This window comes from Drosophila gunungcola, unplaced genomic scaffold, assembly GCF_025200985.1.
Source record: "Drosophila gunungcola strain Sukarami unplaced genomic scaffold, Dgunungcola_SK_2 000103F, whole genome shotgun sequence".
Taxonomy (NCBI): Eukaryota; Metazoa; Arthropoda; class Insecta; order Diptera; family Drosophilidae; genus Drosophila; species Drosophila gunungcola.
The window spans coordinates 71,840-183,130 of NW_026453265.1; the positions used below are offsets into that span (position 1 = coordinate 71,840).

Sequence of the window (111,291 nt, forward strand, 5' to 3'; positions counted from 1 at the left end):
AAATGTCTGGGAACGTCATCATCAAGCGGAGCTTCTTTTTTCACCGATTTTTGTTTTTTGAATTTTTTTTTGATTTTTTTAGATTTTTATTTGAATTTTTTGTTGGATTTTTGTTTTTTGTTTCTTTTTGGCTTTTATGTTTGCCCGTGAAATTGAAAACGGCAGCCGCAAATTAGAGGGTGAATTCGAGGCGGGGTGAGGGTGGGAAATAATCGATAGGCGGACAAAGAATGGCCATTGAACCCAGCCGGAAAAAATCCGGCAAATCTATTAAAGCCAAGACTTGGGACCTCAAGGACTTAGTAGGCATCGGAAGCGAAAGCTCCCCGTTTGTTTAACAAATTTGCCGCTCTCCATTAACACGCCTGTTTTCGCTGTCGCATTCTGGGGGCTAAAAAAACAACAAAAAAAAACAAAAATAACGGAGGAGGAAGTTGCGCACCAGAGCCAGGATATCCGGCATTTATTTCGCTACTCCCTGTCGCTTTTCCTCACCGTTTTTATGCCTTGATAAGACGGCCAAACACACAGCCTCCCCACAGACAAAAAAAAAACATATGCCAGCAAATTCAAATGGGAAATGAAAGAGATTTTTATCGTCTCGCAGGCACTCGGCAGCATAACGCATAAAGTCGGCCAACACGAAAATCCATTTTATCATCTTATTATTATATTTATTTATTTTCCTGTCGGCCCGCCCGCCTTTTGTGCAAAGCAAACTATTAAATAAAATGTTGTTTGTTGTTTGCTGTTTGGCCTGTGCTCATCGTTTTTGATTACACAACGGAGTCCAGGGATTTCCTTAGCCCAGTTGGATCATTTTCGAGATCATTCAGGGTTATGAATTATGCTATACGATTCTGCAATTTTTGTAATCTAATCTATAATAATCTATTCTATAATAAATAAATATTTGCGCTTTTTTATATAATCTAAAAAATCAATAAATAAATATTTCCTTAAAGTTTAAGGACAATTGGGATTTTCGGATTTTTGAACTCAAAAATAAATAAATACATATATACACTCCAAAATATATATTATAACATTTTAAGAAGAAATGGAATTATTAGATTTTGTGATCTTAATAATTAATAAATATATGCTCTTAAATATATGTTCTGAAAATTAGAAGACATATGGGATTATTTGATTGGTGACCTCAAAAAAAAAAAAATAAATAGTTACGCTTATAAATATATTTTGAAAGCTTAAAGACAAATTGTATTTTTCAAATTCTGACCTCAAAAATATAAGTCTCAGTTGTGATTCCATATCTCCACGAAGTAAACACTTACTTACCTTTTTCCTCTTTCTTGACAGCAACTTTCCAGGGCATTTAAACGTGTCCTTTCTTTTTGCCAATATCATTTTTAATTTGAGCCTCTTATGAGAAGGACAAAAGCGTAGCATTATTGTTGTTTGGTGGGCGTGGCGGAAATTATTATTTTTTTTTGCACGGGACATCGTGTGCCACGCCCCCGCATCGCCATTATCCTGCGCCCCTTGGTCCTTTTGTCGTTAAAGGTGAAGGCTTTCGGAAATAAGTAATTGTTGTGCTGTTACAGGTAATTTCCTCCCGTGCCAAAGATTAGCCCCCGAGCAGAGAGAAAATAGAAGGAAACGTTTCTATATATACTCGTATATTTGTTGTCCTCATATACACAGATATATATAATATATATATATAGTTTTACTGACGTATGTATATAATAATTATGTATATAATTTGTGGCCTGCATTCTTTTTACACATGTCGGTATGGTATGTAGCACTATATTCGAGGGATTTCAACACACAACAATGGGGCAAGCTGATTTTAGCTATATAGTAATATTTTGCTTTCCTTTTTTTTTACACTCTATAGTACACACTTGGTGTTCGCCTTGGTTTTGCTACTTAATTCGTTAAACATACAAAGCAGTTAGTTGGTTTCACTATGTGATGAATATATGCTATATTCGTATATGTTTAATTACGCTATATGCACTATATATAGGATTATTCGGTGGAGTTGCTGTTGCTCCAAAAAAATGTACATGTCTACGCCGCTAAGTGAACTCTTAATTCATTATTTATTTATTCATTATTGTTTGTGTATAAACCTTACAGAGAGTGTGTGCTTTTCTGCCTAGTTACATTGGGATATCGGCAAGTTCGATAGGTTATCATTGGTAATTGGGTGCTTGACCCAAATTTATCATTTTCCGGCTCGTTTGTGTGTGCGTGTGTGTGTATTTGGTTTATTTCGAGGTTTACTATATAGGCAAACAAGAAATCAACTGAATTTGGCCAACAATCAGCGAATTGTGAGCACAGTTCGGGTCAAATTTGTTTGTGCGAATTAAACAATTTTTGCCAAATTGAAATCCAAAATTGTGCTCCCCTCTTCGCACTTCACTTTCGGAAGTCTATTATTTATTTACGTGTGAAATGGAAGCCAAACTCTTCACTTCGCACACTTTTCGGTTGGCCCCCCTTTTTGCTGATCCTTGGCATACAAGGTACACAAAACATAAATGGCTTTGGAAACGAAAAATTACTTATTTATTTGAAAAATATATATAAAAACGATACAATTTATAAAAACGTTTAATTTCATTTTTCCCAAATTATTTAAAATGCGCCATTATTTTAAATATATTTAGTTATCTAAATTAAATAGTTAAGCGGCATGATTAAAAAATTATTAATTTAATTATTGAAAACAAAGCTTTATTTATGTATAAGTTAAGCATTCTTACTATATGAAGTATATTGTTTTAAATGTATTACTTTTACTACTTTATATTTTAAGTGATACGAAAAATTTTAATATAAGTGCTGCTCCATTGATAAACATATGTTTTAATTTGTATTGAAAAGAATAAGAATATTCTTACATTCGTAAGAATACGAATACAAACTAAATGTGAACATAAATACGAATTTAAATATCAATATATAAAACTTAAATCTAAAGTATATTATTTTTAATATATTAATTTTGCAACTTGAGTTTTCAAAAGATACAACATAAAAGCTGCAGGCACTTACATATATTTAAATTGTTTTTTATTTTAATAATTTTGGCAGTCTAGTTCAAAATGGATTAATTATATTATTGAAAACAGCACGTTGAAATTTAAATTAAAAAAAAACGAACTTAAATATAAATTTAAATTTGTTTCAATTATTTGTTATATTTTATATTTATTATATAACTTTTGCAACTTAAATTCTTAGCCAACATTGGTGTTTTATTTTTAGCTGTGTGGGCCAAATATTTGATTTGGCAATCAGGCGCAAATACAACAAATTTGCCACAAGAGTGGGTGTTAGATGATGGGTGGTGTTGCTGAGTGGGTGTGGTTCTTCCTGGTCAATTGCCTTGTCCAGTTCCTGTGTCAAATGCATGTCACACACACACACACACACACACGGGCAAAGTGTGAAATGAAAACACGGCAGCAACCGAAACGCGCTACAAAATGTTAATTTGCAGTGACATTGGCGGGGTGGCGATGCGGTGGGTGGTGGTTGAAATGGGAGGCAAATGGTGATGTTGGGACTGCGGCAGGTGCCTCACTTGACCACAAGGCTGCAGCTTTGTGCACTACAGGCATTAACAAACAACAACATTTGCAATCAGTCGGAGGCAGCAGCAACAACAACGCCGACAACAACAACAACAACAACAGCAACAGCAACAGCAACAACACGACTTGATGATGACGATGACGAGCAACCGCTAACACCAACCGAGCTGCAACCGAATGACCAATGAGCCAACCACTGCCCACACACACCCCCACACACCCTCACACACACATATGTACATGGATAGATGATGAAACAGATAGACAGGCAGACAGAGAGGGAAAGATATGGAGAGTTGGCCATGTATCAGAGCAAGCTTATCGCTCGTTATGCCCTCTAAAAATCACAAAAAAGGAGTATGAACTGGAGAAAGTCACAAATATTTAACAGTTTTAAAACATTTTAAGCTAGTAACAGAGCTTAATATTTTTAAAGGACAGAAGCAAAAAAAAACTAGGCATATCTACAACAAGCCAAAACAACGCATTGAAAAATCGGTTTTTGTATCGATACTCTGGAAGTATTATTCAAAGGATCTTTGAATTCGTGACTATATTTCTAATCAAATTCACAGCTAAAAATGTTTCCATTTTTCAAATTTTTGAAAAAAATGATGATGAACCCCCTAACCGAAAATTGGCCATGAAATTAATTTTTCAAAATATCGATTTTTAAAAATCGATTTTTGCATCAAAACAAAATTGATGTTTCTAAACCGATTGTGGATGGGTAGTATGGGTTGCAAGCTGTACAAAACAATCACTCTTATAGCTATAAGTCTAATGTTGGCCAAGTTACAACAAAAGACTTCTTGAGATTTTTTTTTTGACAATTTCCAAAAACCCAAAAAAACACATTCAAATTCGGTTTTTGTATCAAAACCCTGGGAAGTAATAGTCAAAGGATAGAATGTCATACATTGCTGAATTCGTCACTAAATTGTCAATCAAACGGCATTCACAGTTACAAATTTGTCCGTTTTTTCAAATTTTCGCAAAAAAATTATGATGTACCCCCTTATCAAAAATGCGAAAAATGGCCATAAAATTAAGTTTTCAGAAATTTTCAAAATCGACCACGGATGAATAGAATAGGTCTTCAGCTACAAAAAACGGTAAGTTTTGGCCAAGTTACGATAAAAAGATTCTTGAAAATATCCACTTTTGTTTAAAAACCCTGGGAAGTAATGGTCAAAAGTTGGAATGCCATACAGGGTTGAATTCGTCTTTAAATTTCCAATTGAATGGCATTTACAGCTAAAAATGTTCGTTTTTGGTAATTTTTATAAAAATATTGTGAAGAAATATATTCTTTGACAGCCAACAAGGATTAATAGTTTAGGTGCTGAGGTGAATAAAACATTCTTATTTCGGTGATGTTTCAATAACCAATAAGACTTGCTAATCAAATTCAAAACAATTAATCAGTAAATAATCACTTTAAATAAAATGTTCATATATCACATTTTGAAGCTTTTGGGAAGTACATACTAATGGGGTTGGGTTATAGGGTATCGCATGGTGCCATCACTGTTTGCGGCGAATGCCTCTGGCTGTTGCTGTCGCTGGGTCAATGTTGATGCTGATAAGTAGCAAAACATGAGGTCGCCTGTAATTATGCGAGTGTTGCAAGTTAATTGCAATTGTGTGCAACTGACGGTAGCGAGATTAATTAAATTCATCCCATGCACGGCACGGCACGGCACTCTCCGATTGCAATTGCAGTTGCCAGCAACATGCTCGTGTTGGCTGCCATCAGTCAATGCCAGGACAAGGCAATGGGGACAGTCAATCTGTTTATTTGCTTACCCAGCGATGCCCCTTTTAACCCCCCAATGCCCCAATGCCCCAATGCCCCCCGATGGCCCTTAGCACCCCCTAACACCCCCTCACGCACATGGCATTGTTTAAAGTTTACTAATTTCATGCATATTGCTGGGCGCATTTGTGTTAGTTAAGTGATTTATTGTCGCAAAATTGTCATTATTAAAAATTAATGATGTCATAATTAAGTGTGTTGCTGCCGTGCATGTTGCTGCTGTGCAGTTGCTGTTGCTGCTGTTGCTGTTGCTGCTGTGCTATGCGTTTTATTGTGAAATGATTTACATGCCGTCACGGCCGAAGGGGCGGAACATTAGCTGCTCCGGACATTTTAGCAGCGCAAATTTATGAACTGCAAACAACAAATATGCTCGATTCAATTTAATTTCCATAATTTAATTAGTCTTGTGTGGACAGCGGCGATATACGCATAGGGGGTTATGGCTATGGTTGTGTTATTAAAGGGGGGCCATTTGCATAACCAGTCACCGACCGAGGTAAAGAGGTTTCTTCTTGCTCATCTCCAAGGTTCGGTTCGGGTTTTGAAAACAAGAACGAGAATGAGAACGATGTAAGTCGGAAGCGCTGGGCAACTATGTTTTGTATCTGTGCAATACTTAATTCCCCATGCAGCTTTAATCCGCTGACACTGCAATTTCAAAGCTTTTGATGGCTGCTCATAAAAATATTGCAACATTTTACACATTTTTTGGGCATAGAAAAAAAAAGTCGAATTAGATAATGGGAAAATGGCGAATTCATGAAAATTTCCTTTCACAGACAATGTATGTATTTGAGTAATAGGGAATTCAAAATATTTGTATGATTAAATTAAACACAAAATAAAATATGATAGGGAATTTTCAATATTTTTATGATTACAATTTAAATAAAACTCACAATCAAAAAGCGTAAGGTATTTCAGAAAAATAATAATAATAATAATATGTATCACTTTATACCAGAAATATACATTATTTATAAAATAAAAATATTAAATCATTAAAATTTATATAGAACACAAAATAAATTATTTGTATAATTAATATAAAACAAAAAATATATATAGTAATATTAAGGGGAATTTGAAATATTTTTATTATTAAAATTTAAATCAAAAACACAAAAAGTATTTCAAAATAATATATTGGTTACCCAAATTAAAGCTTTGCTTCAAAAAAATATTACATTATAGATTCAAATTATTGCTTTCATTACATAAATCAATTTAAGTAATTTTTAATCCAAATTAGTTAAATTGTCTTCAATATTTTATAGATAAAAATAAATTACTTTAACTGATTTTGGTTGTTTATTTTTTATATACTTATTAAGCACCTATATTTAATGGACATTGAATGGACATTTTGTTACAGGACAATGCGCAGACGAATTGTCACATATTTTAAAGCTTATTTCCACAGTAAAATAAATGGCAGCGAATTTGTCACTTTTTCAAATTGCAATATTTGCAGGTCTGCTCCGAATGGCTGTCATGATCGATGTTGTCTTTTATCTGGCTCTGGAATAAGCCACCCCCCACCCCCATCCATCAGTCCACAACCCACTACCCACCACCACAACTTCAATGTATTAAAAATAATCACCAAAATGGCCAATAGCCGAAATGGCCAACTGCAATCGCATACAGAATATGCATGTAAATGAAATGATGTAAAAAAATACTCCAGCTTCGTATATATAAATCTTTCCGCCGCAATTTTTATGGCTGCGATAAAATGGAATGAAAAATATGCAACAGCGTGTGGATACCCTTTACAGGGGCATTGAAAATGAATTTATTAAAGAGGCTTAAGCCACTTGTTACCTTAAAAAATGAGTTAATTTTACCTGCATTTTGCAATCACCATACGGAGTCTGCGGCTGTCACTCGCTCACTGACTGCCAATATATATATATGTGTCGGGTTAGCCCCATCTGGCCAGATTCAGTGGTCATGCCACGCCCCCTCTGCCAGCCGCCCCCTTTAGCTGCAACATAACTTCGTGCAGAACTCACCGCAAATCAGTTTGGCCAGAGTTGCACCGCCTCGTCCAAAACCCAAAACCCAAACCCAAACCATTTGATTGATTGAAAGTCAGCCAAAGTTGGAATTGAGTTTGTTGCAAATAAACTGATGGACCGAAGCATGCCCTGGACGGGCTAATTAGGTCACCAGAGTGGATCTTGGGATTGTTACATACCCTGCAAAAAATGTGTCTTAGTAAAAAACCATCATAAAGGTGTGTAAAAGTATTCTAAATGTAGACCAATTTATTAATATTTTAAAATTAAATAGGCCCCCTAAATATATTTTTTAAATTTTGAATTTTTGGTATTTAATGAGAAAGTGTTGAATTGTTTTGTAGATTTTTAAATAAAGCTTTTTCTATAAGCCGGTATCTTAGTCAATAAAAATATACAAATAAATTAGCCTTTTTTAATTTTCTGTATTTTATTAACTTAATTTAAAACCCCTTTTTAAGATTTTAGTTGGTTTTAAATGAGTAAGTTTTGACCTATTTTTTAAGATATTTAAATTAAGCTTATTTCTATATTTAATCAAAAAAAACAATAATAAATTAGCTTTAAAGCCGCATATTCCTCAAGGACCCCCCCCAAAATTGCAGGGTATCAGATGGTGGCAGCAGCTGCCGCTTGATTCGTTCAAATAAATTACACTTGCCATGTATTAATTTAAGTCATAATTTCCCAGTGGCAAATCCCTCGATGCACAAGCCCAAACAAAACAATGAAAAAAACAAAAACAAAAAACAATGCATAAACTGAACAGCAACTAAATGAAACAAAGAGCTTGAAAAGTTTCAGTTGAATGCCGGCTTACACAAAAACAACTGCAAAAATGCCAACTTGTGCAAATAATGCAAATATTTATACAAATTATTATGTGATTTTGCAGGGAGGAAATTTAGAAGGGTCAGATGAAAAAAAAAAAAAAAAAAACTGATATGCCACAGTTCTCAACTATGTGTCCCTGTGCCTCGCGGCGTATACGTAATCATTTTCCTTTCGGCCATTGAAAAGTTGATTTTTATGCTGGCCAAAATTCGCAAACGAAGCGAGAGACAGCCAGCACTTTCGCATTTAAACGTGATTTTAAATAACCGCAACAGATTTTGTGGTTTCATGTTGCATTTGCCGTTCGATAAGCGACAGCCCGACATCCCCCTCCTGAATCAGGGGTGAATGGAGGATGAATGGCGGGTGAACCCTGGTTGAGTTGGTTTCGATAAGGTCCCCGGTTACACAAGCAGTGGATGCTGCGGTCAAGTGCATTTAAAATGCAAAATGCACGCATTTGCGGCAGTGCCTCCACATCGGGATTACCATACGTATTAAAAATGCCCAAATTCATAATTTTAAAATTGCAATTAAATGTGAGAGCATGTTTGTCCCCGGGGAATTTGTTTGACCCAATACAAATTGGTAGTTCATCAAGCTTAAACTGTGAAACAAATATGTATATATACAGCTTGCCTTTTGCTTAATAAAAATTCCATTAAAAATTGTAACCTTGCACTTAACCTTATAGGTTTAAAAATAAAGCCTGATATCATATAATGTTTTTTCAATAGACAACATTAATATAAAAACGTTTAAGTTGGAAGAAATGATATGTTATATGTCAATTTTATTAAAAATTAAGTTATGTATTTAAAAATTAAGTTTAAAAATGTATCTATCCCTTTAACATTATAAGATTAATAATGTTTTTAAATCAACAATGCACATATAAATGTATTTGAGCTGATACAAATTAAATATTTATATTTTTAATTTAAAGCATTTTGCTTTTTTAACCAACAAACTTTTGCTAATTGAAAAATTAGTTTAATAATATACAATTCCGTTAAACATAATAAATATATAAAATAAAGCCTGTTTCTGTAATGTTTTGAATCGACATGATAAATATAATAAACACATTTATGTTTATCTTGTTTTTGGTGAAAAGCAAATATCTATATTTTTAATTTAATGCTAAGAACTAAAAGTGTTAGAATTATACACGCTCATTTAAAGTATTAGACTGAAACTTAAAACCATGAAAAAAAAATGAATCGAATTAACCGGCAATAAATATTTATAGAGTTGTGGTTATTTTTTTCACATCGATGTGCTCATATAGATTAGCACTTGATTATTGTTAATGTTATTAGCTAATTCACACACATACACACAAACTGAGGCCGCTCTATACACATTTTTGGGGGGCATAAACAAACTGTTTTTATATATCCACCGATATGGGCGTGAATTTAAAGTCTGTCCTTTTTTGGGTGGGTTTTTCATAATGCCTCGTATTCTGTATATTATTTTGATATTTTCACCGGCCCAACTTAAATATACAGTATTTTTTTGGTTTTACGAATGGCGTTAATGGTAATGTGGGTAATTATAGTTACTAGTCATCGCTATTGTTATCGTTATTGTACTTACGCTATGCACACACACAAAAAAAAATAACCTCTGATTGATTTTTTTTGGGGGGGAGACAAAAAAATGCACATTTAATGCTAGTTATCGTAATCGTAATCGCTATCCATATTATTTCTTTGTTATTCCTCTGCCTATTTATATGTATATATGTATATGTGTATTTGCGATCGCCAATTTTGGCCACTGCTGCTGCGCTGATTCCAATGAGGTCATGTTCTTTCATGTCCTCCATATTTTCTGCCTTGCAATTTGCTGCATCCTGTCCGTGTCCTTTTCGTGTATATGTATGTTTAGTGGAAGCTCCTGTTGCACGTCGCTCGCTACTTACGTCATACGCTTACGATGCGTTACGCTGCGCCATCACGTCACTGACTTTTAGTTCTGTTTCCAACTGGTCGCTACGAAGGGTCAATAAAAGTAGAAGATTATTGATATAAAAGAATTTAGACAATACTTCAAATTAATGCTCTTAAATATAAGTAAAGGTAAATAAATGAGTTAGATTAAAAGGTAGAATTCATAGCATTCATTCATGATTTGTTGGGTTTATTCCTACAACTTTGTAAAAAACTAGCTAGAAAAAGCTTAACTTTGGAGAAAAACTAGCTACTTTGGCCGGAAACCAGCTAGATATAGCTGAACATTGCACAAAAACTAGCTAGTTTGGCGGAAAATTAGCTAGAAAAAGGATTGATCATTTTTGGTCACATAATTTGATATCAGAAATTTTGTATGTTTGAATGTGCGATGCTTACGACTCTTTTACCTCGCTAGGAGGTGTTTTTGTTTGATTGTACAATGTCTAGATTTTTTTAAATACACCATGTCTCTATTTTTATTTTAAAATGGCTTTGTTTTAGTTTTAGCACATGCTCTGAATTTGTTCTTTAAAATATTACTAGATATATTTAAATGAAGTAGTTCAAATAATGGTATTAAAGTACAAGAAATACAAATTAAACATTATTTAACAATTCCTAATGGTAATAGACGCTGAAAAACAGGTTTATATTTTCATGCTTCCGTTTATATTGTTTATTTTTGTTGCCTTGAAGTTATGTTTTAGGTTCTCAGGATTGATTCTTAAAATATCAAGTCTTGAAATCATTCGCTATACGCACCTTTGTAGTAGACCTCGCGGTACATGGTGGGGCAGGCGGCCTTGCCGTTCGTCTTCGTCGACTTGAAATCAATGTTGGTGCGGATGGGGCGGTGCAGGAGCGGCTGGGGCGGCCGGTAATTGTTGCCCAGGGGCGCCTTCGGGTGGTCGGGACTGCCCTGCATCAAGCGGCGCAGGGCATGCAGCTGCAAACATAAGTCATAAGGTTGTTTACATTAAAATATGTAACCTTATCTAAATTCATTGTTCAGTTGTTTAAATAAAATACATGAAACATGTTTTTAAATCAACTATATTAGGTCCTGCAACATGGCTTTCAAGATTCATCAAATTAATAATTACTCATACGTCACGTGTGCTGCCATGTCAAATAACAAATTGCCTACACTGCGTATGAGTAATATACTTTAAGAGTAGTTTGTGGGCATGCAACTACTTAGTTTTGTTCAGTTTTTCATTAAAACAAAAAAAACAAAGCATTAATATAAATGTTTAACTTAAAATCAAACATAAAAAAATGTATAGACTTAGTTTTCCATTAGTTCTGCTACTTTTCCCTCAAAAAGGTAAGGGACTTTCGGTATTCATTCTTGTTGCATTCCCTTAAGGGTAATTACAAATTGTGTAGTGCCCACCGCCATACTTTGTACATCCTCGAGGCACGGAAGTAGATCAACAATGGCTCGACAATAAGCCAATCCATCGATGTACTATAGATAAGCCGGAGGGCCCATCCATCCATTCATCCATCCATCCATCCATCCGCTTACAGTTAGTCTGTGAAGCCTTTAACGTGCATAATTATAAACTTTTCCGCACACACAACTCTCAACACTCAACACAACACAACATCCATCGATCCGCACTTTGCGAAAAATCAAGCTTGACACAAATTGCAAATCCTAAAAATAAGCACTCGTTGAACAAAAAACAAACTCGAAAATATGAAACCGCAAAGGATACAAACACACACACACACATACACATACAGTAAAAAGTATCGATGAGACGACAGCAATAACAACAACATAAACAACAACAACGAGTCAATAACACTTAATCTACACAATCTGTTTATCAATTGACTTCCGTCAAAATCGCTTTTCACGACAACCATGGCCGTGCTGATGTTGATTGAGGAGAGCGGGGGCTTCAGAGGGTTAAGGATTCAATGGGTGGCAAGTAGGAGTGCCCGTTCAAGTGTGAATTAAGTAGGACATACGTGTGTGTGTGTGTGTGCTTGTCCCAAAAGTATGCAACACTAAATGGCACTCAAGGATTAAAGGCCCCGCTTCCGACTCGATTGTGGTTTTAAAATAAAGATTTTAAGCCAAAAACATATGATGGTCTTAGCCAGAATTTAAAACAAAAATTAAGAGACACTCAACTGGGAATATATGTTGAAAGTGGACTAAAGTGGCCAATAGTCAGCAAATGGAATATTTCACTGATTTTCTTTGCACACTAACTTTAAATTTTATATTTTGGATTGATACAAATCACTAGAGGCTGAAAGTCTCTCGAAAAAGTGTATAGAAGTATTATTTAAATAAATTTAAAGAAATATATTTAACTAAAATAATATATACAACAATTTATATGACTATTAACCTAGGGAATATTTAAGAGTAAAAAGTATTAAAGTGCCTAAATTTAAAAAAGAAATAAGGATATATTGATTAAAAAATACACCAAAAGTTATATGACTATAAAACTATACTCAATTTAGAAATTCTACAATTATATCTAGAGATTTCAAGTGTTTTAAAAAAGTTTATTTAAGTCAAGGTAAAAATAACTGAGTTGTCTTTATTTACTTATATTATTATTATTTATTTTAATTATAGTTTTTAGCTTGCAGCTTTTAGGAGTGATTTTAAACCTCTAGAAATGACAGTGAGTTTAAATCATTTCCTAGAAAAACACATTGTTAAAAGCCATTTGAATGCAGTGACTCAGTTTGAAAACCCTTAACCCTTTGGTCGCCCATCGTCTTCCCTTTTGCCCTTCCGGTCGTGACAGAGCGCACGTTAATGGGTTAATTGCAATTTTTAGCTCATGTCGCGCAGCTTCCTGTGCTTCCAGTCCCCACATTTCACCCCCCCCTTTTTGCTGGTCCGCTGGTGTTACTTAAATTTGGTAAATTATGTTTTGCAAGCAAGGTGCTGTCTGCTGTCTCTCTCTCTCTCTCTCTCTCTCTCTCTCTCTCTCTCTCTCTCTTCCTCTCTCGCCATCTCTTTCTGCCGCTCCTTTGCCGTCTCTTTCCCTCACTGGGTATGCAGTAAATTACGTTGCCGGCAGAATCGTGGACCGGAGTCCTCCACGGCTGCCACAAGTTGTAATCATGTGCCCATGGGTGCCATTGAGCTTGTTGAAGTTTTTATGAGTCTGCCTGCTGCAGTCGCGTATGCATGTGTATGTATGTGTATGTATGTGTATTATGTGTATGTGTCCCCTACATTGTTTACACGTATGCCGCTGGCCACTATTCAACCGCTCCAGAAAAACCAAACCAAGCAACCTATAGGTATGGGTTCAAACCCAACCCCCCACATCGCTGGCGTCTTTATTACAGCGCTGCACTTAATAAACATTTGTGTTAAATTTTTTTCTCCCTCTGTTTCTGCTCCTCGCCTTTTCCTTTGAGTTATGGACACTATCCACTTTGTTGCTCCTCCAGCAGCAACTCAATTTAAAACTTAAATGAAATTAGCTAATAAAACAGAAGGAGCAGCGGACTACGGACTACGAACATCCGAGCACTGTATACTAATTAACAAACATTAAGGTGCTCATCGCTCAAAATGTTTCCTATTTTTCTTTTTTTTTTTTGGGGTCGGTGGGGGGGCCACTTGATGAATTTGGTTGGAAAAAATGAAAATTACTTACTGACTTTAACTTTGTGCTGGGATTAGTCAACGACCAAATTTATTACAAACAAAATAGTTATTTCGGTTAATAAAAATAAATGCTAACGGTTGAACTGAACTCTACACAATCCTAAAAGTAAACCAAAGACTTCATTGCTCAAGCATAAAATTCAGCCAAAAATATAGAAAGTATTGTACTTTTAAAAAGTGTTTAACTAAATAGTGTTAAAGCATTGTTTAAAATTTTTTTGGATTCCTTTGGGAAATTTTTTTTTAAATTTGAAATTTAAAATTTTTTTAGCATACTTTTGGGCTGCAGTTAGTTTTAAATCTAAATAAAAAAACACTAGCAACATTAAATTTAAACCCATATTTCATATTTCTACTTTAATAATAATATCGTTTTTAGCATGGTAGTGAAATGTTTTTTTTTTTAGATTTTCAGATAATGTTTTACGAACCTGTTGCTTTGTAATGTAGATGGGCTTATTGAGCACCACCCAAGTGACTGTTTCGTGGCAGGCCGGCGCCGTTGTCGATCCATCGTAAGTCATGTAGTGATCCGTATCCGGCAGTAGTCCGCGAATGGAGAGTCGCTTCACAAAGGCCTCGTCGCCGCCATAGCGAATGCGCTCCAGCTGATCGGTGAGCATGCGCAGCTCCGGGTTCGAAAGGTCACCAAGCTATAGAAAAACATTCATATTTAGATATCCATTTATTTAGAAAATAATTTAATGAATTTTATTCAAATTAAAAATTCCTAAAATTAAGTTATCTTTTTAAGCAGTCTTTAAAATCTTTAAAAAACTATTTTGTAAGGATAATTATCTATGGTTTGGCTCAAAATAAACAGAAACAATAGTGTTTTTTTTTTAAATTTCATTCAACACGAATTAAAAATCTAAAAAACTATTATTTGAACTCAAATTAAATGGAAACAATTGTAGTTTGAATCAAGAGATGATTTTTTTAATTTCATTTGAAAATTACTAGATTCAAGTTTCCTTTTCAAATAGAAACAAAAAAATACCTAATAGACATTTAGAATTCGTTCCTATAGGTAATAGCACTCATAAGTTCATGATAAAAGTCGTTGAATTATCGTATTTATAATTGCTTTTTGTATGCCGTTGGGGATTACGCACCTGCAGCAGAATGGAGACGCCCACAATGCCTTGGGCGCGATTGAGGGCATCTGAAAAATTTGCATACAGCTGGGAATTGTAGCCGAATATTTGTATCTGCGAAAAGAAAAGGGGAAATTGAGAGATATGGTTAAGGTCTGGAGTATTTCTCTTGTTTTCACTGTCTTTTTTTGGGGCTGCTGCCTTCGTTCTTTATTTCTTGTGTGTGTGTGTGTGCTGTGGCCAAAACTTTATTCTTGCTCAATTTAAGCCCAAATGCATACAGAAGCGGTGACAACCAACAACCAACAAGGGGTCAACGAAAGCTTCCGCCTTGTGTTGCATAAATTGCCCCCAAAATAATCCCAACTATCAACAAAATGCGCACAAATCCAAGCACAAACACTAAAACACGTGGACAAACTAAAACACAAACACACACCTACATTTATATAGAAGATCAGGCAACAAAACTGGCAAATATTTTGCTTTTAGCCAAGACACCAAAAGGGCCAAGAATCTACACTTCCCCCACTTTCTCCTTTCTCCTCACACGAACACAACCACACACATATATGCATTTGCACTTTTGTTTCATGTCGACAACAAAACGCCTACAGTTGAAGAACAGACAAAAGAGTGTGAGAAAGAGAGAGAGAGAGAGAGAGAGAGAGAGAGGGAGAGCGGAGAAAGCAGAATGGGGGAAGAAGGGGTCGACAACACAAAACGAATCCTTAAGCAACTGCTCGAAGCGAGGGTTGCCCAAAGCATTTATCGGTTATCGAGAAAGCTTCTTTATAACAAATGTTATCGATAAAACTTGAAAAATAATCAATAATCAATAATAATGCATTTTATTATATTCATTAGTTTTAATTACAAGTGTTATTGTGAAAACTTTAAAACTGTAAAATTAAGGATGTAAGTTTTGTTATTATTTGTTTCTGAATAAAGAATTATGAATACGTTTAATCATTATGCTTGTTGTTTGTAGCGCTAAAAAGATTTATATATTAAAAAATATATTTAAAAATGTGGTATAAATACCTAGATTTAAACTATTGGGAATAAAACATTTTGTAAATAAAAATGAGTAACAAATTAATACTACGCAAGTAACAAAATAAACTTATGTGGTTTAAAAATAAGGCCAAAGACTAATGATTCTTAAAAGTACAAGGGTTATATTATTTAGTATTGAATTAAAACGTATACTATTAAACTGTCTGTAGTTTATTTTCTAGACACTAACTAAACTTTCAGTTTTATTTTTTGGTGTACTTACTTTGGTGAGTATAATTTATTAAAATTATATTACTTTTAAATTTTGGCAATCTCTTGGAATATTTTGTACTTAAAATTTCTTTGAGTTTACTTTTTAAGCATCTCCTGCCATTGTTTGAGTGCTTGTGTTCCATGTGTACATGGATTTTCGGTGGGATTTGGGTCTGGGATATGTTTGTTTCTCCGCCTCTGTGTGTGATTCTCAGTGTGTGTGAGTGTGTGTGTGTGTTTGAGTGTTAGTGTGTGTGTGAGGGAGGACCTGTAGGTGTGAGTGCATTCGCTGGTTGACCAGACCAAACCAGACGCACCGAACGGAAGGAAATGCTGCAGACAATAGTGAAAATAATAATAATAATAATAATAATAATTGCAGAGAGAGCATACTGATGGGCAGTGTGGGCGTGGTCGTAGGCGCTGGCCAGTTAATAGTAGTGTAGGCCCCGCCCCCCTTCTGCCCTCTTCTGCCCTTCTCCGCCAGGACTTGCCACATGTCCTGTGCCGACTTTTAACTCTTATTTTTGCCCTGGGAATTGCACGGTCCAAAGGAGAATGGCTGGTGAAATGAGCAAGGAGCCGGGCTGAAATGATGGGCGGTGGGGCGTGCATTTAAATATTAAAAAACTACATGCTGCAATTTTAATGTGTGCCCAGCAAGGCAAATAAAAATTAAATTAAATTAAAATTTCCCAAAGTTCCTTTTCCCCGAGTGTTTGGTGAAGTTGCAATTGCCAGAGCAGCGCAAAGTGGGCGGCAAAGTGGGAGGGGCAAAATGGCAACGCAACTAATGCAAATACAGCAGAAGTTTCTATCATAAATGAAGAACTCGGCGAGTAACGTGCGTTTCGAAACTTAACATACAGCAAGCTAACTAACTAGACAAAAAGCTTAAATATATCAAACTGGTATATCATTCATTGTTCTTTTTATGACATTGAAATCTTCACTTAAGTTCTTCATTTATTTATTTTTTAATTTTAAATGAATGCATTAAAAATTCCACACAAGGTTACAATATTTATGCAGATTATTTAAGAGATAAAACTATTTGGAATCCGATTGTATCAAACTTAAAATGAACAAAAAGTAATACAAATAAAAATAACAAAAAAATTGTAGTTCAGATTTAATGACAATCAAATTTTTTGAAATGAATGCACTTGGAAAACAATATATAAAAACATATTCAAACTGGAATATCATTAGCTATTCTTTTTATGACATTGAAAAATGCCCTTAAGTTCTTTAATTATTTTTTTAGTATTAAATAAATGTATTAAATTTATAACAAAATCGCAATTATTTAGCAGTTGCGAAACGCACTGTCCCTGCATATATGTACATATACTTAAGTATATTTTTAGGAATGCAGATGCAGATGATATTTCGACGAGACCATGGTAAACTAAAGATGGGGAAGTCCTTATCTTTTTTCCCCTTCTTTTTTCCTTCAGAAGGACTGGCCACAGTCCGAGTATAAACTGTGATCGTTCACACAAAAAAGTTTATTTTTCCTTAAAAACCCAAAAATGGGAGTAAATTCTAGGCGTTAACTGCATGAGCAAACTGAACAACTAAATTAGCATATGGCGCACTTGTGTATGTGATTTAAAATGTAAACACAAAAAATAATTTTTAAATTTAATTTGTGTTGTAATTCTTTTCTCACAATATAGTTATTTATTGTTAACTTAAAGAAGAAATTAGGGGATTAGTTGGCCAATAAATTCTGCTCAACTGGACTTTAAAATGAGATTATTAAATAAATCAATTGAAAGGCCTCCCCCTGCCACAAAGTATAAATTAAATTAACCACTAGCCTGCTCACTTTCTTATGCCTTCACACCTTCGGCCTAATAACTATGAAATTGAATCATAAAGGCAATAAACATCGCCCTCTTTTTATTATTGTTGTTGTGTGCTTAGTGGCAAATGCGAAACAACAAGAAGAGGAGGAGGTGGAATATATTATACAATATTTGACCGCAAACTAAAATGTTATATTTCCGTTTCATTAAACAGCCAAAGCCTGTGGCAGAGCAAATAAATGCAAGTTCAGGCACAACAAATACGATACAGGGATAAAGACAACAGAACAACAATAGCAACAACAATAGTAACAACAACAAGGAGAGCAAATAGTGTAAGTACCAGCAAATAGCCGGACAACAAGCTGGCCAAAACGCAAAGAGCCAAAAGCCTAAGCGGTGTTAAGGGGAATCTCCATTCTCCAATCTCCATTTCCCATTCCCTCATTCAAGTGTTTATTTGAACAAAGCCAGAGGAGCTGGCATATTTCTTGGCTCACATACACACACGCACCCACACACACACACACATGTCTAGAACAGAATGGCCAACACACACAAACATACACACACACAGATACAGACAGAGGCACGCAGAGCAAAGGCAACTTAATCAGATCAATTACACATGTTTTCACTGCATGGATTCCACAGACCGGAGAGCCTAGTCTGTATAGTCCTGTCCACAACCCGTGGTCCTTAGTCCTTTACCCCCTCTCTCCCCCCCCCCCCCCCCCCCCCCTCCTTTTCCCCACCCCTCAACCATCCTTTAACCCCACAGCAGGCAACGGAGTCAAAGAGACCGGCGCGACGCCAGCTGGTGAAACTTTGCCCGGCCAGCCAGTACAGTGGGTCCTTCTGCCTCATCAACCCCTCTCCTACTACACAAGCCCAGTCAATAAGCTGCGCTGCACAGTGGGATTAATCGGATCGAAAAGGGATTTATATTTATAAGAATAAATTAAGATATACATTTACATACAAATAAGTAAATAAGCAAATAAAAAAATATTTATAAAGAATAGAACAAATGAAACAGAAACCACAAGGTTTCTGAATTAACTTATAAAAATGTTACTACCCATAATATACAAAATCAAAAGTTTTGAGATTAAAAACAACTTTAAACAGAACTCACTAGCATTTTGTATTATTTTATAAAATGGTTACTTCCCATAATTTGCCTTGGAACCTATCAATCTATTTGATCGAACCAACCCACTGTGCACAAATGTTTTCCGAGGCAGAGGTAACAGTTGGCTTATTGGTTTGGCTGGGGCGATGTTGATGTAGATGGAGGTGGAAGGACCAAGGACCACGGACGAAGGAATTCTTGGTCCTTCAGCCGCTTGACTTGACTTTCGTGCTGCACTGACCGGGCACGATAATATTGGCCCTGGCCAGAGAAGCAGGAGCGATATAGTAGCTGGAGCCTGGTCGTTTAGGCCGAGAACATGGCCTCATGTCAACACTTTGCCGCCCATGTCTAGCCCCCAACTACTGCCCCTCTGTGTCAGTTTTCTAGACAAATGAAGCAAATTAGCTTAACAACGCACTGGGGACATTGTCAAACACGCAACAGCAGCAACAGCAGCAACCAGCAACAGCAGAGCCAAAAACAGAGGCGAAAACACAGAGGATGGAGCCGATTTACCGGACCCAGATCGCTCCATTTCTGGCCGCAGTTTGTTTGTCATGGTCGTCTATACTTTACCGGAGCACTTTGCCGATGCACTTGTAGCACTTTCGGCTAATTTTACCCAGCACCAGCAGCAAGGCACGCAAGATAGAGAAGAGCTGCGGAAAAAAGCTGGGAAATGAGCAGGAATTGCTGGCGCTTTGAAAACGCGACCAAATGGAAACGCTGAGAGTGCAAAGGTAGCCTGGCGGGATAACAAGACTGTTAAGTCAGGGTAAATAGCATTCTTCTGCCATCATATATTTTGATGCGTTGCCAAAGGAACAAAGCCGTTTATATAGAATGTAATTGCATCTGCAAGTACCAAAGTTAAAAAAAAAACGCAATTAAGATGTAAAATTTGGTTAAGGATAAGTTTTTTACAAAATTCAATAATAATGTAAAAAAATAAAAATTGTAAAATTTAAAAAATAAAACATAGGATTTTCTATATTATTTGAACTGCTTTGTTTTGATTTTATCGGGGGTTTCTTCAGAAATCACTCGGTTTTTTAAATCACTTATAAAAGTGTCTAAAAGTATGTATTGTATAAATTATTAGTATTAAATAAAATATAATAATTCAGATAAAAGACTTATAAGGGAAAAAAGTCAATATAAATATTAGCAATATATATAATTATATATTTAGGAATTAACAAACTTTTACTAATCAATTTTAGGCATACTGTTTTGCTACTAAAGCTGTTCAAGTCACAGCCAGTTTAAAACTTCCAATTAGTTAAAAAGCCACAAAATCAGCTCCGTTTGACCAGGCTAGACATAATTTAAGCCACTTTCGAGATTCCCTTAGCCAGCCAGCCAGCCGCCTTTAAATGTCGTCTTGGCGCCGTGGCACCTTGGCACCTGACTTGCCTGACTTGCCTGACTCACCTGGCATCATAATCCAATCAGGAACTTCACCGAACTCATTACCCGCCCGCTGAAAATCCACTCAGGCCCCATTAACGACTTAGTAGCGTTTTAAAAGGTGGAAGCTCCTTTTTTTTGCGCGCTATTTAATCGCAGCTTGCTGCTGCTGGTTATCCTTTAAACGGATTTTCCGAAAGGGGTTACTATACTATACTATACTACGACATTTTCGTAGAGGGTGGGGCTGTGGTCCTGAAATTACAGCACGACCTCATTAGCAGCAAATATTTTGGCGTTCGTTCGTGCCCAGTCACTCAGTCACTCAGGCATTTGTGGGTGTTTGTGGGCGGATGCACACTGTTTCACTGCCACTTCCACTTCCACAGACAGAGATACAGATACAGATACAGATACATTTGTATATTTAAGTACTTCATGGTTAGCGCGTAAATTAATGGTTAAGCCATTGCCGGTTGTTGGTCGTTTGGTTTTGGGTTGTTGCCCCTGGCTGCCAACCGCGATGGGGTTTTGACCATAACGAATGGGGGTTAAGGGGGTTAAGGAGGGGGCGCCCACCGATGAGTGCGGTGAAATTCGCTGGCAAATCACGCCCCAAATCAGCTATAGTTGGCCGCACGCAGGCATCGCTAAATCACAGCAATACCAAAGCAAACACTAATAGAAAAAAGGGGTTAGTAAAAATATATTTGTGATAAAAAAAATGGAATAGTAAAAATAAATAACTAACCATTAAGTTCAAAATTTTATATTAAATAAAACAATTAAATACTTAATAATAATATTTTTGATTGCATGATTAAACATTAAAATATTTTATTTAATATGAAAAAATAGATTTAAAATAGTTCCTATTTGATTTAAATGCATTTTATTGAAGTTAATTATGTTTGAAAATTGTTTAATATATTTATACTTAAAAGAACTAAAAAAAATAGCGCAATGGATGAAAATCAAATTACAAAAATTGAGGAATAAATATATTTGAATTTACCACCAGTGTGTATATTTTAGCCACAAGACAAGTGCTAAATTACCGCGGCCCGAAACAAATCAAAATCAGGCAACTGTGCATTGCAAAAATAAATAATGGTCACACCCTAGGAAAATCGCAAGATCCGTTTTTCCACACCTCTCAGGTGTGTGTGCGTGTGTGTGTGTGTGTGTGTGTGGGGGGGGGGAGTGGCATCCAATGACAACCGGCTAGCGAAATCCAAGACACGGCTGCAATCTTATGCGGATTTCATGGGGATTAATTAAAATTGCCAATTACGAATTCATTAAGGCAGATCAAATTCCCAAATTCCGAAACGGGGCCCATTAAGGCGTCTTTCGTTACGGCCGGAATACGCCTTACATTGGCCGGAGACTGGCAACTTCCGGGGAACAGGATGCGGGATACCCACCTCCCCGTTTCTGCCCACATTTCCACACACTAATTGGGGCTATATCGGAATATTGCTCATAGTTTCGGACAGGATTTTGAAAACAATTAACTACGAACTGGAGAAATTCAGTTGATTCTGGCATGAGTTGCTAAACAATTTTTAAAATAAAATTCTTAATAAAGTAAGGGACTGTATAAAATAATTCAAAATAGTTATTTATTAAAACATTTTATCAAGTGCATTGCATATATTATAAAACTTTGTTTTAAATTTATATGGGAAGTCCCTTAAATTCTAAACTCACTCACACATGTGTGCAATACTAATACTATTTTAAATATGTTGGGCGGTTTTAATAAAGATATTAAAATATATACATTTTTTTCCAGTTACAGCCATTTTAATTTTAATTTGTGACTGCGATCTCTTTATCTAATTTTATATAGCAAGGAATCAGCATTGGTAGCCTATTTTTATATTTTCTTTTCTTCAAATGTCAAGTTAGTCAAAATACATAGCCGTATCAATTTCAATTTGTGACTGCGAAGTATTTATATTATATTCAATTAGCATGAAATTAGCATTGAGGGTTAACTTTTATATTTTATTTATTTCAGATGCGTTTAAAAACAGCGTTCAAGTGGGTGTCTCAGACATTTCTCCCGTTTCGGTTTGGCAATTGTTTGTCACTCTGGTAAAACAGACTGCCAGAATGCGTTTTAATCACCCGATTGTTGGCACAAGCGTACAAATCGGGGCTGAGCAGTGAATTGTCGGGTTCTCAATGGCCCCAAAGGCGGGGAAAATTGGGGGAAACTTGGGGCAAGAAATGCGGCAGTCGAAGTAATTTAACCGAAATACACGGCATACTTTGTCATCGCGAAAGCAGAGCGCGGTGGCTTCACCCCTGGGCGGGTTTCTAATTAATTTGCGTTGACATTGGCAGTCGGTAGTCGGTTGTCGACAGTTGGCAGTCGGCAGCAGGGGGTTAAGGCGGGGGTCAAAGGTTGCCAGCATCCACATCCAAACCAACTGCTGACATGCAACAGATTTATAACGTTATTTGTTTGTCGTCTGCAGTCGGTAGTCTGCAGTTTGTTGTGGCAGCTGCGGCTCACTTTTTGATTGCCTGGCAGCAAAAGAAAAAGGAAAGCAGGAAAATCAGGAAAAGCTGACAAAAGCGCCGCACGACCAAAACGAGAATGGAAATGGAAATGGGACTGAAGCTGCAGCTGAATCTGAAAATGAAAACGAAAACTGTGTCGCACATCACTCAGCCGAAACTCAACTCAACCCGTCTCAACGCAACTCAACTCAACTCGAGTCAACTTGAGTCAAGTCAAGTGGTCCAAGGACCAGACAGACGCACGCCGGGATACGGATTAACCCTCCGCACCGGAGGACTTTTCGCCGGTGAAAGGTTCTTAAAAAAACGCCAAGAAGTGTTCTTGATTTCGGGAATTTGCTTTGTGGCGGCGGGCCACTTAAGCCCGAAGGCAGCCAAGGCAGATGCAAAAATTGCACTTAAAGGGCTCAAAGTCTATCAAATATTATAAATAAGCGGTACGATTTCCCCCCAAACGAGTTACAGTCAAAATAATTGTGCAGCAGACTTATTCTTTTGCAAAAAATTCGACAAACTGAAAAATGTTCATCTGTGAATGCCATTCGATTGGATTTTAAAAAGCGTATTTTCAAAAGTTGATTTTATGGCCGACTTTCGCATTTTTGATAATGGGGTACACCATATTTTTTTTCGAAAATTTGACAAACTGAAAACAGAATTTTTAAAAACCTTTTTTGCAAAAATTTATTTATGTCCAAATTTCTGACTTTTTGGTAAGGGGGTACATCATCATTTTTTGCAGAAATTTGACAATCTGAAAAAATTTTAACTGTGAATGCCATTCGATTGGAAATTTTATTACGAATTTAACGGTGTATGACATTCCAACATTCGACCATTATTTCCCAGGGTTTTGACACAAAAACCAAGTTTTTAATGTGTTTTTTGGGATTTTTGGCGATTTTTCAAACAAAATTATTTCTGAAGAGTCTTTTTTTTGTAACTTTGCCAAAATAAGACCCAAAGTCAAAAGAGTTGCTATTTTGAACAGCTGGCAACCTATGCCATCCATCCCTGATCGATTGAAAACAATTAATTTAGTTTTGACAAAAAACCGAATTTTGAAAAACGTTTTTTGAAAAATTTATTTATGTCCAAATTTCTGACTTTTTTGTAAGGGGGTACATCATCATTTTTTGCAGAAATTTGACAATCTGAAAAAATTTTAACTGTGAATGCCATTCGATTGGAAATTTTATTACGAATTCAACGGTGTATGACATTCCAACATTTGACCATTATTTCCCAGGGTTTTGACACAAAAACCAAGTTTTTAATGTGATTTTTGAGTTTTTGGAGATTTTTCAAACCAAATTGTTTCCGAAGAGTCTTTTTGTTGTAACTTTGCCAAAATAAGACCCAACGTCAAAAGAGGTACAATTTTGAACAGCTGGCAACCTATACCATCCATCTCTGATCGATTGAAAACAATTAATTTAGTTTTGACAAAAAATCCGAATTTTTGAAAAACGTTTATTAAAAATTTATTTATGTCCAAATTTCTGACTTTTTTGTAAGGGGGTACATCATCATTTTTTGCAGAAATTTGACAATCTGAAAAATTTTTAACTGTGAATGCCATTCGATTGGAAATTTTATTACGAATTCAACGGTGTATGACATTCCAACATTTGACCATTATTTCCCAGGGTTTTGACACAAAAACCAAGTTTTTAATGTGAGTTTTGAGTTTTCGGCGATTTTTCAAACAAAATTCTTTCTAAAGAGTCTCTTTGTTGTAACTTTGCCAAAATAAGACCCAAAGTCAAAAGAGTTGCTATTTTGAACAGCTGGCAACCTATACCATCCGTCCCTGATCGATTTAAAACAATTAATTTAGTTTTGACAAAAAAATGGAATTTTGAAAAACGTTTTTTGAAAAATTTATTTATGTCCAAATTTCTGACTTTTTTGTAAGGGGGTACATCATCATTTTTTGCAGAAATTTGACAATCTGAAAAAATTTAAGCTGTGAATGCCATTCGATTGGAAATTTTATTACGAATTCAACGGTGTATGACATTCCAACATTTGACCATTATTTTCCAGGGTTTTGACACAAAAACCAAGTTTTTATTGTGTTTTTTTGGGATTTTTGGCGATTTTTCAAACAAAATTATTTCTGAAGAGTCTTTTTGTTGTAACTTTGCCAAAATAAGACCCAAAGTCAAAAGAGTTGCTATTTTGAACAGCTGGCAACCTATGCCATCCATCCCTGATCAATTGAAAACAATTAATTTAGTTTTGACAAAAAAAATGGAATTTTGAAAAACGTTTTCTGAAAAATTTATTTATGTCCAAATTTCTGACTTTTTTGTAAGGGGGTACATCATAATTTTTTGCAGAAATTTGACAATCTGAAAAAATTTTAACTGTGAATGCCATTCGATTGGAAATTTTATTACGAATTCAACGGTGTATGACATTCCAACATTTGACCATTATTTTCCAGGGTTTTGACACAAAAACCAAGTTTTTATTGTGTTTTTTGGGATTTTTGGCGATTTTTCAAACAAAATTATTTCTGAAGAGTCTTTTTGTTGTAACTTTGCCAAAATAAGACCCAAAGTCAAAAGAGTTGCTATTTTGAACAGCTGGCAACCTATACCATCCGTCCCTGATCGATTTAAAACAATTAATTTAGTTTTGACAAAAAAATGGAATTTTGAAAAACGTTTTTGAAAAATTTATTTATGTCCAAATTTCTGACTTTTTTGTAAGGGGGTACATCATCATTTTTTGCAGAAATTTGACAATCTGAAAAAATTTTAACTGTGAATGCCATTCGATTGGAAATTTTATTACAAATTCAACGGTGTATGACATTCCAACATTTGACCATTATTTTCCAGGGTTTTGACACAAAAACCAAGTTTTTATTGTGTTTTTTGGGATTTTTGGCGATTTTTCAAACAAAATTATTTCTGAAGAGTCTTTTTGTTGTAACTTTGCCAAAATAAGACCCAAAGTCAAAAGAGTTGCTATTTTGAACAGCTGGCAACCTATGCCATCCATCCCTGATCAATTGAAAACAATTAATTTAGTTTTGACAAAAAAACCGAATTTTGAAAAACGTTTTTTGAAAAATTTATTTATGTCAAAATTTCTGACCTTTTTGTAAGGGGGTACATCATCATTTTTTGCAGAAATTTGACAATCTGAAAAAATTTAAGCTGTGAATGCCATTCGATTGGAAATTTTATTACGAATTCAACGGTGTATGACATTCCAACATTTGACCATTATTTTCCAGGGTTTTGACACAAAAACCAAGTTTTTATTGTGTTTTTTGGGATTTTTGGCGATTTTTCAAACAAAATTATTTCTGAAGAGTCTTTTTGTTGTAACTTTGCCAAAATAAGACCCAAAGTCAAAAGAGTTGCTATTTTGAACAGCTGGCAACCTATGCCATCCATCCCTGATCAATTGAAAACAATTAATTTAGTTTTGACAAAAAAATGGAATTTTGAAAAACGTTTTCTGAAAAATTTATTTATGTCCAAATTTCTGACTTTTTTGTAAGGGGGTACATCATAATTTTTTGCAGAAATTTGACAATCTGAAAAAATTTTAACTGTGAATGCCAATCGATTGGAAATTTTATTACGAATTCAACGGTGTATGACATTCCAACATTTGACCATTATTTTCCAGGGTTTTGACACAAAAACCAAGTTTTTATTGTGTTTTTTGGGATTTTTGGCGATTTTTCAAACAAAATTATTTCTGAAGAGTCTTTTTGTTGTAACTTTGCCAAAATAAGACCCAAAGTCAAAAGAGTTGCTATTTTGAACAGCTGGCAACCTATGCCATCCATCCCTGATCAATTGAAAACAATTAATTTAGTTTTGACAAAAAAACCGAATTTTGAAAAACGTTTTTTGAAAAATTTATTTATGTCAAAATTTCTGACCTTTTTGTAAGGGGGTACATCATCATTTTTTGCAGAAATTTGACAATCTGAAAAAATTTAAGCTGTGAATGCCATTCGATTGGAAATTTTATTACGAATTCAACGGTGTATGACATTCCAACATTTGACCATTATTTTCCAGGGTTTTGACACAAAAACCAAGTTTTTATTGTGTTTTTTGGGATTTTTGGCGATTTTTCAAACAAAATTATTTCTGAAGAGTCTTTTTGTTGTAACTTTGCCAAAATAAGACCCAAAGTCAAAAGAGTTGCTATTTTGAACAGCTGGCAACCTATGCCATCCATCCCTGATCAATTGAAAACAATTAATTTAGTTTTGACAAAAAAATGGAATTTTGAAAAACGTTTTCTGAAAAATTTATTTATGTCCAAATTTCTGACTTTTTTGTAAGGGGGTACATCATAATTTTTTGCAGAAATTTGACAATCTGAAAAAATTTTAACTGTGAATGCCATTCGATTGGAAATTTTATTACGAATTCAACGGTGTATGACATTCCAACATTTGACCATTATTTTCCAGGGTTTTGACACAAAAACCAAGTTTTTATTGTGTTTTTTGGGATTTTTGGCGATTTTTCAAACAAAATTATTTCTGAAGAGTCTTTTTGTTGTAACTTTGCCAAAATAAGACCCAAAGTCAAAAGAGTTGCTATTTTGAACAGCTGGCAACCTATGCCATCCATCCCTGATCAATTGAAAACAATTAATTTAGTTTTGACAAAAAAATGGAATTTTGAAAAACGTTTTCTGAAAAATTTATTTATGTCCAAATTTCTGACTTTTTTGTAAGGGGGTACATCATCATTTTTTGCGAAAATTCGACAAATTGAAAAATTGTCAACTGTGAATGCCATTTGATTGGAAATTTAATGACGAATTTACCGATGTATGACATTCCATCCTTTGATCATTACTTCCCTGGGTTTTGATACAAAAACCGATTTAAAACCATTTCCAAATGGTTTTTTTGTTGTTACTTGGCCAAAATGAAAGGCATAGCCATAAATGTTGTTAATGTTTTTGAATGCCATTTGATTGGAAATCTTATAGTACTTCAAATTCCAAGGAATATTTACCAGCATTTTTATACAAAAACCTATTTTTGCTGTGTTTTGTTCGTAAATTTGACCATTCGAAAGAAAAATTTATATTTGCTATTTATAATAGTGACCATTAAGTAGAATACCTTAAAAATTCTGTTCTCAGTTAATTGGCAAAAAGTTAGTTTATTTTGGTATTAATTTCTAGTTTATATCTTTCTAAGTTTCTGAAAGCGTGTAGAAGGATAAATCAAAACTGAATTTATATATCCCAGAATTAATTTACTGATAGCCTTTTTGTTTTAAGATTTTTGTTAAAATTTTGTAAACTGTTGCATGCAGTTGTTGATGGCCAATAAAAGTACTAATTGAGTTATTTGGCTAAGCAACAATATACTAAACTAAAATGCCCATAAATTACCCATGGAATTTCTCAATCTGTTCGCTAGCAAAAGTTATGACTGCATTAACACTAGACATTTATTAATTCGCCTGGGAACAGCTGGGGCCAGAAGAAATGTGTTTTAATTAATGGACATCTGGCCAGTGGAATTTGTCAGGGATTAGGAATGCCGGCCACATCCTACGAAGTCGTAGTCGAAGTCAATGGCGAGGACTAGAGGCAGTTACTTATAAATTTTAGGCCATAAATTACCCACTGAAAAGGAGAACTTCTTCTCTGTTTGATTTAAGAAATCCTTTGTTGAATGTCGCGGCTGTTTACATATTTTTAATAACGTGCTCGCAAATCAACTGAAGCGAGCCTGTGTGTGAACTTGACATCAAAATGAACAAAACAAGGACTCCGAGTGGGAGGTTAAATCATATTTGACAAACGGCAAACAAGGGGGGCGGGAGCACGCATGTGTACGTTCCGTTCCATTTGGAAAATGCAGGAGGAAAACCAAGGGAGGGGGTGGAAAACCAGGGGGGGGGAAACAGACAAGGTGTCTGAGCGAGTCGCAACAACGCCTGCCATCTGACACATAAATATGTCCCTCCTGCTTCCCTAGAAACAATGTACAAATAAAACAATACAAAATCATCAGCCATCAGCAGCAGGCTGCGAAAAGGCGGCTGAAAAAACACTTTTCCATATCATTCACACTCATTTAACGGAAGAATTATTATCTCGAGAAGTATACCAAAGTAACCAAGTAACAAATATTAAAATTATAATCATTTATTTAAGAGAATAAATACCTTTGCACAATAAAGTCTAAAATTAAAATTGTTTCTAAAACTTGACATGAAATCTTTAAAGTTCATAAAATAAATATATTAACAAATAAAATCATTACTGCCTAAGTACCTTTTCTAAACTGAAGCCTTAATTGAAATTGTTTTAAAAATTTGGAATGAATATATTATAATATATGTACAAAACATAACATATACAAAACATAACTAAACTGGGGAAAATGTTTTTTTTTTATTCTGTGAATTTTAAATACAGTTTTTAAATGACACAAATTGGATGGTTTTAAAAGAATATCATTTAAAAAAATAATTAAACAGGGTAAAGTAATAAAATATAATAAAATTATTAAATAAAAAACTATTTTTAAATACAGTTTGTTTTGTTGTTTAATGCCTTTGAATATTTTGTTGCCTCGGAAAAGTGTGAATGATGCGGGAAAGCGGAAAAGTGGAAAAGGGGAGGCTGGCGGCGTCAAATCAAAGCGCCAGACAAGTGGGGGCAAATATCTCCAACATGTTGAACTCAACCTGGCGACGACATCGGCGCGTTGATGATGATAACTCCAGACAAAGACGCCGAGCTCTTGACTTTTTTGACTTCTTTTCATTTATTTTATATTCGCCTCTTCTTATGGTTTTTTTTTGTGTGTGTGTTTGTTTTTTTGCCAGCGACAAATCGACATTTGCTGCATTAAATGCTGATCAAATACACTTCCGCTCGTTTATCTGTGTAAATATTTGAGCGGGCGGGCTAACAAGTTTACAGCCACTGGCGGCAATGGGATGGCAATTGGATGGCACTGGGATGGCAATGAAATGACGCAAGAAAAGTTGCAAAACTCAAAGCCCCCTCTTCAAACAAAAAAAAAAAGGCAGACACAATTGAATTGTTAAAGAGGGAAATCTGGAAATCTTTTGACAGGCAACGAACCGAAATAGCATGGCCCCACAGCAAGTGTCAAAGTGTCCCATGCTAAATTTAGGCCTCACCCAAGGCCGGAAATTGAGAGTGACACCAGAGGGGGGTATATACAATATATCAGTATTCAGTGTTCAGTGTTTAGTTCTGGAGTGTATATATCTCACCTCCGCGGGGAACGTATACCCCTCGACACTGTGCTCCGATCCGAATTGGTCGTTGAGGCCGTAGTGCATGTGGATCTCGTGGAAGCGGTAGCGGTACGACAGCGGCCCACCCGAAATATTCACCGGCGTTTGCATGCCGTCGTAGTTGGCCACCGTGTCATTACCGGCCGTAAAGATGACGCTGTGACCCGTATTAGTGATCAGTCCAGATATCTAGGGGTTATCCGCAATAAAATATTTGTATTTACCACATATTTTTTAGCAGTGACGCGATCTCTTGACTCACCCTGTGCTTGTCTATGTGCATGGGCCTCAGGTTGGGATCGAAGAGCAGGCGCTGTGGCTCCAGATTCACCGGCGACTGGCGACGACCCTTGTTGCAGAGCGACCACTCCGGATTGATGAGGCCCCAGAAGGCAGGACCTTGGATCGAGGACGAGAACGAGAACGAAAAAGAAACTTTATTAGACAGAACTTCGAATCGATCCCTGTCCAGAGTGGTGGCATGGAGATTTATGAACCCACTGCCACCTCAAACTCCGTTCAAAGTTTCCCAGCCGACCACAATTGTGGCTTGTTGGTTGTTCGTTGTTGGTTGTTGGCTGGCAGGCAGGAGGTGTTGCAAAAAGCTGCCACAAATTGCATAATGGCTGAAACAGGGGGCAAAAAGTCAGGGGGGGGGGGGCCATTACAATATTTGTCTGCAGATGCATAGGTGTTGGTCTGCGTTGGTTTAGTTTTTTGGTTTCTGCGTCTGTTTGATTCTGGCCACACAACTAAGCCATCTAATACCTCCTTGCTGCCTGAATTTCCATGCGGTTTGCTTAGTTTTCCCACCAGCCAAACCCCACTTTTACGAAGTCAGTCTCAGTCTCTGTCCTTTTGGCTTTGGCCAAACTTTATCTGGCCCGGCAGCTTAATTTATGGCAATATGAAATCAAGCTGAGCTGCCCCAAAAAAAAAAAAAGAAAAACAATAGGCCAGCTTTTTTATTGCCAGTTCCCAGGGTAAGTCATTGCTTTTGCCAGCTCGTGTTGCTATTGTTGAGTTGATATAATCTATGGCCCTTGTTTTGTCAGCAATTGAAAGTATTTCACTTTGGTTTGGCTTGCATCTAAGTTCTCCAGCTCAATCGACTAAAAAGCTGGCCTAAAAGTTCAGTAGCAGTTCATAAAGCAGATTATAAAATTCCATTTCCTTAAAGTGTTTTCTATTCCATTTTAATTTACTCTGTGACTGTGTTTATGCAATGTAGGTGGCAACGCCGGACGTAAAAATAAACAATTTAAAATTAAATTATTTTCGCTTTTTAAAGGGTGATTTATTGATTTAGCTTCACTCAGTTGTATTGTTAAATAGTTATTCTAATTGTAAAAGTACTAAAATACTAATACAAGCAGAGCTGCCAGACATGTTAATTTTACAAGTCTGGCATCTCTGCTTGTTTCATGCATTCGTCTGTATCGCATAAAAAGGGACTATTTAAATCAGATGACTTAAGTCGTGCAATTCGATTTGGTTAATTTCTAACAGGTGCTTTCCGCATTTTAAATAACCTCGCCTTAATTGAGTTTATGGATTTTATTTATATGCTGCGTTTATCCTTTTATTTGCCATGTTTTTCGCTTACTTGCTCAAGGATCAACCTATTATTAAAACCTCTTCTTGGCGTTTCATTCGAGTCCGTTCCGTTCCAGCCACTTGTAATCCCATTTATGGCACACATTCCCACAGAATTTCGCCCCTCCTCTGTTCTACCATAAAAATGCTTCGCCTGCAGTCGCATTGCGTATACGACACGTAGTCAGCGGAAAAGGAGGGTGGATGAGGCGGAGATGCATGGGAATCAACACGTTCGTTGCGAGGCCGCAATCAGGAGCTTCAATCATAGATATGCCACGTACTCGCGTTTAAGCGATTGTTGACCTCAAACGACGCCATCGCATTAGCCAAAAGAAAAGCCAAAGAAAAGCGGATCAAATAAAAGGGATGAGGAACGCGGAAAATAATCCAAAGACTGGGAAAACTACCCAGTGGAGCTGATGATGAAAAACTGGAGATACCACAGGGGCGTAAATGGGTTAAGCAATTAACTCTCTAGAGCGTGGTGATCTAATCAGAAAAAAAGGGGTATCACAAATATTTCTAAAAAAAACTGTGTCTAGAAGTATGAAAAATTATGTGTTCGCAAGTCCTTAGGATTTATTCCAACAGAGGACTTTAGTTTTATATTGCATACTTTAAGTTAAATTAAGACCGTAGTTAAAATGTGGCAAACTTAATTTTTTATAACACATTTTATTTATTTATATATTTGTATTTAAAATTGTATTTTAAATATTTATGGTATAGAGAAAACTTTCAGGTTTTCAAATAAATAGAAAAGTATGCGCATATTTTATTGTGGCGAATAAAGAGATTTTTTAAGGAGACTTTTTCACCCGTGTCACGTGCTCATCACCAGCGCACTTAGCGGAAGGGGGATAATCGTGGGGCAGAAGGCAGAAGTCTTCAGATAGCGCCGAGTAGGATGTTGCAGTCTCGAGTTCGAGTCTATTAAATTGCGGTCTGGCTTCGGTAGTCGAGTCGAGTCGAGTCAATGAGGCAATGAGGCAATTGCCAAACGATTTTAGCAGCCATTAACAACATTAGTGGCTTGGCTGACTGGATGTGGATGTGCGATGTGGATGTTGATCCACGATGGGTGGTGTAGCGGAGGTGGTGTTTTTTCAGTGAGCTACTGGTGCTGCCAAAGGCGGTGGCATGAAGCACGCTTCGTTTGATTCCGTTGGCCGCTTTTGATTCCGTTTGGCCGCTTTTATTTGGCTCGTTGCGAGTGCAAATCACGTTAAACAAGTGGCACGCTGCAGCTGTAACTGCAGCTGAGGCTTAGTCGTCTTTTTCGGGGCCTCATCGATTTCCAAACCCCCACTTTTAACACACCCATCTGCATCTGCGCCCCTGACAAGCGATTTCGGAGTCCTTCAGCCGACATGCATGCAATGCTTATGTAAATTTATTTATGCCAAAAGAGACACAAAGTTCGCCTCGGATTTCGGTTGCAATTTGTTGTCAACACGTGTTACAAGACACCCCTGTTTCCAGGCTTTTACACGGCGAGAAAAAATGGCTATTGGCATGTAGAAAACAAAAATAAATAAGACTCCCTTGGCAGTTCCTTTTTACAAATTTATATTATCAATTTGAAATTTAATTCTAAGATAATTCTTTGGTATTTCTAATTAATTTGAAATTTAATTCTTAGATTTCTACAAAATATACACAATTCTTTTATATTTTAAGAAAATAAATTTCATTATAAAATATGATAAGCTCTTTTTTATTTTAAGATATGGATTTCATTATGCTTAAACTATATTGCCTAAGTGCAATTTATTTTGGTTTATTTTCTATGATTCTGATTCTGATTTTAGCTATGTAAACCTTTAAAAATCAAAAATGATTTAAAATTTATAGCCTACAAATATTTAAGTTCAAGTTGAAAAAGGTTTTAAAATCTTAAAGAACATTTAGGTATCTAACAAATTTGCAGTTGATATTTGCAATGCACTTAACTAAATCAGTTTGTTGAAATATGTCTTAGTACCCATACAGAAATATGTGTATCTATAAAACCTTCAGAAACATTTATAAATTTGAATCTTAAAGATGAAGATTATTTGAAAATTAAGTTGGGTATCTAAAAAAATATGCAATTGATATTACTAATCAGTTTGTATAAATATATCTTATAGCACATGTAGAAATTGGCAAAATTTGCGTTGGCTTTCTAAGCGCTTTAAAAATTCTCCTAGCAAATCATTTGAAATTCGTGCTGAATTTTGTTTTTGACACTTTAGAGTTGATTTTTTGCCACCTATCTCGCATTTTGCATTTTGCACTTTCTACTTTTCCCTGTTCGCCAAATCCAATTCAAAATTCAAAGCACTTGAACTTATTTATGCATTTGTCTTGTGCAAATGGCGTCGCCGTTGTGTCTCTCTAATAAGATTAAGAAAGATGCTTTTCCACCGAAGTTAGAACTGCAGAGAGAGACGGACAGAGAAAGAGAGAGAGAGGGGGAGAAAGAGAAAGAGAAAGAGAAGGAGAAGGAGCCACGCTTATCGGCTGTCTGCTGTCCTGTCTGGACTTAATCTCCACGGACCTTTGCCCCGATTTCGCCGCTCGTAGTGACACATGGCGAACTGTTCTCCATTTCGGGACTGCCTCTCTCTCTTTCTCCTGCTCCTATACCCCTCTCTTTCTCATGCTACTATACCCCTCTCTCTTTCCACGTCTGGACTGCCTCTGCTTATCACGTTACAACGCCAGACAATGGCGAAAAAAGGAAAGTTCTCTATTTCTCCGCTTGGGTCTTTGAATACTTTGTCTGCCTTTCCATTTGACAGCTGCAAATCGGCTTCGTCTCCCCTTTTCTCCATTCTCCCCCCTCCGCTCTTTTTTACATTTTCCCAGCCCATTTTCCCTTTGGCCTTTTTTCCATGCATTTCACGCGTGCAGCTTCAGTCGCTGAGAAAATCGTTTTACACCGGCAACAACAACAGCAACAACAGCAACAACAACAACAACAACAATCGCCCTGGCTTTTCCCATTTTTCGCGACCCTTTCCTGCTAAGGGAAAGGTGGAAAACCCAGCCCGATTTTCCAGCCAACTTTGTTGCTCTAGCGACGCGTGCTGCTCGTTGGCTGAAAATTTTACTTTCCGCTTCCGTCCGTGGTTATTGTTGAGCTTTGATTAAAATTTACATTGTTGTTGGTATTTATGAAACTTAAACGGTGGCCGTGGAAAAATGAGGATGCAGGGGAGGTGAGGGGGCGGCGCGATTTGACGGAACAGCTTACCTGAGATGCCATCGTATGTCCACCAATCCTCCCAACTGACGGCGAGCAGAACTGCAAAGAGAAAGAGGTGAAAGTGCATCAGATTTCCACATCGATTTCGAGTTGATGAGTATAAGCCGCGAGAACATGTCAAAGATCCTGATTGGGTCAATATATACCCAGCGGTAATACCTTATAATGTTTGGGGAAAAAACGCAATTAAATAAACCGGGAAATTTCTGAAAGATTGCACTTCTATGGTTTAAAAAGTTTAAAAATTGTTTCACTTATTATTTTTTGATTATACTCATTAATCTTAAATTTATTAATACTTATTTCATTTTCATATATTCCAAGTAATGTATTAAAGATTATTTAATATTTATTATCTGTGTACATCGTTTATACAAATTAATGATATAAAATAATAAGGACAAAAGAACTTTTTTCATATTTCATATATTTATTTCTTATAAACAAATTATATGCAGAAGAAGAAGAATCACAAATTGTAGTTCCTATTTTCCAACAAGTGTGTTATTTTATAATCATTTAAAGCTACTTATTAATCAAATTTTATATAATTATTTTTTATTAACAAATTTTATTCTGAAGAACCACAAATTTCAACTCTTATTTCCCACCAAATACATCAAAATGTGTTATTTTATAAACCGTTAAAGGTACTTATTAATTAAGCTAATTTTATATATATACATACATATTTTTTTAACGAATATATTTCATTTCCCAACAAACAAATCAAAATGTGCTATTTTACAATCATCAAAAAGCTACTTATTTATGAAGCTCACGGCTGAAATTTCTTATATTTTATTGATAGAGTATCAACTGTTTTGGCTGGAAACTTTATACGGAGAGTCCTTCGTGTTCTGCACTTTGTAAAAATGATTTTTGCTTACTTGCCTTTTAATTTTTTCGTGTTCGAGTTGGTTTTCTCTTTTTGTTCGCCGTTTCACGTTGGCTCGTTTTTGTTTTGCGGCTGCTTTGCTCTTTTTTTGCTCGCCCTGTAAATTCACTTCCGTCACTTGTTAACTTTAACATTCATCGACACTTTTTGCCTTTTGGCGTTTTTTTTTTTTTTTGTGTTTTCTGTATTTTTTGTTGTACCACCTCAGTTTTTCTGGCTGGGCGGGAATGCAGCTGAAGCACTTTGTTATTTTGACAGCCGACAAAAAACGGGCCAATGCCTTTGGCCAGAAGCACACAACCCCTTCTCGACCAGCAAGCAACCTGCACTCTTTCTTTCCTTCCGCGACTCGAATCAAAGTCAAGAAATGTTGAGTCATTAAAACGCGTTACGAACCCTCTCAAAAAACCTCCTTTTGGTCCTTCGGCTTCCCCACAAAGTGCAGTGCGAAATGCACTGTAGTTTCCGGCGAGGAGTTACTCGTTCTCGGGGAAAAAACCCCAACGAACTCGACTTCCACTCTAGATATTCTTGTGAAACTTTCGGAAGGGTGTTATTAGGTAAAAAGAGGTATATTTGCTAACGAAATTTCGGGGAAAAATAGTTATTGTAGGCACAAATTGGCTAGACAACTATTTAAAAAATAAATAAAAAAAAAGGTCTAAAAGCATATTGCAAAAAAAAAAATAGGAATCATATTTATACATATATATAGATATATATATATTTAAAAAAGCAGTCCAAATAAAATATAAGTAATTTTTTTTTCTTTTTAATTTTGATGTTCTATTTTACCGTATACTCCCGTACATAATATGAAAGAAATAGAGTTTTTTTTCTAATATTATTCTGATTTGTATCGCTAGATCTTTCTTAGCAAATTTCACTATAAAACTATCCCGCCAAGGCAAACGTTTGGTCATAACAAACCCAGAGTTCCCTGCTTTTTTTTACCCCTTTGAAAGTAAAAAGGCAAGGATAAAAAAACCTTGAAAACTTGTGACGAGGGAAGAGCGAAAAGTAAAAGGCAACGACAAGAGCAACTTCAACGAGAGTAATAACAATAATAATAATAATAATGCAAAGTCATGGGCAATGATTGAAATTAATGGATTTCTAAATGCTCAGCGTCATTGCAGTCACCCATTCTCGGTTCTTAACCCTTTGGCAACCGAAGGGGCTGGGCGGGGCGGTTGGTTTAACCCGCTGTCGACAAATTGTGGCCGGAATGTTGCGCACTGCGATTCATGAAACCCCTTTTGTCATTCGTAATTTTTGTGGCGCACTTGAAGATTTATTTCATTTTAATGCAGCAATGGCAAACCAAAATGCAGCAAAACCAAAACCCAAAAACCAAAAACGTTGGTAACCCGAATCCTAATGAACTGTAATTACCATGAAAAACAACAACTTGTTTTAAATAAATAATACTCAAAAAAAAATTAAAAAAGCTAATAAGAGCTTTGAGGTATTCTGTGTTTAAAATTAAACACTTAAAACATTTTAAGATTTTAGGTCTCTGGCGTTTTATGATTTACACCTGTAAAAGCCCATTTAAACAAGAGCTGCGCTTATTTCAACATTCAACATGTCCAAGAATACGAATTTCCCATTAAGCTCTAGGTGTTTTAGTCCCCCAAATTTACACACTTTACCAAAAGTTTTTTTTCACCTTATTTTTTTCTGCTGAAAAACATTTCGAATAATTTCTATTCAAATCGCTGCTTCTTCAACTCTCCTTTGGTTTTGTTTGTTCATTGAATTCTATTTATAAATTTTCACCTGGCTGCACATCCCCTCCGCTGCTCTACCCACCACACCTGATCCTTCTGTTGGCTTCTTCTCCATCTTCTTTTTCTTCTTTTTGGCCCTCTTCTGTTGGCCTTCTTCCATTCCTCCTTGGCATCGCATTCGCAATCATAAAAGGCAACAAAATGTTGAGCAAATTTTTATGGCTGCACAAAGCAACAGAGAGTGACAAGGGCAAAAGTCACCAGTCCAGGATGCACTACAAAAAAATTCCTTTAATTGTAAAAATATTTTTAAACATTTAAAATATTGATATACATGCCAAATTGTATTTAATAAATAATCAAAAAGTATTTCATTTAATGAGTATTTACTAAAATAACTGATGCTTATATTTTTACTTAGCTAAGGAAAATTCTCAACTTTATTTATTTTTTAAAAATAATCACTATGGACGACAGAGCTCCTTTTAAGGTAGTTTCAAGTAGTTAAACGATCCGAATTGCTAAATTGTAAAAGTCAACCTGTCGTCACAAATTTTATATCAGAACTGTTGTTTTTAATCTCGTTAAGAGCTGTTTTTGCTTAATACTATTTAGATGTAAAATATAAAAAGTTTTGAACTTTATGAATATTACTATATCAATGTAAATATAAATATAGAAGTATGGAAAGATAGGTAGATAAATAAATAGTTAGGTATATAGATTTCAATTTTATTTAATAAATATCTATATATCTAATTAGTATTAATAATGGTATAAATATATTAAATATTTATATGTTTTTAAAATAATTAAATTGTTAAAATGTTCAAAGATGGTTCATTAAATCTGATGTAAATATTCAGAAATTACTTGTAAAAGAGGTTTCTTAATTGATTAAGTGTCATGGAATTCCCATGAACTTGGCATGTTATTCTATTTCTCTCAGTGCAGGCAATGCCATGGCAGCAGAGCCGTCTGAACGCCCCCGCCAGCCCCTCACCCCGCATCCTTTATCCTTCGTACTCGGCTTGTGGTTGTCGCTTTTGTGGCTACCTCGTATTTTCCCGTCCCGCCTGATTTTTCCCCCTCTGTTTTCGCAGTCGCGCCTTTTAGTATTAATTACAAATGAAATTTTCTTATCATTTCAGTTGTCGTTGCCGTTGACAACTTTCTGTCTGCTGGCCCGTCTGGGTCCCCTTTCCCCCTTTCCCCCTCTTCACCCCTTGGGAGCACCTCTATGTTAGGGCCAATAAGCAAAAATAGTTTCTGCTAATTGTTGTTTGCCGTTTATGGTTATGGCAAATGCGTGCTAATTGTCGCCAGCCATCTCCTTTGGGCTTCCTTTTTCGGGGGCCTTCAATTTCCATTTCAATTTCAATTTCAGTTTCAGCTTCGATGCTGAGTCTTATTTTGTATTTCGCATTGTGCTTCCTGCAGGAAATTAATGGCGACACTTTAGTTGCGCTCAATATTGTTTGCCTCTCCTGTCAGCCAGTTATTTGCCTTCCTTTCTTTAGATTTTGATTTCTGATACTCTAGTTCAGGTTTTATTAGAAAATATTTCTTGTCAAGTGGCATTCACGAATGAAAATTTTTTGTCAAATTTTTTAAACCATGAACAGATACGCAATCTGTAGAAAAAAAACCTTAGGATCTAAGCTGCACACAACAAACAATTTTAACTTAGTAAATTATAACAATGCTAAAAAACAAATTTATACTCAATTTTAATGTTTATCGCATTGATTTTTATTTATAGCTGTTTTAAGTTAATTTATATATGAAAGTTTAAAGTCTTTTATTGGACCTTTTTTCGGAATGGATTTTAGGAACTGAAAGTCAAATTTAAATTTTAACTAAAAATGAAATCAAAAAGCAACTATTATTTTAATACTATCTTATACTTTCCACATTAAATAAAATATTTTAATATTAAAAGCAATTTAGTATGCATTGTATTAAATATTTCATTTAAATATTAAATATACAATTTGGAAATCAACAGCTAGATCTTTATTATTACTATCCCATTTTTTAGCAGTAAAGGAAAATATTTTAGATACATTTAGTAATATATATATATATATATATAATAAAAAATGGGATATATAATGGGATATATATATATATATATATATATATATATTTATTATCAGAAGTTTTTAAGCACAAATTGTGGGTAAAAGGCTTTAAATTAATATATATAGAATTTCAAAAGTTGATAGACAGGTAACAGAGTATTATACAATTCGATCTATGTAATATATTCTCCTTTCCGGCTTTTTAGTGTCGTATGTTTTCTTTGCTTTGGGTTCGTTTTTCGTTGGGTATTTGTCATTTTTCGTTTTTTTGTTTTGGCTATTTTCTATTTGTTTGCTGTCGTCGTCATTGCTTGTCTATTTAAAAAGCACGTAAACATGGCCGACTTCTGGCGCGCCCAAATCAACAACAACAACAAGAAAAAAACATAAACAATAAACAATAACAAGAGCAAGAACGAAGGGGTGGGTTAATGGTAGAGGGGTGGGTAGTTGAACCAAAAAAAAAAAAAAAAAAATCAAAAAAAGTAAAGGCAAAAAAGGATTGACGTGCGCATTTTAGTCACGCCGTCGCGGGTTTTTTTTTGCCGTTTTAGCTGATTGTTTTTGTTGTTGTTGTTGTGAGGAGGGTGTTGTAGTTTTGTAGTTGTAAGCGAAAGGATACACACGCCATGTGTGAGGGACACGAGAATATCAGGACATCGAGACACGGAGACATGGCGCCATCATCAGGCTCTGCCCGCGGCTAACTTTATATTTTGTTGATGTTTGCCCAACTTGATTATATCTATCACTATCATAATATGTTACAAAGTCTCCCCAAACCAAACCAAGACAAACCAAACCTTGCTGGCACTCCCTTTCCAAGACATATGCAAATTTTTCCCAAGACAACCCAAAAAACAAGTGTCAACACAACAGATTGGACCAAAAGGATATGGCTATGGCGACAAAACTGAATTATATGGCTAGCGATATAATGATTATGTGTGGGCTGAGCAAGGTTATGTAAATGTAATCAATGTGCTTTTGAATTATCTTCATGTTAACAAGGTTTTTAGGCATGTGAACAATTTATTTGGTTTTTTTTGGTAGGAATCAAGGGTTTACTTCTTGAAAACAGAAGGAATACTAGTTTTGAACTTTGTAAGTAAGTTTTAATAATGTTTTAAAGCTCGGTAGTTTAGCTCATTAAAACATAAGGTTACTTATTTACACTAATCTGCCTTGTAGTCTGTGCAATTTCGAATATTAAGTATACGCACTGTTTTTAAACTGAAATAAATGTACAAAATTAAATACAAATTTTGTTAAAATAAACAATTCAAGTAATTGGTATTAAATACAACTTAACACAATTGTTTTCAAATAAAGAGCTATCAAGAATATTGAATTGTTATCACATAAATTCCTTAAGAATTATTAAGTATACGCAACTTATTTTTACAAATTCTAGATAGTAATAAAAATTATTACTATTTAATAATGTTAGTTCAGTTTTAATTCTTTGATATAATTAAGCTTAATTAATAAGACGTTTGTATAAATTCTTTAGGAAAGTATACGCATTGTTTTTTCTTACAAATTCTGGAAATCAATAACAATTTCTTTTAACCCACTCTACACTATTTAATAATGTTAGTTAAAAAATCCTTTGATTTAATTAAGATTAATTAGTAAGATGCATGCATGTTTAATTTGGAGTGAATATTTAAAAGGAATCGTTTTGAAGGTCTTCCTGCTTCGCACACACTTTTCCTTCTCCACCGCATCTAATTCATTTGATTTTAATGAATTATGGTAAGGAGGGGGAGGGGGGCTGAAGTAATATGCAAATAGCCCAAGGCGTGTTCGCTGAAATCAGGAGCAAAAAGTTGAAGGATATGGGGGAATAAAAAAAGGGGAGGAACATGACGGTGGTTCCGTTTTTAAAAGCGCAAGCAAGTGAAAGCTTTCAATCAATGTCGCTCGCTTGTCACCACCCCTCCCTTTCAATAGCCCCCCTCCTTTAGCTGGCTTACACGCCTCTGTTTTTGTGGCCAGCTTTGGCTTTTAATTTCTATCGCTACGATTTCATTTTTTAGTTCCGTTCAGTTTGGTTTGGCTTGGCTTGGTTACTTCGCTCTTCGTTTGGCTTGGCCAAGTAAGCATTTCCATTTGCCACCCACTCACCGACCACCGACCACCGATCACCCACCACCCACTGACCACCCCTTTTGCCACACAATACAGAGCCACACCTCGTTCTTTGATTTTTATTAAGTTTTGTCGACTCTGTTTTTGCTTTCGTGTATTCGCATGTCCGCATCGTCCGTTTGTCCGTATCCTGTCCGCTGCCACGCCTTGCCCCGCCTCCTGACCCCTGAACTCCGCTAGCCACTCCCTTTGCCCTTCGCCTGGCTAATGGTAAATGCCATTTCAATTACGTACACAGTACTAAAATTTTATGCGGCCAGTCAACGTGGCCTCCCCACCACACTTGTTCGTCTGTTTTTGCTTTCTCGATTTCCATTTGCGCTTTAAGTGCATTTGCACAATGCGAGTGGGGGGTTTTTACAAGTTTTTGGGGTTGGGGGAATAGGGCATAGCGTAGTCGGGGTGTGGCCATAATCAAACATCAATCTCATGCTAAGGAGGCCGATTTTCTCAATAAAAACCTATTTTCCCTGGAGCAACTACCAGAAATACTAAGAGAAATGGAAAAAAAGGAGTACAGATATGGGATTAGGAAACATCAGTTTGCAAAATCAAGCCTAAAAACCGATCAACCAATTTTGTCTCCCATTTTTAAACTGACTATTTTCCCGGCTAAATTTGAATCTCTTTTTTTTGGACTTGTTATATTTCTTACAAAATTATTTAACACTTTTAAGTATTAAAAAGAAATCAAAAATATTAAATATATGTAAATTAAAATGCTTAATGTAAAAACTTTTAATATTTGTAACACAGTTATCAAACAATTTTAAGAAGTAAAGAAAAAAAATATATATTAAGAGTTCCAAATAAATTTAATTTGAAACGGATGAATTTAAATGTAAAATTGTATAAAATTTTCTTTGTTTTTATTTTTGAGTGCTTTAATTGATGGCAAATTGTTTTGGAAGAATTTTACTTTAAATATTTGATATACTGCATTTTTTCGCATTATACTTTTCGAAATATGATTTAGTTGTTTAAACAAACATTACAAATTACTGTACATGAAGTAGGCAGATTTTCCAATCAAATCAAGCATAAAAGCCTTGCTGAAAGAAAAAGAAATATCAGTTGCAAAAGAAACATCAACACCAAAAAAAAACATATCAAAAATCATGTCCCTTAAACCTTTTTTTTGTAATTTTTTTTGTAGGCCCCACGAAATCCCTGTTTTGTTTATTCCCATCTGTTTCTTCTTCTCCCAAATGACACCTGCATCTTCGGTGAGTGTGTGTGTATTTGTCGGAAACAAATGGTACGCAAAACACCTGTCAAAAGAAAAAGAAAATAAAACTGAAAACCAAACGAAGAAAATGCCAAAAAAAAAACCGAAAACTTTGTGAGCTCATTTTGGTACACGTTGTTTTGCATTGCTTTTGTTGCTTTTGTCACTACTCTAACTGCCAATAGGCGCGACAGAAAGTCAGAAAGTCACCAGCGACGACAACGGCAATGGTAACAAAACCCGAACACGAAAGAAACTTGAACAAAAAATGAATACATTCATGTGATCTACGGGTTGGACACCCTGTAGAAAACATAACAACAAATATTGGAAAACAATTGGAAAGTTTTTCTACTTTATTTTGACAATAAGTATGTTATAAATCAAATTAAAATTGCCAAAAATCTATTAATTAAATGTGTAATTTAAAATTTACCTAAAATATTATTTAAAACACTTAAAAAAATATAATAATAAATTACAATTAAATTGTTTGGCCTTTAAAATGTGCTTTAAAGTATGCAATGAAAAATGAACATGGTCTTTCGTAAATAAACCTAAGGACTGTCGGTTTCAAAATATCTTGTTGCATAATTTCGGACACCTTTTTAAAATCATTTTAAAACCCTATCTTTCTATAGACTCAGCTTTTATCGAATCTGATCACATTCCTAAATAAGGGTATCAAAAAACGAAACAGACTTAGCACAATCGTGTTGGGCTGAGCTTTTCGTGCACTCAGCTGACACATGCATTTGTAATCCTACCTTCCCCCCCCAATTTTCCAGTCCCATTTTCCACCCGGTTTTCCGGGGAAAGAACCAGAATTGCAGAGAGTAACCGCAGTCACTTTGGCTTTGCATTTTTTGTAAGCTTGGTTTTTCCATGGGTTTGTATAGATATATATATTTATTTATATATATGTGTGTGTGTGCGGTGATGGAAGAATGTTTTAAACCTGGGAAACACAGAGGAGATGGGGGTCTTGCATTTGTCAACAGGTGGGGAGACTTAGTCCTCGGTGATCTGTTCCACATCCAGCTTCTCCGCTGGAGTTTCTCATTCGCTAAGTCCACAAATAAACAAAGCAAATCGCCTGAAAAAAGAAAATAAATAGAAAACAGAACAGCAGCAAACGAAAACTCACTTCAAACGAAGAAAAGCTGCGGAAAAATGGAATGGTAGGTGAAGCAAAAAGGTTGCACTTATATATTAGCAAAAGTTTGGCTGTCGCCACTTCAAGAGAGAGAGGGAAAAACAATGGAGAAAGAGGAGAATATCAGGTTTAAGCGTAAATTTTCTACTGACACTGATTTGTTGCCTTTGGCTACAGAGGAATATTTTCGGTTAAAAAGGCAGGTGAGATGAGATGGCTACACAACTAGAAAATGTATAGATTCATATAAATAACGCTCAAAGATCTAAAACTAAACTATATGTAAGAAATAACTCAGAAATCACTAGAGTTTTGAAATATTTTCGAAAGGGGTCTAAAAGTATGCAATGAAAAAATAAAGAATCACAGCCAAAATTAATGTTTTCGGTAATGCTAGATCCCTAACAATTTCCAAAGAGTTTGTTAGAATTTTAGCTTAACTCTTTTAAGTAAGTTATTCAAACACTTTACTATTGTAATTTACCATTGTAATTTTTTAACAAACTAAATTACCTAATAAGGTGTCTAAAAATATGCAACAATATATTTGGAGTCCGAAAGTCTGTGTGATTCATTCCGAAAGACCGTCTTTTTTTTCATTGCATACTTTTATACACCTTTTTTGGGTAATTTAGTTTGTTAGAAAATTTCCCTACTCTCCTTAGTTAGTTTTCCAAACACTCTAACATTGTTATTATTTTTATATAAGAACATTAACTGTTGGTAAATTTTCGCAGTGCCAAAAAATAGCTGAACAACTGACTGACATTGCTTGTTTGCTTCCGAGAGCAGTAAGTTAGCTTCCCCTCTCGTTCCCCACATTTCTTGGCTGGCTTTGCACTTAAACTTTGGCAGGTTGTTGTTGCTGCTGCTGTTGCTGCACTCATTATTGTCAAGTTGCCTTTTACACATTCTACTCATTTGGGTTACACAAGACACAGGCACACAACCACACGAGGGGAGAAAGCAGAAAAGCAGTGCCACAATGGAAATCCCCGGGAAAACGAAGGTGGTCTCGGTGAAAAAATTAAGCTGCATACTTTGGGGCGTCTGCATCCATAGATGTGTCCCCGAATTTGTGGATATAGCAATAGCAATCCGAGAGCCTGCCAGGTGTCCAAGCATGGAGAATCCAGGGGCGATGGCACTCAAATTGTCACTGCCAAATGGCCAGCAAAAGAGCAAACAGTGAAAAGTTAAGCGAGCCCATTTCTGGTGTCATTTTCTTTCCCCCACTTTCCCACTTTTCCCAGAGTTTTAATGATGTTGCCCTACAGTCTCCGGCTTCACTTGCATCTACACCGCTGAGTGACCGGATGACCGCAAAATCAGCAGGGGGTCGAAAGTGACAGGAGAAAGCAGCAGGAGAAAGCAGCAGAGTCTATCGTGCTCCCATTTCCGCGTACTTAAGAGATTTCAAAAATTCATCATTGAAATAACTCTTTCGATTTTGATTAAAATTAAAAAGCACTTTTTTTATTAATTTCAATTATTGATTACAAAAAAAATGAGAAAACCAATATGAATTTGATAATAAATTATAAGACAATTTACAATTACAATTACAAATTTGTTTTTGCTTTAATAATTATTACAATAATTAATAACAATAATTAAGAAATTATATTTGCAATGTTCATGTATTTTAATTTTAAAAACTTAATATAATAGCTTGATTAAAATAATTAAGAAACTTAGTTTGACAATTAGATTTTAAAAGTATTTTTATGAAATATTTTCCTAAGTCAGCACTTTTCAAATTTTATGTAAAATTTAAGAAAATGAAGCAGTCATTCAAATAATTTTAGTAATGGTTTAATATTAATAGCTATGAAATTTTGGTTGGCAGCTTAGTTTTTATAAGCTGTATTAGAAAATATTTTCATTTGCCTAATCTTGTTTTACACTAAATATAGTATTTTTAGAAAATAAAGCACACAGTTTAAAGCTAAATCGCCAATATGAAAACGAGAGCTAAAGCTTAACCCCGAGATTTTTGGACAGAGGCACTTTGGCTTGTCAACGATATAAGGGGGCGAACATCCGGACAGTTCGACGTACAGGCGGGCGGACAGAAGAACAAACGGACAAGCGGACAAGCGGAAGGACAGGCAGCACAGCATCGCAGCAGCCAAGTGACGGCGCAGTTAATTAGTCTAAGTGGAACTGGGTGCACAAACTTCAAGCTCTTCACCCCCCACCTCCAGATTGTTGCCTCCAATTGCTACTTTCACTAGCTGCACTTCGCCATTTCTCCGCTCTTTCACCGCCCTTCACTGCACCCACCCTTCTGTTCGCATTTTGTGAAGCCTTCTCCTCTGGCTGCCAATTGCTGTTCACTTTTTCGGCTGCTGCCATTTAAAATGGGCAGTGAGCGTGTTGCGGCTTCAAATTTGTGTAGGGTGAACAGGGTCAGGAATTTTAGAAATTTAAAGGGTAATATGTATAATATGTATTTCAAAGAATCATTTAATCTTATAATATTAAGCAAATTGGCTTAAAAATAAGTCAGTCAGATGAATGTTTCTGACAAAAGAAAATATATATATTTGTATTTATAAAATTCTGAACACAAACTCAAATCGGTATCCGATTGCTTAAATTGTGGCTGCTAAAAATGTAATTTTGGATAAGTTTATAGAAGCCATTGAAAATTAAGAAAAGCTTTATTGAAAATTGTTAAACAAAATGGAACTTTAATAAAATAAAACATTTTATTAATGCAAATCATTAAACCGTTTGAGATTTTCAAAAACTATGTTATATAAATACCTAAAACCTATAATAAATTGATCAAAATTTCCCAAGTTTTAATATTTTGTAACTCAAAATTTCTAGAACACCTGCTCTTCGAATACTTCTCGCAAAATGTTCCCTATTTTCTCCTGATTCATGGTCAGGCAGGCGAATAAACTGAAGTAGATCTCTCGAAAACTCGACCGCTGAAAAGTCCAAGCTGGGGTCATTCATTTGTATTCATTTATATTCATTAAACTTGTCTTGCAAGTGACTGAATATAGAGGCAAGGAAAGCCTCCGAGAAAAGAGTTCATGAACTCACTTCTAGATTTTGAATGTTCAATTTTGGGTAATATAAATGTGATATCTTATTTTATATAAAATTATATAGTTTCTAAAAGCTCAAGCTCTTCTATTGGTTTTCTCTCAGTGCTATTAAATTATTATTCACTTGCTGTGTGGGTATTCAAATTACACTCCACACACATGCCCTCGCTTCGATTTAAGCTAATTTTTTCCGAATGAATTTTCACTTTGCACTGCATTTGGATTTTTCCTTTCACCTTGGGGCACTCATAATGCAGTTAACCCCCCGAAACGAATGTGGAATAAACAGCGGATGTGAGTGGGTTAAACGAGGATGGGGGGTTAGACCTTGAATATCTCCAGCAGAGAGACCCCCTAAATGTTGGCCAAACATTTGCAATTCTTTTGAAATCATCATTACCAGGGGGCGGGGGGCTTAAATGGGTTAAGGGTGGCCTCTGTGGTTGGGTGGTGGGTGGATGGTGGGTTAAGGGTATGGGATGGCAAAGTTTCCCGCAGCGTCGTCGAAGAACACACATTCTTCATTAGCCGCGTGGCACATTTTTCTCCGAGGTTTCCTCCTGCGGCGGGCGCTGCAAAGTATGCTACCATTTTCAAGGGCCTAAAGGGGCCACTATATACAGTTGCGGCCAAATAATAGTAGCTACTTTTATCCTAAAGCAATCAAATTTGATGTACATTTTTATATATTTTCGTGAAGCTAATGCTATAAACTAAATGGGGCAAATATAAATGTTCACATTTATCATATGTATGTATACTAATTTCAAATATTTTTAAAAAAGATTTATTTAAGCTATTTTTTATAAATGTTTGAATTAAAAAAAATGGATCATATATTACAAACTTTTTTATTGCTATAAAAAGTGGAGATACACAAAAATGTATAGTTATTTTCTTAATATACAATTTTACATTCTATTATATTATTTTAAAATATTTTTAGAAAAGATTTCAAAAACAAATATTTTTCAAATTTTAATTTACAAAAAACAAATCACCATTATAAACATTTTGATTTCAATACAAAGTTTAGATGGACGAAGACATATGATTACTTTCTTAAAATGTTATAAAATCAGCACAGTATACTGGAAATTTAATTTTAAGCGATTAGTAACAATTTTTGTTTTCTTTAAATCATTAAAACAGTATCAAAATTATTTAAAACTTTATTTTGTACTACTATAATTTTGACCGCAGTTGTATGTGTGTGTTAGTCAGAAGAAGTGTGTGCGTGTGTGTGTGTGAGCATGTGTTGGCCATGATAAATGAGCCATTGGCATTTATTTTCGTTTCAGTTTCATTTCGTATGGGGTTTTGGCTGGCAAGAAATCGATGTCTGCTGATTTTTCAGCCAGAGCCCACTGAAAATTACATTTCGCATTTTCCGGAAAAAAGGAAAAAGCGCCTGCCTGCTAGTTCATCTAAGCGCACACAGGTGGCGCTAATGTGGCCGCAGCACCTTGAATGCTCTTGATTTGTTGCCAAAGCCAACGGAAATTATGCCAATTTTTTTGACATTCCATTTCAGTCTGCGTGTGATTGTGTTTTCCCGTACTATAGTACTATATATATATATTACTGCCACGACCTTGTGGCTTATTTATTTTGCAAGTTGGGTCTGGGATCTGTATAAATAACCGATGAGTTGCTTAAAGTTTCGATTGAAAGTTGTGAGAATTAAATGGGGTAAAAATGGGCTTAAAAGTTGTAGGTGAAAAATGGATTACAAAGCCAAAATTGAAAGCGATTAAAATGGGTGGTTCTTTACTTAGTAAAATATATGCATCATTCATTTATCTTTTAACTCATAAATATTTAATACTTATTATAACCTTCAACCACTTATAAGATTTGTTAAATAAATTAAAAGAGCCACTAAAAAATTCATAAATATTTAATACATGTTCCAAACTTTATGCACTAACAAAATCAAAAATATTAATATATATTATAAACTTTAATTACTGACAAAATCCCAAATACTTAATACTTGTAATAGACTTTAACCACTAACAAAATCTAAAATATTACAAACTTTAGCCACTAACAAAATCATACATATTTAATGCATATCATAAGCTCTACCAAAATCAAAAATATTTTATGCATATTAAAAACTTTAACCTCTAACAAAATCCTGAATACTTAAAACATATTATAAACTTTAACCACCAAATAAATTTGGCAATTATAGCCCTGGCTTCTTTTAGATTTTATTGCTGCTTTGTTCGGGGACTTTGGTTGTCATCAGTTTTTATCTGCATTTACAGCAGAAACTCCATCGGAATCGGAATCCAAGAATTCCAGAATCAGAGCCACTGAAGACACTTGGAAATCAAATCGCATTGCTATTAAATTTGGCCAACCAAGCATATCTTGGCCAAGGCAAGTAGAGGAAAAAGAAGACTTCGTTACTTGACCAAAGTGGCCAATGACGATGACGTTGGCACGTCCACAGCCGGACGAAAGGAAAGGCCAGGGAAAAGGAAAAGGTTTGCCCCCGAAAAGCCTCCTTCCTTTTTGGCCAGTCGTTGCTTCAATTTTACACATGTTTTGCATGCGAATCTCGCCAAACAAACACGGCAACTGCTACAAATACTACAACTACAACTGCAACTTGTGTTCGTGCCGGAAGTTGGAAATTTTCTCAAGCAAATTTTTGGCATTTTTACAAAACGTACTTGGGCCAATTTTATTAGGCAGCCTTTTGGTTGTGTTTTTTGTGTTTCTTGTGTGTGTGTTGGCTTTTTCTCTGTCTTTTTTGGGGGCACACGCAAAGCAGCAGCAACATCGTCAACGTGCAGTCGAAAGTTGTAATTTTAATTTAGCCTCAAAGACACACACACACACACACACACACACACACACACACACACACACACACACACAAACACACACTAGCTGTTGGGGAAAATTGGAAAATGGGCGGCAGATTCAAAAGTCCAAGGCGTTGAAAAGCCACAAAGTTGCACGTTCGAGGCAAAACGAGGGGAAATTTTGACTCCTGCCTTCGTCACGCATGCCACTGCACCTGGCCAAGAAAGCAAAGGCCGAATTAGAATTAGGCAGCCAAATTAAGTAAACGAATTTACGTTTCATTTTTCTTGAAATTAAATTCAAGAAAGTAATTGAAAGCTGGAGGAACAAACAAAGAAAAAAGCCTTTGATAAGAAGGTTTACTAGACAACCTATAAACTTTAAGAAAACTGTAGAAAATCCTTCAGAGTGCAAAACTTTGCAGGACAAAAATTCTAAGAAATTGCAATGATCTTATTTTTGCTCAAAGCAAAACGCTACAAACTGTCAAAGTTACCTCGAAAAAAATCAAGAAAATATGTCAAAGAACATTTAATTAAATAATTTCAAGCAAAAAAAAAAAAAAATTAAAGAACATGAAAGAGAAGGTCATAATACATATGAATTAAAATAAAGAACGCATTTATTATATTCTCTTTTATTTAATACGTTCTATATTTTAATTCATATGTGTTTTGATTAATTCTTGCACTTTCTTATGTTTTTTTTTTGAAATAAAATTAGAACATATATGAGCCTGTAAAATAAAGGTCACAAAATAAAAGGAGCTAATAAAAACTTCAAACAATTGCCAGCATATCTACATATTTATCCATACCACAAGCAGCCGGAACTTTAACCGCTTTAAATATTTAAGAAATAGTTTTCACCCAATTTTCTTCGCCACTCTTTTCGGCCACTCTGAAAAGCAAACTTTGTTTTTCTTTTTTTTTTTAGAGCTGTCCGACTTCTTTCAATCGCCTGCCAATCTCAGTCGCCCTGCCCCTGATTTTCCACCGCTTTCCACACCCCTTCCCCCCTTTGGGGATTTTTCCAAACTGCTCAATAATTTGTTGGGTCTGAAAATCAAAGCGAGCCTTTGCTGATCCCTTTTGAGTGATTTGCTCGCTCGCCTCACGGACATTTGAAATGGAGCGGCAGGAAAAGTGGACTGGGGCGGGCTGGGGAAAAGGTGAAAAGTGGCCGACAGGTGAGGAAAAGCGAGTGAAACTCAGCCGGCAATTAAGGCGCAAATCGTTTTTGTGTATTTCCACACACGACGAATAATTAATGGCCGACTGCAGTTCTGCTCACTTAATAATTGAATCGGTTAATAATGCAGCATAATGCTGCATAAATGATGGCCCTACAAATCGTCATTTTCAGCTGGAAGCAGGTGGCAATCAGGTTCGAGTTCAAATTGCATAAACAACGACATTCAAATATTCAAAATCACCATGCATTTTTTAGAATGAAATTTAGCATAAGTTGTTTTCCTTGCCTTTTTTGTGTAGTTTTTCTTCATAATATTTGGAATCGATGTTGAAACTAAAACTGTTTTATATATTTATTTATTTTTGAATTTGTAAATAATTATGGACACAATAAATGGAATGAAATTTAGCATACATTATTTTAAAAGGTTTTTTTTTTGCCGAATTTTAAACATTTAAGTTAAAGGTTACGCTTTAATTTAGTTGTTATGACAAAATTTTGTATACAATTTAAGTAAGTTTCCTGCAGGAAATTTAACTTTTCAATTAAACTTAAAGTTTCAATTAAATTTATATGGCCACATTTTATGTACAATTTAAGTATCTTTTGAATTTTTGTAATTAATTTTTAACTTTTCAAATTTAATTGATTTAGCTTATCTGTACAATTTAAGAATCTTGTTAATTTTTGGTATTAATGTTAAAACTGAATAGGGATCTAAATTTATATTGAACATAAAAAAACAAGTACCTGTTTCTTTCGATCTTATTATTTACTAAACATTATAAAAATAAAGGTTTGTAGTATTAATTGTTTTAATTTTTGAAAATATATGGCAGCCTCGCTAAATTATTTCCCTTGAGGTAAAGAATACTCTTTTAAAAGCACTTGCTAATAAAATGTGATAATTGTATTTACTTTTCTGCGCTTAATGTGGTTTGGTTTTAGTTATTTCTTGGGTGCACTAATTTTCCACCGAGCAGTCTGCGGTTTTCCAGCTAGCTTTGTGGGAAATTTTTTATGGTCGCCACTCCTATTTAATGCTCGGTTTAAATGCTTTCTGCTCATTGCTACACTGATACAAAAATTAAATAGTAAAAACACAAATCTGACTATTGAATTTTAAAAATTTAATATATAATACATATAAATTAAATATAATATCTAATATTAAGTAAAATGCATATTATATGCATGTTTTAATATTAAAATATTTCAATTAATGTGGAAAACATTAGATTTTAAATAATTCCTATATGATTTTAATGTATTATCCTTAATTTAAATACGGTTTGAATTTATATAACACTTTCAGTTATTACAATCAATTCCAAAAATTGTCTAATGAAAAATAATCTAAGAATATTCATATTTTGAAATAACTATTTAAAAGCCGCAATGGATGAAAATCAAAGCGAAAATTGTTTAAATTGAGTATAAAATATTTGGATTTGCAACGTTTTTTTTTTTTTTTTACCAGTGTAGCTGCACTGAAAGGTGTCCCCTTGACTTGGCTTGGTTTGAGTATTTGACCTGCTAGGACGTTTTCCAGTTTTTCTTTCAGCTTTTCCCCTGGGTTTTCCCCCCACTTTTCCTATTCGATGTCATTGTGCCGTGTCAAAGTCACACATTTCCTCGCTCAAAACACACACATGGGATGAATGCAAGTGCATTTGGCTGCGAGAATTGAGAGGTTATGACTGCGGATGGCTTGCCCATGGGCAAGGTCAAAAGGGGCGTGGCATTGTGTGTTCGATGGAGCGACACATGCGTGTGTGCGAGCATATTGTCAGGTTAATCACTCGTTTTGTTGGCAATTACCGTTATGACCCCAACGAGAGCACAACAATGGGTGGGTGGTGGATTGGTGGGGGTCACCACTTGACCTTTTGTTGTTGCCAGCGAATATCAATGAGTCCATTATGTATGAATGTCAATGATTATGGCCGCCTGACATGACACAGTGGAAATTCCGAGGGGGACTTCGATATGGGAGGCCCCAAATGACAGTTGACAGCGTTTGGCATTTTGGCATTTTGGTATTCTGGCACCCCAAACACCCCCCTTTTAGGGAGTCAAAGGACCAGGGACGAAGGACGAAGCAGACGACGCCCGTTGACAATAACAGCATCAATTTGCCGTCACCTGGGCGTCCCATTTCCCCGGGGGGCGGAAAGCTTGGCGGGAAAAGCGGGAAAATTTAGGGGGTGGCTGCTTTGCTGCTTTGGTGCTTTGGTAAGTGCCTGGCCTGGCCCACATCATAAAATTTTAGCAGCACGCGTTGGCGACGTATCAATGTCAGCCTGCCAGATTCCTTTTTCCATGCACCGTGGTGTTAAATTTATTTATGGTTTTTAGGTTGGTATTTAAAATAATTTCCATAGTTATCCATAAAATGACTGAACAGAAATGCTTAGCAAAATTTGTAGGTGCAAAAACAGGGTCAAAATATTGTAAAAGATTTTTGCTTTTCAAAAAGCTTTTTAAAGCGTTGAATTTTAGGGTTCTATTTGCTTTATACCCAAAACAATCTTAAACTAAGTTCATTTTTATACTAATTGTAACCTTAAACGTTTTTTTTAATTACCACGAAACCTTTGTTAATTATAATAGAAATATATATAAAAGTTGTTTGTTGATTTAATTTGCATATTACTTACTCTAAATTGTATAAGATAAAGAAATAATAATTTCTAAAAATTCAAGTAAACAGTATGGTTCCACTGTGCTTTTTCCTTAAACTTGTTAAGGGTCGTTTGGCGACGAGGGGTTACTGTACAGGGGAGCCACTTCAGACTGTCTCTCGCATTTTGTTATGATTATTGTTATGATTGTTGCTGTTTTTTGCTGCTGAAGTGCTTATGTGCTTTTGCGTCTGTGAGTTGAAAAGTGTGTAGGCCGTTTTAAGGGTCACAAACACACACCTACTAAGGCCCAAAAACCTACAGAAACACACACCCACACACACGCACACAACAGGTGTCTTGGACGAAATGTTATCAATGCCAAATTAAGCGTAAAATGCTGTCGCACTTTAAAAGGCAAATTAGCCATCCCCTCCGAAAAGCCCAAGGCACAGCCAAATGAGGCGTGAATAATGCACATGTACGGTGGTGTGTGTGTGTAAGCCAGGTCGTATACGTAACCCACACATACATATACATACACCCTGTGCTGGGAGTTGGGAAAATTATTATGTCTGGCCGGGATCATTTATTAGCCAGGTTTTTTAGCGTTCTGTTTTCCTTCCTCCCCTTTTATACTCTGCTCATCGATGAGGCGTAAAAGAATTATGCAGGCACAATTGCCACGCCCCCGTCCTAGGCACCCAACCGCCCACTTCCGACGGCCATTGTTGCCATGCCATTGTTCCAACCATTGGGAACAATTAAGCGAGCTTAGAACTCAACTGGAAACTCTCGGCCAGCAAACTGCCAACTGCCAATTGCAGCTGCCATTCAATAAAATTTAAACGTCAAAGCGGCATCGGGCCAATTATTTGTGACCGCACTGGTCCCAAAACAGAGACAGAGTGCATAAAAAATAAAGGGGGGTGGGAAAGGGGGTTAAAACACAAAAAAAAAAGAACAAAAAAATTAAAATGGGAATAAAAGCGGCTGGGAGTTAAAGAAAGAAGCGTCCTTTGTCTCTGCGATTCCTTTGTTTTTCGTGCGCCCAAGAAAAAAAATATAAGAAAAACTGGAAAAAGGGGGCGGAAAGACTGGGAAAAGGGGGCGGAAAAAACTGGGAAAAGGGCGGGAAGGGGGGCGAAAAGAATGGCGGAGAAAAGCCCCAGGGGAGAGTAGGAAAAAAATGATGCTGGGCCATTGTGCAAATTAAAACTGCACTTGATTATTTCTCCTGCTAATTTTCATTGTTCAACCCGAAAAAAAAAAAATACCAAATGATGAAGAAAAAGAAAAAAATGTTTAGGAGGGTGGCAAGATGGGTCCACAGAAATGAGCAAATCTTCAATAAACGGAAAGTCGGGAGACGATATGCCCTTGATGTTCTTAATACAATTAATAGGTAATGTGTCAGAGGTGATCGAAAACTGTCTAAAAATAACTAAATATAAATATTTTATTACATTTCATTTTATTTTGGCAAGCTCTTTATAGAATGATTTAAAATTAAACACAAACATGTTAATAAAATGTATAAAAAAGATAAATTTAAAGAAAATATGAGAAAATATAACATGGAAATAAGGTTTAAACAATTAATGTTGAGGTATTCTTATTGCAAGACATTGGAATTAAATAATGTTTAATATTGCAATAATTTAAACAAATATGTTTGGGTTTTTTAAAAATGAATACAAAAACAAAGATCTTTTAATTTTTTTTAATTGCTAATTTGCTCAAGGCTCAATATAAGTGGCAAAGATAAAATAGAGAACTTTTAAAATTTGTTTCATATACTATTCTCTCGTTGGCGACTTTACAAAGTAGTGGCGGTATCTCGAAAAGAAAGCGAAAAATCATCCGTGGACAACTGGCAACTGGAGTAGCTTTTCATTAGCGCGCGAGGCGTGGCAAGTTAAGCGATTCGAGGACAAGGGGAGGAGGTCTTGAAGGGTGGTTTTCTCTTTCAATTCTGGCCACAAATTGAAAGCAAAATGCCAACGATGAGGCTCTGATGATGATGACCGGCAGGCCAAGCGACAGTGGGCTACTACTACTACTACTGGCAACAATAACAGAAACAGAAACAGCAACAGAAAAAAAACCACGACTTTTCGGCAACAATTGAAAAAAAAGGCGGAAAAAAGGCGAAATGGGCAAAAAGGGGGTGTGGTCGAGGGGAAGGAAGGAAGGAAGGAAGATCGAAAGACAGCAGAAACAGATTGAAATCAGTTTGAAAACAAGCGAAGCGGAAAAATGCATGACCCGCTTCGACTTCAACTTCGACCGAGGCCAAAAACCGGATGAAAGGACAAAAGGTGGGTGGATGAGTGGGTGGTTGTGGGTGGAAAGTGTCACCAAATGGGTGGAAAACAGGAGCTGGGGTTCAACAGCAGTTGGCCATGGTTAAGTGCTGGAAATTATGTTATGCTCGTCGGCCATTGTTTTATGTCTCCATTCGAGGATTATTGGTCATGCATGAGGAGTCACCACCCACTCAACCTTTACCTCCCACCCTACACTCCCCTCCTACTCCCTGATTAACTCAATAAATAAACAATTTCCACAGTGAAGAGGAATTTGTGGACGTTGTTTGGCCAACAATTCAGTTGCTGCCACATTGAGACAATATTTTCGAAACTCATACTACACTAGTTTTTTGCAAAAAAAAAAAAATAATTAAGACATGAAAAAAGGATTTACACAACACGAAAAAAAACACTAAATTTATATACACATTTTGTAAAACATTTATTTAGTGTTTCTATATTGTGTTACATTAAAATATATTTTGATTGTAAATCGTAGTTTATAAATTTTATAAGTACTTTAAATCACACTGACATATTTATGGAAGATTAACCAATGTTGTTTGATTTTTTTAAGAGCAAGACAAATTATTTAAAATCATATTATTAGTTTGATATTTTTTTTCATTCAATACAGTTACGTATACGTAATTTATGTGTATCTTGCTCTTTAGAGTATGCTATACAATTTTGTAGTTTGAAAATTGCTAAATAATCCTTTTTTTTTATTAAGAATGCTTTATAAATCTGTAATTATAAAAATTCCAATGTAAAAATGTTATAGAAAAATTTGTTTAAACATGTCTGTTGCTAACAATAATTTTAAATTAATTTACAATTGGTTTGGTGTAATGCAAAATACATATGTACATATATTTAATTCTCATAAAAAAATTATTTTTAAATTGATACATTGCATCCACATTTTTAAGGCTTTTCCGCCGTGTACAAAAGCTTGCAATCATAATTCCATTTGTTATTTGGAAGACTGCCCAACTCTCACACACCACCACCAAATCAAAACGATTTTCAAATGCAGCACACACACACTCATAGGGCAGAAAAATCTGAAGAAAGACCAAACTACACGAGTCAAAAAAAAAAAAAAAAAACAAAAAACAATGCTGTGAAAGAATAACAAACAGGCAACAACAAGTACAAAAGTGCAAAAATAAGTGAAGAAAAAGTATAATTTCCATTTCAAATTGAATTTTCATTTGCACAGAATCAGAATGGAGATGGAAATGGAGCAGCAGTCGCATATATGGAAAAGTACAGGATATTTCACTATGTACGGCGGTTCGCGTAGTGGCGAAGGGCACCAAGGAAGTCTAAAGGCTACTACTATATATACATATTAGAATAATAAATGTACATCAGAGTATAATATATACATATCAGACTACTATATATGTATAAGACCACCATGTTTATATTAAAATAGAGTACCTTTCACGTAGTAACGAAGCGCAATAAGAGAGTGCTAAAGGCTACTACTACATAAAAATCATAATTCTAAGTAAACATAAATATCAGACTAATATATACATACATATCTATATACTGCACCTTCCACGTAGTAACGAAGCGCACTGAATTGAATTTTGCTTCCATGGTCGGAATGATGTTTAAAAAAAAATCTTTTTTAACCCATTTACAAATTGTAAAAACTTTAATTAAATTAGCCGAATCAAAAATAAGTTTTTGTCACAAAATTAGATATCAGAAATTTTGTAACAATAAAGGTGCGATCGTCACGACTTTCTTGCACACTTAAGAGGTGTTTTTGTATGAAATATATATGGAGGAGGAGCTTAGCAGGCACAGATAAGGAGCAGACCTGGCTAGATATTGGGCAAAAGCGAAAATCAATGTCCTGACGCGGCCGGTTTAATGTTTTTGGGATTACAGCCTGCCGGCGGTTGAGCATTCAAGCCAGCCAGCCAGCCAGCCACCCACCTATTTTCTCATTTTCGGAAAATCCAACCAGCCACACACGCACACATATACAAACATATATGATCCGACGTGCAGCAACTTAATTTAGCATTAACACACACACTCACAGCGATGTTGTTGCTGTTGTTGTTGTTGTTATGGCCATTGCACAGGAGCTAACAAACTTTGGAATCTCCCCCACTCTCGATGACCGAAGATCCATTCCACTGCTAGCTACGTGCCACATTACGTAGCCGACTGGTGGGCCAGCCCCAAAAACAAAGCAAAAAACAAAATAAAAGAGGAAAAAAATTAAATACAGAAAAAGCCAAATAAGAGAAAGAGTAAGCTGCAGTAGAAGATTTTTTTTTCTTTTTAAGTATATTTATAGCAAAGCGGCACAGAGTTGCACTAAGCGGTAGCTTTGTGACCACAGATAAGCCAATATATTAAGAAATCCTGGCTGAAATACAAAAATCAAACAGAAATTTGATAAAGAAATGGCTTTTAGGATGCCCTTAAGTTGAACCCAAAATATACAGCTTAAAAATTAACTAAAATAAACATTTTAAAGCGAAACATCAAGAAACACAGTTAATGAAAACTCACAATCTTAATATCAATTTTAAATATATATATCAACAAAATTATTTTTTTCTAAGAGTACTTTTAAAATCAACTTTACGTCCTTAAAAACTATTTTTAATTTGTTGTTAAAACTACAAGCTCTCAACTGATAGTTTTTGCCTGAAAATTGTCTTTAAAGACCGCCTTACTCTGACGTAACGCACTGTAGGGCATTCAACTCTTAACTGACAGTTTGTTGTTACTTTGGAATTTTGTTTATTTCCGACACGACAGCGGCAGTTGTGACCTAGCCAAAAATCATTTTAAAAGTGGTTCTTTCAATTTCGCGTTGCCCTATGATTTTCGTGCCAAAATAGTGGCTCCTCGAAGAGAAGTGTAAACACTGGAGTGCAAATAATATTAAAATTGTATATTTCATATTTAAATTAAAAATGAAATTTTAATAATAAATCCAGAGCATATTAAATGGCATAATTTTGTAATAAAATATATGAACTAATGTGCAAAATAAATATTGGATTTAAAATGGGTCCTATAACAAATGCATATTTAAATTAAAAATTTGGATTACATTCTTATTAAGATTTTTTCTAATTTAAATCGCTTTCGAAAATAGCCATTTTTAACAACTTAAAATCGCAATAGATTAAAATCAGAGCGAAAAATATTTAGATTTCCGACCACCATTTTAAATTAAGTTTACACTTATTTCAACAGTGTATTAAGGCTTGTAAATTTTCGAATGAAGGGTATTATTTAATGCATTTTCACTGAGAGCGAATTAATTTATTAAGCCTTGGGAGGATGCTTCTGCTCCTATCTCTTTTTGGCCGTCTCTGGCAGCACTCTTTTGATTTCCCACACGTGCCAGACATACCTCCTACCCCCACCCCCCTCGACGCCCCTGAAAAGGGGATCAGTTGCAAGTTGCAGGCTGCAGGTGCAACTGTCCCAACGCTCACGGCTGATTTATCGTCCATGAAATTTATGTTTAGTTTAATCGAATGGGGCAAACAAAAATTGTGCAGAGAGCGGCCTGCTTATCGCTGGCCAGCCAAGGTGGCCTAAAACGCCCACTTGCCACCCAACTTTTCCCACCCCTCCCCCTTTACATTTCCACCACCACCACCACCACCACCCACACCCCTGGAAAAGTTTACTTAAGCACAGGAGGTGCTGCAAAATTAAGCAGCAGCAGGAACCACTCAACTCAAAGTGGGCTGGTTGGTTGGTGGGGCGGATGGATTTAAGGGGTCCTCAAGCCCCCTCAAACCCCTTTCTCAATTTTATTTCCTCAAGAAGAAGAGGAGCTTCTCCTGGAGCGTTTACTGCCTGCAACTCGCAGACGCAACTATTGCAAAATTTCAACGTGAATTTATTGCATGAACATTTCTTTTTCCCTGCAACTGCTTTTTGCATTTTTTTCCCTTCCTCATCTTCGTTATATTTTCCTTATTCCTATACCTAGATATATCTATATATATTATTTGGGCTATCCTAGTCTTTTCCGACGTGCTGAATTTTCAAGCGGCCGCCGGCTATATATTTGTCTATATATTATATATATATATAGTACTATATATTTCTGTGGCGAGCCTTAAAGTCAGTTTATAGAAGTAAATATTTAGTAGTTGCAACTTTTATGAGTGTCGGCTTGGATAGTCTGTAGGTCATAGCCGTGGGGTCAAATGCGAAATACCCTTTGAACAGACAGAAAATATTGAAATTATTATTTTAAAATATTGCCAAGCGCCTAGGTTGCAACACATTGAATATTTATTATTCTCTTAAATGCATTTACTACATATTTCGATTATTAAAATTTATTTGTGTTTGCCATAAAATTTGTCCACTAAAAATGCATTTTTAGTTTAAAATTTGATCACATGATTTAATGATTTAAAATACTATTTAAAGATACTACCAAGACATTAAATTGCAGCACATTTCACATTTATTATCTTCTTAAATGCTTTCAATATACTTTTAGTTTATTTAAATTCTTTTGTTTCTGCCATTTAATTTGGCAAAAAATTAAAAACTGACTCAATATTTAAGCACCAATTGTCAAGCATTCACTCCGTTCCGCCCTCTTATTTAATTTAAAATTTGATCAAATTTGGAATGGATTCTCATTTTTTGTGTGCGGGCGCGAAAACTTTTACGCATTTGCATCTATTGATTTGAGTTGCATTGAATGCAAATGAGCAGAGATGCAGATGCCCCCTGTGTCCCTTAAGTCCTCTGATTTCCCCTTCGAGACTTGTCCTAAGTGGCCTCGATTAATGTGCAAACTTTTTGGTCACTTGCATCCGTTTCTGGTAATTTCGGGCTGCCCTTTCTCCTTTTCCCCGTCATTTTGGCGGCAATTTATTTATTTATTCTGTTGCTCATTATCTGTGCCGGTGGGTGGAAACCCTGGTCCGCAATTAATGTTGAATTTACGATGACAGATCTGTGGCACTGATAAGGCAGCAGGCGGCACTAACCTCAAGTGCTCAGGAAGCTTATCGGAGGACGTGACTGCCAGCTAGTGCACTGCAGAATATTATATATATATTCATTGGGGAATACTCACAAGAATTAGAGAACTTACAAAAAAATGGTCACACTAACAAACTAAGATCATGCTTTGCAGCCTAATCGTTTATATTTCTTTTGATTTTTATTATTTGCTAATTTTGAAATGGATCAATTATTTAAATGGCAAAAAATTCATATTTAACACTACTAACAACTACTTTTTAAAATTGCCAGTTAAAATTTAAGCTTAAATTTTTCAAGTTAATTTTGTTTAGCCATATGATAACCATATTCTCAACACGAGTATTGTTTTAACTCGAATTTTTTCATAAGATCATTATTATCATTATTCAATTATGTATTCGATAATGATTTAAATATGCTTAAAAAAATATTCCAACGTCTAGTTAGTCTAGTTAAATATGCTTAAAAAAATATTCCAACGTCTAGTTAAAAAACATTTCAGTGTATTTTAGTAAATAATTAATATTATTAATATTATTATTATTATTTTTAAAATGAATAAAGTAGCTAATTATATTTAATTATATGTATGCACTAAGAAATAAATTTCCTTTATTTTAGGAAATAAATTCCATAATTCAAGAAAAAATGAACCAATGGCCTTCAAAAACATATGTGTTTAGGAAAGTTTACCTTAAAAATTATTTCAGTCATTTTTGAGGTTATGTTTTCAGGTTCACTTGTATGGCCATTTTTAGTTCATTATTTCTTAAAATAAGAACATATTCCCAAAATCAAGGAACTTATTTTTCTGGGTGAGACAACAACAGATGTTTACTTTTTTTAAACCATTTTTTTATGAAAATAATTTATATTTAGTATTTGAATATATATATTTGTATACTTATGCTTATACCCATTTATGCTTAGTATTTAATATGAATATATCCTTAAGCTTAACCCAATAGTATTTTTTTGCAGTGCATTGATGTTGCTATTACTGCTGTTCGTGTTGATGTTGTTTACTTGTTGTTTGCCCAACTTGCAGTGTTGCAAGTTATGCAAGCTCGTGTCAGGTTGATGTGGAAAATTTGCATATCGCATATCGTTGACACGGTTGACACTGACCCCAAAAAGGGGAGTGGCAAGTGGGGGGTGGGGGCGCTGAGAATGGGAGCAAATTATTCAATTTTTGACTAGATCAAAGCGAATGCGCTGACAGCGGGCAAATATTAACCAAATGGCATGGCTGTTCTGCTGATGGTCTTGAAGGACCAAACAGACGGAAAGGGACGAAAAGACGAAAACTCACCTTGCATCCGGGCCAAAAGCAGGAGCAGTGTGCAGCAGAGGACCTGCTGCAGCTCCATATTTCATCAGCTCTGAGTTATGCCAGTTGCGCCAGCGACAAGGCGACTCCGGCGAAACTTGGCCCGTAACTTACTGCCACTGTCACTGCTTAACGTCCGTTTTTTCCGCGCTTTTCCGCGCTTCTCCACGCTTTTCCACGCTTTTCCACCGCCTTTGCCGCTCCTCCGATCGCCGAACAATATGCAACTTAAAAGGCAAACGGCATTCTGCGTAATTGCACGGCCAAGTACTGCAAAGAAAAACCAAGAGAAGAGTAGAGCGGTGCCTAGATTGTGGGGGCGAACTTAAATTAATTAGGACAACACGGCCACAACGAGTTTCGAGTTCGAGTTCGAGTGTGCCAACGCACCGAGTATCCAGCAAAAACAAAGGAGCACAAAGTCAAGAGTTATTGTGGCAGATCAAAATCAGTAAGAAATCATATTTTCACTTAAAAAGGGCAGCACGAAAAACAAAACAAAGATTCTGAGAGCATATCGTAAACAAATCGACATCAAAGGATCGTATCTTAAAGTACCCATTAATTTTAAGCCTCAAATGACATATGTTCATCAATGATTTTTCATTTTTACTTTCCTTAACTGCTTTATTTACCTACTTAGCCAGAAATTAATGTTGGATGTCGTTTCTGTCGAAAGTACAAAATTTAAGACATATAAGTATCTTTTTTTTTAAACATTTAAATTTTTTTTATCAAACTTGTTTTCTGTTAAAATGAAATGAATAAAATTTTTTGTTGGCCTCGTATAACAATTGTTCATCAGATATTTTGAGTTTAGTTATTTATTTCCTCACAAAGTCAGAAAACTCAACAATTTTTATTAAGTTTTTTAGGTCGAAAGCACAAAAATTAAAGACATTTTATTATTATTTTTTTATAAAACATGTATACCTTGTTTAACAAATTTATTTTCTATTTCTTACAAATAGTTATGTTTATATTTTTCGGTCTTCATTATTTTTGACTAAATCGCATTTTAAGATTTAACTTCAATGGTCAAATATACCTATATACATTATTTAAAGTATGACTAAGTCATTTTTGGTAATATAAATATGGTGTAACGAAATGGATGTACCAGCACATACGCCCATTTTATAATACAGGGTATGCGGCAGCACTTGTATTGGCCATAAACGGTGCAGGGTGCAAAAGTGAGGGGTTTTAGCCCTTTGGAGGCATTACGTCAGAGATGGAATGCACTCGCTGCAAATGTTATTAACAAACACAATGCCATAAATACATACACACATGGGTGTGGGTGGTGGTGGGTGTGTTTTGTGGGCGGTGGGTGGTGGTGTGCCAGCAAGGACACGGCTGAGTGACCTTTCTGGTCGTCAAGTAATCGCATTCGCAACGGTAGCCCCGACAACTTCGCATTTTTATGGCAACAAACGTCGGCCATAAACATTTTTATAACGCTGCAAGGCGGCGACGGACGGAAAAAGAGGGTGTGGCAGCCAAAGGAAAAACGCATAAGCCACAAGGAAAATGAATTGTGTTTTCACTTTTTGTAATTAGCCTGCACTAAAGTGCTTGAGAGAGCGCGAAGGCAAGCAAATGCCAATGCCCGGAGTATCCCGGCTACACTGCTAAAGAAAACTTAGTAAATATGATTATTTTGTAATTAATTTGATTTTCATCCATTTCGGTTTTTTAGGTATTTTTAAAATTTTCAAAAATTATTTTATTTAAATTTAAACTACAGTTAACTTAAATAAAATGCTTTTTAATTATATAGGATCTTTTTAAAAAATATTATTTTTCACGTTGCTGGAATTTGTTTTAATTAGATCATGCAATTTAAAAAGCATTATATTAAATATAATTATTTAATATTGAGTTAAATTTAGTTTTAATTTAGATAAATGAAGTTTTGAATTCCATAGTCATATATTTGTTGTTACTAATCCATTTATTTTATCAGTGTACGAAGTTTTTCTACGTCCGGATCTAAATCATGATAAATACACTTGCAGGGGTGATGGAAAGTGCAGAAAGTAGAGAAACGTAGTCAGTGGCCCTAGAAACTTGGTCATGGCAAACTTTACAGCAGCTGCTAATCGAAGTGGGAAATGCTGAGGACTTCAATCGATCAACGATTACGAATTTCCGCAAAAGAAACTAGGATTTGAAAAGAGGCTGCGAAATAACAAAAGAATTTTTTCTTAGACAGCTAAATCTTTTGAAAACAGGCAGAAAATTGTGTATATAATGGGGAAAGTCCTTTTCTTGCATTTTTTATGGGCGCTGATTAATTGGCAATTGGTTAACAATATACAAAAATATACTAACAGTCCTTATCTTAAAATTCAAAATTTTATTTAACTTTTGAAATATAGACATTTGGCAAAACTAAATAATAAGTATTTTTTGTACTTGTAACGTTAAAAAGGGTAAAAAAGATTAAAAAAGTTAAATAATAAAAGTTTTATATTTCTTTCAGTGAAATATATGTATTTAAATAATAAGAAAACAAAATCATGAGTATAAATATTAAATAATTTAAAAATTGCAAAAACTTATTAACAATTTAATATGGTTCTTAAAAGCTTAATAGGGGTTTATTAATAAAAAATCTGTACAATCCAAATTGTTAGATTTAAATAATTTGATTATAATATGGGGTTGATAATTATAAAAGGAAAGAAAAGGTCGATTTTTGAAACCTTTTCTGAGCTAATTAAATGTTTTAATCATGTCACTGTGGTCGTCTAAAAATAGAGATGTTTTTGCCAGTTTCTAGAACATTGCGTGCCATCCGAGTTAATATTTAATGGCGGTTAGCTTTATTAACATGTGCTTAACTTGTTCTCTTCCCAGAAAGTGTAAAAAGCCGACACTTTAATTAAGCTTAAACTCTGGAACCGAAAGACAGCAAGAAATTTTCGTAAACCTCAATTTTGTTGGCCTGAAGTTTCTCCTCGAGAACGAAGTGAACTTGAAACTATTCTGAGGGCTCCGGAATTATTTACTCGGAAAACAAGGCAACAGTTCTCTGGCGAATTAAGCAATTTAGCTTGGTCCGAATGTCCGAGTGTCCCAATGTCCGCTTTAAGTTATTTGTATTCAAAAAAAAAATATACTTTTCGTGCTGGCCACGTTCCACAGAAGCCGTTGCGACAATTTGTAAACTAGGCCTGAATAAAACATGAAAATGGAAAACACAACGGCAGCAGCGGGACATGTGACTTCGGTTCTCTTCGCTTTTTCCCGGGGACAAAAGTGCACGGTTACATAAACAGGATAATAAGGCACTTAACATGCACTCGTCGCTGTTGGCCAACACACACACACACACACTATACACATTAACTATGTTTATACGATGGCCGTTTCATGAAATGTATTTCCTTACAAACGAAAGTTGACTATAGTTTAAGATTAAAACAAATAATGTGGCAACGCCATACTCAGAAGCAAACAATTGAAATTAAATTCTTCTCATTCTTTAAAAGTTTATTTTGTCTTTACTTTGTTTTATTGTTAAATAGTTTTCAGTTCGCTTGGGCAATAAAAAGGACTAAAAATCGGCTAAAATAATAATGCCAGCAGAGGTGCCAGACATGTTAACTTGAGACTGGTCTGGTAACTCTGCTTATATTATTTAACGAATTCGTCTGTTTTGATTTCATGTATTCGAGAATTTATAAAGCGCATGGCAGAAACAAAGTAATACACACACTATACACAACAAAATGAGCTGGAAAAACCCCGAGCAAGCAAATGGCGAATGCTGAATGCCAGGAATGCCAGAAATGCCGGAATGGCTTCGTTGTAGGCGTAACAATAAGGCGACCAGTCCAAACAGGACCTCCACTTATGTCAGACCAAATCAAGCGTAACACCCCCTTTTCCCCTCGTCTTTCCCCCCGGTTTTAGACGTTTCTGCCTTAATTTACGTTTTATGTCATGTCACGGGCGTAATTGAAAATTTCCCCCAGCTTTCACATGTTTGCATATGCGAGTTAATCCTCGATCGAAGCTAATGAAGCCATCGCAAGGCTACGGAATTCAAAACCAATCAAAAAGGGTAGGTTTACTGCTGATTTGCTGAAAATAAGACTACTTTGTTTTGCAAGTTACAGCCACAACAGATTTATTAAGCAAATAAGTCAAATTAAAAGAAAAATGCATATAATCATTTTAATTTGAACCAATCAAAAAGCAATTGATAGTTGTTTGTTAACTTATGAGGAACAACATGTCTTAAAAACTATAGAATACCTCTTTTAAATAGTTAAGACATGTATAAAATAAATAAGTTAAGTTAGAAGTAAAAATTATTTGCATAAATAATCATTTTATTTTAAATTAACTCAAAACAATTGGGTTACACAATATCGTTGGAAATAGAGTATAATTTTTTTAAATAATGAACATCTGTATTTCCCTTAACATAAGATTTAAAAGTAAAATGCATAGAATCATTCTATAATGGACCAACCCAAAAGGGATTCTTAGTAAATTTATTTAAACAATAAAATATCAAAAATTAATAACAATAATAAAAAAGATTTAAATATAGAAATATTAAATGTCACAAAAAGTTAAAAATAAGGTATAAAATTATTTGTATTTTAATTAGCGAAAAGAGGTTCGTAGTAAATTTAAATGTTCAAATAAATAATACAATTCTCATTGTCTAACATTTATCTCTTTTTATAAAAGAACATTCTACTAGGCACAAATAGTAACACACACAAACAAATCATTTTTTAAAATGATTAAAAAATATTGTGAATAACATTTGATTAAAATAAAAAAACAAACAAAAATTTAAGAAATCTAAGGGGAAACATAATATGATAAATAATTCAAAATGTATTGCCAATATAAATAAATAAAATATTTGAAAAAGCACACATGTTGTATGCATATTTTATAGCCAAAAAATAAAAAATGACTGTTTTTTGATAGTTAGTTTTTGTGCTTAGCACAACCTGGATATTGTGGTCGAATTTTTATGAAGTGCAACAAACAGCAATTAAAAATAAAGATCATTGTTATTGAACCACTTTCGGTTTGAATTATTTTCCCGAATTTCCATTTTTAACCAAACAAACTGTGCATTCCATTTGATCAGTCAGTTGTGATAAGTGAAATTCATTTGCCAACTTTTGCGAGCACTTTCCTCTTGGGGCAATCATCGTGTAGGCCAGTATTTAAACTGCACTTCTCAATTAACTTGCTGGGAAAAAGCAACTCGAGTAGACGAAGACGAAAACGAAATTGAAGACGCACAACAATGGCAGCAGATTATGCAATTTGAATGCAGCCTTATCTAGCATTTCAGGCATTTGTCACACAGTTTACACATTTGGCACACATTTTATTTGAATTTTAATAAGTCGCCTTTTTGTGCCAGAGCAAAGAATATATATAAAATGCTACGAGAGTTTAAGCACAATTGTGCTGCATTTTATTCCATAAATAATTGAGATGTTTTTTTATGTTGCAGATGTATGGTGGTAGACTTAAATGCATCGCATTTATTTTGGGCTTTAAGGCAGGTCCATATGGGCTGTCTGATTTGGGGGCTTTAAAAAGCATTTGGTCTTTAATTTTGCCGCTTTAAACGATATTTATTTTCTAGCATCGAAACTGACCTTTACATTGGCCTCAAATTAGCGTACAAACAACAAAAACGGGACGATGAAAGCCCTAAATTATTGAAAACATTTTATTTCGGACTACTGACAATTGGGCTTAACTTGTAAATGAAAAATAATCCCCTAGGGATATCTGCCTGTGTCCGATTAGCCGCAGGTCTCCTGTACTCTGTACTGTGTTCTGTGTACTCTGTACTTTGGAATCCAGAAACACAAATCATTCGCAGGCCATTGGATCCTTAATTTGCTTTAAATAAATTTTATTGGCATTGCCATGCAGCTGAGCAGCTGCAGCACCTCGAAAGCCCTTTTTACCCGCAACTAAATGACATTTATTGTCAGCTTGGCAAAAGGGTCGGAAAACGCGGGGAAAAGCGGCCTTGGGTGGGTACGTTACGAAAATGTCTTTTCATATTTTTCATGCACAATTGCAGCCTTGCTGCGTTGCATTTTCATCTGCCTCCATATAGTACATACAAATGAGGCCATAAAAATAGTAGTTTTTTAACTTAAGGAAATGGCAATCAAAACTAGTTTTAAAGCCACTTTTGAATTTATTTATTAATATTTTTATGAGCCTTATTCTTTAAACTTTAGTAGGCACAAGTATAAATCCACATTTTTCATAAAATGTTGGTTTAATATTTTATTAATAAAATAATGTTTTGATTTTAAAAATTGTTTAATGTGTTATGCCAACACAAAGTGCACATAAAATCATTAGCTCGAATATTTTAAAAATGGATTTTATAAAAAATTATTGCTAGTTTAAATGTTTATTGGAAAACTAAAACAATGTATAAAAGTTTTTTAAACGTAACTTTGGGAGCATATAGAAAAAAAACAGTATTAAAAGTATCAAAAGTTGTTTAGATTTATTTTTTTTAATTATCAACTAAACGTTAAGAACGCTTTTCTATGCCCCAAAGGTAAGTTTTTGAGCACTTAAGATTGCCTCACTACTATTATTATGACCGTAGCTGTATATATATTTTACTTTTGCGTATTTATTTATTGACCAGGTCCAGAGCCATTCCATTCCATACCATACCATTCCATTCCGGTTTCATTTGCGGCCCGCGAATAAGAATTTTGCAATGGCTGACAAATTTATTTCGTTTGCCGCCGGTGGTTTTTCTTTTGCATTGCCGCACCCGCACCCCTCGGTTTTTTCACATCCAAAAATCCCCCCTTTTGTTCTTTTCATTTTCGCAATGTGTCGGGACCTGCCATGCATATTAAAATGTTCAAAAAAAAAAAACACACACACACAGAGTGAAAGCACCTCTCGCTGGCCATTTATAGTACTGTTGCATATTCATTATTGAAAAGTTTTTCAGCCTCCACCGCCGCCGCCTACAACTCATAATAAAAATGATAAGCAAATGTTTTTAAATCTACCAACTACATATATATATATAGTATATATGCGTGTATATATATTAAATGTATTGCCCTGGCTATGCAAACACATGAATGGCGATTTCCTTGAGGGATCAAATAAGTGCTTCATTTTATTTTATTTTATTTCATTTTAAATTTATTTGCTCGCCAGCACCGCTCGCAATTATTTCAGTTTCGAATCAATTCATTTGCCAATTAGTCGAGCAGAAGACCATTGTCCCCAATAACGGCCAAAAGAGATCGTATTTTTAGTTGCAAACTGAGATTACAATAGAATTTTGGAAATACGTCGTTCACTGTGTGTTGTGTGTTGGAATAAAAAACTACGATCTTTTTATTGTGTATTTATTTTAAAGAGTGATTGCAAATTGTTGGTTTAAGATTATGCCCTTACTCTTCTTTATCTAAAAACATACTTTTTTGATTTTGAATTTTCTTTAAATTACTAAACTCAATGCTGCCATAATAAAATTGTGTTTGACTTTTCATTTTATTCTGAAATATATTTTAAGCTTTTTTTAAACAATTATTTGTAATGTTTGTATATATTCGTTTCAGATTATGCACTTTATCTTCTTTTATTACTTTTAAATTTTGAAGAAATATAAATAATTTGTATAATTTGATATATTATTCTCAAAATGTAATTTAAGAAATAAGAGTTATAGCTTTATACTTTATTTTCTCACTTTTGTGTAAATATATATTCAATTAGTAATTGTACTATTTTGTGTTTCAACAAACCTACATTTTCCATGTCTATTAATGAATGTTTTTTCCATTTTTCGTTAACATTTCACAACGAAATCTGCAGTTAAACTTTTGCAAGCCGAATCCCTTACTCCTTGGCCTTTTCAGATTTTCACAACTAATTACATTTTGCGACAGCGCAGCCTTAGAACTTTCCTCTTTCCGGCCAAGTTGATCAAACTAGTTTGTTTGGCTTCGCCAATTTATTTTCGGGTCTTTTACGGGATTTGATAATACTTCTACTGCTACTTCTAGTTCTAGTTCTACCAACACTTGGTCACAGATCGTCACAGCTGATGCACACAGTATAAAATGTGTGTGCTGTAATCTGGGAAAACGTTAAGTGTTTGGCCGCAAAAATCGGTTGTAAAACTAAGACGACGGGGAATATTATTATATACAATGGCGTGCCATGTCGTGCGTTACGACTTTCGGCGTAACACTTGCGTGAAGCATTAGAGGAAATTCCTGGCCATTCGTAAAACCTAAACGACTGCTAATTGAAATATTAACACCTAAACGGACGATGACGATGACGATGACGATGTCACCGCAAAACTGGCTTGTGTGTGTGTGAGTGTGTGCAATTAAACGAAACGCGCATAACAATTGGCCAACCACAATATGCGACCTCAAAAACATAAACAACCGCAAATGTTGCGTCATGAACACGCAAATGGCTAAAAAAAAAATAAACAACAAAAAAAGTAGATATATAGAAAAGGGGACATTTGTAGTGTCCCCCATAAAATCACGGCAACGGAAAACAAATAAATTGTATTCCTTTCATTTGATAATTTGGTATTTTAGTTTGAGTTCTCATTGAAGCTTCATATGTAACTTTTCCAAATTTCTAATATTATACTACGCAGCATTTCTTTAACCATATTGAAAATTACTCTTTTGTTGCATATATCAAATCACTTCATTTTTATATTCAATAGATTTTACGGTTTTCTAAATCAGTATTTAAGTTACAGTTACTGTTTTTTATCTAATTACAATAGATCAGAAGAATATTTTTTGTAAAATTAATTATTTTAGGTTTTTTAGCGAACTAATTAAATTCCATTTATTGTTATCAAAACGTTTTTAAAATTTATAAAGTTGCTCACACAATTCCAAACACTCAGGGAACTAAATATTATTAGTTCGGTTTGTTAATTTAAAAAAAGCTTATCCAATTTATATCCTTTGTACTTACAACAATGCTGGGGTTGGACTTTTATCGCTATTATAAATTATTAATTTTCAAATCTTTTTCCTTCTGTGCATTATTTAAATATCTGTTATCCCAAGTATTTCTTAATTTAATTTGAATCAATAACAACTGGGGTTTCAAAACATATATTAACTTTGCCTAATATTTTATGCTGAAATTTACCTATAATTCAATTTAGTTCTTAAATTTATTGTCAAAGAATTGCATCTAAAACATTTCTTGGTTTCCTGAAACAAAATCTCTTTGATTTATTAAATTGTATTAAATTGTTGAAATAAATAATCCTTTGTCTTTAATTCCTTTTTTTAAGTAATATTTATTTAATTTCCTGACAAAAACTAAAAGTTTAAGCCCATAGAGCACCCACAAAATTGAAATATTTCAAAAGCGAATCACTTTCTGCCATTGGCTTTCGAAAAACCCAAATAAACCAGGTGAAATGGGGCTCCGAAACAGCAACCTAATGCAGTATTTTGTTGCAGAAGTATCTCAACCAGGACAAAGGACTCTAAGCCTGTGTCGATTCAGATCTCCGGCTGAATGCAACTTGATTGGCGACTGCAATCCGGATTCAAAATCAGAACCAGAATCAAAAGAAGCCGTTCGTTCGGTTCGTTCTGCATGTGCGCAACAAATTTTTATGAAAATTCTTTTTATTAATTTCGTTTTGATTTCGTATGGCTATTTTTTGGCACACGGCATGAAAAACATGCAAAAAAAAAATGGCAAATAAATTGCCAGCTTGATTTTATTGTCGGCAGACTGATGATGTTGATGGCGACGCCGTTCGGGGAAATTGTTTGCAAATATTTGTGCAATGTCTTGTTTTGTTTTCTGTTATGCCCAAATTGTGTGTGTGTGTGTGAAACTGTTGTTGTTTGCTCAAAAATTGGCCATTTGATTGATGAAAATTTGATGGAATATATTTGCCACAAATATTCGCATAACGAGCAGTCCGCTTCCCATTGATTACAATCGCTTCGCGTTAACTAATCCGCCTCAATTGAGCCATTATTAAAGCCATCAGCACTGCCGCTTATCAAAATTACTCATTTATTAATAATAATTATTAAATTAGCCCCCAAGTGGTCGGCTCTTATCAAGATTTGAAATGGAATATCACATAATCACGGCTGTTAAACTGGGTATTTTACAAATGCTGTCATTGAAAGATCAGCGATTTGCTAAGCAAACTGTGCTACTTAATTATAGTCACTGCATTCATTGGGAATTTAAGTTTATGAAAATTTAAAAACGTTGCAAAATAAAGAAACTTTTTACAAAACTTTACAGAGAATATATTTTAAAAAATGCTTGTTCTCAAAAAAAAGGGTGGTAAAAATATAATTTTTTCTGCTTATAACAAACTAAACAAAAATATTTAGTGCACTTAAATTTAGCTTTTAATTAATTTACTTGGCAAGTTTATTTTTTTGTTTTGACTTTTAATTTTGTTTTTTTAAGCACTTTGTTTTTATGATTTTAATTTCTTTGTGATACTGGGTGTTTACAAGTAAATTTAAAACTACTTAATTCAAAGTCATTGGAAAGGTTTTTTTGATTTGAAATTTATTTATTTAAAATATTTTCACAATTAACCGCTTAATTTACAGTCATTAGAATTGTTTTCTTTTTTGACTCGATTCAAAATATTAAGACTCTTTTAAAAACCACTCCACCCAAAATCCAAAAAAAGTGCTGGAAAACTCTTTACAAGCATTTTGGAAACACAAGTCTCCGTTGTTTTCGGTTTCTGCAACAATACCCAACTTTTTAATGCACAAACTATTGAATAGCGTTAAATGAATATCAAATTGGAAACCACTTCTCAAATGCACTCCACTGGAAGCTGACACTTTGGAAGGCGGAAATCTTTGGGGATTCCCCTGCTGACTGCACTACCGTTTCCGGCACTCGAAGTTGCCATTTGAAATCGCAATCGAGAAACGATTAGTCAACAAGCGTTTGGCTTTGTCTTCGATTTCCTGGCATAGCGAAAAGTGGGCGTTTCGAAACTGGCTAATGAAAATTACAAGGCGACGAGAGGGAAAAAGAAAAACCATGTGAGTTTGTTTTGCCTGTTTGATTATAATGAGCACAAATTACGTTGATTTGGGGCCTTTTTTTGGCCATGGTTTGTTTACGGCTTCGCTTTGATTCGGTTGCGGTTGCAATTTGTTTTTGACAGAAGTCAAACCCCCGAATGTGTGTGTGTTTTTTTGGGGTTTGTGTTGTGTGTGTGTTCTGTGGGAACCTCGCATTAGTTGCTGGGGAAATTTCATTGGCTTTACCTTTTAATTTGACTAATTCTACGCCCCGATTTGCTCTTTTCTTCTTGGCTTTTATTTCATTTAATTTTTAGTTAAAGGCGGCACGCAACAAAAACAACAAAAACAAATCGCTTTAATAGGTTTTTATTAATTTTTTTCTTCTTTTTTTTTGTTTTTAGCCCACTCTCGCTTCGAACTTGGCTCTTAAGTGCACTTTGCACTTTGCAATTTATTTTTCCCGCTGCGAGTTTTGGTTTAATTTGGTTTCGAGTGACAAAAAAGAGAAACAGGACCAAGGACGACTGACTACCGCACGTGTTGACGCTTCAAACAAAACTGTTGCGCGGCTGAAGAAGTCGCACTCGAGTCCTTGGCCCTCGGCTCCGATGGCAAACAAAAAGCATAAAACGGCAGCCGAAAGGACCTTCGGCTTTCGATCGGGTCCTTCAGCACTGCCGTTGGCTGTGGAGCAGCACGGCGGCCCTTGGCCTCGCATCCTGCTTACAAAACTGGCCATCGGCGCCTGCGCCCCTTCGTTAAATTCCGGGCCGAAGGCATGCCGAACACCCGAAAGGACACCAGCCGAACGAAAACGAGCGAAAAGCCGAACCGAAATCACTCTCCTCGTGGTGAGTTTCATTAAGCCGGCTTCTCGGAGAGTTTTGTTTACGTTTTGTGTTTACATTCCAGCAAAAGTCCTGGAAACACGTGGCTGTTTTGCCACAACAACAACAAAGAGGAAAAGGACAAAGGACGAAGGACGAGGTAAGGTGTTACGAGTTCGTTGAATCCTTGCATAGTCAGGCGGAAGTGGAATGCTGGCAAGTGCCATTGAAAAGCTGATTTTATTGACTGCCAGTCGAATGCGACTTTCAAAACAAAATATCAAATTCTTAGCATTCAACGGATTGCCCTGCAATTAAATTCGGCTAAACTTGGGGGAAAAACTATAATTAAGTTTGCAAAATATACACATATTTTATCTAAATTACATCTTATTTAAAAGCTTAAACTTGGGGGAAAACTATAATTTGGTTTGCAAAATATACACATGTTTTATTTTAATAACATCTTAACATCATATAGTGTAACACCAATGTAAAAATTTATTTAAAAATATGGTATTTAAAATTGCAAAAAACATACAAATAAATGTCAACCGCTTTAGCTAATTGAAACCTGAACTGCTAAATGTTAAATTGAAAACGTAGCAGTTTAGGACACTGCGTGTATAATTTTGTCAGCTCCTTTCGCATCCTTCGAATGCAAAAGTATCTGGCAGCTGCAACCTGAGTTCAGCATCGAGAGTCCAGCATCCTGGAGTCCTGACTTCCGTTCTGCCTGCATTTCGTGCGCATTTTTCCATCTGATTTGACATTTGTGCTAGGTAAACACAAGAATGCCAGCAACTTTTAATAAGACCAAGGAAGTGGAGTGTGGAGTGTTGAGTGTCGAGTGTAGAGTGTCGAGATTCTGGCCAGTCTTGGCCAGAGAAATGCTTTTAAGTTTCACTCTGTGTGTGTTTGTGCGTGTCTTTGTGTGTGTTTTGGTGTGTGTTTTTGTGTATGTGCGTGTGTGTGTTGGCTCTTTTTTGAGCAATTTAGTTTGCTGCCATTTGCCACAAATGAAATTCGCTTTTTTGGGCCGCCACGGCGTATGCGTCATGTGTTTGCACTGCACTTGTTCCTGCCGAAGGATGAGTTTTCCCATTCCCCACCAAACTGACTACAAAGTGGACATACAGAACTGAACAGAACTGAACCGAAGCGAAGCGAACCAAACCAAACCAAACCAAACTGAACGCTCTAACTAGCTGCCCCGTCGAATGTTTGTTTGTTTGCTCAATTTTAATTAAATTTTTAGCATTGCTCGTGTTTTGTTTGGCACGAAAATTTAAGCAAATTAATTGGCGCCCAATAAGAGAGAAATCAAGTGAAATGTTTGCCAGTCGGTAAGTAATTTTAATTAATTTACCCCACCCAACCCACTCACCCCCCACTCCCACTCACACTCCGCGCAGGCAAAGCTAAAATTGCAATTGCAATCAATGCGAAATCAAGTCAAAAGCCCAATCAAGTTGTTTAATAGTGGGGCAGTGGGTGAGTCGCTGGGTGGTTGGGTGGTGCGACCTGCAGGTGTCAGGCTCATCAACAGGTGCGAAATTCGAATGGTGGATACCCTGGCAGCAAAAAAAGAATATGACAAAAAAAAATAATCTAAAAACAACTCCAAATTAGTTTTACAACATTAAAAATGATCAGAAAAATAAAATAAATAAATCATAAAAACTCTCATTGGAACAATCGGAAAAATGTATGACAAAAATTAAACCTTCGCCGTTTTTCAAGTCTTTTAAATATAGGTATACTTTGATATTTTAATATCAGAATTTTGGTTTTAATTCTATTAAAATATAGAAAAGATGCCATATTAACAATCGAATAATTTAGCGGAAAGTCATCATAGCCTTACTGTTTAAAATTTGAAATGTAGTTGTATTTTTAAGAATATTAAATTTTTAAATAGATGCAGGGTATTTAAATGTCGGCTTGCTTATTGAATTTGTATTAATTTAATATATTTAAAAATAGAATACTTTTACAAACAATATGTCAGTAAATGAGAATAGTTTTATTAGTAATTGTGTTTAATTTTATTCTTCTTTGTTTTAGTAATATCATTTAGAATAAATACAATTTTTAAAACAAATTAAAAACTTATAGAATTAAGTTCTTTTTATGATTAACTTTTATTGTAAGCTTTAGCACTAGGAATATAATATAAATAAATTTAACTTAAATAATTTAAATTTAATAATTCAGACATTTCTTGCTTAAATAAGAAAATAAGAAAAATGAACTTTTAAAAACTGATTAATGCTCAAGATTTGGCTATTTTCAAAAAACTTTCAACTTAAAATTCGTTGGAACTTTATTTAAGAAAAATGTGTTCAGCATACCCCGCTACCCATTAAAAGCTAGCACACACGTGAGACAGGAAACGGCCTTCAGCCCCACATGTCCAAAAGTTCTTTATTACCTTCGAAGCTGGATTATTAAAATTTCATCGAATTACGTGCGAATAATACGAAATCGCTCTGGCACTCTATAAGTCGCCTTGGCTTTAGCTCTATATTTACCTCCTCTTCGCTGCCAGTCAGTGTACAATTAAGTTTAGCAGTCGAGAAAAAACGAAAGCCAAGACAAAAGCCCAGGAATCGGTAAACAAAAGTTATCAAATTTTTATTGCATTCGGACATTTAGCTGGCTCAAGGTTGCATTTTCAATCGAGCAGTAAAAAAATAACAAGATTAGCTATATATACAATGTATTATATAGACAGGCGATATAGAAAAGTAAGGCATTTCTGCAGCTTCAGCTTCAATGGTGATGATGATGAGTGGGCTGCCCCACAATAAAGCAAAACTTTTTTGATTACTTTATGCTAACGGCAGCTGCGTCGCGTCCACATCTAGTTTTTGGCTCTGGCCGCAAAGTAATTGCAGGACCAACACTGCAAAAAATCAGGGGCACCGCGGCGGCAGGGGCTGGACATGAGGAAATGACCACCACCACCGCCGACAGATGTCTGTACATGGTCTGCCATGCGGCGACTTTCGGGGCACCCAGCCACATATTGAGAGAGTTATAAAACTGGCCAGCAAAAAATGGCATCTGATTTTGCCACAAACACTTAATATACCCTATGGCTAAAGCAAATAAGTAAAATAGTTGAAATGATTAAAAAAACAATAAATTATGTCTTATGAAATATAGAGTTATTTGTCAATTAAATTTAAGCATGGAATTTAAAAGTATTATTCTGCTTATGAATTTATATAATAAATTATTTCTTCTGAATTATATATTTATTTAAAACGTAAATAAATTTAAAAATATTAAATAATGAATAGTATAAACGATGTCTTTACATATATTTGGAAAAAATACTTGTACATTCTTAGTTTGTAACATAAAAAAATGCAAAAATCTATTCATATTTCGACCAAAAAACCAAAAACTCCTTCTATTTTCAGGGTATTCAACTAGCCAAAACTGAATGTGCTGCAAATGTAATTAAGCGAAAGACGCTTGAAATGCGAGAGCTTGACCGCTCATAAAACTTTGACAATGCTGACCTGCCACGCCCCCAACCGCCTTTTCTGCCCACAGTGAATGACCTTTTTATTAGCCGAGAAACATTTGAATTCAGCTGGTTAACAGCAAAAAAACACAAGAGACTGGGCCTGAAAGTACATGCATTACTCATACGACATGTTGTCGTTAGTTACAAATTAAATTCACAAAACGGCAGCTGGAGCGACAGGTCGGGATTGGGATTGGGATTGGTATAGAGATTGAGATTGAGATTGGGTTCAGGGTTCAAAGTTCAGAGTTTGAGAACTGCTGGCCCAGAAAATGGAACTGCACTTGCCACACTTGATTGGTTAGCACTAAGCGGGAAATTTGCCAGCCATAAATGTCGGTTGGGCAGTCAGTCCTCTACCGCAATCCTTTTGCCCCGGTTTTTCCTGCCCCACAAAAATTTACATGCGCTCAAATTTTTAGCAGCCGCCTTTTTTCTGTTCATTTTTCCAGCCGCTGGTCATTGCCTGTATGTATAAATATATTTATGTATATATATATATATATATATCTGCATATATATATTTAAAGCACCAAATGTTAACTTGGCTGGCCAAAAATGTTCGCAGCCAGCTAAAGTTTCTGCAGCTTCCCTGGCTGCTTCGGTTCGTCTCCCTTTTTTTCCCCGACCCTCTTGCTTGCATATGTGCCGGTTAAGTGGTTTTTGTGGCTGAAAAGCAGAAAACTCATTAAAGTTTATTTCAAACACCAACAACAACGGCAGCTACAACAGAATGGCAGCAGTGGCTCGGACGGAAAATAGGGTTTTTAGCAAACTTCGGTCAAAAATTAAGACATATGCTCAGGCCGAAACTGAAACTGAAACAGAACAGCAACGAACTTCACAGTCTTTGTCCATATCTATACAGTTATGCATGTCTCCGACTTGACACCCTTTCTCTATATATATATATATATATATACTTTATAAGCATATATATATTGACATGCACTTCGATGGGTGGTGGAAAAAGGGAAAATCCTGCAAAGTGGCCACTTTTGCTGCGGCTTTCTGGCCCCAAAACTTTGCCAAGTGCAGAGAGTTTGAAGGCGTGTGGGGGGAGGGTTGATAGAGAGGCTTGGTTAACCCTCTGAAAGAACAACAAAACTCCCATTGAGTAACCCACGAGGGTCAATTTACTCAATTCTGAATTTTTCACTGCCAGCCCAATGGATCTCGGAAAAAAGAAATTTTCACATGGCAAGCAGTTACGATCGCTGAAAATAAGATACACTATTACATTAGCTGTTCAAGCAAAGTAAGTACAATTTAATACTCTTTATGCAAACAACTCAAGGAAACTTCTTCCAAGAACTTTAAAAACATTTGGTCCTTCGAGCTGGATCTCAAAAGAATAATTTTATGCTCAAATTGAGTACAATAAATACAAGAATTACATTTTTGATTATAGAAGATATAAGATAAGCAGTGTAGTAAAACAAAACACCAAACTAGTTACCTGTATCTGTTTAATGATATAATTTTCAAGTTATAAAATTAAAAAAATATAACAACAAATTAAATTTAAATTTATAGAAATCTTTAATAACTTTAAACTTGTTAAAAAATATATGTTTAAGAACTAAGCAATAAATCTGTTTTTATATCTGATGCCCATATTTCAACAATACAAATTTTAAAGGTATGGTAAATATTATTCTTCCATCAGCTTATATAAGCACTTTTCACTTGTGTTCGTTTTCCTTTGCTTAGCTATTTTTTTCTGAAATTAAGCTATATTAAGCCACGATGAAAGAGAATATAATTTAAATTACTTTATGGATATCTTTAATACAAGCCAACCCCCAATCAGGGACATAAACAGAAGAGAAGCGCAAGGACTGTGTGTGTGTGTTAAATATGGCATTATATTGTCTGTGTCGCAGCATGTGTTTGGTTAGTTGGTCATTTGGTCAGTGGGCTGGTCTGCTGCTTTGCTGCTTTGCTGCTCTTGTTGTTGGCCCACTCGGCACAAATTAAACAATCTGTTGACAACTATTGGCCACAAAATCTTTGTTAATTGCCTTTTTGTCTGGCCTCAAGGCGGGTGTGTGTATCTAATGGACCACCCACCGTTTGCTAATTGCTTTTACCCCACCGCCTCTTTCGTGTGTTTCGGTACGGGTGCCGAGCAATGATATGAAATTAATATAATCGGTTGGCGTTTAAACTGCTATTTGGTAAATTTAATTACACTTCAACCGCACACACATTTCAAGGGGTTCTCTGGATTTGAATTTAACAGAAAAGTCGGTCTAGCCTACTGGTGTTTATACACTAAGCTAAAATTCCAGTCGACTATTGATTATATTGAAAATTATTCTAACAGAATAATATTATAAATATATAAAAAAATAAAACAAATGGACTAGAATAGAATAGATAAGGAATTTCTTTACTTCTTTTTATCTGAAATACTTAAAATATTGAGTTCATAAAAAATACTTTTCCAAAATATAAGATCACAAATACTTCAATACCCTTAGAAAAAGAAAATAATAAATACATGTAGTTAAATAAAAATACAGTGCATAGACTTTCCAAGAAATATAGAAAATACAAAAAATCAAAGCATAAACGATAACGAATTTAAATATATGTATATATAAGCATCGCGAAGATTATAGCCAATCTGATCGGAGTTCAAAGGTCAATCGAGCTCTGAGAGCGACGTGAAAATTAAAACACGACTTGAGACACAAGTCCGAGTCGCAATAGGGACACTGAAATGGAATCATTAAGGCAAGAAACAATCTAATTTAAAGTTTACAAGTAACGAGCCAAACAACAAATGCACATAGCCAAGAAAAAGAGAAAGAGATGGTGCGAAGAGGAGAGCGAAAGAGAGCGGTATATGGGGCGGGCGGAAACGACTTGCAACATGCAATTTGTTATCTCAAGTATGCAAAATTATGAAAGTTTATTTAAAAGTTATGCCACGGCCCGCTCTTTTGGCTGCCAGGAAAGCCAGCCAACCGAGCAGGATAATAATTGTGCCGCCTCCAGAAGCAGACGCAGAGATACTTGCCTCCGCACACACAGATACTTTCCGCTTACAGATACTTTCTCCACACAGACACTTGCCACACACACAAACAGAAATACACTCACACACAACACACTCTCACACATTATTCAAGTTAGCGGCGACAATTTATTAGTTTTACAATACAACTTGGCAAATTGGTGTATAAATCTTGGCGCCTCGCGAGGCTACTTCTACTGCGCTCCTTTAAGACCGCTCCTCTGATCTTAGCTAGAGTTTCGAAATGTGTCGGGAAATCTGTAAGCTAAACAAGTGGAAATTATCATCCCTGCAATTTTTTATTATTTTTGGAAACAACTGAAGGCAAACTACTTCGAGAATTCACGCTATAATCAAAATTTGGTCCTTCGAGCCGGATCTTAAAAGATTTCCGGTGCTACTAAACTCCCAAACATTATACCATATTTATTTTCTGATCTTCTTCCTAGAATTTATGGATACGCATCCCCTATGGGTCGTATCGCCCTTAATGCCCAATGGAGTCCGATTCTTTTGGGGCTTCTTCGAAATAGCCATAGTTTCTGGATGAAAAATAATAGTCCTCAGCAGGAAAATCATACAAAAGTTAAAAAAAAATCTTGCCGTCATGATGAAAGCCACAATTATACTGGGATATTTGTAGAGGACTCATTGGATTTCTTTGTTATACTTTGCGTTGTTTACTTGATTTCTCGACTGATTGTGCTTATTTATATATGCACAACTTTTTTGTCTACTTTATCAGCATACAGGCTAAGTAAACATAAAATATAAAGCATTCAATATTCATATTAATTTAGTAAATATATAATTTATTTTTAAAAATTTACGTTTCGTCGAGGATGATAATAAACAACGCTAACGCATAATAATAATTAAAATACTTGTAAAAAAAATTATTATATTTTTGTTGATTTGAGAAAACTAAAGACAGCATAGTGATATTTGAAATTCATACTTATATATATACATATACAATATATATATTAAGTAAATCCAGGTTTGGGGGAAGTTCTTCGATGAATACCCGTTTGGTTTGCTATACGGCTTTCCCATTTCGAATTTCGAGAAGGAATGCCCAAGGCCGGTAATAGTATAGTTGGAAGGATGGTGTCCTGAAGATCGTTGTCCTGAATGTCCTGCCTTGCAATCTGTCCCACGAAAGTCAAAACAATAATTCGAAATATAATCGAGCGCGGTGCGTCCATACTGAACGATGGAAAGTCATCGACTAAGGCAGCAAATTTCATTTTTAATTTAAAAAACAAATACACAAACAACAATTTTTTGCAGTTAATGGAACAAAAAAATAAATTTAAGATGCGATAGGGATTATATTATTTGATTCATTAAGAAACAAAATGACGTAATGAAAAGTCATACAGACGAGCATTACTGTGTTTATGTATTGACTTACTATTATTGTTATGATTATTATTGGTGTCTATGATTGCCTATGATTTAAGTCCTTTTTGTTCCACTGTTTTAATGTGCTTATTCCGCAATTCGACCTTGAACGCGATTATTGCTCTATGGGCATTGCATTATTTTTTTACCGACGTATTCAAAATTTTTTTCTGATCTCGGATTGTTGAACTCAATTAACACTCGGACAAATGGAGACTTCAGTCACTCTGATAACCCCTTTCCGATTTTCCTTTTTCCCTGACAGTTTTCTAACTTCTTCAATTAAACACTGGAAAAATAAAACCAACGCCATGGCTTGGAAAAAGTAACTCTACAGTGGGAATCCTGTAGTGCTTAAAAAAAAGGAGAACAAAAAAAATATTAACAAGATAGGGTTTTTTTTTAAACCTTGTTTATTACGAGTTATTGAAACAACTCTTAAGATGATTACCCATCATTCATTTTTTATCATGTTGCTGGGGTTTTTTTGGTAAGAGATATTGTGTACGTATGTACCATACATATGTTGTTCCGGAGTCAGGGTTAATTTAAAACACCCATTTATAAGCGTATCATTGTCATTTGTTCCTTTCGAAAGGCCCTAATGTGGGAGCGAACATCAGACGGTGGCGGCAGCTTGCGCTTTATGATTTAATAACGTTGCATGGGTGTGCGCCCCCCTTTTCAGCGCCCTTTTCCCAGCCACCCATGCACATTATCAACAACAACGTTGTCGTTTGCCGGGCGCTCAATTGGGTGCACCGAGAGAAACGTTAACAAATATGTTGGATATATGAAAAAAATGTATTTCTCTCTATATAAATGTTTGATTGTAGTAAAACTTGTATTAATACAATAGATTAAAAAATCAAACATTTGATAAATTTTATTAAAAATTAAAGTTTAAAGTTCTAGTACTTAAAAAAAAATGTTGCGAACATGTAAAAAATATTGTTAAAAAGTTTTGTGTGGCAACATTTTTTTCCAGTGTTATTTTGAGATGGCTTTGAACTGGGCGTTGTTTCCATCTTGGGCCTCGTCGAGCGCTCACATTATCTGGCTCTGGTGCATGTCATCGCTGGGAAAAGTTGTCTCCGCTTCGTCTTCCTTTTTTCCCCGCTTTTGCGCTCGCTTTTCCCTAGGTTTTCCCCCGGCTTTTCCCCGCTATTCCCTCGCTTTTCCCTCGCTTTTCCCTCGCTTTTCCGCACAGTGTCATCTCCCGTTGTCCCTGTCGTCGTCGTCGGGCCATATTAAATTGTGTTAAACACTTGCGCCATGCATGTCACACGGCACCAAGCCCCTCGTCCTTGGGCCACCCCTTCCCCCTTCCCCCTCCGTCCGTTTATCCACCCCTTTCCCTCTTTTTTTTTACCACCCACTTTTGTGCAATGGCGCGTGTTTTGCCATGTAACTCGTTTTGTCTCCAGCTCCTTTCCTTCTTTTCTCTGCATTTCTCTTTTTTTTTTTTTATAATTTTTTTTTTTTTGGGTGAGGTAGCTTTTTTATGCCCGCTTCATTTCCGGCAAATTAAAACGCATACGGCGCCACCCGAGTAAAATTCTGGTAAAAAAAAAATAATAAACACTAATTTCACAGCCGTGACACTCGTAGTTTTCGCTATTTTTCACAGTATTTCCTCGGGGGTCACATAATTTCTGGTTCAGTTTCTGCCCAGTTTCCAATTTATTTGTTTGTCAGGGGATTTGCACTCAGCCCTCTCAATGGGTTGTCTTCTGTTGTTTATTTTTATTTTGTATTTTTTTTTTTTGTTCTCTGTATGTGTTTGTGTAAATTTTTGCCATTTTCTGTTTGCACCTCGCCTCATAATTAAAAGCTGCACTACGAATTTTTCAATAACTGCCATAAATCAGGCATATGGAAGCCAAAGGGAGTTGGCCATAAATAACTTTACAGCCAGCACACACACACACACACACACACACACACATGGCCATGGCCATCGCAATTGGAGGGCGTACAAGGCAGAAAAAGAGGCGTGGCAGAGGGTCTTCGAACAGCTCCATCGATGACCCAGTCAAGCATGAAAAGCCCCCACTTGGCTCCTTATTAGTCATGCCTGAGATCGTCCGACGACACTCGCGGTAAATGCAATCGAAGAGTCGAGGAAAGCGAATTAAAACTTTAATAAGGAGCCTGCTGGGGAAAGCAGAAATTAAAGGCAATTCGGTAGGTCAATTTAAAGACAAAGAAAAGTCTGAAAAATATTGATAGAAAATTGATAACTAGACCAGAAAAAATACAGCTTAAAGGCTTAATTTTTGTGCAGCTAACGAACTAATCTCACTGTTGCTTATTCTAGTGACAGTAGGCTATAGAAAAAAAAATACATCAACTTCCAATTTTTTCTACTCAATAAAACATTAAAAGAAAAATAAAAAAACAATACCCATCACTCTTCAACAAACAGTTTTGTTTTTGCCAAAATTCCCAGACTTTAAAGATAAATTTAAAGAAATTCTTTAAAATATTTGTTGGTGTTCAAATATAAGTATTTTGTTTACCTGGATGTGCCAAAGGAAATCCATTAAGATTTCAATCATTAATACTAGCACCTCACTTTCACGCAGCTTTAATAAGTTATTGAGTCACTTTGTTGTACGCCAAATTGCATTATTTCCATTACGGGGTTCTTTGTACCTGTGCTACTTTTAATTAAGGCTTCCTAAACCACAAACATATGCATACTATGTAGGAGGGGGAATATATCATAACTATAGATTGCGGTTGCCATATTTGCTGTTCCTCCTTCTTTCATAAAATGCACATGTATAACAGGAAATTAAAAATATATACGCTGCATTTGGGCACCTGTGTGTGTGTGTGTGTGTGTGTGTACACTGATTAACAAATGGGAAAAGTAAAAATAAATATTGGGCTATTGAAATAAAAATTGTATATTTAATATTTAAATTAAATTTTAAATCATTATATTAAGTACAGTGCATATTTAATTACATGATCTTAATATAAAAATATTTTAAATTATTTGGAATACATTAGATTTAATCGCCTTTAAGTTAAATTTTTCAGATATTAAAATCAATTCCAAAATCAGTAAAAATAAACTAATATTAAGAGATTTCAATATCTTAATATTAAAAACAACTAAAAACCGCAATGCTTGCAAATCAAAGCATAAAACATTTAAATTGAGGACAAAATACTTGGATTTACAACATTTTTTTTTACTAGTGTATTTGTGAGAATGCATAGGTGTTTGTGTGTGCGAGTGTGTGTTGCCTACTTTTTGGCGTTCTGCTGGTTCTTTTTGCTTTTGTCTGCTCACTTGTTGGTTGGGTTTTGTTTGCTTGTTTGCTTTGTTTTCCACATGGGCCACATTATTATGATGTCTCTTCTCTTTTCGCCTGAATGAAGTGCATCGCACATAAGGGAGTCGAGTGTGTGTGTGAGTACGTTGGTGTGTCAGTGTGTGTGTGCGAGTCCCAGAGATGGCCAACTATTTACAGTCTCCAAAGGATTTTATTATAGATTTAAAAAATCTAAACTCGTCCAATTTTGTACACTTAAGGCAACAAATTAAAATCGAATTATATACAAAATACGTTAGATTAAATGTCATAAAAAGTTTTTCAAAAGCAGTAGCTACAGTATTTCACATATTTAAGAACTTTCCATGACTTAAAGTGACAACTCAAATTGTTTCAAAATTATATATTTAAATTGAATTTTTGCATGAAAAGTAAACACTAAAAGTTAATATATTTTAATAGTTGATAAAAATGCACAGTCATTAAAAAATTAGCTTTAATATGTTTTACATATACCTAACATGCTTTAGATTGTTCAATAATATTGTAAATATTTTAATTTCAATTTTTTTTTTTTAAATTCATATTTAAAACAAAACTATAAGCAGCCTTATTTGACTTTTAGAAAAGAATATTCCAAGCATCTTTCTTTTCATTCAGACGTTTAATAATTAAATAAAATATATATACTTTTAAATCAAAGTTTAAAGATCCTCTTGTACATATATCGCATAAATAGATCACCGTTCGTGTCACGCTGCCATCTCTAGCGACACACACGTTTCAGAGGTCGACTGGCAGCGTCAGCTTCGCGATTTTTCATCAAAGTCACGGCGGGCAAAAGTTGGCGAGAAGCTGCCCCATTGTTGCTTCTGACACTGACACCGGAAATGAACACATTTTCCGGTGCCATACGTGTGTGCGCGTCCCCCTCTGCGAGTGAGTACACACACACACCACCCACGCAACACACACAGCTACAATAACGATCAAAATAATAGTACTTGAACAATGATAATTGCTCGAAGTCATAACTTTTAAGGCATGGATTATCCATTAATGCTTACACTCAGAAAACTAAATTCCTTGATTTTAGAAAAAACTGCCTTAAAATTGAATATATTTGCCTTAAATTTGAGCCTTTCATACAAAATTTAGGAATAAAACTAAAAATTTTGTATGGTAGGCTCAAATTTATAACTATTGTTTCTAATGTTATGGCAATTTGGTCTTAAAATTAAGGCAATTCAGTTTTCTGAGTGTACTTAACAATAAACAAAATGAATATTAAAAAACTTTGATGTGGTTTAAGTTTGTCAAGGAAAATTTAAACTTTTTATAATTCCTTAAGAATTTTAAGGAATTATAAAAGTTTAAGTTTTCAATGTACTGTAGTTAATGATTTTGTAACAGTTTAGGAAAACAAGCACTTTGCATTGGAATACAATTGTTGGTAATATCTAATCCATTTATTATATTACAAATAAAAAATATATATTTAAAAAAATTTTTTTTTTGTGGATATTCATGTTTGCCCCATTTAGTTAATAATACTAGCTTTATAGTACTAGCTTTATAATACAAAGTAGCTTCCAAACAATTTTTGATTGAAATTTGTATAAGCTAAAAAGAAACTGTTATTTTTACCGCAAGTGTGTATATTGTGAAACCACCCACTGGGAGATTGAAAGTCGCTTAATGTATTGTTTTCCAGCGCTGACTTTCGGCTTTCAGCTTTCGACTTTCGGATTTCAGCGTTCAGATTTCACATTCATTTCAGGAGACAAACAAAAAATACCCACGGATACCATTTGAATACCCACGAACCGCCGGCTGATCTCCCACTTATTAGTGTTAAAGGTAAGGTCGAAAGACAGGGCTTCCGTCCGGCGAATTTAATTACTCGAGATTGCTCGCGACCCATGCGAAAGGTGTTAATGAGATTGCTCTGCCGACTGCGGCTTTGCCAAGCCAACTCGGCAACTTGGGACTCTACAGTTCACTACGGTACTCAAAGGCCCACGAATCCGGGGTCCTGAAAGAATTATGCAAGTAAGTGCAGCGGGGCACTCACTCGGATTAGATCAGGTCTTATAATCAGAAAAGCCTTCATTTCTGGGCCAACAACTTGGCCCACTTCAATCCAAAATGTCATAGTTCTAGTAAGTAATAGTTCACTAACAAAGAAATGGAATAGTATAAATAAATATCTAACTATGGAATTCAAAAAGTACAATTTTATCTTTAAATTATATAGCAAGTCTTTATATTAAGTTCAATGCACATTAAATTGCATGATTTAATAATACAACATTTTTAATAATGTGGAAATATAAGATTTAAAATAATTAATAATTAAAGTGCATTTTATTTAAGTTAAATATGGTTTAATTTTTATTAAAATAAGTAAATTTTTATATGTAAGACAATAAGTCAAGTTCAATTGAAATTTTTAAGTTCTATACCACTTAAAACTTGTGGTTTTATTATTAAATATTGTGCATTAAAATTTTCCAATTTAAAGTTGTTCATATTTATGAGCCATTTTAGCTGTTACAGACATCATTTTCAACAGAATTTGAATGGACTTCTGGTTTTTTGTAAGTTTGTAAGAGATTTCCGTAGCACATTTTCCACAATCCACAGTCAATCAATTGATTTGAAAGCAAGTGTAATAAGCTGCAGTGAATGTTTAACACAAAATCACTGAATGTTGGACAGATAATTTCTGGCTGCTGCTTGACTATTTTTCTTTTTCTCTACTTTCCCGACTTTCTCATCTAATTTTCCTGTGTCTGATGGCACCTTAATTAGCTGTTTAAAACGTTTCGGCAGCTGCCAAAACAATTACACGCTTTATTTCCATGAAACGGCATTGCCACTCCTTAACCCCTGACCCCTAACCCCTGACCCCTGACCCCTTGTTCCGCCCCCCTGTAAACTCCTGTTGCTGCAGCTGGGTATCTAATCCAGGTCTCAAATCGTTTTACGCTGTCGTCGCATGTGGGCATTAAGTTAAATGCCGGCATAGACGACAGGAACAATGATGATGATGGGGTCCTACAGTCGATGATAATGATAATGATGATAGTGGTGACCATGCTGGTGGTGGGCGGCTAAACGTTATTATGACGTTAAGATTGTGGAAGCCCGTCGAGAACATCAGCACAATCTGCTGATTTATATTATTGTCACGTTTATGGGCAGATTGGGATTGAAATTGAGGCGACAGCGACAGCGCCAACGAGAAGATGGGTTAAATAGTTGCCTGCTTTGGTGCATTGCACTTTTTTAGCAGGCAATTAAAGGTACTCAGCAATAGAAGAAAATATATATGTATAAATCATGAAATGCGAATGTCTAGAGACAGCTGCTGTAAATGAATAATGAATGCCAATTCAGCGAAAAATATATATTCAATTCAATTTCGATGCGTCACTCGAACGCCGCTGTCGCTCATTAATTTATGACAGTCATTTTTAACGCTTTGCTGCCCACGATGCCCTGCAAGTGACAGTTGATGCTGATGCCGATGCTGATGCTGCCACGCCCCCCTAACCACCCACCGCCCCCATCTAACGCCCTCCCTTTCGCATGCGTCAAATATTCCTAGTGCCATTTTTCAATTGAATTGAATAAATTTCTGAATTTCTGAATTTCTGAATTTTTCTGAACTGAGTGCATGAATGACGGAGCCGTAGGACAAGAAAAACAAGAATAAGCCACGCATCTACGACTAGCTGACTATGTTTTCGTTATTTTTAAAAGATCGGGATAATTCCCTATAGTTTGGAGGAAATCCTTTAAAATTATACATTGCTATTTAATATCTACCATAATTTTATACATTTTGTCTTCTTTTCAGTAGGGAAAGTAGTTCCTATCCAATTACAAATGTCTTAGCTAAATTGCACATAAAAAAAGCTTAATTTTAAGGGGGATAAATTAAATATATTTTCTAGATTTATTCTTCTATTTCTATGCTATTTCTATCATACTAAAAAGCTAGCTGACAAGAGAAATATCAATCAAATAAATTCATATTTATTTTAATAAAAATAATTTTTGTTGGTAATTAAGTGTAAACAAAAGTAACAAATCATAATTTTGTATACGGCTCATCGGAAAATCTCTTGCAAAATGTTAAAAAGATCTTAAATGATTTAGTTTACTCCCTTGTGCCCCAAATATTATTATTTATAATATTTGTTGTATTAAGAAATTTTTATAAAAATGTAGTTAATTTTCAATAAGTGTAAACGAAAGTAATAAATCATTAGTTTTATATAGCTCACTGGCTCATCAGATAATTAATTCGGTTTTTTTTTTTATAAAATATTTATCATGGGGGTAAAGAAAACTTTAAAAAATTGTGATTACATTTAAAGAAATGTAAACAAAAGTAATAAATTAAGCTCTTTGGAAAATCCCTTGCAAAATGTTTCACATATCTTCAATCAGGTATTACAACTTAATTCAGTTATTTTTCTTGTTCCCTAAATATTATTTATGTCAGCATTTTATACACCCAAAGAGTATTGTTCAATTCGCTCACCTGCAAATCGCCATTATTCCGACTTGGTGTATGCCGAATGATTTGTGTTTGGCCCCTTTGTTGACGGACGTCGAGGACCGAGCATTTCGACGGCAAAGGGGCCATTTGGCCGGACTCTAAAGTGGTCATATTTCACGCTCCTCTGATGGGCCTTGTCAACGTTTTGGCACCCGCCTGCTGACTTTTCTTTGCTTCTTCCACCAGCCAATCCAATCCAATCCAGCCGTACATGGGCAGACATTACACTTTAATTAACTACAAATCCACTGCAATTGCCTTTCTCCATTTCTCCATTTCACCATTACACCATTACACAACGCCCCCTTTTTTGGCTAGTTTTGAGCTAATAAAACATTCCAAATATTTTTGTCGGCTCGTTTCTTGGCCGGAGGAGTGTGTAATTTTGCACATTTCATAGGAAAAGTTGTGGGGCTCACGCAAAAAACTTTTGCAGGCAACACACACACACAAGGCACAGTGGAACCGATGGCTGAAATAACAAGGTAAAATTAGAAACAGTTTTGCACTTAAATTACATATACAAAAGGCCTGTTTAATACTTATCCACGAAGTCTTCAAACATTCTTTACAGTTTTTAAAACAACCATTAGGGTTTTTTGTTGAAGATTGCATTTTTGGTGAACCTTTAAAAAAAGCCAGAAGTATGATGAATATGATTGTGATTAACGAGAAAAATTTTAATATTTTCTAGTTCTTATTAATATTTAAAAGATTTGAATAATATAAGATATAAACATATAAATACATTTTAAGGCCCAAAATTAAATGCTTACATATTTTCTTATGTTCTTATATGATATATTGAATATATACATTATATTTATATGTAAAGTATTACCAAAAATTAATATAGAGCTGAAAACGATTTTTAATTTCTGTGACTCCCAATTTGAAAACATAAAATATTTGTTCAATTTCAGAATCAACATAAGATTTTAAAAAAGCTTTTTTGGCTAACTGGAAAAGCTGGTTTTGAGGATGAAATGGGTTGAAAAATCAAGCAAAAAATTACTTAACCAATTTGGTTTCTAAAATGTAAGCAAATTAACTTCAAAACTTATCAAAAACTCTTCGGAATCTGGAAATGCATTTTTTCTGGTTGAGTTTCAAATGCTGTGACACCCACTTTTCGCACATAAAATAAATGTTGAATTTTAAAATCAACACTAGGATGCCAAGATTTGCATACAGTGCTGAGGAAAAGTTTCTGGGCAAAGATTAACTGAACCCAGAGTAGGCAACAAAAAGGGGGGCGTTTTCAGGATGGGGTTTTGGGCGGGAGGATATGTGCGTGTTTCTGGCGGCACATGTTTGGCAATGCGGTAAACCAAATTATGTGCTTAGCAAGTTGCCGCTGCGACCAGAGTCAGTGCAATCCAGAACCTTTGTGTACTGCAGCTGCATTTGCACAGCACATCGCCACACAGAAATGCAGAAATGCAGCAACGCAAAAACGCAGTCTTTGAGCCTCTTCTGCTCCTTGCACTTGGCCGATTTTACTGCTGGCTCTGGTTTGGTTTGGTTTGGTTTGGTTTGGTTCGGTTCGGTTTGCACAGGTGCTTCCAGCAACTTTGTTTCCAGCAGCATGATTAAAAAGTTTCACCCCAGCGAAGCAATAGAAAGCCGAGATTGTCAGTGCCCCAAGAAATGTCAACACGCGTTGTTTTATTTTACGCAAGGACCAAAAAGGTAGCAGAACAAGGCGTAGATCTATAGGTTTATTAAGGGGAAACAGCAGTGTAACCCCTAAAAATAAGGCCATTTTTGGGATTGTTGGGAATGGTTTAAATTAAATCAAACAGTAAATCCATTTCCAAAATCTGAAGAGGTTTTGATAAGTTTTGAACTAATTTTGCTTATTCAGCAAAGACAAAAACATTTCAAAACAAGGCTTAAGTTTATAGATACACCATATTTATTTTATTTTATTTTATTGTAGAAAGTATACAAGTCCATGTGCAGCTTACAATAAATTTGCAAGTTTATCAAACTATTCCTTTGGGTATAAGGTTTTTCTCAAGAGAAACAAATTCAACTGCGAGAACGCTGTCTTTGAATTCGATAACCTGTTTAAATTCAGCACAGCCAAGTATCTTAACTCCATACTCCAAACTTTTTACCTGATTAAAATAGATAAATCCCAAAATAAAATCCCAATAGCTGAACATTTTACAAGTGTGAAATCGAACTAAGTCTTACGCAGCAATCAATGCAATAACAAAAAAAATGTTTTCTCTTAACAAAAAAAATAGATTTAGCATAAGTTGCTATTCATAGTAACAGTAGGCTATAGGACAAAAATACATCACTTTTTAATTTTTTTATACAATATAAAAAAATATTCGAATTGAAAAAGAAAAGGTGGCAACAAACAATTTTGCGTAAGTTGTTATTTAAAGTAACAGTATGCAGTATAGGGGCAAAAAAAGACCACTTCCAAATTTTTCTTCACAAAAAAAAATTTCTTATGCTGTAAACAAATCCTGTAGCATAAGTTGTTATTCAAATTAACAGTATGTTATAGGAAAAACTATATAAGTATCTAATTTTTCTTCCCATTAAAAAAAAACAATTCTTATCAAAAAAAAAAAAAAGTAACAATAATTAAGCTGTATCTTAAGTTTCTATTCATAGTTACAGTAAAAATACATCACTTTCTAATTTTTTTCACCAAAAAAAAAAAAATTTGTATAAGAAATAATAATAAAAGCTGTAAAAAATCCCGCCAGAAACAGTAAGAAACAACGGTTGAGTGAGTCATAAGCGTGTTTACATAGCGTACAAAAAAAGGAAATTCAAAATGCATTTTCGGGCCTCGAACATGAGTGTCGATATTTGGGTATTGGGTATTGATTGGAGAGGGGATGGGCGTGGGCGTGGGCGTGGGCGTGGGGGTAAATGAGGAGCTAGCCTCTGGCGAAGCGAAACATCTGGGAGTATAAGATCAAGTTAATGTACAGAACGGTGGACATGGCGATGAGCATGGCCAGACGGTATCACTTCTTCTTGGCATCCTTAAGACCGGCGCCGGCGTTGAACTTGAAGAAGATGATGTCGCCGTCCTCGACGGTGTAGTTGCGTCCCTGTTGTCGGTATTTGCCGGCTGCCTTGGCATTGACCTCGCTGCCCTCGGCCTTGAAGTCCTCGAAGTGCATGACCTCGGCCATGATGAAGCCCTTCTCGAAGTCGGTGTGAATGCGGCCGGCGGCCTGCGGTGCCTTGGTGCCCTTCTGGACGGTCCAGGCCTTCACTTCATCCGGTCCGGCGGTGAAGAAGTACTCCAGCTGCAGCCCCTTGTAGCCCGTCACAATGATCTTCTCCAGCATGCTCTTGCACTTGGTCTCCGTCTCGTAGGCCTTGCGCTCCAGTTCGTCCTTCTCGGACATCTGCTGCTCGAAGGCACCCGAAAAGGGGATGAGCAGTGCACCGGGATCGTTCTTGTCGATCCACTCCTTGATCTTCGACAGCCACTTGTTCTTCTTGCGGATGAAGTCCTTGTCGGAGAGGTTCACCAGGTAGATCATCGGCTTGGAGGTCAGGAACAGATACTTGTTCAGCGCCTCAATCTGAAAGAGTGGCGTAGTGGTAGCGTTAATGAGAACGGGATGCCAAACACACACGGGTCACACGAAAAAATCCACAAGAATGTCTTATTTGATTATAGGAGTATATAAAATATACAAAACATTGTTTAAGCAAATAGAGCATAACAAACACAAACAACATGTTATCTCAGTAATAACAATTAAAACCATTCATAGTTAATAAGCAACATTTTAATTAATTAATAACATGTTTTAAAGAGGTAAATATTTGAAACTTGACTTTTAAAAGGTCCAGTCAACAGGTCAAAAAATATTTTAAAAATATTTATAGGTTTTTAAAAATTCCCAAAAAATGTAAATTATGGTTTTTGCCATTTTAAAGCATATTTAAAATACGTGGAAAAGGAATACAAATAAATGGTACTATAATAAATAATATTTCAAAGAAATATATATGTTTTAAAAGTGTTTTTTTAAAAGGTTTTAAAGAAAATAAAACCTTTTTGGACAATTTAAACCGAAATGGGTGATGTTTTTAAGATCTAAACGTTAATACAGTGCTTTCAAAAAGTCAACAAATATTTTACTTTAACAGAAAACCAACATTAAAAACAAAACGTTTTTTTATTGACATTCTAGACGTGGATTTTTTCGCACTTACATCATGGGCATTCCAGTCCTCGAAGCGTAGATGACGCTTCTGGTCGATGAGGATCTCCTTGATCTTGAGCATCGAATCGTACTCGGGCTTCAGCTTCTTGTCACCGCCGCGGGCCACCACCTTCTCCAGCTTGTCGAGATTCTTGAGCAGATTCTCCTCGTCCTTGAGGCGCAGCTCCTCGGAGATGATCTCCAGATCGCGCACGGGGTCCACCTCGCCCTCGACATGGGTCACATCGGGGTCCTCGAAGGCGCGGCACAGGTGGAAGATGGCATCGCAGGCGCTGATGTGCGAGAGGAAGTCGTTGCCCAGTCCCTGGCCCTCGGCGGCGCCCTTCACCAAGCCGGCGATGTCCACGACGTTCAGATAGGCGGGCACCACACTAGTTATCGTAATTTTTTTTTTTTGGGTTTTCATTAATTGTTTTTCTTGAATGGTGAACTTAAACAAGCAGTTTTGCAAGCAAAGAGTGGAAATTGCGAGTTCCGGAACTTGTTGTGTGTGATTGTGTATAGCGCATATGGTGTGTGTTAAAAAACTGTTTTCTTTTTTAATGGCTAGTCCAAAGCCATAAGGCATAAGTTTTGATTACCCCTGTTTTAAGCCACGTGTATCGCATGTTGTGTATAATAAATAATGTATATAATGTAATGTATGATAAATTCATTGCTAATCCAAATAAATATATATTTTTCGATTTGTAAACTTAACAAGCAGTTTGGCAAGCAAAGAATTTAATTTATGTGTAATTGTGTGTGTCGCATGTCATGTGTAGTAAGCAAATTGTTTTTTTTTACCATTTTTTTTGTTTTAATTATGTGGCTTGATTCACTGCCTTATGATATGAGTTTTGAGCACCCCGCCTGTTCAAAGCCAAGCCAAACTAAAAATGAAGGAATTGTGGATTTATAGCTCACCTGGCCGGCTTGTGGTAGTCCACCAGGTAATCGAATCGCTCATCGGGCACCGGAACACGACGTGTGGGCAAGGCAAACAGGCAGCATGGAAAAACAAAAGGAGAAGATGCATGTTAGTCGGGTTTATTTGGTTGCGCAATGCAAAAATACTAAATAAACGAAAATAAAACAAGCAAAAAAAAAATATATATATATATATAAAAAAAATAACTGGCCAGATTGACTGACTGCCTGGCAGGCCGGCAGCATCGACGGCCAATCATGGCAATTTTGTATAATTTTGCGCCATCCGCAAAGGGGCAGCGAAACCAAAATGAAGTCGCTCACAAATAAAAAGCCCAGGAAAATGAAACCGAAGCGGACTGAACCGAAGGCGGGGGCAATTTGCATATTGCAAACTGGATCTGATAAAATTGCTAAGGCCGCGACACGCCCACAACTCGAAGGACAGTGGAACTTGGATAACTAAGGATGTGGATTTCTAAATGTTAAAACAACCTGAAGTTTGATTGCAGTTTAGAAAGTCGGTTGTTTTTCAAGTACACAATCTTTTTGACAATAATTTTCCTAGACTTATGTGAATGGTCTATCTGCATTTATGAAAAATAAGTTTGTAGTAACTTTGTTTTGGTTTAAGGTTTAGTGGAAAACTTCCAGTTACCCGGTAAATTGTAAGAATAATAATAAAGAAGTGCACTGCCTTTAAAAGTACTCATTTTTCTAGAGCAAGACTCCAGGTCCTTGAACAACAAATATTATAAAAGTGAGATATAGCATAGTTCACTTGAGTAAACTGCAAAAGGTTTCTCCTTTTTTCAAGGTGTATATACATTCTGATAAATTTGAATTTAAGTGTTAAATAGTATTCTTTTTTAAATATACTTTTTCGGGTCACTTGTAGACGAAAACTTGCAAAACAGATGGTAACAAATAGTAGTTAATGGCTGGTTTTGCCATCTAGTACTTAAGGTAGCAGCTAAATTCAAAGGATTTTCGTGTGTTAAAGTGGTCTCTCTTATAGAGGTCCTATTTTGGAAGGTCTAAGTTCTTTAAATACACTTTTTCTGAATAAACGTGATCCAAAACGTATAGAACAGATAGTATTGTGTATAGGAGCAAACGTTTTTCCCTGTCTTAAGGTGTTCTTTCTTATGGACGTTCTACTGTGCCTTGTTTAGAAGATCCAAGTTCTCTTAAATACACTTTCTCGCGATATATAATCCAAAACGTGCGGAACAGATGGAAAATTGCTTAGTTTAGGCATTTTTTGAAGGGTTTTCGCTTCTCCTATCGAGGCTCCACTGTGGCTATTTTAGAAGGTCCAAGTTCTGTTCAATACACTATCTTTGGATATATGTAGTTCAAATTGAGTTGAACAGACGGTATATTGTGTATATTTTAGCCATCTGTTAAAGTTTCGTTGCTGCTCTCCTATCGAGGCTCCACTGTGGCTGTTTTTAAAAGGTCTTAGTTCTCTTAAACACACTTTCTCTGGATGTATGTACACCGAAACGTGTAGTTTTGTCATTTCCCGAAGGTCTGTTCCCGTTTTAAAGGGGCTTCTCGTATCGAGGCTCCACTGTGGCTATTTTAGACGGTCCAGTCGACAGAGCAATTTGAAATTAGAAGCGGCGGCGACTGCTCCTGCAGGCCATTGCTGCATCGCTGGCATAAAAATTATATTCCAAGATGATTACAATGATTGAGGAAATTGCCGCCGCCTGCAGCTACCACATATATATATGGTATATATAGTCGACAGGGGGGTGGGGGGTGTTGGGGGAATACTTATTCTCATTCGGCTTGATGGTGCAGAAGGGGAAATTCTCCGCGGGGGCGGCACTTTGGGTCAAAACGTTGAAAAAAGTCGACTTGCCCACGTTGGGGACGCCAACAATGCCGATTCGCAGATTGGTGCCGATTCTGCCGATCAGCGGCTTGCGTTCCGGTTGATCGTGTTTCTTGGGCGGCATTTTTGTTGCTGCTATATATCTGCGGGATCGAAAATACAACATATATCAGATATATACATATATCAATTAAAATATGCAGACAACTATTTTTGGGCCAGCCGGACATAACCTCACTCCTGGCCGGCGGCTGCTGAAACTCACCGTTTTTGCTTAAATGCTATCCGCTGAACTCAGCTGCAGCTGTCAAAATAAGTTTTAAACTAAGTTAGTTTCGATTGCCCAGCAACTTCTATTATTTACAAATATTTACGAATATTAAGGCGTCCGCTGTGTGTTTTTTTACACTGACGGCGTGGATGGAAAGAGCGCGAGGGAGACGGCTAGCGGCGCAATCAGCTGTCGGCGAGGCAGGGCTGCAGCATAGTGACTAGCGCCCCTAGGCGGCGGGCAGTGGAAGCCGTGCTTCGTCGCCGCAGGCGGCAGGGGGCGCCAGGGGCTGTGCGCGCAATTTGAATTTCGCTCGAGGCTATGTCATCAAACTACTGCAGTATTTGCTTTAAAAACTGGTTTTCATTGCATATTTTGCACAACTTACACATGTTTGAAGCCATTACTAAAAATAAAGATTTGATATGTATCGAATATATTTTCATATTTTTCATCAGGTATTTTTTGGTCAATATACGTGTTTTTTAAGGTTTGTAATTAAATCCTTATAATATTTTTATTATTATGGGACTTAAATTAAAGTTTAAATAAGATTTAATTTCGATTAAGTCTATTGATAAAAACAATCAATAAATCCACACCGATTCAAATACTTTAATTTACAATTATGCAATTTAATTAGCATTATATTTAAGATAGTGATTTTTAATATAAAATAAATGTTAACTATAAAATGTTGAATTCAATTTATTTTACTAAACCATTTTTTATATGACTTATTGCTATTTCTATATACAAAGCTTTTGAAGGATTTGTGGAAATAAAATATTTAACTTTTTGTTTGAATACAAATTTTAATGAGGTCATTTGATAAAAACCATTATTAAATTCAAAGCCCATAAAAATATTGTAGAAAGCTTATAAAGTTTTTGACAGTCCACTAATTGATTTCATTAAAGTGTACAGATATCTTATTGATGCTTCTATACCTTTTTTTTTTTTTTTTGTTAAAAAGCAGTAAAAGCAGTTCCAAGAAGATTAGGTATTATTAAGTTCAACTTCTTTAATTAAATGCATTAAAACAATACAATGCTGTTAAGTTTGGCACCAATTTGATGGTTTTATCGGCGTCTGCACCACCTCTCTGCCCCTTTGCCACCCCAAATGCACATTTTTGGGCCAGTGTTCCCAGGTAAAAGGTAAAAAGGTAAAAGCGATCGAGTTAACTGTCAAGGTCGTCGGTGCGATGCACGTACACGCAATTTGGCGGTTTAGTGAAAAGCCCGCAATAATCAATAATTTCGCATAATTAGCGAGCCGATCGGCGGATCGATCCCTTGGCCATATCGTCTTTATGGCCAACTGAAACGCAACTCCTTCGTTTTGGTGGGTGAAGTATACAAAGGGGGGCAAAAGGAAAGAGGCTATGATCAGGTTTGTTGATCTTTCAGCGATCCGCGATGATTGTCGATTGTTGGCAATCGATTTGATTGATTCCCTGGGCCGCGTTTATGGCCCTAATTAAAAGATCCGTTATGCGTGATCGGTCTACCTTTCGATATTCCAAACCCCCTTCCCTCCCCTTCCCTTCAGAGTTCTCCAATCTGCGTGTGCGTGCTAGAAAACTTACTTATAATTTCACGCTGTCTTGCCTTTTCTTGTTGTTCACAAAAAAAAGAAAAAAGGGATATCTGCGGTTGTCGGACCGTTTAAAAACCCATTTGCAACTGACCCTGGACAACTGTTTTTCCACTGGAGCATGTAATACCTGTGTAACGCAGAGAAACCGCAGAGCAAGTGATCCTTGCGGTCCGCCTGCTGACGATCGGAAGTCCTTCGATGGTGGCTTCAAGTGTGGTTTCATTCCCAAGATACTCAACTTTATAAACAAATACAATACAAAAATAAAATATATCTCTATACTTGTAAGAAAAAGAAATAAAATCCAAGCATTTCACACTCAATATTAAATATTTTTCGCTTTAAACAACAATATTCTATAAATTGTAATAATTAGAATTATATATTAAACCCAAATGGGTATTTCAATACAAAGTGCAGATGAACCTTAATTTAAGATTATTTTTTAAAATTGTTTTAAATTCATTTACTACATGATATTGAAGAGTGAATTTTAAGGTATTAAATTTAACTTTAAATTAAATTGAATTAAAAACTAAAAAGTATCAAGATCAAATTTTGTGAGCCTTATTTTGTTTATTGGTTACTAAACAATATGATAAAATAAAAGAAAAAAGGTACTTTGCCTCAATAGAATTTTTGTTGAGCACTTTACACCTATCTACTTCTATCTTTTTATTTATTTGTTGTACGTAAAGCTTATTAAGCAATGCCTAATTTAATATACAATTCCAAGGACTTCGGCGCTGCTCCCAAAAATGTGTATTCAATTCACCACCATGATTATCCAATGCTAAGCCGGCTTCTTTTGCATATTGTTTGTTGGGGGTTAATTAGGCTGACTTTTAATTGCCTTTTATTGCACTTAATTATTGGAGTCGTCGAATCTAGGGGCCCGCATCGTGGATCGTGGGTACAAACAAACAAAAAAAAAAGAATGGGGCGTATGGCGAGGTCTCATAAATTTATATATATATGACTGGATAATTGCCTTTGCTGCGGAATTAGCCCAACGAGCCACCACGCATCTCGATTTCTCGATTTCCACTCCCATTCGCACCCACATTACGCGCAGGGCGTGGCCAAAAAGGAAAAAAAGGGGGCGTGGTCAGGGGGGCAGGTGATACAGAGTTCCACCAAACTGAACTGAATGCATAATATCAGCAGCGCGCATTCGTTTCCAGCTTGTTGATCCAATTAAAAAAAAAAAAGTGGTAACAGAAAGAAAAAAAAACAGAACAAAAATAACTGGAAAAGTGGCTAAAACGAATACCAGCAAGCTATTCATATTCATATCCATTTGGCGGTTTTTTTTTATTGCCTTTAATTATAACGTGAGCCGTATTCAAATTGTTCTGGCTTGGAAAATTTTCAGAAGCAAACAAAAGACTTAGGCAACGAACTCGACTGATCTTTAAGCGCTGCTTTTGTGGGGTGAGGGGAAAGGGGAAAGGGAGGGGAACAGAAATGAAAAAGTATGCTATTTTAATATAGACAAACCCGAAAAAGAGTTAATTACCAGTTATTAGTTTTTAAATTTTCATAAAGTATATCAATGCAATCAAAAATAATTATATTTATATCAAAAATTAAATTCTAACTTTAAATAAAATGTAATTACAAGGGAAAGTAATATTAATAGTAATATTAATAATGTATAAAAAGATATTTATTCAGCTTGAATTTATATACATTATTTAAAATATATTTAAATTTTATATTTTTGTTATGTAAAGCAATAGGTTTTAATAAGATTTGAAATATATATAAATTAATGTATAGGTAAATACTTTATTTAGTTGACAACATATATCAAAACTTAGTTTATTAATAAACTGATTTAACAGTATGTGGCTTAATTTTTTATTAATCTGTATTCATTTCATTTGAATTTATGTTTGAAAATTTCCGAAAAAATACTAAACAATGTTGTGGCCAGTTTTAAATGATACATTCATGAGCTAACTATATTTATGATATGCCGAAAATGTTTCTCACAAGCGGTTAGAACTATGATTAAATTTAATAAGGCTCAGATGATCAACATCGGATTGTTCCTTTGATCCCGAGCCCGTATAAAACCCTCCATTCTCTTTGATCCCCATTTTATTCAGACCATTTGCATAACGATCTCAACGATCTGGGGTATCCACATCCACATCCATTTCCATATCCATGTCCAGGTTTTCAACGTCAAGTGCATCCTCCCTAATAACCGCGACCGTCATGCAAATTGCAACTGCTGCAAGTCTTTTAACGATGTGCCATCAATGCATCAGCTGCCAAATTACATGTTGCAGGCCACCGAGAGAAATTATGAATTATTACGGAAAATAAGAAAAGTAACGAAAAAAATAGGTGGGGAAAATGCATATGGAAACTGCTACAAGACAAGGATCTGCAATGGGTGAAATGGTTAGGGGAATGTGGATTTTTTCGGGGCAGAGGAAGTGGATGTGGAAAAGGTGCCGCAAAGAGGGTCGCTCGTGTGTCATTGTTATACAAAAAAAAACGCCTGACACCGGAACGGGAAAAAGTATTCTAGCGTATATATATAAATTCCTTTTTTTTCTACTGCATATGAAATATATAAAGGGGGGCGTTGCCCTGGCCACGCCCCTGGCCACACGGCCCGAAAATGGAAATCGTAATAAACGCAATAATAATCATGAACTGGGAAAACAACAATGCAACCGGCAAATTAAAAAATATATATACATACATATACATATATATATATGGGGAAGAGAAAAAATTGGAAACCGAAAGGATATGGTAAACGAAACCCACCCTTGGCATTTGATTTGGATAAACGAATTATAAACACATAGGTGCACCCCCAGCCAGCTTCCCACACTCGAAAAAAACTGTTAAGCGTTTTCTATAATTTTCAAATTTAGAAATGATTTAAAGTAGGCAACCTTGCTTTTTGATTTTTAATTTTAAACTTGAAAATTATAAAAAGTACTAAATTTTAGTAAATTTTATACTTAATGATATAATATAATAATATAAAAAATAATATATAATATATGACTATTAATCTATATTAACAGCAATGATTTAAAGTAGGCAACCTTGCTTTTTGATTTTTAATTTTAAACTTGAAAATTATAAAAAGTACTAAATTTTAGTAAATTTTATACTTAATGATATAATATAATAATATAAAAAATAATATATAATATATGACTATTAATCTATATTAACAGCAATACTGAAATATTTAAGAATTTTGTTAAATTATTTTTAACAAAAAAAAAACAGAATGGCATCAAGCCATCCTTTTTTTGTTTTGTTTTAAAAAGTCATTCCTTTTTCTAACAAATAAATAAATAATAAATTAAAATATTTATTTTTAGGAAAAACATATTATTTCTCAGTCTAAACCAATTGTTCATTGCTTTACTGTGGTATTTATCTTTTTGTTTACACAAAAAAAAATAAGAACTAAACGTTTAGCTTTAATGAGTGTATCTTGAAAATAAACTTCAAATAGTTTTAAAATATTTATATTAATTCTTTTTTTTTTGGGTGCAAGAAACAACAGCACGTGATCCCCTTTCGTAGCGCCCTTTTTTCCAGAGTTTCCCCTTTGAAGTCCCCTAGTCTCCCGAGTTTTCCCGAATTTTCCCCAGTCTTCCATTTCCCCATTTCCCCGTTGTTGTATTAAGCGATTATCACCGCAGGACACTAATCGAATCGGAGACGGGGTAATTGTGGAGCGTGCTTGGCCCAAAGTTCTCGTCTTTCCGTCTATTTTCATATTTTTCCACCGGCAGCTGCGATCTGAATGGCAATTTCCCGCCCTTCAAATAGCGCTGATTGGATTGCTGGGAGTGGGCATCGATTGCCATTGATTCGGAAAAATATCAGAAGAGAGCGCCAAGAAAACGAATGCCCGCAAGGAACTTTTACTTCAGAAGAACGTGGATAGGGAATCCTCAACAGAATGGCATTTTAAAATTTTTTGATTAAACATAACAAACAAAGTGCTTTGCCTAAATCAAAAGTCAATCAAAACGTTTGAAATCAAAAAAAGCAATACCTAAACTTTTTGTTTAAAGGCTGTGATATAATTGAATTAAAATAATTAAATTTAAGCACTTTTGTAATGTATATGAAGTTATGTTCAGCGTTTTTAACACTAACAAGTAAACTAGTAAAATAATGTAGGAGTATTTGCTTTGCAGTTAACAAATAATTTTAAATCTTTAAAAATACTGTTTTTAGTTTTTGTTGTTAGGTAAAATAAATAATAAAAAATATATGAAAAAATAGTATTTTATTGCTCAGAAAACACTGTTTTTTATTGGTAAAGAAACGATTGCCTGACTTATGAATATATGTAAAAATGTATGCGGAATCTGCGGAGGCAACTGCTCTTCTTTCAAGATCTCCTGCGGGCAAATGGCGCATAATTTCCATTTGGGTCGGCCATATTTGCAGCTGCAATTACTTTGGCAGCCTGAACCTGTCTCGGGGAAGCCCTCTTAACCCCCCCTTAGCCTCACTAAGCCCCCTTGGCCCCCCCTTAACCCCCTGGCACCGCAAACAGTTTTGCAGCGAACGCATTTCATTCGCTTTTTGCATCGGCGGCAGCACAAAAACCAGCAACAAAAAGCGGCAATAAAAATTAAGTTGAAGTTGAATTTGAAATTCAGATGACGACGACGACGACGACTACTTGCCCAATTATTATTAATAATAGCAACAACAACAGCAGCAGCAGAAGCAGCACAACTTTAAGAAGCAGCAGCAAAAAAACAAAACAAAAAAAATGAAAAACTGGAGGGAAAAAAAAAGTTAATAGGACTGCATTCATTAAATCCATTTAATGCACAGAGAGGCAAATTATTGCGCTAAAAGAAAAGCAACAACAACAACAAGAGCAGGCAACACACTTGCAAAAAAAGTGAGCAGAAAAAAGCGAAATAATTGCAGTTGGCCGAACACCCCGAAATGGCCAAGAAAATACAAAAAAACAAAAAAAAAACAAAAAAGAAGTGGAAGAAAAAAGGAACGAACGGCGACGTTAGGTCGGCGGCCATTAAAATGGCCAACGAATTGGCCAAAAGGGGCGGAGGGGAGCTGTTTTCGGCCAAGTCCAACTGGCCATGTAAACTGGCCAACTCCCCGGGCTCCCCAATGCGAGCGAAAGAGACGGGCAGACGCGAAAAAAAGGGAGTGGGAGAGGGAGAGCGAAAACCGGTAGCCCCACTTTAATGAGCGCCAAACGCAAAGAATGAAAAAATTGCAGTCAAAAGGAGCAGCAGAACTAAACCTCTCCCTCCCCAGAAAAAATGTAGGGTATTGCTGAATGTCTCTTGAGGATTACAACTATAAAATCAACAGAAATTCTACAAAAAAAATATCATAAATCGGGGTCACCAAATTTCATTTTTAACTCTTCAAAAATTGTCTTAAAATAATCATATCATAAAATATTTTAGCTGAGTGTTCTTTAAACTCATTCAAAACGGTTTATAACATTTTTCACACCCATTTTTTTTTATTTTTAAACCAAAAATTAGACCTACATTTAGAACAAAATTTAAAAAAATTTTAAAAAAAATGTAACTACAAACTATTTAATAGTTTCCACATTCAAATCAGAATTTATTACGTCAATTTATGAGATATTGAAGTTCAGTTTTGAGACATTTACAAGAAAAGTCATCAAAATTGTTTGAAGTTTAATAAATAGGGGTCACCAAATTCAATTTTCAACTCATAATAATAATTATAATTTTAATTATAAATTAAAAATAAAAGTATTGGGTAGTAGTTTATTTAGAAGCGAATTAAAACTTATAATTGAATAATGTCTAAAGTTTATTTTCAAGACACACTTATTAAAAATAAACGTTCAATAATTTTTTTCACTTAACGAATCACGTTTTAAAAATTTCTAACTAACTAGTTTTGCTAGATCGTTTTACCTTATATCATGTGTTTTTCCACGGACTTATGAACCCACTGGGTAACTTTTTCTTCGAGAGCCGGAAAAGCCCGCATTAATTACTTTCTGGGAAAACATGCGCGCCATTTTGGTTTGTTTTTGGGGTGGGGCTTTCCTCAACTCCAGTTAAATTGTAATTTTCATTTGGCTTTGGCTCTCCATTTTCTTAGCTTTTCTTTTGTTTTCTTTTGTTTTTTTATGATTTGGCCCCAAAAGTTTAGCCTTCTCTTTCTTAATCGTCAAACAATTTGCAAATCGCATGCAATTTTCCAGCCTTCTGACTTTTGCTCGTTACTGCCTTCGTGTTGTTGCATTTCCTGTCGCCAGCGGATCCCCTTTTTTCCCCCTTTTCCTCTTTTTCCCCTTTTCTCCTCCACCCCTGAACATAAGTTTTGTATATTACATGATCATTAATGAACTGCTCCAATTATAGAGAGCGAGAAGAAAAATTACAGAAAAGAAAAGAAAATATATGTGTGTGTTCATATCTGGATTTCCATATTGCAAGAAGGAAAATGTGGGGCTGGGCGCGCCTTTGGTCATTTAAATTGTTGTTTTGCATGTGAACTCCACATTTTCCACACCTTTTAATTGAGGGGCCCGCAGCGAATCCATTCGAGTCCAGGGGGAAATGAAATGAGCTGGGGAAATGGACAGGGGAAATGGGAAAATATGGCAGAATATGGGAAAATGGCAAAAGCGGAAAGCGCCAGCTGTCCGGAGCAATTTCTGTGACTTGCCGCCGCGTTTCCGCCGCCACTTTGGCGACGTCACCGGCATCGGCATCGCCATCGGATTCAATTGTCCAGCGGAACCACGTGGATCCGATGCACCAATTGGGTGTCCATAGCTGTACAGAATCAGTAAAAAACAGGTGGAAAACCAAGAAAAAACTCTATTGAAGGACACAAAGTGTACGCATTTAAAAAGTTTGCAAATAACTACTTAATCAGACAGTTAGTTCAATTTGTATTGATATTAAAATATAATATTTTAGGTAATATTATTGCCTAGATTATTATGTAAAATATTCTTGACTCTGTCACTTGATTTAAGCGTCAATTGACAATTAAACTTTTTTTTCCTTTCCTTTAGCACAATATTAAATATTTAAGAGTAAGTAAGACATCAATAAACTTAATGTAAAAAGTTGAAACATTTTATTTTAAACTATTTTTTGGCATTTGATTTATTTTAAATCAATGATATTTACTGTTTGTTAGTCTTAACACGCCTTTCAATTTTTAAAATGATTAGGAACGTGCGAAAATTATTTATTTTATAATGATTAATCTGGAAAAATGTAGTAATCTAAATAAGGTAAAGTTCTGCCAGATAAACTTTAATTAATTTAGATTTAATGAAAACTATATTTTTGAAAATAGAATTGAGTTTAATTATTATGTATAATATAAATATTTAATGTGGAATTTCATGTTCATTGCAAAAAGACAAATAAAGTAAAAAAAATGAAAAAAGTTATGATTCTCTAGAAAACTTTGTTAATACAACTGTAATTGCAATAACATTAATATTTACATATCAATGCAAAAAAATAGAATATTAAAACAAAATTAGGTTTTATATTTCAGTATGAAACTTTGCAAATAACTTGTCAAACTGACAAACAATTTCAGTTAAATCATAAGAAAACGTACCTCATAAAACTGATATTATTATAATTCTGAGTGCTTAGATATGGAATTTAAATTGCTATTGCAATAAAATAAATTAAGTTATAATAAACTAAATAAATATACTAATTAAACTAAAATTAATTGAAGTCCGCAATTGAAACTCAGTAGCAATTTAAGACCAGCCCATTGGCACTCAATCAGAGATCTCTGTGAAACGCATTCCATCACGTAAGACCCGATTGGCACCTGCGATGGAATCGATACTCGATATTGGATATTGGCCGGAATCGATGGAGTTGGCTAAGAGCGAACTAACGGTTAGCGGGCCATTTCGCAGGTAAGCTAATAATGCCACAGCCCCCGGGAAATTGCAGAGAACGAAAAGCCAAGGCATTCGTAATTGAGCTTATTATTAATTTTGTTTCGTTTCGTTTTTTTTCTGTTTTGTTTTTGTTTTTTTGTTGTATTTTTTGTTGTTGTTGTTGTGTGATTACGTTTTAGCAGCTTTCTTTTCGCTGGAAATGACGCATTTTGGGCCAGCAAAATGGCAACAATCGCCAAGCGTTCGAAAGAAAGAACGAGATGGAGCGGCGTTTCGCGATTCGATTGGAAGAAAAAAATACTACAAAAACGATACAAAAACCGGCCCCGCCAGCAACTGGCAACTGGCAACTGGCAACATCTACAGCGGCAACTAGCAACCAGCAACCAGCAAGCAGCAACATGCAGCAACAACACGCGGACAACGCCTTTCAACGTGACTGATTGCCACTTGGCACGCAAGCGAAAAACGCAAAAAAACTCAAAAACGAAGCCAACAACGTTGCCAAAGTTACTGCAGTCAGTAGTTCGCTTGAAAATAAAACACAAAACAAAAATATATATATACAATAACCCCCCCCCCCCCCCCCCCCCCTTACGTACGCCATTGCAGCAAAAGCAATGGCCGTCAAAAGCTCTGTGTGTGTGTGTGTGTGGGTTGTTTACCATTTTGTGCGTGTGTGCTGCGTTTTATTTGCTGCTGGCATGCAAACTCAAGCCCCTCAGCCACATATAAGGCTACCCCCCTTCGATAAAAAAAGGAGAACTGGTTACTATAGTTGAGATGCTCCGCCAAGATGATTGACTTCTGCTGTTACACTTTAAGCAGCAGCCATTGCCATAACTCGAATGTATTTGCCACTTTCTTTCAAAGATTTTTGAGTAATTCCAATAAATAAAATAAAATATATACTCTATTTTTATACATTATATGTAATAGTCAAAAGTTCCTGCAAGTAGGAAATATAACATGGAAAATCACCTATGCTCATCTGATAGATTTAAAATTTTATTTGAGTTGAGTTTTTCTTAAACTAAATATATTAAATTAAGTATAGGTATTGATGGACCTATGTTATTTTTTAAATAAAATGCGCAAAGTATGCAACCATCTGATAGATTTGTTGTTTTATTTGCGTTGAGCTTTCTCAAGTTAACATTCTTAAATGAAGAATAGGTAATGAAAGTAATAATAATTTTATCTACATCAAATCCATATACCTGTATTTTATTATTCGACAAGTAATAGGAAATTGGTTTTGTAAATAGAAAACCATCAACCATCCTTTATAATTTTAATTTTATTTGCGTTTATATTTCTTTATACGTTTTGTCTTCAAAAGATGTTTAAGACTTAGTATTCAATTAAACTTAATTGTAATTATTTTTTTAATCAATTTTAGAAGCAAATTATTCTAATGGATTTGCAATTAAGAATCTTAATTGTAAGCTATTCAACCATCTACTGGATGTTTAGAATCTTAAATGCTATAAAATGCTTACTGATTTCATTTTTACAACCATCTAATGGATTCTTAGTTTAATTTGCTTTAAGAATTTCTTATAAATTTTGTCCTTTAAGGACTAAGTACCATTGTTTAATAAATATTTATATCTTTACATATATTAGTGTTAAGAAAAACGTTTCATATTTAAATTTAAAATCTCTATTTATAATAAAAAGAAAGATAAAGCTTAATATTAGAATATTCTGAAATGGAAATAAATTATAATTGATTGATTGTGCCTTAAATTATTATTATATATTGTTATTTTAAATTATTCTATTATATATTCAATACATCTTTTTTGTTTTTGATTGCTATTTTTTGAGGGTACACATAAGTTCGTCTTTGCCATTTTGGGGATGCTTTTGGATACCTCCGGCCAAGCTGGCTTTTTGTCTCTGCCCGATTCCCGATCGAGTGCCCACTCGCTGTTGTTATTGTAATTTTATGATAATTTGCGGAATTTTGTTTGCTGCCGTTGAGCGTGATTACAAGCATTGGCCAAGACTCTTGGCCATCGGCCAGCTTTTTGGCCCGAAGGCTTTGCGATCTGGGGATCTGGGGATCTGGAGTGGCCAGTATCCAGTTTTCAGTTTCCAGACTTGGGGCCATCGAAGCATTGTTATTAGGCGCATCTTATCGACAGGAAGCGATCATCGCACATTGGAATGGCTGCAGTGGAAGAGCCACCCCCCTTCACCCCTTCACCCCTTTCACCCCTTTGGTAGCCACAAAAGCCCCTTCATTAAGGCCCTGTTTTATGGCCAACACTGATTGCTGGCTGTGCACTTGTGCCGCTGCCATTTGCAGTTGCTTATTAAATGGATTTCGTTGTATTATTAAGTTCTCTGGCCGGCATTCGTGGAAATTGTTACTTACCCAGCAAACTGGTTGTGCTTGTTGTAGTTGCTGTGCTGCTACTGCATTGCAGTGATACTCTGATACTCTGATATTCGCAATTTTCCATCTCCATTTGGCATTGTTCGTGCCCAGGCAATCCAAGCAATCCAACAATCCAACTGGGCCAAAACAGATGCCAGATACATTTAGTGGCTCGGTTTCACTGGCTCCCCCGCCAAAGTGTGAATAAATGCATATTAATCTGGCTCTGTTTTAGCCTTAATTATTTATCATTACTTGGTTTAGGCCAGGTAATTGCCTGCACTGCGGTTTTCCCTTTTTTTTTGCTGCGAAAATTGGCGAATAGAGACATTAGATTTGGTTTAGAGATTGCAAAAAAATTTAAAAAATCTAATCACTGTGGAAAGTTGCAACTTTATTTTGGGTTGGTTGCGTTTTTCTACCTACTTTTTGATCTCAATTAAATATGCATTTTCGTATTTTATATGCAGCCCTAATCGTGTATATTCATAATTCAAAAATTTTTGAATTAAAGGTTAATATTAAATGTGACTTAAATAAAACTGAATTGCTAGCTTATTAAATTGGAAAATGTATATGAATGTATGTATTCAATTAAAAAATATATATAAATTATTATTTATGTAATTAAAAAAAAAGAAAAAACAAAATTTAAACCGGATTTTATTTTTTTTTGTTTGGCTTGGGTTGATTCTATTAATAAGCTTTTAATAGTGCTGCACAGAAATTTTTTGATCAAAAAAATTATTTTTTGACCAGTTGTTTGTTAATAATAGTTAATAAATTGTGATTTTAATTTTATCATTAATAATGATTATGGTCCCTGATATAAAGCCTATAGCATTTTCCTTTATATATTTAGGGACTTTTCCATCATGACAGCGCCGGCGGATCAATCATCCTGCTATTTGCACACAGCTTGAGATTTGAGTTGAAGGCATTATGCTGAAGGACCTTTTTGACTTCCTGAGAGGTCCTAGCACGTGCTCTATGGCTGACCCCCTCCGGGGTAATCAATCTTTCAATTACTCAACACGGCGCGCGAAAATGACGACGTTTTTCAGTTTGCAACCCATGTGGGCACTCGATAATAATAATTTTTTTTTTAAATCGAATTATTTGCCAACTGGCAACTGTTTTGCGAGGCAGCTGCAGCAAGGACATAGAAGAACACACAGAAAACTGGGGACAGGATGCTTGAAAAACGATACTCGGCGCATTGTTGCGATAATTATATAGTGCGTCGATTCAGCACCCAGTTTTTCAGATTTTTAGATTTTCAGATTGTCGCGGCTTCTGCGCAATGTGCCGATCCATCCATCCTTCCATCCATCCATCCATCAGTGAGTCAGTGAATCAAGGACATGGCTTCCGCTCGCCAGGACACTCGGAGCGCAGTCGCAGCAGCACCAAGCTGAGATTTGGGTGCTGTGAAAGCGCTTCCGGCCGGGCTCTATAATTATATTAGTGGAACTCAATGGTCGAAAACTGAAA

At 35.3% G+C, this 111,291-nt stretch overlaps 2 protein-coding genes across 5 annotated transcripts; both read right to left on the reverse strand.

Moving 5' to 3' along the window:
* Positions 1-9,323: 9,323 nt before the first annotated feature.
* On the reverse strand, positions 9,324-95,826 carry LOC128265222 (carbonic anhydrase-related protein 10). Of its 3 annotated transcripts, XM_053001098.1 has the most exons (11): positions 95,766-95,826; positions 90,622-91,265; positions 62,881-63,168; positions 35,273-35,323; positions 30,695-30,831; positions 30,409-30,621; positions 14,996-15,091; positions 14,312-14,533; positions 10,982-11,165; positions 10,189-10,258; positions 9,324-10,130 (listed from the first exon to the last, which is right to left on the reverse strand). In XM_053001098.1, exons 3-10 carry the CDS (start codon positions 62,936-62,938, stop codon positions 10,236-10,238), a joined length of 984 nt encoding a protein of 327 aa, XP_052857058.1. In that variant the 5' UTR covers positions 62,939-63,168; positions 90,622-91,265; positions 95,766-95,826; the 3' UTR covers positions 9,324-10,130; positions 10,189-10,235. The 3 variants fall into 3 exon arrangements, with proteins under 3 accessions (XP_052857058.1, XP_052857055.1, XP_052857057.1); XM_053001095.1 differs by having other exon boundaries at positions 9,326-10,258; XM_053001097.1 differs by lacking the exons at positions 90,622-91,265; positions 95,766-95,826 and adding an exon at positions 74,220-74,518 and having other exon boundaries at positions 9,326-10,258.
* Positions 93,391-98,079, reverse strand: LOC128265221 (obg-like ATPase 1). Of its 2 annotated transcripts, none has more exons than XM_053001093.1 (6): positions 97,989-98,079; positions 97,880-97,918; positions 97,558-97,757; positions 95,766-95,826; positions 94,849-95,230; positions 93,391-94,208 (listed from the first exon to the last, which is right to left on the reverse strand). In XM_053001093.1, the coding sequence occupies exons 3-6, from the start codon at positions 97,736-97,738 to the stop codon at positions 93,639-93,641; spliced, it is 1,194 nt and encodes a 397-aa protein (XP_052857053.1). In that variant the 5' UTR covers positions 97,739-97,757; positions 97,880-97,918; positions 97,989-98,079; the 3' UTR covers positions 93,391-93,638. The 2 variants fall into 2 exon arrangements, with proteins under 2 accessions (XP_052857053.1, XP_052857054.1); XM_053001094.1 differs by having other exon boundaries at positions 97,880-97,912; positions 97,989-98,031.
* Positions 98,080-111,291: the final 13,212 nt, after the last annotated feature.

What these genes read in the sequence shown, in the direction of transcription:
- LOC128265222 (XM_053001098.1), bottom strand. Translation starts at nt 62,938, where the DNA reads ATGGAGCTGCAGCAGGTCCTCTGCTGCACACTGCTCCTGCTTTTGGCC. An exon ending in GACATACGATGGCATCTCAG is followed by an intron (nt 30,832 to 35,272) that starts GTAAGCTGTTCC and finishes CCTCGATCCAAG; the next exon opens with GTCCTGCCTTCTGGGGCCTC. An exon ending in CCGCGAGGTCTACTACAAAG is followed by an intron (nt 10,259 to 10,981) that starts GTGCGTATAGCG and finishes GACCCTTCGTAG; the next exon opens with CGACCAGTTGGAAACAGAAC.
- LOC128265221 (XM_053001093.1), bottom strand. Translation starts at nt 97,738, where the DNA reads ATGCCGCCCAAGAAACACGATCAACCGGAACGCAAGCCGCTGATCGGC. An exon ending in CACCATCAAGCCGAATGAGA is followed by an intron (nt 95,827 to 97,557) that starts ATAAGTATTCCC and finishes CCTTGCCCACAC; the next exon opens with GTCGTGTTCCGGTGCCCGAT. An exon ending in GACTACCACAAGCCGGCCAG is followed by an intron (nt 95,231 to 95,765) that starts GTGAGCTATAAA and finishes TACGATAACTAG; the next exon opens with TGTGGTGCCCGCCTATCTGA.